The sequence below is a fragment of the Phalangium opilio genome, unplaced genomic scaffold (genome assembly GCF_054372755.1).
Source record: "Phalangium opilio isolate 3A_F unplaced genomic scaffold, DU_Popi_V2 ptg000041l_1, whole genome shotgun sequence".
In the NCBI taxonomy this organism is placed as follows: domain Eukaryota; kingdom Metazoa; phylum Arthropoda; class Arachnida; order Opiliones; family Phalangiidae; genus Phalangium; species Phalangium opilio.
Genome location: NW_028324165.1, coordinates 486,672 through 608,092, shown reverse-complemented (window position 1 = coordinate 608,092; position 121,421 = coordinate 486,672). Strand labels below are relative to the sequence as shown.

Sequence of the window (121,421 nt, the reverse complement as noted above, 5' to 3'; positions counted from 1 at the left end):
ATTAGAGCTTGAAAGATAGGTTTATGCTAATCTAATCTTATTACGACATTCAGTGTCACTTAACTCTAGAGGTATTGTAGGATATTGTGTACATTTAGGGGATGTTTTATTGGTAATTCCATAGGCTCAGTAGACCCTTTCTACACCCACCCATCCTGTAATGCTATTCTCTGTGTGATTTTGAGGTCTCTATGTATGCTTCTGCCAGCCTTATACTGAAGACACAGTTTTAATTGAGATATTTTATTGAAAAATCTGGGAATAAATCCTTCTGCGTAGAGTTTGCAAGTTCTCTCCCCGCTTGTTAAAGGAGTTTTCCTCCGCGGTCTAACCCGGTTTCTCCTTTCCATCAAAACTTGCAGAGGTTAACGGTAATAGTTAGTATAGGGCGCTGTCGGTTAGCTGTGGCATAGGGGCTAGCCACCACCCCTCTATGCATTGTAAAGGCGTTAGATAAGTGGCAATAAGTCGCAAGATGACTTGGTCCAATTAGCTAGCTGAACTTTTATATGGTTTACATTGAAAAAGGTACAAATTAAGCTACGATGATGTTCTAGGTGTACACCTGTTTTGTATTGGATAGTAAACGAGTTACAGAGTTTAAAGGATAGCACATTTTAATATCATAAAAGGGGAATTACGACATTTTTTACACTAATCGGTAGCCGATAATTAGTTAAAAGGAACAAATATTACTAAAAAAACTCAGAACCTAAGGATTACACTAGTTTTGATACGATTTGGTAATAAATATAATACTAATTGACTAAAATTCAAAGGCTTATGCTATTGTAGATCCTGAAAAATATAGGTTTATGCTATTGCAGGCTTACTCTATGGTAAATCCTGGTAGGTGTATGTTATATTAGAGCTTGAAAGATAGGTTTATGCTAATGTAAGCTTATTACGACATTCAGTGTCACTTAATTCCAGGGGTATTGTAGGATATTGTGTACATTTAGGGGATGATTTATTGGTAATTCTATTGGTTCAGTAGGCCCTTTCTACACCCACCCATCATGTAATGTTATTTTTTGTATGATTTTGAGGTCTCCATGTGGGCTTATGTTTCTCTTCTATTAAAGAACCAGTTTTAATTGAGATATGGTTTACATTGCAAAAGGTACAAATTAAGCTACGATGATGTTCTAGGTGTATTCATGTTTTGTATTGTTGTTATTTGTGTATCTTTAGGATATTGTGTACATTTGGGGTATGATTTATTGGTAATTCCATAGGCTCAGTAGACCCTTTCTACACTCACCCTTCCCGTAATGCTATTCTCTGTATGATTTTGAGGTCCCCGTGTATGCTTATGCCAGTCTTATACTGAAGAACCAGTTTTAACTGAGATATGGTTTACATTGCAAAAGGTACAAATTAAGATACGATAATGTTCTAGGTGTACTCATGTTTTGTATTGTTGTTATTTGGTGTATCTTTAGGATATTGTGTACATTTGGGGTATGATTTTTTGGTAATTCCATAGGCTCAGTAGACCCTTCCTACACTCACCCTTCCCGTAATGCTATTCTCTGTATGATTTTGAGGTCTCCGTGTATGCTTATGCCAGTCTTATACTGAAGAACCAGTTTTAATTGAGATAAGGTTTACGTAGTTTATTGAAAAGGGTACAAATTAAGATACGATGATGTTCTAGTTGTACACCTGTTTTTGTATTGGCTAGTAAACGAGTTACAGGGTTAAAAGGATAGCACATTTTAATATCATAAAAGGGGAATTACGACATTTTTACACTAATCGGTAGCCGATAATTAGTTAAAATGAACAAATATTACTAAAAAACCCAGAACATAAGGATTACACTAGTTTTGATACGATTTGGTGAATAAATACAATACTAATTGATTAAAATACAAAGGCTTATGCTACGATAGATCCTGAAAAATATAGGTTTATGCTATTGTAGGCTTATGCTACTATTGATCCTGAAAAATATAGGTTTATGCTATTGTAGGCTTATTCTATGGTAGATCGTGGTAGGTTTATGCTATACTTGTTCTTGAAAGATAGGTTTATGCTAGGTTATTCTATGATACTGGTAGGTTTATGCTATGTTATTCTATGGTAGAGCCTGGTAGGTTTATGCTAGGCTTATTCTATAGTAGATCCGGGTAGGTTTATGTTATATAAGGCTCAATCTATGGTAGATCCTGGTAGGTTTATGCTAATGTAAGCTTATGTTAGATCCTGGTGGGCTTATGCTAGGTTATTCTGTGATAGATCCTGAAAGAGAAGTTCATGGTAGTTTATTCTAGTTGTATAGGCGGAAGAATCAGAGTTTGTATTGGGTTTAGAACATTGAACACTACTAAAATACACATGAATATTGATTAAAATACTAACATTTCCATAATACTATCTTAAAAACCCCAATTTTACCATGCACAAGTGCCTTATTATAAACTAAAGCTGAATTTCATACAAATAATACGAAACTGCAAGGGATTTATATAAAATACATGCAAAGGTTATAGCCGAATACTGGCTAAAATACACATGACTATTGATTAAAATACTGGCATTTATATAACACAAGCTAAAAAAACAACAATTTTACCATGCACAAGTGGATTATTAGAAATTAATACTGAATTTCATACGAACAATACTGAATCACACTTGATTTATATACGATACATGCAAAAGTTATAGCAGAATACTACTAAAATGCACATGAATATTGATTAAAATACTGGCATTTACTTATTACTACCTAAAAAACACCAATTTTACCATGTACAAGTTCCTTATTAGAAATTAATACTGAACTCCATACGAATAATACTAAAGTACACAAGAATATTGACTAAAATATCCATATTGTTATAATGCAAAGTGAAACATACCCCTTTTTTACGAAGCAAAAGATGCTTTGTATTAACTATCATGCTTCCACAATTCTATTTCATCTCGAAAGTCACTGCCGTACCTGATATAAATCTCTGGTGAATCATATGTCCATTCGTCATATGTTTTCTATTTAGCACACATTTTAAGGGACATTTTTACCAAAACAAGAATTACATATTACGTAAGGTGCATCGGAGGAAACAAGTGATTTCTTACTAATCTTGCCAACAACCTTTTTCTCCAGAGTTCGGAAGTGAAATGACTCTCTATAGTTTACAAAAGCCCCTTTTGGCCACCCAACAGGTGTGCTATATGACATTAAGGGGGGAGGAGGGGGTCAAACTTGGTTCATAACAAAAGAATTTATCCCCATCTGTTTTTATTTATACGTAAACACGTTCAGACGTGTCTAGATTTTTGAGATGGGGGGGGGAGAACGCAGTTCCATTTGATTCCTGGCTATGTTATCAATGGAATTTATTTTGTCCTTTCTTTAATTGGACCACCCACCAGGTTTTATGACATTAAAAGTGGGGTGAGGGTAAACATTTATCCCCATCTGTTTTTAGTTATACGTAAACATGCCCAGGCGTGTCTTAATGGCTTGGGAGGGGGCGTGGTCGAATCATTTGTATTGTTATGAATGGAGAGTGATTTATTGCTTTGTTAATTGGCGAAGGGTGCCAAACATTTAATTGATTCCAGGTTGTTGCCCCGAGGGCATTATCCTGACAAGTCTCAACAAGTTATGTTTTTGTAGCGTTAGCAGAAATCAATAAGTATTATTAGACCGAAACATTAACTATACTATATTTATCAAAATTATCGGCCGTGTAATCAAAAATGTGTGGCAAAATGTAAAACAGTAATGTAAGAAGCATCATTCACAACGCATTTCGTGTTAAAAGTAAAAATCCATCGAAACGTTTTTGATCATTTGGGTTACAATTGACCGAAACAAAAACGCTAATTTACAATTTCTAAAATCCCATAGGAATACATGAGAAAATGAATAAACCACCGAAACGAAAACAGTCGTGTAGCATACACTTAACCAAAACGAAAAGGGTCATTTGAAAAACATTTGAAATTGTTAAAAACGTTGAGTTAAATTTTAGCTAAATTTATCAAAATTACTCTGTTTCACCAAAAACACTTTTAATTTCAGCAAAATTTCACACCGATTAAGAATTTGTTATGCATACCTTAACGGTGCATACTCCACAAACTGTAACCCTACACAATCAATCAAATATTGAGGTTGAGAAAAAGAGGAGAGTACGTAAAATCCGGTCCACGCCTTAACACACCACCAATTCAAATTTTCCCGCCAACATCATCATGTGACGTCATCAATTCCTCCTCTCCCCCATCCCCCCAACCCATTCCTTTTAGTCTATGAGAGTTCCACAAAGTTTGAAAGAACATAACACAGGGTCACTAATAGTCAGACCACCAGAAATACGGTGAACTATCATTATAATCCTTAATTATCCCCCCCAATTCCCCCCCGCCAACACCATCACGTGACGTCATCAATTCCCCCCCCCCCGCCAACCCCCCGGATGACGGTATAGAACAGGTTTTACCCCTCCGTGTTTGCCCCTAAAGCCTTATCCTGACAAGTCTCAACATGTTATGTCTTTGTTGCGTTACCCGAAATTAAAGTAATATTTTTAAAATACCAAAATGCAAATTCAACTAGGAATACAGTTACTAGGATGAAAGGTTAGATTGTAATGGACGCGGTTACTAAGCAGACGTTAATTCGCGAAGCTCTTTCAAAGCCAGGGAAAATACTGGCCATTACTTTCATCCTAGTAACTGTATTCCTAGTTGAATTTGCATTTTGGTATTTTGAAAATATTACTTTAATTTCGGGTAACGCAACAAAGACATAACATGTTGAGACTTGTCAGGATAAGGCCTTAGGGGCAACCACGGAGGGGTAAAACCTGTTCTATACCGTCATCCGGGGGGTTGGCGGGGGGGGGGAATTGATGACGTCACGTGATGGTGTTGGCGGGGGGGGAATTGGGGGGGATAATTAAGGATTATAATGATAGTTCCTCTGCACCGTATTTCTGGTGGTCTGACTATTAGTGACCCTGTGTTATGTTCTTTCAAACTTTGTGGAACTCTCATAGACTAAAAGGAATGGGTTGGGGGGATGGGGGAGAGGAGGAATTGATGACGTCACATGATGATGTTGGCGGGAAAATTTGAATTGGTGGTGTGTTAAGGCGTGGACCGGATTTTACGTACTCTCCTCTTTTTCTCAACCTGTCAATATTTGATTGATTGTGTAGGCTTACAGTTTGTGGAGTATGCACCGTTAAGGTATGCATAACAAATTCTTAATCGGTGTGCAATTTTGCTGAAATTAAAAGTGTTTTTGGTGAAACAGAGTAATTTTGATAGATTTAGCTAAAATTTAACTCAACGTTTTTAACAATTTCAAATGTTTTTCAAATGACCCTTTTCGTTTCGGTTAAATGTATGCTACACGACTGATTTCGTTTCGGTGGTTTATTCATTTTCTCATGTATTCCTATGGGATTTTAGAAATTGTAAATTAGCGTTTTTGTTTCGGTCAATTGTAACCCAAATGATCAAAAACGTTTCGATGGATTTTTACTTTTAACACGAAATGCGCTGTGAATGATGCTTCTTACATTACTGTTTTACGTTTTGCCACACATTTTTGATTATACGGCCGATAATTTTGATAAATATAGTATAGTTAATGTTTCGGTCTAATAATACTTATTGATTTCTGCTAACGCTACAAAAACATAACTTGTTGAGACTTGTCAGGATAATGCCCTCGGGGCAACAACCTGGAATCAATTAAATGTTTGGCACCCTTCGCCAATTAACAAAGCAATAAATCAGTCTCCATTCATAACAATACAAATGATTCGACCACGCCCCCTCCCAAGCCATTAAGACACGCCTGGGCATGTTTACGTATAACTAAAAAACAGATGGGGATAAATGTTTACCCTCGCCCCACTTTTAATGTCATAAAATCTGGTGGGTGGTCCAATTAAAGAAAGGACAAAATAAATTCCATTGATAACATAGCCAGGAATCAAATGGAACTGCGTTCTCCCCCCCCCCCATCTCAAAAATCTAGACACGTCTGAACGTGTTTACGTATAAATAAAAACAGATGGGGATAAATTCTTTTGTTATGAACCTAGTTTGACCCCCTCCTCCCCCCTTAATGTCATATAGCACACCTGTTGGGTGGCCAAAAGGGGCTTTTGTAAACTATAGAGAGTCATTTCACTTCCGAACTCTGGAGAAAAAGGTTGTTGGCAAGATTAGTAAGAAATCACTTGTTTCCTCCGATGACCTTACGTAATATGTAATTCTTGTTTTGGTAAAAATGTCCCTTAAAATGTGTGCTAAATAGAAAACATATGACGAATGGACATATGATTCACCAGAGATTTAAATCAGGTACGGCAGTGACTTTCGAGATGAAATAGAATTGTGGAAGCATGATAGTTAATACAAAGCATCTTTTGCTTCATAAAAAAGGGGTATGTTTCACTTTGCATTATAACAATATGGATATTTTAGTCAATATTCTTGTGTACTTTAGTATTATTCGTATGGAGTTCAGTATTAATTTCTAATAAGGAACTTGTACATGGTAAAATTGGTGTTTTTTAGGTAGTAATAAGTAAATGCCAGTATTTTAATCAATATTCATGTGCATTTTAGTAGTATTCTGCTATAACTTTTGCATGTATCGTATATAAATCAAGTGTGATTCAGTATTGTTCGTATGAAATTCAGTATTTATTTCTAATAATCCACTTGTGCATGGTAAAATTGTTGTTTTTTTAGCTTGTGTTATATAAATGCCAGTATTTTAATCAATAGTCATGTGTATTTTAGCCAGTATTCGGCTATAACTTTTGCATGTATTTTATATAAATCCCTTGCAGTTTCGTATTATTCGTATGAAATTCAGCTTTAGTTTATAATAAGGCACTTGTGCATGGTAAAATTGGGGTTTTTAAGATAGTATTATGGAAATGTTAGTATTTTAATCAATATTCATGTGTATTTTAGTAGTGTTCAATGTTCTAAACCCAATACAAACTCTGATTCTTCCGCCTATACAACTAGAATAAACTAGCATGAACTTCTCTTTCAGGATCTATCACAGAATAACCTAGCATAAGCCCACCAGGATCTAACATAAGCTTACATTAGCATAAACCTACCAGGATCTACCATAGATTGAGCCTTATATAACATAAACCTACCCGGATCTACTATAGAATAAGCCTAGCATAAACCTACCAGGCTCTACCATAGAATAACATAGCATAAACCTACCAGTATCATAGAATAACCTAGCATAAACCTATCTTTCAAGAACAAGTATAGCATAAACCTACCACGATCTACCATAGAATAAGCCTACAATAGCATAAACCTATATTTTTCAGGATCAATAGTAGCATAAGCCTACAATAGCATAAACCTATATTTTTCAGGATCTATCGTAGCATAAGCCTTTGTATTTTAATCAATTAGTATTGTATTTATTCACCAAATCGTATCAAAGCTAGTGTAATCCTTATGTTCTGGGTTTTTTAGTAATATTTGTTCATTTTAACTAATTATCGGCTACCGATTAGTGTAAAAATGTCGTAATTCCCCTTTTATGATATTAAAATGTGCTATCCTTTTAACCCTGTAACTCGTTTACAAGCCAATACAAAAACAGGTGTACACCTAGAACATCATCGTATCTTAATTTGTACCCTTTTCAATAAACTACGTAAACCTTATCTCAATTAAAACTGGTTCTTCAGTATAAGACTGGCATAAGCATACACGGAGACCTCAAAATCATACAGAGAATAGCATTACGGGAAGGGTGAGTGTAGGAAGGGTCTACTGAGCCTATGGAATTACCAATAAATCATACCCCAAATGTACACAATATCCTAAAGATACACCAAATAACAACAATACAAAACATGAGTACACCTAGAACATTATCGTATCTTAATTTGTACCTTTTGCAATGTAAACCATATCTCAATTAAAACTGGTTCTTCAGTATAAGACTGGCATAAGCATACACGGAGACCTCAAAATCATACAGAGAATAGCATTACGGGAAGGGTGAGTGTAGAAAGGGTCTACTGAGCCTATGGAATTACCAATAAATCATACCCCAAATGTACACAATATCCTAAAGATACACAAATAACAACAATACAAAACATGAATACACCTAGAACATCATCGTAGCTTAATTTGTACCTTTTGCAATGTAAACCATATCTCAATTAAAACTGGTTCTTTAATAGAAGAGAAACATAAGCCCACATGGAGACCTCAAAATCATACAAAAAATAACATTACATGATGGGTGGGTGTAGAAAGGGCCTACTGAACCAATAGAATTACCAATAAATCATCCCCTAAATGTACACAATATCCTACAATACCCCTGGAATTAAGTGACACTGAATGTCGTAATAAGCTTACATTAGCATAAACCTATCTTTCAAGCTCTAATATAACATACACCTACCAGGATTTACCATAGAGTAAGCCTGCAATAGCATAAACCTATATTTTTCAGGATCTACAATAGCATAAGCCTTTGAATTTTAGTCAATTAGTATTATATTTATTACCAAATCGTATCAAAACTAGTGTAATCCTTAGGTTCTGAGTTTTTTTAGTAATATTTGTTCCTTTTAACTAATTATCGGCTACCGATTAGTGTAAAAAATGTCGTAATTCCCCTTTTATGATATTAAAATGTGCTATCCTTTAAACCCTGTAACTCGTTTACTATCCAATACAAAACAGGTGTACACCTAGAACATCATCGTAGCTTAATTAATTTGTACCTTTTTCAATGTAAACCATATAAAAGTTCAGCTAGCTAATTGGACCAAGTCATCTTGCGACTTATTGCCACTTATCTAACGCCTTTACAATGCATGGAGGGGTGGTGGCTAGCCCCTATGCCACAGCTAACCGACAGCGCCCTATACTAACTATTACCGTTAACCTCTGCAAGTTTTGATGGAAAGGAGAAACCGGGTTAGACCGCGGAGGAAAACTCCTTTAACAAGCGGGGAGAGAACTTGCAAACTCTACGCAGAAGGATTTATTCCCAGATTTTTCAATAAAATATCTCAATTAAAACTGTGTCTTCAGTATAAGGCTGGCAGAAGCATACATAGAGACCTCAAAATCACACAGAGAATAGCATTACAGGATGGGTGGGTGTAGAAAGGGTCTACTGAGCCTATGGAATTACCAATAAAACATCCCCTAAATGTACACAATATCCTATAATATCTCTAGAGTTAAGTGACACTGAATGTCGTAAAAAGATTACATTAGCATAAACCTATCTTTCAAGCTCTAATATAGCATAAACTTTCCAGTAACATAGAATAACCTAGCATAAGACTATATTTTTCAGCATTTACCAAAGAATAAACCTAGCAAAAGCCTATATTTCAAGAACTAATACAGCATAAGCCTAAAATAACATAAGACTAACTTTAAGGATCTAACATAGAACGTCTGAACGTGGTTACGTATAAATAAAAAACAGATGGAATGTCTTAACACGTTTGTGTGAGTCATAAATCACTCTAAATACAGATTCCATTGATAATACAAATGGTTTAGCCGCGCCCCCTTTTAAGGTCTTAAACCACCTGGTATGTAGCCAATAAAGGACAATAAAAAAGCATCAGTCAATATACCCTCAGGCTAATTATCAACCCCGCTATCAACAAAATCTCGCAATAAAGATCATTCGGTTGTAACCTTTTAAGCTGTAAAGACCTGTCGTAAGAATGTCCACCAATGTCGGAGATTACCGCGTGAACGCCCGTGTTAGACTAAGTAATGAATGCTCTGCGGTGTTTGACAAAGAAGGAGGGAACTATTGTTACAATCTCGGAAGACGTTTTGAAGGAATTTATGGAGGAGTGGACGGAGATCCATTCAGCAACTGGGGTAATTATCATTACTTGAACTTGAAAATAAAAATAACCTTTATGGAGGGGGGATAGTATTCAACGAGGGTAGCATCTTCACTCTAACAAAGGCCGAGGCAGGGAAACTGAACGATAAATTTCACTACAACCTTTTGAATGATCAAGTTATAAAATGCATGTACGAAGCTATTTTAAAAACGCCTAGGATCTACCATAGAATAAGATAGCATTATAGTATATTTTTACAGCAATTACCAAAGAATCTAATACAGCATAAGCCTGCCAGGATCTACCATAGAATAAGTCTAAAATACCAAAAGCCTATCTTTTTCAGCATTTACCAAAGAATATACCTAGCATAAGCCTATCTTTCATGATCTACAATAGCATAAGCCTACCAGGATCTACCATAAAATAAGCCTACAATAGCGTAAAGCTATCTTTTTTGGCATTTACCATAGACTAAGCCTATCATAAACCTATCTTTCATGATCTAATATAGCATAATCCTACCAGGATCTACCATAGAGTAAGCCTCCAATAGCATAAAACTATCTTACAAGATCTAATGTAGCATAAACCAACCAGAATCTACCATATAAAAAGCCTACAAATTGTGTGAAAACTGCCGTAATTCCCCTTTTATGATATTAAAATATACTATTGTTTTAACCCTGTAACTCAATACCCAATATAAAAACAGGAGAACACCTAGAACATCATCGTAGCTTAAACTACGTAAACCATATCTCAATTAAAACTATTTCTTTAGTATAACATAAGCATACACGGAGAGACTTCAAAATCATACAAAAAATAACAAGGGAAGGGTACGGTCTACTAAACCTATAGAATTACCACTAAATCATACCCTAAATGTACGCAATATCCTAAAGATACACCAAATAATAACAATTCAAAACATGAGTACCTTGAACCGTATCATAGGGTTATTTGAACCTTTTTCAATAAACTACGTAAACCTTATCTAGTTCTTGTAATATACGAATAACATAAACATACATTGAGATACCTTAAAATCATACACAGAATAACATTACGGAAAGGTTGGGTGTAGAAATGGCCTATTGAACGTATTGAATCACCAATAAATCATACCCTAAATGTACACAATATCCTACAATACTACTATGGGCACTACATACCTTTACCAAGTCACGTGACGTCATACCAATACTCTAAAATATAAATTCAAATTTCGCGCCATCACCTTAATAATCAACTAAATATCCCGCCACAACTAGGGGGCGTTACAATTCAAATTTCCCGCCAACAATATCACGTGATACGCGACGCCATCAATCTCAATCCCTTGCAATTTCCCCTCGGGCACGGTACCATCTAGAGGAACGAGATAGATAGAAAAGGGGGGGGCAACAAATGAGGCTACGTAAAGGCCGCCTGTATACCGAATTATTCCGGTATACAGGCGTCTATACTCTCTCTGATATATATCAAATTTCAACTGATATATATCAGTTTTCGACTGATATATATCAAATTTCAACTGATATATATCAGTTTTCGACTGATATATATCAAATTTCAACTGATATATATCATATTTCGACTAATATATATCACATTTCGACTAATATATATCACATTTCGACTAATATATATCACATTTCGACTAATATATATCACATTTCGACTAATATATATCACATTTCGACTAATATATATCACATTTCGACTAATATATATCACATTTCGACTAATATATATCACATTTCGACTAATATATATCACATTTCGACTAATATATATCACATTTCGACTAAGATATACCAGTTATCTAGACGAATTTTGTCCGGTTTGGCGCCCCATATTTATAGTCGTTCTCAAGTTTGACGTTGGTAGTAGGAATTTTTTTAAACATGTATATATTAATCGAGCCAGCTCGGCTCGGCTCGATCATTTTCGAGCCGAGCAGAGCCGAGCCGCCGTTTTTTTTGACTCGAGCCGAGCCGAGCTTTTAAAAAGCTCGCTCAGCTCGGCTCGTGAACAGTCCTAGAATTAAGTTCGAGATAGGATGATTATTGCAAATTAGTGGTTGCCAGCTAAAACAAAAAAAGCCTCATAGCCATAGAGTTTATCGTAAATGTTTAAGGAGTAGAAAGTTGTACAGTTGGTGACTCATATCGAACATCATTGTAAAACAACATGTTACGATTAGTTTGTTGAAACAACTGACCGATACTAACAGGAAACTGACAACGATAACTAGCGGAAACTAATAAGGAACACCGACATTTTGCTTCATTCTTCAAACAATCGAAAGGTTGTAAAAGCGTTCATTTTGGTTTGTGTAAAAGACTACATATCCGGCGACGTCTTGTTTCCATTAAATTAGTAAACTATTTTTTACATGCTTTAAAACACTTTGAACAGGGGCGGACTGGCGGCGTTTTCGTGAGGTGGGCATTGAAGGGTCGCGGCCCCTAAAATTTCATATCTTAGCGGCCCCCAATTTCCCAAAAGGACCAAAACCGTTCTCCAGCCACGTTTTACTTTTACATTATGAGGTGAATTAACCATAAAATCCTGTAATCCGGCTAAAACATTTGTGACTAATTAACAATTTAAATGTGACTAATTATCAATTTAAATGTGACTAATTATCAATTTAAATGTGACTAATTATCAATTTAAATGTGACTAATTATCAATTTAAATGTGACTAATTATCAATTTAAATGTGACTAAATATCAATTTAAATGTGACTAATTATCAATTTAAATGTGACTAATTATCAATTTAAATGTGACTAATTAACAATTTAAATGTGACTAATTAACAATTTAAATGAGACTAATTAACAATTTGAATATGACTAATTAACAATTTAAATGTGACTAAATAACATTTAAATGTGACTAATTAGCAATTTAAATTGACAGTAAGTAATTAAAAAAACATTTCAGTAGTAGCAAATTTTAATTTTCACACTGTTTTTATTAAAAGCATTTTATGTTAAAATACTTCTCATTAGTTGGGAAGAATTTACAACATACTGATGTATATCGCTAAATGGTACGTTGTTAAGTAGTTCTCTTTCAACCAAAATCAATATCAAAGCTTGAAGATTTTCTTGTCCAAGGGACGATCTCAGTCTGTTTTTTATAATTTTCAATTTTGAAAATGCTCTTTCGCAGCTAACTTGGCTAAATCAGTGAGCACAAAAATAGAGGAGAGCCGGAGAGACCAAATTCTCCGTCAGCCCCCCTTTCAAAAACGTTACCAGTGCCACTGGCTCTCTAGGAGCGTGGCGCACATGCGCAATCGGCGCAAGCGAGAGAAAAAAAAATCAGAGAAGTTTGTTTACGTTATTACGGCCGAGGCTTAAGTTTTTCGGCGATACTCCGATACTCGTGCCGCTTGCGTGCCAATTCCCCCTCTCTCTTTCTCTCTAACCGTATTTTCGGGTATCCCTCTCAAAGGATCACGTGTGCGCGAGGTAGGTGCGCGTGAGAACCATGGTGCCCGGCCGTTATAAAGTACCTTCCCCCTTCTAACTTTGACTCTCCTTTGGATTTGTGCTCCCTGGCTAAATGACAATGTTATTAAATATTCGTAAGCCAGATATAGGTTAGTGTAAGCTGCGGAATGTAGATTAAATTTATGAAGAAGCTGAAAGCAAGAAATCATGATCTTCATCCGCATTAACTAGGAACAATTCTTGGTCAGGAGATTTTATAGGCACTGGTCCAAAACTCAATTTTCTCTGTTTAGGATCAGAAGCTGCAGTTTGTAAACCTTCTACATTCTTAGCCCTAGCTTTTTCTGCGCCTCCCTTATATACTCTTTTCTATGGCTTTTTGATTTTTCAGGGCTCGACATTTCGATAAGTTTGGAAAATTTAAAAGTACAAAATAACGCTATTACGCTAACCACTAAATGTCTGCATTATTATGGCTTTGAAAACGAAAACCGAAAGTAAAAATATTTTTGCTTCTCAACTCAGTGACTCATGTCACGTGCACTAGCCACTTTCTTCCCCCTTCCCCATAAAGCCTTTCATAATGTTTTGAAACTATTCTCTCTGTGGCTATATTGGCGTGGGCCGTGGGACGGTGGGAACCAATTTTTTACGATTGTAAATTTGTAAAGAGCGGTCATAAAGCCTAGGCTGCTAATATCATATAGAAAGAAATACAAGTCCAATGGCTTGCATTGACTTGCAAGTTCATAACCTTCTTCTTGAGGCTTCTTCCCCCAATTTCCTACCTTTTTGTTTTCAAACTGTTTTTGAATTGATTCAAAATAAAAATTACCAAACAATTAGTCCTAAGACATTTAGATCAATGCCACGGCCAGTCGGCGTGGCCGACCGACCGGCCCCCAAACCCTTATTTTTCCTCCGGCCCCGTGGGATATTGCCCACCAGCCCCCGTGGCCAGTCCGCCCCTGACTTTGAACCTTTAAAAGAAGTACCTTTTTTACCGTTTTTAATGGCAATTTTCATAGAATAATTCTAAGGAGTAAGAATGTACATTTTCTTATGGGTACATTACATTGCATCTCGCATTGCACGTATGTCTCCTGTCGTTCTCAACGCTGGCAGATTGCTACCAGTTAGTAAACGTCATATGTCTAAAGTTTTAGGGTGGCCTGCAAATTTACTAAGGTTTAATCAAGGATGATAGGGGGTGGATACGAATTCTGAGGGAAATACGCGCCGTAACTTCGGACGCGATTGGGCCTGGTGGGACTCTAATAATGGGGGAGGAATACTCGGGACGAAAGGCAGGTGGGCTACCTCAGAACTAGACCCTATTAAGCGCCATCGTGTTGGCCTACTTTTGCATGCATATTGCCAAAGTTATTTTAAACCTTTTTCTCATAAATAAAATTTGCAATTGAAACATTAAATTTTATATAGAGTTAATATTTAATAACTATTGTTTCGAAATTGTCGCTAAAATAATAGTGCACGTAGATGACGCTGCAATAGGGAAACGGAGGTAGGAATTTCTTTTTCGGCGCTAAATGCGTCTGATTGAGTTCTTTGTTCCGCTTTCAAGGGGGATTGAAAGGATTATAAGATCAAATATTTCATTAAATAATGTTTTTAACTTCAAACTGTGCTGTAAAATGATCATTTTTAGGCGCGAAAGAAGAAAAGGTTTAATAATCAATGTAAGTTTTTCAAACATAGTAAAATCATGTTTGGTTTCATCACTATGCGTTAGTAGTTAAATTCCACTTTTTTCATCAAATGACTAATCTTTTCAATCGTCCTTGAAATGGGAAGTAACAACTCTAGGTGACGCGTTCAAATAAATCCCTACCGGCGTTTCCCTATTGCAGCGTCATCTACGTACACTATTATTTTTGGAACAATTTCGAAGCAATAATTATTAAATATTAACTCTATATAAAATTTAGAGCATCAATTGCAAATTTTATTTATGAGAAAAAAGTTTAAAAGAACTTGGCATATTTAAGTAAAATTAAGCCAACACGATGGCGCTAAATAGGGTCTAGTTCTGAGGTAGCCCACCTGCCTTTCGTCCCGAGTATTCCTCCCCCATTTTTAGCGTCCCACCAGACCCAATCGCGTCCGAAGTTACGGCGCGTATTTCTCTCAGAATTCGTATCCACCCCCTATCATCCTTGGTTTAATCGTTTATTAATTTATTTGCGAAGATTTTTTCTTAGTTTTAAGTTAACCCTCCACTTTTGGTTTTTTCTCAAATTTTCTTTAGTTTTATTTGCGGTCATCCGTTCGGTTCCGAGGTTAAGAACGAAAATTTCTTCTTAAAATTTTTTCTCTGCTATTACTTTTGGTGATACCTCGTAATCAGTGTAGGCCAATCACGAGCCTTTCAACCCTTTCTTGAACAAGTTAGTAGTGTGTGACCTTGAGAAGGAATGCTAGGTTTCATGAAGCCCACTCCTAAGTACGCTATTCAACATAGCGTACCTAATTTGTTGGTATCCTCCCAATGGACCGAATTCCCAATGAACCGAAATCCCATTCAACCGAAATACGCCAAACTAGATAAGAAACTAGCGGAACGGCGGGTTTTCGAACCACTGGGATTTGTGTAAGATAAGGACATCCCATCGATTCGAATGCAACGGGGTGACGTTGATTTAGGACAGGTTAGGTAAGGTTAGGTTAGGTTAGTAATATTTTATAAATCATTTAACAATGCTACGCCTTTTCCAAAATATTGATGTTTAGCTTCATTGACTTCTCAAATAATATGCCTTTTCCAAACATTACTGTCAGGTTAGGTTAGGTTAGGTTATGTTTGGTTAGGTTTGGTTAGTTTAGGTTAGGTTAGGTTTGGTTAGGTTAGGTTAGGTTAGGTTAGTAATATTTTATAAATCATTTAACAATGCTACGCCTTTTCCAGAATATTGATGTTTAGCTTCATTGACTTCTCAAATAATATGTCTTTTCCAAACCTTTACTGTTATGTTATGTTAGGTTAGGTTTGTAATATTTTATAAATCATTTAACAATGCTACGCCTTTTCCAGAATATTGATGTTTAGCTTCATTGACTTCTCAAATAATATGTCTTTTCCAAACCTTTACTGTTATGTTATGTTAGGTTAGGTTAGGTTAGTAATATTTTATAAATCATTTAACAATGCTACGCCTTTTCCAGAATATTGATGTTTAGCTTCTTTGACTTTTCAAATAATATGCCTTTTCGAAAACATTACTGTTGAAAATACCATTGCAAACTTACTTTAGAACACTATTCAATTTGAAACAACCAAGTTGAAATAAACAGAGAAAAAATTATTAGACTTTTTATTCAAGTTAAAGCGTTTTGTAATTTTAAGTAACATTAAAGAAAATGTTACGGTTTACGGCTTATTTTAGCTTTCCCTTAAATTAACATAAGCCTTTAAAACCGATTCCACGGTTAACTCATTGCTACTTCGTTATTATCGGAGATAACTAGGCAGTGTACACTAACGTTAAGTGCAGCCATTCATGGCGATCTCCACTTTTCGTAAACCGCCCAAGTAGCGGGATTTCGGTCCAACGGGACCTCCCTTCTTTGGTTTCGGTTGAATGGGATTTCGGTCCAATGGGAGGGAATCAATTTGTTACGGGTGAAGTTTTGGGTGAGGCACCAAGAAAAATGCCATTACTCCCTCACTGTGATTTTTTGGAGAAAGGAATGTTCCCTTTTTTGGTCACTTTGAACCATAAAAAATTTTAATTCATTTTCGACATTTAGGTTTCATCAGCATTTGTTGATTTTTATTTAGAGTTTAATTCATTTTCAAAATTTAGGTTTCATCATTATTTGTTGATTTTTATAAAGATTAAATTTTACAAATTATGCATTTTACTGCTCAGTTTTAACAGGCGTTGCCCAACATCCCATCCCAAACATTCGCCCAGTAACATACCGATTTCGATAAGTTGCAACATTAACATAATCTTTAATCTAAATGCAACCTTTCGATTGTTTGAAGTATGAAGCAAAATGTCGGTGTTCCTTATTAGTTTGCGCTACTTATCGCTGTCAGTTTACCGTTACTATCGGTCAGTTGTTTCAACACACTAAATCGTACCATGCTGTTTTACATTGATGTTCCTTTATGAGTCACCAACTGTACATCTTTCTACTCCATAAAAATTTACGATAAACTCTATGGCTATGAGGCTTTTTTTCTTTTAGCTGGCAACCACTAATTTGCAAAAATCATCATATCTTGAACTTAATTCCTACTGTTTTAGACGAAGTCAACATGCTGTGATTTATGCAAACTAGCAAGTGTTAGGTTCAAGTAATTTCCAAATGGGTTGGCGTACGACAAAATGTCATAGAACAGTTTCGTCTTATATTGGCCCCAGGAACCCAAATACTTCCGCTCCTACGTCCATTTCAGATACACACTATGTATAGTATCACTATAATTATATATTTAATTTAGTGTATTACAATTTTAACATAAGTAAATTTTTGAAAGTAAGGATTACGGCCCAGGTAATTTTTTTAGGTCAAGAAAACGAGGGGATAATCACTTGAATTTTCTGTACTCCAATTAAGGTTTAGGTTTGCGTTATTGTGGGGCTACTCACTCAAGTTTTCCGTTTGTGTCGCACTTTTACAATTATAAAAGAAGGTAAATTATTGATGTACAGATTACGGGAAATCATTTTAGCACAGTTAAAGAGAGCGCATCGAGAGACCAATCAGTCTGTTTTCTCTACTTCAATTAAGGGTTTACTTATGTGTTACGATTAATAATTTTTGCACTGTTAAATGGTGGGCAAGTTTACTATTTGTGTCGCACTATTATAATTATAACAGAAGAAAATGAATTGAACTTAGGATTACTAGTAATCATTATATCACACTAAAAGGTAGCGCGTCGAGGGGGTATTCATTGAAATTTTCTATTTGTTACGATGTGGCTAAAATTGTGAGTCCAGCTCTTGGGTCATCTTGTTTGTTTCGCGCTCTTTACATAACCTTCTTCTCCCCCGTTCCTTCTCGTTCCATAAAACTTCGAGGTCAGACTCCTTTTGGTAAACCGATTTCCCCTTTCCTCATCACATCGGCAGTACACAGTGACCTCATAGGGGGCTTAACCAAAAATCACCCTCTCTCTCTCCGACTCTGTGTTTTTATTATTTTCGCAAAATATCGTTTATATAATTATATGTCTATTGTCTGATAATACTGAACTTTAAAATATTAAACTTCTCTATATGAATAATATGATAAAAATAGTTGTTAATTTAATATTATCGACGCTGTGCAACTAAATGTTTCTCTTGAAATTTTATAAGGGGCCCCCAAATCATCCTTAGCCTATCTGTAAAAAAATCCTGGCGGCGCCACTGGTCACATTAAGAAGGCTTCAAATGTGATCGGTGTGACTATGCAAGTACGCGGAAGAGTAATTTGATCACACATCAACGCATTCACAGTGATCAAAAACCCTTCAAATGTGATCAGTGTGACTATGCAAGCACGCAGAAGGTTCATTTGATCGCATATCAACGCATTCACAGTGGTGATAAACCCTTCAAATGTGATCAGTTTGACTATGCAAGCACGCAGAAGGTTCATTTAATCAGACACGAACGCATTCACAGTGGTGATAAACCCTTCGTATGTGATCAGTGTGATTTTGCAAGTACTCGGAACTATGATTTGAAAATACATCTACGCGTTCATAGCGGTGAAAAACCCTTCAAATGTGATCAGTGTGACTATGCAAGCACGCAGAAAAATAATTTGATCAAACATCAACGCATTCACAGTGGTGAAAAACCCTTCAAATGTGATCAGTGTGACTATGCTGGCGCAAACAACTCTAATTTGATCAGGCATCAATTTATTCACAGTGGTGAAAAACCCACGGAATTAGATTAGTGCGAATATGCCAGTAATCGTATGAGTAATTTGATGATACAATGGTGAAAAGCGCCTCAAGTGTGATCGGTGGGACTATATATATGCAGACAGAAGTGTCATTTGATAGTACATAAACGTAGAAGTCACATGAATGAATAGATGGATTTACATTTTAAATGTGTAGGACAATAACCATATTTCATCGTTTTGTGTAATGAATGGGCCGACACTGTGTATGTAACATTGAATCCATTAAATTTCTCCATTATAAATTGTATTAACGGAAGCGCCGCTCATTTTCAGAGACAAGACTCTTGGGGCACTATATCCAGTTGTAACACCGCCATTTTCAGAACTAATTTTATATTAAATGTAATAAAATTCACATAGACGATGCTAAAATAAGCCATAATAAATTTTGGATACGTTTTTCGAATTGTTCCAAACTTGTTTCCAAACCTTTGAGCTTTTCTTCTTTCGAACGAGTTCCATTTCCGTTATCAGTCCCCTCGGAGCTTTCATTAGCACATAAATTGTCGGAAGTTTCTTCAGGTTTTGATGTAGTACTTGCTAAATGTCCTGGTTCGTCATTTGCGTCTTTAATTACTTTAACTTCGTCATCAGCTCAGGTACTAGATGGTTTCAACAGAGGCAGGAAAATTGTCGCTAACCCTGACTTTACCGTTGAAATCGGGCTTGTTGTGTTTTCAGTATTTATTAGATTTATCACGTATAGAGAGGTTTAATGGCAGAATTTTACTGTTTGTTCATATTGTCAAGTTTATTTTATCATCCATTTATTGGGTTAAGTTTGCAATCTGATGATTCTGTATATAAACTAAACAATGAAAGCTTTTAATTTTTGTACCTTAAAAAACATGTTTTTAATTAATTTCAATTAGAATGACCGAGTTGCAATTAACGAGACCAGGATAATTCGAAAGTGGAGCTCAATTAGTATCTTTATGCTAAATTTCAAGGTAATTCACCGTGGGGGGGGGCGAGATTCAAGGTTTTTGTTTTTTTCCGCGCAAAAACCTGTATTTTAATTAGTTCTGTATTGTCATTATTTTTTATTAGAACGAGTGATTTGTGAGTGAAGACATATGAATTGATTTCATCGCAAAATACCTGCTTTTACAAAAATATTTAGTTTGCTTTTGAAAATTGTTATAGATAGTTTTTGCGGTCCAAGTCTGGCAGAATCTCCGATATTTTCTCGACATGATACTTCTAGAGAACCACAGTTCACTCCACAGCAGTGACAGCACACTTCCTCTGGTTCAAAACCAGTTTATTAATTGCTTGGACTAGTTTTAAAATTCAAGAAGTGAGGGTTACTGGTCCTCAGGACCAGTTTATTAATTAAGAACAACGGTGGGGGCCAGTCCTGAAACCAGTTTATTATTTCGGACACTAGGGGGGTCACTGGTTCCAAGCAGCGTGGGAAATAAGGCGGTGGCATAGGGCGTATGACCAGTTTAAAAACTGCCAGGACCAGTTTAAAAATTGCCTGGACCCGCTTAAAAATTAAATCGGAGGGGGGTCAGTGGTGTACTTGACCACTAATAAAATTAAAGGGTAACTGGGTAACCAGAGTCCAGATGTTATCTCAACTATTTTAATTGTTGGCCCCCTCCTTACCTGCTTTTAAACTAGGACTAAGTAAATTCCTCAAAATTTAGTATTTAGTCCCGAACCCTCCTCCCTTCATGTCCACCTACTATTACCTGGAGCTGTAAGGTTTGTTGTAAACCCTAGCTCGTCATCCCACACGGAGCAAAAAAAATTATCCACTGCTTCATTTTAGCAGACGATAAAAGGCTCGATAAAAGCTCGAAACCAGATTTTGAACATGCAGCTTAAGGCTCGAAGCTCGATAAGAAACTCGAGGCTCGGCTCGAAGCTCGATAACCGAAAAAAGCAAGGCTCGAGGCTCGGCTCGAACCCAAAAAATCAAGGCTCGCACAGCCCTAAGAATAAATAATTTATACGAAGCTAGTTGTAGTTGTATTCAGAAAATGTGCTTGAGAAAATCCCTAGTCTTGAACAAAAGTGTCACAATTTAAGCATCGCTATGTTTTTCTTAGCTTTTTATAGCGAAAGCTACAATGTATGGGGAAACTTTCTTTGTCCGTTTTTGATTTACCTTCAGTTTGAAAAATTATTTTATTTTAGGGTAGATTTACAATCTCAACAACTCTCTTTTCAAAATTCCGAAATGAGTTTAGTAAATCTTCAAAGGGTGGCGATTAAAGAGGTATTTTGCGAAATTATTATTTATTTAAGACAAACTGAAGATGACGAAAACTTTGTTTTTAGGAAATGGACTACGAGGAAGAATGTAACTATGATCACTTGAGCAAAGATGATCTAATCAATGAAGTAAAAGCTAGAGATGATCGAATTAGGAAACTGGAAGCCAAGGTATTTTCAAAGCATATAGGGGTTTTTTTTAGCAGTGTGAAATTAAGCGCAGAGATATGAGAAAATTTAAATGGACAGTTGTGGAATCAGGTGTCCCTTAAAATAGAACCAAACTCTATGAGTGGGTTAATTAATTAAGGTTATTGGTGAAAACACCTATCAGGATTGGCACAAAGTTAAGGGGATTGGCAACACGTTCTTCGTTTCTTTATTAACAAAGAAACCCGACGAGGGCCTTTGTTGCTGATCCCCTTCTTGCGTGTCATCATCTTCCCCTTTTTCTGGCTTGCCCCTTTAAAATACTTTCAGCCAAAGAAACTCCGAAGATTGTTTTGTAATGGAATCTCATTTTGTTTAGTGTAATGTTTTAATTTCAAAAATGGCAAAAGAGAGAGTGAAAACATCATTGACGATAAATAAGCAAATAGACGAAATTGAAAGACTCAAAAGGGTCATTAAAGAGTTGGAAAATAGAATCAAAGATCTGATGGTATGCAAGATCCTTCACTTTCATAATCGAAGGAAAAATTAATTATTTTAAGAATGAGCGTTATTGTTAATTGTTTAAAAAATAGGAGAAGAGTGGAATACTTCAATTTCCTAACGATGAGTTAGTGAAAACTGAACCCGTCGAAAATGATTTGGGAAATAATGTCCAGGAGTTAACCCTTCCAGTTGTGATGCACAGTGTCCAAGCTGTCAATGTCCAAGGCATTCTGTGTAAAGAAAATATTAGTCAAGAATCACCTGTTACTGAGGTTGGCAATACAAACCCTGAAACTACCTTGAAAAAAACTGAAAATATGGGGTTTATAACGCGAAATACGAATCCGTGTCTCCCTAAACCGAACTACAGTGACAGTTTGCCTCAAAGTGCGCCTTCACCTAAAATTAAGGTTGAAAACCCATTCGAAATGACTCCTGACACGAACACGGAGAGTGATTCTCCACGAGAACCTTTTGAAAACAATATTACCATTAACGACTTCCTTCTTAAATCGCCAAGTTTCTCGACAGAGGGAGACACTGAGGATAATTCAACTCCATCGAAGAAATTTCGTGTTCCTGAATTGAATGTTGAATCCGAAAAACATTTGGATCTTTCTATTGATGCAAATGTCGCAGGCGATTCATTAGAAGGAGCCCCAGAAAACGAACTTGATGAAAACCAATCCGAAATCGCCGTGACAGATGCAAAGAAAAGTGATGGACAAAATCAAAATGTGGAGCTGTTTGTCGATCCGAGTTCATTGAGTGTGCCAGTGTTTGTTCCTAAAGTAGAACGCAACCCAATTGAACTATCAGAATTGACCCCCGTCTCTATGGAAAGCGATTTGCCCGAAGTTCCAATTGCAGTTCAACATAATAGTTCGGTGTCCAACACGGAGACATTAGAAGATGTCGCTCCAAAGAATCCAGAAGGTAAAACCTCATCGCCTCGTTCGAAAATTGCAGGTAAGCCATTTCATTCTTTAATAGTCTTGAGTGCCTAGATTGAGAAGTCATATTTCTAAACCACTATTTCCGCCTTCTCTAGTCGCGTATTTCATTTAACTGCTCGTAATGCAATCCGAATGTATTTTTTTCACCCTCCGAAAAACGCGAATGATGGAGACACGGCCTCCCTGCTTTTGGACGTAATTCCGCTTTAAACTTAGATGAAAACTAGTCTTGGGTCGAAAGCCCCCTAAGCGATGCTTATTTTCAATCGTTGTGGTTGTAAATACTTAATAACAGTGGCATGACGCCATATTGTTGCGCACTTTAGCGTAGTTATACTGCTTATATTATTGAAGCGTACGCTGATTCACGTGATCAAAGCCTTTACTTTTCTTCGACATTGCTTGTTCGTACAACTTGGAATTCTGTTCTTTTCAAGTGCGTCTACACAATTCTACGTATTTAATGCCTTTTTTTGCAAACTTTATGAGATGAGTACATCGTTAATTCTACCGTGAAATGTTTTTCTTCATCCCGGCTAAATTAATTCAGTATGAAACTTAGTAAGGATGAAATTTATAGCGTCCCATTTTAACGCGAAGCAGAAATACCCCTCAAATGAGATTAGTGTTCCTTTGGAAGCACGGAAGAAATTAATTTGATGAAAATCAATGCATTTACAAAATACACTAAGAAACTTCACATTTCTAGCCGCCATTTTTCAAGATGTCCGCGGATTAAAACCAATTTCTTTAACGTCCTTGCAACGTTTACGCGGGGACGGTTTGGCCGGGGCATTGAGTATCAATCAGCTACGACTTTTACTTAACAATACCAGGGTGCCTATTCTGTAAGCATTGAAAGAGAGTTGTCGATCGACATCTCTCTCGGTCTCGAAAATCAGAAAAATGGTATTCTGTCAGAAGTTGTCGAGTATCGACAAGTTATCGAACTAGATATCGACAGGGTTTCGTTTCGAGTAACCCCTCTTGCATGAATTTTAATCTGAGAGTAAATAGCTGCCCTTCTACATTTATCTCGCTTTGAGTTAGGCTTAGGGAAAATATTCGGTGAGTTTTACGAAGACAACGTTCTATCAGAAGTAGAAGAAGAAGATGTAGTTGTACTCAGGGTGCCTTTTGCTAGGTAGAGAAACAAAGTGAAAACTAGATTTGACAACAGAGAGTGGGTGCCAGAACGAAAGAAAATGGTAGCTTGTCTGCACGCAGAATCAGCTAGCATTTTATTCTCCGAACATCCGTTGAATTTGAAAATACGTCCTTTCGAGCCAAGGTTTCTCAATTCAATTTATGTTCATCCCCTTTTTACCTCTCCGTTTGACGATGTCTTCACGGAGAGGTATTTCACTGGACGTGTCTGTCACCGCGTTCACGCAATTGCCGGTTTTCTTTTCATTTACTGTGAATCAATCGCCTTATATACCCTAAATTTCCAAAAATTGTTAAAGAGGCATACGCTTGAATTCAAACGTCAACAATAGCTATGTTTAAAATGATTTTAGGAATAACGTTTCTTAGAATGACTAGACTAAACTAAATATTAAGCTAAATTACTGACGATAAAAATAATCGGAGAGGTATTACACTGGACGTGTCTGTCACCGCGTTCTCAATTTACAAATCGGAGCAAACGTATATGCTATATCCGGAACTCGTTCACAGTTCTATTATCGTTGTTAGGGTAAAGATGTACGCGGCGATCACCTACGAGAAATGTCTAGACTCCTAATGACAGGGCTTCCACCAAAGTTTCACGTAATTGCGGGTTTTCTTATTATTTATTGTGAATCATTCGCCTTATATACCCTAAATTTCCAAAAATTGTTAAAGAGGCATACGCTTGAATTCAAACGTCAACAATAGCTATGTTTAAAATGATTTTAGGAATAACGTTTCTTAGAATGACTAAACTAATATTAAGCTAAATTACTGACGATAAAAGTAATCAATATAAATCATTTTTAATTAAGAACAACGTCTCGACTCGTAGATGTCTATTGTGGTTTCCCAACTTATTGTTTATAAGGTCGTTTACTCATACTTTAAAAAAACAATGAGTTTTCGTATTGTTCTTGAATGTTACTGTATTTTTGATACTATATTGTAAATGACGTATGTGTCGTTTTTATATTTCATTAATAAATTTCTGTAGGGAAATTCAGGAAGAAACGTTCAACTCGGATCAAATATTCTGCTGAATTTAAAAGGGGTCCACAACGTCACATTAAAAAGGGTAACGAAGAAAAACCCTTCAAATGTGATCGGTGCGACTATAAATGTACCCAGAAGATTAGTTTGATCGCACATCAACATATTCACAGTGGTGAAAAACCCTTCAAATGTGATCAGTGTGACTATGCAAGCACGCAGAAGGTTCATTTCATCGCACATCAACGCATTCACAGTGGTGAAAAACCCTTCAAATGTGATCAGTGTGACTTTGCAAGTACTCGGAACTATGATTTGAAAATACATCTACGCGTTCATAGCCGTGAAAAACCCTTTAAATGTGATCAGTGTGATTATGCAAGCACACAGAAGAATAATTTGATCACACATCAACGCATTCACAGTGGTGAAAAACCCTTCAAATGTGATCAGTGTGACTTTGCAAGTACTCGGAACTATGATTTGAAAATACATCTACGCGTTCATAGCCGTGAAAAACCCTTTAAATGTGATCAGTGTGATTATGCAAGCACACAGAAGAATAATTTGATCACACATCAACGCATTCACAGGGGTGAAAAACCCTTCAAATGTGATCAGTGTGACTATGGAAGTACGTGGAAGATTAGTTTGATCGCACATCAACATATTCACAGTGGTGAAAAACCCTTCAAATGTGATCAGTGTGACTATGCAAGCACGCAGAAGAATAATTTGATCACACATCAACGCATTCACAGTGGTGAAAAAACCTTCAAATGTGATCAGTGTGACTATGCAAGTACGTGGAAGATTAGTTTGATCGCACATCAACATATTCACAGTGGTGAAAAACCCTTCAAATGTGATCAGTGTGACTATGCAAGTGCGTGGAAGAATAATTTGATCAGACATCAATTTATTCACAGTGGTGAAAAACCCACAGAATTAGATTAGTGCGAATATGCTAGTAATCGTTTGAGTATTTTGATGATACAATGGTGAAAAACGCCTCAAGTGTGATCGGTGGGACTATGTATATGCAGACAGAAGTGTCATTTGATAGTACATAAACGTAGAAGTCACATGAATGAATAGATGGATTTACATTTTAAATGTGTAGGACAATAACCATATTTCATCGTTTTGTGTAATGAATGGGCCGACACTGTGTATGTAACAATCCATTAAATTTCTCCATTAGAAATTGTATTAACGGAAGCGCCGCTCATTTTCAGAGGCAAGACTCTTGGGCCACTATACCCAATTGTAACACCGCCATTTTCATAACTAATTTTATATTAAATGTAATAAAATTCACATAGACGATGCTAAAATAAGCTATAATAAATTTTGGATACGTTTTTTCGAATTGTTCGAAACTTGTTTCCAAACGTTTGAGGTTTTTTCTTTCGAGCGATTTCCATTTCCGTTATCAGTCCCCTCGGAGCTTTCATTATCACATAAATTGTCGGAAGTTTCTTCAGGTTTTGATGTAGTACTTGCTAAATATCCTGGATCGTCATTTGCGTCTTTAATTACTTTAACTTCGTCATCAGCTCATGTACTGGATGGTTTCAACAGAGACAGGATAATTGTCGCTAACCCTGACTTTACCGTTGAAATCAGGCTTGTTGTGTTTTCAGTATTTATTAGGTTTATCACGTATAGAGGTTTAATTTCAGAATTTTACTGTTTGTTCATATTGTCGCGTACATTTTATCATGCGTCCATTAGGATAAGTTCGCATTCCGTATATTGTCTGAGGACCGTTTCAGTGATGAAATTTTAATCTAAATATATTAGCGGCCTGGTTAATTAGAGTGGTTTGATTGAGTTCTTCTATAGACTGGTAATGCAGTGATCCCCTAGCCTTTAAGGCTGTTAAGTGTGATGGACTCCTGGTCCTATTCTGGGCCAGTAACATTTTAGTTTTATGTGTTACCACTAATTTAAGTATTGTTACACTGAATTTGAAAGTTGTAAAAAAATTTAAACAATATCACGAAGATATTTCATAGCGGTGGTCTCCAAGTCTGTTTAGTGTTTATTGTCTACATAGATGCAGGAAAATTGTCGCTAACTTTACCGTTGAATTCATACTCTCTTTTTTTTAGTACTTAGTAGGTGTATTCACGTATAGAGGTTTAATGGCTGAATAATACTGTTGGTTCATATTGTCAAGTTTATTTTATCATACGTTTATTGGGTTAAGTTTGCATTCTGATGATTCTGTATATAAACTAAACAATAAAACCTTTTTTGTAACTTGAAAAACATGTTTTTAATTAATTTCAATTAACGAGACCGGGATAATTCGAAAAAGGAGCTCAATTAATATCTTTATGCTAAATTTCAAGCTAATTCACCGTGGGGGGGGGGGAGATTTAAGGTTTGTTCCGCGCAAAAACCTGTATTTTAATTAGCTCTGTATTGTAATTATTTTTTATTAGAACGAGTGATTTGTGAGTGAAGACATATGAATTGATTTCATTGCAAAATACCTACTTTTACAAAAATCTTTAGTTTGCTTTTGAAAATTGTCATAGATAGTTTTTGCGGTCCAAGCCTGGAAGAATCTCCGATATTTTCTCGACATGATACTTCTAGAGAACCACAGTTCACTCCACAACAGTTTTCAGCACACTTCCTCTGGTTCAAAACAAGTTTATTAATTGCTTGGACTAGTTTTAAAATTCAAGAAGTGAGGGTTACTGGTCCTCAGGACCAGTTTATTAATTAAGAACAAAGGTGGGGGCCAGTCCAGAAACCAGTTTATTATTTAGGACACTAGGGGGGTCACTGGTCCCAAGCAGCGTGGGATATAAGGCGGTGGCATAGGGCGAATGACCAATTTAAAAATTGCCTGGACCCGTTTAAAAATTAAATCGGATGGGGGGTCAGTGGTGTACTTGACCACTAATAAAATTCAAGGGTAACTGGGTAACCAGAGTCCAGATGTTATCTCAACTATTTTAATTATCCTTTTCGTCATTTTAGCAGACGACGCGTCCTGGACAATGGTCATGAATCAGTTCATTTATTCCAGACCAGGGGTGTGGCTGGCCCAATGTCCAGTTTTAAAAAAACCTTATTTCCCAAACTGTACTCCCAAGGACTAGTTTCAAAAATATCCTTATTTCCCAGACTGATTGACGGCGGTAAGGAAAAAGCTGTCTGCTAGACGTTCTCTTTTTCGCGTTTGTACTTTGTAGTGATTAGTGAATTCCTTTGTTACGGTAACGGTTCCTCCTTTAAAGGCTTTAATGTATTTTTATTGATTATTAAAAAGAGTATCTGTATACAAGAAAAGCTCTTAATAAAAGTTGAAGCTTTTTCTCATTTTTAACCCCAAAAACAGAACAGTGTGAGTAACTGTGAAACCAAAACAACGTTAATATAAGCCTTGCCTGGTAAGAATGTATATTAAACTGAGGGGAAACGCCCTTGGTAACACTAAATCTTTCTTTATGGCCTTACTTTTTATTATTATTAAAATATTACGTATATTATCTTAACAGGGAAACTTTACAAAAAGTGATGGAATTTGTTAAAGAATGTCGTGTTGTGGTCGAACGTTTAAACTGGTAAGTGATGAATATAATGCAACTTGGATCATGTTAAACAGGCATAACGGATCCAAACCTATTGAAACTATTATACCTTGAAAAGAAATAGATCTTTCTTGCTGTTTAAAAAATTAAAAATGCTAGCAGAATAAATAATTTATACGAAGCTAGTTGTAGTTGTATTCAGAAAATGTGCTTGAGAAAATCCCTAGTCTTGAACAAAAGTGTCACAATTTAAGCATTGCTATGTTTTTCTTAGCTTTTTATAGCGAAAGCTACAATGTATGGGGAAACTTTCCTTGTCCGTTTTTGATTTACCTTCAGTTTGAAAAATTATTTTATTTTAGGGAAGATTTACAATCTCAACAACTCTCTTTACAAAATTCCGAAATGAGTTTAGTAAATCTTCAAAGGTTGGCGATTAAAGAGGTATTTTGCGAAATTATTGGAATTTCCTTGTTTTAGGCAATCTGGAAGTTATTGAAACTTTGTTTTTAGGAAATGGACTACGAGGAAGAATGTAACTATGATCACTTGAGCAAAGATGATCTAATCAATGAAGTAAAAGCTAGAGATGATCGAATTAGGAAACTGGAAGCCAAGGTATTTTCAAAGCATATAGGGGTTTTCAGCAGTGTGAAATTAAGCACAGAGATATGAGAAAATTTAAATGGACAGTTGTGGAATCAGGTGTCCCTTAAAATAGAACCAAACTCTATGAGTGGGTTAATTAATTAAGGTTATTGGTGAAAACACCTATCAGGATTGGCACAAAGCTAAGGGGATTGGCAACACGTTCTTCGTTTCTTTATTAACAAAGAAACCCGACGAGGGCCTTTGTTGCTGATCCCCTTCTTGCGTGTCATCATCTTCCCCTTTTTCTGGCTTGCCCCTTTAAAATACTTTCAGCCAAAGAAACTCCGAAGATTGTTTTGTAATGGAATCTCATTTTGTTTAGTGTAATGTTTTAATTTCAAAAATGGCAAAAGAGAGAGTGAAAACATCATTGACGATAAATAAGCAAATAGACGAAATTGAAAGACTCAAAAGGGTCATTAAAGAGTTGGAAAATAGAATCAAAGATCTGATGGTATGCAAGATCCTTCACTTTCATAATCGAAGGAAAAATTAATTATTTTAAGAATGAGCGTTATTGTTAATTGTTTAAAAAATAGGAGAAGAGTGGAATACTTCAATTTCCTAACGATGAATTAGTGAAAACTGAACCCGTCGAAAATGATTTGGGAAATAATGTCCAGGAGTTAACCCTTCCAGTTGTGATGCACAGTGTCCAAGCTGTCAATGTCCAAGGCATTCTGTGTAAAGAAAATATTAGTCAAGAATCACCTGTTACTGAGGTTGGCAATACAAACCCTGAAACTACCTTGAAAAAAACTGAAAATATGGGGTTTATAACGCGAAATACGAATCCGTGTCTCCCTAAACCGAACTACAGTGACAGTTTGCCTCAAAGTGCGCCTTCACCTAAAATTAAGGTTGAAAACCCATTCGAAATGACTCCTGACACGAACACGGAGAGTGATTCTCCACGAGAACCTTTTGAAAACAATATTACCATTAACGACTTCCTTCTTAAATCGCCAAGTTTCTCGACAGAGGGAGACACTGAGGATAATTCAACTCCATCGAAGAAATTTCGTGTTCCTGAATTGAATGTTGAATCCGAAAAACATTTGGATCTTTCTCTTGATGCAAATGTCGAAGGCGATTCATTAGAAGGAGCCCCAGAAAACGAACTTGATGAAAACCAATCCGAAATCGCCGTGACAGATGCAAAGAAAAGTGATGGACAAAATCAAAATGTGGAGCTGTTTGTCGATCCGAGTTCATTGAGTGTGCCAGTGTTTGTTCCTAAAGTAGAACGCAACCCAATTGAACTATCAGAATTGACCCCCGTCTCTATGGAAAGCGATTTGCCCGAAGTTCCAATTGCAGTTCAACATAATAGTTCGGTGTCCAACACGGAGACATTAGAAGATGTCGCTCCAAAGAATCCAGAAGGTAAAACCTCATCGCCTCGTTCGAAAATTGCAGGTAAGCCATTTCATTCTTTAATAGTCTTGAGTGCCTAGATTGAGAAGTCATATTTCTAAACCACTATTTCCGCCTTCTCTAGTCGCGTATTTCATTTAACTGCTCGTAATGCAATCCGAATGTATTTTTTTCACCCTCCGAAAAACGCGAATGATGGAGACACGGCCTCCCTGCTTTTGGACGTAATTCCGCTTTAAACTTAGATGAAAACTAGTCTTGGGTCGAAAGCCCCCTAAGCGATGCTTATTTTCAATCGTTGTGGTTGTAAATACTTAATAACAGTGGCATGACGCCATATTGTTGCGCACTTTAGCGTAGTTATACTGCTTATATTATTGAAGCGTACGCTGATTCACGTGATCAAAGCCCTTACTTTTCTTGGACATTGCTTGTTCGTACAACTTGGCATTCTGTTCTTTTCAAGTGCGTCTACACAATTCTACGTATTTAATGCCTTTTTTTGCAAACTTTATGAGTTGAGTACATCGTTAATTCTACCGTGAAATGTTTTTCTTCATCCCGGCTAAATTAATTCAGTATGAAACTTAGTAAGGATGAAATTTATAGCGTCCCATTTTAACGCGAAGCAGAAATACCCCTCAAATGAGATTAGTGTTCCTTTGGAAGCACGGAAGAAATTAATTTGATGAAAATCAATGCATTTACAAAATACACTAAGAAACTTCACATTTCTAGCCGCCATTTTTCAAGATGTCCGCGGATTAAAACCAATTTCTTTAACGTCCTTGCAACGTTTACGCGGGGACGGTTTGGCCGGGGCATTGAGTATCAATCAGCTACGACTTTTACTTAACAATACCAGGGTGCCTATTCTGTAAGCATTGAAAGAGAGTTGTCGATCGACATCTCTCTCGGTCTCGAAAATCAGAAAAATGGTATTCTGTCAGAAGTTGTCGAGTATCGACAAGTTGTCGAACTAGATATCGACAGGGTTTCGTTTCGAGTAACCCCTCTTGCATGAATTTTAATCTGAGAGTAAATAGCTGCCCTTCTACATTTATCTCGCTTTGAGTTAGGCTTAGGGAAAATATTCGGTGAGTTTTACGAAGACAACGTTCTATCAGAAGTAGAAGAAGAAGATGTAGTTGTACTCAGGGTGCCTTTTGCTAGGTAGAGAAACAAAGTGAAAACTAGATTTGACAACAGAGAGTGGGTACCAGAACGAAAGAAAATGGTAGCTTGTCTGCACGCAGAATCAGCTAGCATTTTATTCTCCGAACATCCGTTGAATTTGAAAATACGTCCTTTCGAGCCAAGGTTTCTCAATTCAATTTATGTTCATCCCCTTTTTACCTCTCCGTTTGACGATGTCTTCACGGAGAGGTATTTCACTGGACGTGTCTGTCACCGCGTTCACGCAATTGCCGGTTTTCTTTTCATTTACTGTGAATCAATCGCCTTATATACCCTAAATTTCCAAAAATTGTTAAAGAGGCATACGCTTGAATTCAAACGTCAACAATAGCTATGTTTAAAATGATTTTAGGAATAACGTTTCTTAGAATGACTAGACTAAACTAAATATTAAGCTAAATTACTGACGATAAAAATAATCGGAGAGGTATTACACTGGACGTGTCTGTCACCGCGTTCTCAATTTACAAATCGGAGCAAACGTATATGCTATATCCGGAACTCGTTCACAGTTCTATTATCGTTGTTAGGGTAAAGATGTACGCGGCGATCACCTACGAGAAATGTCTAGACTCCTAATGACAGGGCTTCCACCAAAGTTTCACGTAATTGCGGGTTTTCTTATTATTTATTGTGAATCATTCGCCTTATATACCCTAAATTTCCAAAAATTGTTAAAGAGGCATACGCTTGAATTCAAACGTCAACAATAGCTATGTTTAAAATGATTTTAGGAATAACGTTTCTTAGAATGACTAAACTAATATTAAGCTAAATTACTGACGATAAAAGTAATCAATATAAATCATTTTTAATTAAGAACAACGTCTCGACTCGTAGATGTCTATTGTGGTTTCCCAACTTATTGTTTATAAGGTCGTTTACTCATACTTTAAAAAAAACAATGAGTTTTCGTATTGTTCTTGAATGTTACTGTATTTTTGATACTATATTGTAAATGACGTATGTGTCGTTTTTATATTTCATTAATAAATTTCTGTAGGGAAATTCAGGAAGAAACGTTCAACTCGGATCAAATATTCTGCTGAATTTAAAAGGGGTTCACAACGTCACATTAAAAAGGGTAACGAAGAAAAACCCTTCAAATGTGATCGGTGCGACTATAAATGTACCCAGAAGATTAGTTTGATCGCACATCAACATATTCACAGTGGTGAAAAACCCTTCAAATGTGATCAGTGTGACTATGCAAGCACGCAGAAGGTTCATTTCATCGCACATCAACGCATTCACAGTGGTGAAAAACCCTTCAAATGTGATCAGTGTGACTTTGCAAGTACTCGGAACTATGATTTGAAAATACATCTACGCGTTCATAGCCGTGAAAAACCCTTTAAATGTGATCAGTGTGATTATGCAAGCACACAGAAGAATAATTTGATCACACATCAACGCATTCACAGGGGTGAAAAACCCTTCAAATGTGATCAGTGTGACTATGGAAGTACGTGGAAGATTAGTTTGATCGCACATCAACATATTCACAGTGGTGAAAAACCCTTCAAATGTGATCAGTGTGACTATGCAAGCACGCAGAAGAATAATTTGATCACACATCAGCGCATTCACAGTGGTGAAAAAACCTTCAAATGTGATCAGTGTGACTATGCAAGTACGTGGAAGATTAGTTTGATCGCACATCAACATATTCACAGTGGTGAAAAACCCTTCAAATGTGATCAGTGTGACTATGCAAGTGCGTGGAAGAATAATTTGATCAGACATCAATTTATTCACAGTGGTGAAAAACCCACAGAATTAGATTAGTGCGAATAGAGCTATTTCAGTGGGGGAAAAATTTCGTCTGCTACAAAAATTGGGCCTGCCTTTGAGTGTAGAGGGCGGCCATTTTGTGAGGGTTTCTCTATGGGCAAATAGCATTGGTGACGTAGCCATTACCCCCTCTGAAATAGCTCTATATGCTAGAAATCGTTTGAGTATTTTGATGATACAATGGTGAAAAACGCCTCAAGTGTGATCGGTGGGACTATGTATATGCAGACAGAAGTGTCATTTGATAGTACATAAACGTAGAAGTCACATGAATGAATAGATGGATTTACATTTTAAATGTGTAGGACAATAACCATATTTCATCGTTTTGTGTAATGAATGGGCCGACACTGTGTATGTAACAATCCATTAAATTTCTCCATTAGAAATTGTATTAACGGAAGCGCCGCTCATTTTCAGAGGCAAGACTCTTGGGCCACTATACCCAATTGTAACACCGCCATTTTCATAACTAATTTTATATTAAATGTAATAAAATTCACATAGACGATGCTAAAATAAGCTATAATAAATTTTGGATACGTTTTTTCGAATTGTTCGAAACTTGTTTCCAAACGTTTGAGGTTTTTTCTTTCGAGCGATTTCCATTTCCGTTATCAGTCCCCTCGGAGCTTTCATTATCACATAAATTGTCGGAAGTTTCTTCAGGTTTTGATGTAGTACTTGCTAAATATCCTGGATCGTCATTTGCGTCTTTAATTACTTTAACTTCGTCATCAGCTCATGTACTGGATGGTTTCAACAGAGACAGGATAATTGTCGCTAACCCTGACTTTACCGTTGAAATCAGGCTTGTTGTGTTTTCAGTATTTATTAGGTTTATCACGTATAGAGGTTTAATTTCAGAATTTTACTGTTTGTTCATATTGTCGCGTACATTTTATCATGCGTCCATTAGGATAAGTTCGCATTCCGTATATTGTCTGAGGACCGTTTCAGTGATGAAATTTTAATCTAAATATATTAGCGGCCTGGTTAATTAGAGTGGTTTGATTGAGTTCTTCTATAGACTGGTAATGCAGTGATCCCCTAGCCTTTAAGGCTGTTAAGTGTGATGGACTCCTGGTCCTATTCTGGGCCAGTAACATTTTAGTTTTATGTGTTACCACTAATTTAAGTATTGTTACACTGAATTTGAAAGTTGTAAAAAAATTTAAACAATATCACGAAGATATTTCATAGCGGTGGTCTCCAAGTCTGTTTAGTGTTTATTGTCTACATAGATGCAGGAAAATTGTCGCTAACTTTACCGTTGAATTCATACTCTCTTTTTTTTAGTACTTAGTAGGTGTATTCACGTATAGAGGTTTAATGGCTGAATAATACTGTTGGTTCATATTGTCAAGTTTATTTTATCATACGTTTATTGGGTTAAGTTTGCATTCTGATGATTCTGTATATAAACTAAACAATAAAACCTTTTTTGTAACTTGAAAAACATGTTTTTAATTAATTTCAATTAACGAGACCGGGATAATTCGAAAAAGGAGCTCAATTAATATCTTTATGCTAAATTTCAAGGTAATTCACCGTGGGGGGGGGAGATTTAAGGTTTGTTCCGCGCAAAAACCTGTATTTTAATTAGCTCTGTATTGTAATTATTTTTTATTAGAACGAGTGATTTGTGAGTGAAGACATATGAATTGATTTCATTGCAAAATACCTACTTTTACAAAAATCTTTAGTTTGCTTTTGAAAATTGTCATAGATAGTTTTTGCGGTCCAAGCCTGGAAGAATCTCCGATATTTTCTCGACATGATACTTCTAGAGAACCACAGTTCACTCCACAACAGTTTTCAGCACACTTCCTCTGGTTCAAAACAAGTTTATTAATTGTTTGGACTAGTTTTAAAATTCAAGAAGTGAGGGTTACTGGTCCTCAGGACCAGTTTATTAATTAAGAACAAAGGTGGGGGCCAGTCCAGAAACCAGTTTATTATTTCGGACACTAGGGGGGTCACTGGTCCCAAGCAGCGTGGGATATAAGGCGGTGGCATAGGGCGAATGACCAATTTAAAAATTGCCTGGACCCGTTTAAAAATTAAATCGGATGGGGGGTCAGTGGTGTACTTGACCACTAATAAAATTCAAGGGTAACTGGGTAACCAGAGTCCAGATGTTATCTCAACTATTTTAATTATCCTTTTCGTCATTTTAGCAGACGACGCGTCCTGGACAATGGTCATGAATCAGTTCATTTATTCCAGACCAGGGGTGTGGCTGGCCCAATGTCCAGTTTTAAAAAAACCTTATTTCCCAAACTGTACTCCCAAGGACTAGTTTCAAAAATATCCTTATTTCCCAGACTGATTGACGGCGGTAAGGAAAAAGCTGTCTGCTAGACGTTCTCTTTTTTGCGTTTGTACTTTGTAGTGATTAGTGAATTCCTTTGTTACGGTAACGGTTCCTCCTTTAAAGGCTTTAATGTATTTTTATTGATTATTAAAAAGAGTATCTATATACAAGAAAAGCTCTTAATAAAAGTTGAAGCTTTTTCTCATTTTTAACCCCAAAAACAGAACAGTGTGAGTAACTGTGAAACCAAAACAACGTTAATATAAGCCTTGCCTGGTAAGAATGTATATTAAACTGACGGGAAACGCCCTTGGTAACACTAAATCTTTCTTTATGGCCTTACTTTTTATTATTATTAAAATATTACGTATATTATCTTAACAGGGAAACTTTACAAAAAGTGATGGAATTTGTTAAAGAATGTCGTGTTGTGGTCGAACGTTTAAACTGGTAAGTGATGAATATAATGCAACTTGGATCATGTTAAACAGGCATAACGGATCCAAACCTATTGAAACTATTATACCTTGAAAAGAAATAGATCTTTCTTGCTGTTTAAAAAATTAAAAATGCTAGCAGAATAAATAATTTATACGAAGCTAGTTGTAGTTGTATTCAGAAAATGTGCTTGAGAAAATCCCTAGTCTTGAACAAAAGTGTCACAATTTAAGCATTGCTATGTTTTTCTTAGCTTTTTATAGCGAAAGCTACAATGTATGGGGAAACTTTCCTTGTCCGTTTTTGATTTACCTTCAGTTTGAAAAATTATTTTATTTTAGGGAAGATTTACAATCTCAACAACTCTCTTTACAAAATTCCGAAATGAGTTTAGTAAATCTTCAAAGGTTGGCGATTAAAGAGGTATTTTGCGAAATTATTGGAATTTCCTTGTTTTAGGCAATCTGGAAGTTATTGAAACTTTGTTTTTAGGAAATGGACTACGAGGAAGAATGTAACTATGATCACTTGAGCAAAGATGATCTAATCAATGAAGTAAAAGCTAGAGATGATCGAATTAGGAAACTGGAAGCCAAGGTATTTTCAAAGCATATAGGGGTTTTCAGCAGTGTGAAATTAAGCACAGAGATATGAGAAAATTTAAATGGACAGTTGTGGAATCAGGTGTCCCTTAAAATAGAACCAAACTCTATGAGTGGGTTAATTAATTAAGGTTATTGGTGAAAACACCTATCAGGATTGGCACAAAGCTAAGGGGATTGGCAACACGTTCTTCGTTTCTTTATTAACAAAGAAACCCGACGAGGGCCTTTGTTGCTGATCCCCTTCTTGCGTGTCATCATCTTCCCCTTTTTCTGGCTTGCCCCTTTAAAATACTTTCAGCCAAAGAAACTCCGAAGATTGTTTTGTAATGGAATCTCATTTTGTTTAGTGTAATGTTTTAATTTCAAAAATGGCAAAAGAGAGAGTGAAAACATCATTGACGATAAATAAGCAAATAGACGAAATTGAAAGACTCAAAAGGGTCATTAAAGAGTTGGAAAATAGAATCAAAGATCTGATGGTATGCAAGATCCTTCACTTTCATAATCGAAGGAAAAATTAATTATTTTAAGAATGAGCGTTATTGTTAATTGTTTAAAAAATAGGAGAAGAGTGGAATACTTCAATTTCCTAACGATGAATTAGTGAAAACTGAACCCGTCGAAAATGATTTGGGAAATAATGTCCAGGAGTTAACCCTTCCAGTTGTGATGCACAGTGTCCAAGCTGTCAATGTCCAAGGCATTCTGTGTAAAGAAAATATTAGTCAAGAATCACCTGTTACTGAGGTTGGCAATACAAACCCTGAAACTACCTTGAAAAAAACTGAAAATATGGGGTTTATAACGCGAAATACGAATCCGTGTCTCCCTAAACCGAACTACAGTGACAGTTTGCCTCAAAGTGCGCCTTCACCTAAAATTAAGGTTGAAAACCCATTCGAAATGACTCCTGACACGAACACGGAGAGTGATTCTCCACGAGAACCTTTTGAAAACAATATTACCATTAACGACTTCCTTCTTAAATCGCCAAGTTTCTCGACAGAGGGAGACACTGAGGATAATTCAACTCCATCGAAGAAATTTCGTGTTCCTGAATTGAATGTTGAATCCGAAAAACATTTGGATCTTTCTCTTGATGCAAATGTCGAAGGCGATTCATTAGAAGGAGCCCCAGAAAACGAACTTGATGAAAACCAATCCGAAATCGCCGTGACAGATGCAAAGAAAAGTGATGGACAAAATCAAAATGTGGAGCTGTTTGTCGATCCGAGTTCATTGAGTGTGCCAGTGTTTGTTCCTAAAGTAGAACGCAACCCAATTGAACTATCAGAATTGACCCCCGTCTCTATGGAAAGCGATTTGCCCGAAGTTCCAATTGCAGTTCAACATAATAGTTCGGTGTCCAACACGGAGACATTAGAAGATGTCGCTCCAAAGAATCCAGAAGGTAAAACCTCATCGCCTCGTTCGAAAATTGCAGGTAAGCCATTTCATTCTTTAATAGTCTTGAGTGCCTAGATTGAGAAGTCATATTTCTAAACCACTATTTCCGCCTTCTCTAGTCGCGTATTTCATTTAACTGCTCGTAATGCAATCCGAATGTATTTTTTTCACCCTCCGAAAAACGCGAATGATGGAGACACGGCCTCCCTGCTTTTGGACGTAATTCCGCTTTAAACTTAGATGAAAACTAGTCTTGGGTCGAAAGCCCCCTAAGCGATGCTTATTTTCAATCGTTGTGGTTGTAAATACTTAATAACAGTGGCATGACGCCATATTGTGGCGCACTTTAGCGTAGTTATACTGCTTATATTATTGAAGCGTACGCTGATTCACGTGATCAAAGCCCTTACTTTTCTTGGACATTGCTTGTTCGTACAACTTGGCATTCTGTTCTTTTCAAGTGCGTCTACACAATTCTACGTATTTAATGCCTTTTTTTGCAAACTTTATGTCATGAGTACATCGTTAATTCTACCGTGAAAGGTTTCTCTTCATCCAGGCTATATTAATTCACTGTCAAACTTAGTAAGGGTGAAATTTGCAACGTCCCATTAAAACGCGAACCAGAAAAACCCCTGAAATGAGATTAGTGTTCCTTTGGAAGCACAGAAGAAATTAATTTGATGAAATAAATGCATTTACAAATTACACTAATAAACTTCACATTTCTAGCCGCCATTTTTCAAGATGTCCGCGGTTTAAAACCAATTTCTTTAACGTCCCTGCAACATTTATGCGGGGACGGTTTGGCCGTGGCATTGAGTATCAATCAGCTACGACTTTTACTTAACAACACCAGGGTGCCTATTCTGTAAGCGTCGAAAGGGAGTTGTCGATCGACATCTCTCTCGGTCTTGAAAATCACAAAAATGGTATTCTGTCAGAAGTTGTCGAACTAGATATCGACAGGGTTTCGTTTCGAGTAACCCCTCTTGCATGAGTTTTAATCTGGGAGTAAATAGCTGCCCTTCTACATTTATCTCGCTTTGTGTTAAATAATCTGGCTAGGGAAATTATTCGGTGAGTTTTACGAAGACAACGTTCTATCAGAAGTAGAAGAAGAAGATGTAGTTGTACTCAGGGTGCCTTTTGCTAGGCAGAGAAACAAAGTGAAAACTAGATGTGACAACAGAGAGTGGGTGCCAGAACGAAAGAAAGTGGTAGCTTGTCTGCACGCAGCATCAGCTAGCATTTGATTCTCCGAACATCCATTGAATTTGAAAATACTTCCTTTCGAGCAATTCAATTTATGTTCATCCCCTTTTTACCTCTCCGTTTGACGATGTCGTCACGGAGAGGTTTTACACTGGACGTGTCTGTCACCGCGTTCACAGTTGCATTATCGTTGTCGGGGTAAAAATGTCTAGCCTCCTAATGGCAAGGCTTCCACCAAAGGTTCACGCAATTGCGGGTTTTCTTATTATTTATTTTGAATCAATCGCCTTATATACCCTAAATTTCCAAAAATTGTTAAAGAGGCATACGCTTGAATTCAAAGGTCAACAATAGCTATGTTTAAAATGATATTAGGAATAACGTTTCTTAGAATGACTAAACTAATATTAAGCTAAATTACTGACGATAAAAATAATCAATATAAATTATATTTAATTAAGAACGTCTCGACTCGCAGAGGTCTATTTTGGTTTCCCAACTTGTTGTTTATAAGGTCGTTTACTCATACTTTAAAAAAAAAAATTAGTTTTCGTATTGTTCTTGAATGTTACTGTATTTTTGATACTATATTGTAAATGATGTATGTGTCGTTTTTATATTTCATTAATAAATTTCTGTAGGGAAATTCAGGAAGAAACGTGCAACTCTGATCAAATATTCTGCTGAATATAAAAGGGGTCCACAACGTCACATTAAGAAGGGTAACGAAGAAAAACCCTTCAAATGTGATCGGTGTGACTATGCAAGCACACATAAGGGTCATTTGATCAGGCACGAACGCATTCACAGTGGTGATAAACCCTTCAAATGTGATCGGTGTGACTATGAATGCTCGCAGAAGAATAATTTGATCAAACATCAACGCATTCACAGTGATGAAAAACCCTTCAAATGTGATCAGTGTGACTATGCAAGCACGCAGAAGAATAATTTGATCAAACATCAACGCATTCACAGTGGTGAAAAACCCTTCAAATGTGATCAGTGTGACTTTGCAAGTGCGTGGAAGACTGGTGTGATCAGACATCAACGAATTCACAGCAGTGAAAACCCTTCGTATGTGATCAGTGTGACTATGCAAGCACGCAAAAGAATATTTTGATCAAACATCAACGCATTCACAGTGGTGAAAAACCCTTCAAATGTGATCAGTGTGACTTTGCAAGTGCGTGGAAGACTGGTGTGATCAGACATCAACGAATTCACAGCAGTGAAAACCCTTCAAATGTGATCAGTGTGATTATGCATGTAAGCGGAATTATGTTTTGATCACACATCAACGCATTCACAATGGTGTTAAACCCTTCAATTGTGATCAATGTGACTATGCATCTACGAGGAAGAGTTCTTTGATAGTACATAAACGAAGAAGTCACAAGAATGAATAGATGGATTTGAAGGCTGCTAGACAATGTAAAATTTATTTTTAATCGTAAAATGAACATTTTAAATTTGTTGTGCAAAAACCATCTTTCATCCTCTTTTGTAATGAATTTGCCGAAACTGTTTACGTAAGAATCCATTAAATTTCTCCTTTCTGAATTGTATTAACGGAAACTGTGCGCTTTGTCAAGGACAGGACTCTTGGCTCACTAGCAGCCGTTTTCAGAATTAATTTTAAATTGAATGACGTTACTAAAATAAAAAAATAAAGGGACGCCTCTTCCTCTTGTTTTAGGTGCTTCTCTCCAGGCTAGAAAATTTCCAAACGTGCAATCGAGAGCGAATAAATATTTGTAACTTGTCTTCTCCTATCTTTTGGTTGCAATTAATTCCAAGTATATATGTTAAACATTTTGACTGAAAAATTAAAGGACCGTTTGACCAAAGGTATGTACTTCCTTTTTATTTAATGTTCATCACTATTATATCCATAACGTTTATTCGCCGGGAACGTTATGCTATTGAGAGTACTGTCAGGGACGTTTCTGTGTCTGGCTTTCTGTGCTTTGTTACAATAGAGCGCGTTCACAGGTTTTACATGGGTGTAAACACGTTCCCCATTTCTGAACCGCGTACGCTTTTTCCCGTAATCGGGGGAAATTATATTTTGCTATGTTAACTATTTTACTCGTGTACCAATCCACTCTTTAAGTGGCCACTATTCCTTTATCTGCCTAGTCTCTCGTCCATTCCACAAGAACCGAATCTGTCGCATTGGCTTCTAACTCCACCACCTTCTGTTATCTATCTATTCCGTATAAAAAAATCTTTCAGATTACCTTCTACTTCAGTAAAATCGTTTGGGGTACGAGATGTAACGAGTAACGTATAGCCTCCAAAGGGCGGGTCATCCACCAAATGTTCACGCTATTGATTTGGGTTAATTTAAAATTATCGCTCAGGAATAGACCCCCATTATCCGTAAAATAGGAAACATTTGAGGCTGTACGAACACCATGTGAAGTTTCATCTTAATTTGTTAGTTTAATCTCAAATTTGTCCATGTTCTTACCCAAAAAATAGTAATTTTGGGTTAATTTCACGTTAACTAAGTTTAAATAAACGTTACATCGTTGTTCATTAGAGTTAATTTAGTTGAAAAAATTTATTGAAATAATTCACCCTATTTGCAATGCATAGTGGAGTTTTGATATTTGCCGAACATCCACTATTTCACTACAAGCTTTCGAATTACGCGCTCTTTTAAAGTCTCGGCATATTTTTCTTTTTTACCCCATACTATTTTGCTGAAAAATGCCGAATAGTCACTATTTTACCCCAAAACTTTCAAATTTCACTACTGTTAGTGTATTTTAATGATTATTTAGATAAATTTAAACTTACAATAGTAAAATGAGGTTGGACGAACAATTTGTGTATAAATTAGCTAAGTGTGAAATAGGAAACTAGGGGGCTTGACCACTGGCTCGTTTTTAAATCTTAATTAAGTTGGCCTAGTTTAATTAAGATTATTATAATTTTTATCCAAAAATGTATAGTTTTGGTCTAATTTCTCGTTAATTATTCTTAAGTAAGTTGAAACTAACTTTGGATTGTGCTTCGGCAGAGTAGATTTACCTTACAAAATAAGTTTAATAAACAAATCACTTTAATTGCAATGTTTAATGGAATGATTCTTGCTATTCACTATTTTACCCCTTTGAATTTCGCGCCTTTTCATGTACTTCGATGATAATGTAAGTGAATTTAAGCTTTAATACGAAACATGGGGTTTTAATCTTAATTAATTAGTTTAATCAAAAGGAGATGATCTAAAAGGACATAGCTTTCCAGCCTAGGAATGAGGGTATTGTGTGTCAGGTTCTCTCTAACGAACGTCTCATCTTGAGTGTTCCTTAAACTTGATATCCCAAGGCTAGGCCGAATGTATTTACTGTAGAGTAAATGGTAGTTGAACGCCCAAAGTTTTTCTCTACTAACATTTTTTCTCGGCGCCAACTAACATCAGCCGCGGAAAGCTGGGTCTCATTAAAAAAATCCCACCCCCCCCCTTGCTTGAACTTACTCGGATAAATGAATTAACCCCGCCTGTTTAACTTCACTCTCCACCGCTGTGGAGCGCTGATTCAAAAGCTCGTTCTCGGTCGTGGCCAATATTTTAGAAATTTTATCTCTCCATTCACGCGAACTCCGTTGGGAACTTTAAAAAACTTAACGTCAGAACTTTCAGACCCAGAGGCTACGGAAAAAAAACTTACATAGGAACTTGGTGTAAGATTATTCTACTTGTGATGTTAATTATACTTAATTCATTTGACATATACTTGAAGCGTGTTAAATAGTGTTCATTTAGCGTATAAAACGAGTTGAAATAAATAATTTTCTTTAAATGCAATGTTTAGTAGTGATGCCACGAATATTCGGTTACTATTCGGTATTCGGCCTATTCGGCCATTTTTTTCGTATTCGGTATTCGGCCGAATATTTCGTAATATTCGGCCGAATACCGAATCTCCAATCATGAAGGAAAAAAACGGAAAAATTACTCAAAAATTATTTATTTCAATAACAATTTTTACTTTAATATTTATAATCTACCAGTGGTAAGTTTTGAGGAATAAAAAAAGCATATAGTGACACGATCTACTCGCAAATGTAGTATAGTGTTAAAGAGAGCGCGTTGAAAAATCGTAACTTCCCCCTTTTCATTCCCTCCTTCCCGAGTTTATCACCAACGTTGAAAGCTTCCGCGCAGGCGCGCTGTAGCAGAGGCGGTAGGGAGCGGATCTAAACCATGGAATAACCACGCGAGATGGAACGGCGACGAAGATAGCGGAGCCTCTACCAGAAATGAAGCGAGTGACGTAGGAGAGCTCTCCGAGATAGTGGGAACAGAAAGTTATTGTTATTGGTTACAGCTGTTTTAAGGTTGAGGTTTAAACAGGGATAAGGGAGTTGAGATGTATTGGAAATGATGATGGGCGACCTGCGGCACCGTATCTCTCCCAATGTACCTCGCGCACGCCCCTACCTTTCGGAAGGCGATTGCTAAGTGCTGCCGCGTAGCGCCATTTTATTTGTATGAGAACTAGCTTCTATTTTTAAGATAGAGGGAGCGCCCTTTACAATTTCGTACAGTACGACCCTACCTAACCGCTGAGGATGCTGGGAGGACTACGGTGCCGTAGGTGGGGGTACACAGGCAACGCTATAGGTATGGGGGTTTCCACTCCATTCCTCTCTCTTTCAAGGTTTAAAGCCGAGGCAGCGCCGAACCGTCCATCTCTCGAAACTTGGCGAGAGTAGCGTAAGCCTTGTTCACTAAAATTTGAAATTGAACTGGCGCGCGCCAACCGACGCGCGCAGCCTTTCCACGTACCCACCTTTAGGGAGGGAGGAGGAATCTAAAGGGGGTATTCAAGTTTTTGGACGACAGGTTTTTCAACACTAGGGGGCTGTTCCATCTCGCGTTAGTTCTTCCATGTCTAAACAGTGTATCCCTCTCTCTGCTTGCGCGCCAATATTGCGCAGAGCAGTAATCGCGTTACAGCTAGTGCCGAGAGGAGAGGAGAGTTTTCCCACGTGACCCTACATTTCGCGTAGCCGTCTGCCTATTCACCTCACCATTCCATACCCCATGATGAGACCTGTCCCATTGCTTTCCGTGCGGGGGATGTACGTATTTCGCGGAACGGGTTACAGCTCATAACCGGTTTCGCGCGAGTTGCACATATCTCACGCCCGAATATTCGGTGGCCGAATATTCGGTGCTTCGGCCGAGAGCATGGCCGAATATTCGGTATTCGGCAAAATCAATATTCGCGGCATCACTAATGTTTAGTATAGTTTCATTTATTTTTGGTGTTGTCATGTTATAAATATCTCCCGCTAGGGGAATTAATAGTTCTGTTTGTATGTTCTCCCGCTAGGGGTTTTGGAGCGAGGTGTGAGCTTGACGGGAGAACGTCAGTTGTTATAACGCACTTAACATGAGTAGTCACTTTTAATAAAGGATAAATTAAGTACTTTTTATATGGCGGTTTATTAAACACAACATGGTGATAGAGGTGTCTCGAACTTTACGTTTTTAAATCAACCCAACGGCGGTCTAGATTAAAACAGTTTTTTTTACAACTTCGTTCGTTCGGGCCTTGGACATGACGTCATTTAAAAGCCCTTCAGAGCTCTTTCCGGGAGCCGATCCTGCTTCAACATGGGCTGACTATAAGGAAGGATTTGAAATTTACGCCGAAGCAGCCAAGTTAAGTACTGAAACTATACCTACGCAACGCGCAACATTCCTGCATATTTTAGGCCCAGCGGGGCGAGGCATATACAAAACTCTCCCAATCAATGAGGTCGGCGATGCTCGTACCCTTCAGGTTATTCTCACGGCTTTTGACACTTTTTATCAACCGTATAAGAATCTAACCTATATAACTCAAGGACCCAACGAACCATACCATTCCAATCGCACACTACAGCATCAACAAACCCAATCGCGTCCTATGCAATCACAACAACATCGTTCGCTATCAATTCAGCGCCCTAATAAATGCCTAAACTGTGGTCACTCAACCCACAACTCAGGTTTATGTCCTGCCCGTATGTCAATTTGTTTAAAATGTGGGCGTAAGGGTCATTGGGCCACAATTTTCCGCTCAACTAATGCTATAGAACTTCAATCAGAGGTGACACATTTCCAACACAATTATGATTATCAAGAACAAGACCAATACGAAGTCTCGGACACACTTGCTTCGTACACTATAATGCTTTATCAAGAATTAGACCAGTTACAAACAGACCCCTCCACACAAGAGACAATAACACACCAATATAGGGAAGATGAAATTTTTGATCAACTGTACCTTTTTGATACAAAGGTTCAGTTCAAAATAGATACGGGTAGCCAAGTCAATATTATCCCGTTAACGATGTATCTAAACCTACCCTCGCGTCCAGAATTGCAAGCTCCCAAGTATAAAGTAATGGCTTATTCCGGCCATCCAGTCCCGATCGCAGGGGTTATTGACGTTGTCTGTTCATCTTACGCAGCCAAAGGCACATTCCCTTTTTATGTAACAACTGAGAAACGTATCCCTATCTTAGGAGCCACAGCTTCCGTTCAACTGGCAATAATCCAACATCACTGTCACCCACTACCACCCCTTCAAACGAAAGAATTATCTACAATCACATCAGTTCCTACAACTAAACAGATACCACAAACACCGGAAGAAATCGTCGCGCAGTTTCACGGTGTTTTCGACAAAATTGGTAAATTACCGGGGCAACACCATATAGAATTGAAAACCCATCCGATACCCTCCATTAGCGCGGCACACCAAATTCCGCACGCGTTTCGCGAACCCGTTAGACTAGAATTGGATCGCATGCTTCAGCTTGGTATTATCACCCCAGTTACTGGTACTTCAGAATGGGTACATCCTATGGTTGTAACACCTAAGCTACCACCACCTCATGCGCTACCGGATGCTCCACTTTCAGTCCGTATCTGTATGGATCCGCGAAAATTAAATAACTCGATAAAGCGTCAACCCTTCCCAGTACCTACCACCCAAGAAATTTTTGCGTCACTACAAGATAAAACAGTTTTTACTGTTTTAGACGTAAAAAGTGCTTTTTGGCACATTGAATTAACGGAAGCTAGTTCGCGGTTATGTACATTCGCGACACCCTATGGACGTTATAGATACCTTCGGTACCCTAACGGGTTGGTTACTGGTTCGGAAGTTTGCCAACAAACTTTAAGACGTTTATACCCAATCGATGAGTTCCCGCAAGTTCATATATCTACAGATGACTTTCTAATCGCTGATGTAGATATTTCCTCGCATAAAAATACTTTATATCGCGTTCTACAGCGTGCTTTAGACTCCGGACTTTGTTTCGGGCGAAATAAAATGTTTCTGGCAGTTCCTCGCGCTAAATATTTGGGACATATCGTAACGGCTCAAGGTGTAGAAATTGATCCGACTACAGTAGACGCAATTTGCTCACTTCCACCGCCTATAGATAAAACCGCGCTTCAACGATTTTTAGGCATGATAAATTATATAACGAGATTCCTTCCAAATGTAATAACTGACACTGCTCCCCTGCGCGCGTTACTTAAGAAAGACGCGGTATTTCAATGGGAGGAAGACCATCAGAAACATTATGATTCCCTTAAGAGTTTGGCTTCTTCAGCCCCAGTTTTAACCTATTTTGACCCTAATCTACCAATAACTCTATCGGTGGATGCGAGCCAAACCGGTATTGGCGCCGTGCTACTTCAAAATGGACAACCGGTAGAATACGCTTCTACTTCTCTAACCGCAACCCAATGTCGGTATGCACAAATTTAAAAAGAGCTATTGGCCATCGTTTTTGCATGTGAACATTTTAACTATTATATAGCCGGTACTAAAATAACTATCGAAACCGATCATAACCCACTTTTGGGAATTATAAAGAAACCGATATATCTTTTATCACCCCTTCTCCAAAGACTAACAATGCGCCTTTTTCGATACCATATTAACCTAATCTATGTTCCAGGATCGAAATTACACATTGCCGATATGTTATCCAGAGCTCCCCAACCTCATACCTTGATCAATACCAACTCACTAGAAGGACCATATGCAGCTGCATATGCGATGTCTGCACTACTTCCTTCAAAACAACAACAATACAGAGACGCCGCAGCTCAAGATCAAGAGCTCAAACAACTGAGGGATCTCGTAACGGCAGGTTGGCCACGTACTCTGAAGCAATTAAGCAAAAACTTATCGGTATACTGGCCACACCAAGACGAAATTCATCTATTGGATGATCTCCTGTACAAGGGTTCTAAGTTAATAGTTCCTAAAACATTACAACGGGAAGCTCTTCAAACTATACATGGCTCCCACCAAGGCATACATTCATGTATAGCAAAGGCTAAACTGCATGCTTTTTGGCCGAATATGATCGAACACATCACTCAATATATTAAAGCCTGTCCCATTTGTGCTAATAGGAGTGCAAACAATCAAACCATGCCAATGACGCCATACCCGGTTCCAAAACTTCCTTGGGCGACCCTCGGGACTGACATATTTCATATTAAATCATAAAATTACATAATATTAGTAGACTATTATTCTAAATTTGTCGAGGCAGCTGAACTAAATAATATGACTACACAGACCATTATAGATTTTCTTAACCCTCAATTCGCCAGACATGGAGCCCCCCAAAATCTAATATCCGATAATGGTCCCCCTTTTAATTCGGCTAGCTTTCACGATTTTTTGAAACAATGGGGTGTTAAACATACCACGTCGTCTCCATATTATCCACAATCTAATGGGCTTACGGAACGGACAGTACAGACTATAAAAAATTCATTGATTAAAGCCCAATCTGAAGGCAAGGACTTACCATATGTATTAATGGAATATCGTTCCACACCTAAAGGACCTTTACCATCTCCGGCTGAGATGTGTATGGGCCGTCGGATAAGAACACCCTACACAACTAACACAGATACTTTAACTCCGAAATTCCTTACTAAAAAAGATCATAACACACTAATAGAACTTCAAGAAGCGATGGTAAATAAAGCCAACGAGGGACGAACTTCTATACTACCTTCTCTTAAACCAGGAGACCAAGTGTTGTATTTAGCAGGCCACCGGAACTGGCTACCAGCTACCATTGTGTCTGTCGCGGAGGAACCACATTCCTATAACATCCAAACTCCACTTAATCAACTCTTTCGCCGTACTAGGACGCATTTAAAACCAGTATCAACTTTCGATCAGTCGTATTCACCAATGCATCCTCAGTATCCAAAGCAAAGTTATAGTCAGAATAATCAACCAACGCAAACTAGTAGCCACAACACAAGTAGCCAATCCTCTAGTAGAAGGGCCGTTACTAAGATTGGCAAGAAAACAGAACAACAACCACAAAACCCTCAAAACCGGACTTCCCCTCAACAAAACCAAAACCGGACTTCCCCTCAACAAAACCAAAACCGGACTTCCCCTCAACAAAACCAAAACCGGACTTCCCCTCAACAAAATCAAAACCTGACTTCCCCTCGACATATCCAAAACCTGACTTCCCCTCAACAAATCCAAAACCTGATTTCGCCCATACAGTCAATTACATCACCAATACCTCCTCCATTTCCAGTTCCGCTACCACTACAGCAACCCCCGATCTCCTTACTTCCAACAAATTCCGCTATGACACCACCAGTACAATTACGTATTGGTGATCGACCGCAGCACTTAGCCTTACCAAACCTGAAACCGAAACGACTACCAACTAACTCGATTCCAAAGATCCCATTGATGCAAGAAAAAAGACCTGGATTTCCTGATAATTCATCAATTCTTCCCATAAATAGACCAGCAGCCTTTCCGAATTCATCAATCCCTCCTATAAATAGACCAGCAGCCTTTCCGGTGACACGCTGTGGAAGAACGAATAAACCACCCATCCGCTATCAAGACTGACTCTGATGTATATTATCAAGCAAAAAGAAATCCTAAGCGAACTAATCTAGGGACAATCAGTTTTGATGAATTTAATAATGAATGATACAAATTGATTTAACTAAAACAATACTGTTGGTTTTTTTAAATGGATTTTATAATGGATTTTATTTATATATATAAAGGGAAAGATGTCATGTTATAAATATCTCCCGCTAGGGGAATTAATAGTTCTGTTTGTATGTTCTCCCGCTAGGGGTTCTGGAGCGAGGTGTGAGCTTGACGGGAGAACGTCAGTTGTTATAACGCACTTAACATGAGTAGTCGCCGGGAGTGTGGCGCACTCCTGTAAGCCAAGCGTCTGGGCGGCAAAGTTTGAGGGAATACGACACAAGTCGGCGATCCTACCCTATAGGTGCCGACTGTCCCGTGTCCGCCGGAGGTGACTTACCCCAATTCCACCTTCCGTCACCTCCCAAGTAAACCTCATTTCCTTCCCTGTTTACACACATACGACCTAGCGGCCCCCGTCGGTGTTGGGCCGCGTAGGGTCTCACGCTCACTTCTTCCTGGTGCTCAAGGCCTCACGGCTAAGCACTAGTGTTCGTTGGTGGTAAAAAAAAAAAAAAAAAACATGAGTAATAATAAAGGATAAATTAAGTACTTTTTATATGGCGGTTTATTAAACACAACAGGTGTATATTTACTGTTTTACCCTATATGTTCGAATTTCGCGCCTTTAACGTTCTAATAAATTCATGCAGTTTCGTGTTAATTGATATCTTGGTTCTTACTCAAAAAATGCCTGTTTTAAGGTTAATTTCAGTTTTTTTGTAACTAAATTTAAGTTGTAAAGAGCTAGGGTAGTTTAGTTAGGTTTATTTAGTTTCTGAATCGGATTTAAATAACCTACTTTAATTGCAACGTTTATTGGAGTTTTCGCATTTTTAAATTTTACCCCACAAAATGTTCTGCCGAAACCCGAAACTCACTCTTTTACCCTTAAAAGCAGATGCCAAAAGTCATTAAAATGTTTTAGCAGACGACGCATAGGAGGATTTCTACTATTTTAGAATTTGGGGTAATTCAATAAAAATTGGTCAAAAGTAAATGTAGAGTTAGATAGTGTTTTCCGGAAAAGTGTTCCTAACTTCATATCAGCATCAGCCGGCCCCTGACTGGTAAGTGATAATGTACATTAGTGACACTAAGTTTTTGTTTATGGCCATATTTTTATTATTATTAAAATGTTTCGTATGTTATCTCAACAGGGAAGCTGTCCAAAGAGTGATGGAATTTGTTAAAGAATGTCGTGTTATGGTCGAACGTTTAAGCTGGTAAGTGATGAATATAATGCAACTTGGATGTCAACAAGGCATGTAACCGATAACGGATCCAAATCTTAACATATAGAACAAATGGCTGAATAATTTCCCTCCTTTTCCAAAATATTACCCTAGTAGGTAGTAGTATATATGTTTTGACCCCTGAATATTGCTACCTTTTCCAAATTATTGCTGATTAGCATGTTTATTGCCTCCTTTTCAACAATATTTTTAATTTAGTTTCATTCTACCCCCAAAAGTGCCGCACATTTAGCCACTCGTGTAACTTTGTAAGATTCCCACGTTATAGTGTGATTTGGTTATGCATGTGAGATTTGAGATCTACCACATAGATATAGGATCTACCCTAGTTGCTGAATATTGCAGTATAAGCTAATAATACTGCGGAATGGTGATTTATTGAGGAATAGAGCCATCTCAATTGTGACGTCAGTACCTAGGTAAAACGTCACACGATTGACTTTGGCAGCGGGCAGTCATGTTTGGTACTTCTTAGATTTTATGGGCAAATAGCGTGGGTGACGTCACACTAAGGTTTCTGAGATAGCTCTTGAATTGCAGCGATAATTATCACAATCTTTTGAACTAGTTAAGCTTTGCCATGTTTTTCTTAGCTTTTTATAGCGAAAGCTACATTGTATGGGGAAACCTTTCTTCTTATTTGTTCATTTTTAATTTACCTTCATTTTTATAAATTATTTTATTCTAGGGAAGATTTACAATTTCACAAACACTCTTTTCAAAATTCCGAAATGAGTTTAGTAAATCTTCAACGGTTGGCGATTAAAGAGGTATTTGCGAAATTATTGCAATATTCCTTTTGTTTTTAGACAAACTGAGTGAAGTTATTGAAACTTTGTTTTTAGGAAATGGACTACGAAGAAGATTGTAACTATGATCACTTAAGCAAAGATGATCTAATCAATGAAGTAAAAGCTAGAGATGATCGAATTAGGAAACTGGAAGCCGAGGTATTTTTCTAAGCATAGGGGTTTTTTAGCAGTGTGAAATTAAGCACAGAGATACGAGACCATTTTGGGATCATAGCCAAAGAATGTCCGAAGATTGTTCTGTAATGGAATCTCATTTTTTTAGTGTAATGTCATAAATTCAAATTTGGAAAAAGAGAGAGTGAAAACAACGTTAACGATAAATAAGCAAATAGACGAAATTGAAAGACTTAATATGGTCAATAAAGAGTTGGAAAGGAGAATCAAAGATCTGATGGTATGGAACATCCTTCACTTTTATAGTCAATAGGGAAGAGAATTATTTTAAGAATGAAAGTTATTGTTAATTGTTTAAAAAATAGGAGAAAAGTGGAATACATCAATTAGCCAATGATGAATACGTGAAAACTGAACCTGTTGAAATTGATTCTGCAATAAATGCACAAGAGTTATCTCTTCCAATTGTAGTGCACAGTTTCCAAGACATTCTGGATAAAGAAGATATTATTCAAGAATCACCAGTTTTTGAACCTCAATATGCTGTGGAGGTTTACAATACAAACGCAGAAATTGAAATTACCTCAAAAAAATATGAATATATGGGGTTTATAACGCGAAATACGAATCAGTGTGTCCCTAAACCAAAAAACAGTGACAGTGCGCCTTCACCAAAAATTAAGGTCGAAAACCAATTCGAAATGACTCTTAACACGAACACGGAGAGCGATTCGCCACGAGAACCTCTTGAGAACAATATGAACAGTAACGACTTCCTTCTTAAATCGCAAAGTGTCTCGACAGAGGGGGACACTGAAGATAATACAACTCAATCGAAGAAATTTCGTGTTCCTGAGGTGAATTTTGAAACCAAGAAACATTTGGATCTTTCTCTTGATGCAAATGTCGAAAGCGATTCACTAGAATTAGACGTAGAAAACGATCTTGATGAAGACCAATCCGAAATCGCCGTGACAGATGCAACGAAAAGTGATAGACAAAATCAAAGTGTGGAACTGTTTGTCGATCCGAGCTCATTGTGTGTGCCAGTGCGTGTTCCTGAAGTAGAACGTAACCCAATTGAACTATTAGAATTGACCCCCGTTTCTATGGAAAGCGATTTACCCGAAGTTCCAATTGAAGTTCAACATAATAGTTCGGTGTCCAACTCGGAGACATTAGAAGATGTCGCTCCGAAGAATCCAGAAGGTGAAACCTCATCGCCTCGTTCGAAAATTGTAGGTAAGTCATTTCATTCTTTAATAGTCTTGAGTACCTAGATTGAGATATCATATTTCTAAGCCACTATTTCCGCCTTCTCGGTATAAAGTCTAGTCGCGTATTTCATTTAACTGCTCGTAATACAATCCGAATGTATTTTTTTCACCCTCCGAAAAACGCGAATGATGTGGACACGGCCTCCCTGCTTTTGGACGTAATTCCGCTTTAAACTTAGATGAAAACTAATCTTTGGTCGAAAGCCCCTAAGCGATGCTTATATTCAATCGTTGTTGTTGCGTATGGGGCGCCAAACCGGACAAAATTCGTACATATTAGTGATATATATCAGTCGAACTCTGATATATATTAGTTGAAATCTGATATATATTAGTCGAAAAGTGATATATTTTAGTCGAAAAGTGATATATTTTAGTCGAAAAGTGATATATTTTAGTCGAAAAGTGATGTATATTAGACGAAAAGTGATATATATATATATTAGTCGAAATCTGATATATATTAGTCGAAATCTGATATATATTAGTCGAAATCTGATATATATTAGTCGAAATCTGATATATATTAGTCGAAATCTGATATATATTAGTCGAAACCTGATATATATTAGTCGAAACCTGATATATATTAGTCGAAACCTGATATATATTAGTCGAAACCTGATATATATTAGTCGAAATCTGATATATATTAGTCGAAATCTGATATATATTAGTCGAAATCTGATATATATTAGTCGAAATCTGATATATATTAGTCGAAATCTGATATATATTAGTCGAAATCTGATATATATTAGTCGAAATCTGATATATATTAGTCGAAATCTGATATATATTAGTCGAAATCTGATATATATTAGTCGAAATCTGATATATATTAGTCGAAATCTGATATATATTAGTCGAAATCTGATATATATTATTGTTTGGAGGATTAGCAAAAACTAATGCACTGTGCATGAAACATTGCACAGTGATAAATAAGGGTATTTCTAATTAATTCAAGATTAGAGCCCACCTCAAACTCATCTGTGACTGTTGTATCTTTCATTAACGACTCAGATTAATAACAACAGAAAGACTTTATTAAACCCGTATCACTTTAACGCGTACATACGTAGTTAGCTTACATATTTTCCTGCCTACCGATTCTAGTCTCATAGCCTCTGGCTATAAGTTACTCTATACAAAAAGATTACACTAGCGCCATCTAATGTCAAGTCCACAACACTGCCTTTCCCCAGAAGAAAAGATAATTATAAGTCCAACAAAACGCGTGGCTTGGGTACTCGTTTTGATCTTCGCAAATTTGATGTGTTAGAAGGTTCTGGCGTGGACGGTGTGCATGGCTGTGCCAGTTCAGTGTCAGGCGTTAGGTCTGGAGCGTTTGGCGTTGAATGTTCCTGCGCTCCAAACTCTTGTGTTTCTGATTCTTCTTGTGTTTCTGTTTCTTGTGCGTTCGTGGAATGATTATGTTGACTGGTGTCATTCCTTAAAGGTATTCGTGGTCGTAATTGATGGCTATGCCTTCTGACGTTACCATGAGGTGTCGCGACGTCGAACATAACTTGGCCCTGGTTCCTGATTATTTCGCCGGTGAACCATTTGTCTCCTTGCCCAAAATTTCTAGCATAGACCGTATCGCCAGTTTGAAATTTGAATGTTTCCTTCTCCGTATGTGGGTGGGGAACTCCGACTGTTGGGTTGATTAAATCCAGCCTGGTCCGAATGGAATATTTTAACATGAGGTCGGCAGGTGACAAACCCGTCGTCGTTATTGGTGTGCGGCGATAGTTCAACAGCACTCGACTTATCTGGGTTCGTAGGTCATGGTCTGATGACTTCGCGAGACCAGTCTTGACTGTTCGTACGGCCCTCTCCGCCAGTCCATTGGACGCCGGGTGATATGGTGGTGTAAACAGTTGCTTTATTCCGTTCGCTTTCAGAAATTGAACTGTTTCTAGAGCGGTGAACGGTGTTCCATTGTCGGATACGACTAGTGATGGCAGGCCAAATCGAGCAAAGAGGTCCCGAAGCTCCATGATGGTGGCGGATGCAGTAGCAGAGTTTACCACTAGGGCCTCAATCCAATTAGTGTGAGCGTCAACCACGATTAATATCATTTTCCCATTGATCGGACCGGCATAGTCAACGTGGATTCTTTGCCATGGGGCAGTAGACTCTGGCCATGGTTCGTACGATGTAGCCCGTGGCATTGGAGCATCCTGTTGACAGCGTTCACAAGCGCTAACGACGAACTCTATGTTCTTGTCTATTAACGGCCACCAAAATTTGTTTCGAGCGAGGCCTTTCAAGCGGGTCATACCCTGGTGAGTGCTGTGCAACTCGTCTAACATCGCACGCTGTAATGGTGGTGGTACAATAACCCGTGAGCCCCATAGCAGCACTCCATCCACGCTCGTTATTTCCGCCCGCTTCATCCAATAAAAACGGAAACCGTCGTCAGCGAGACCCTTCGGTTGCTTTGTAGGCCACCCATGATGAGTGTAATCGAGTACTCTGGCGAGTGTAGGGTCATTGGCGGTTGCCACTCTGATGTCGTCAACAGATACTGGGGACGTAGGGTCGGATAAGGAGCGTACAAGCAAAACTATATCTTGCGGTACAGGTGGGTCAACCTGCGCGGAGTCCACTGGAAGACGACTGAGGGCGTCGGCGTTATTATTTTGGGTACCCTTCCTGTATTTAATTACATAATGGTAGGCGGCCAAAGTTAACGCCCAACGTTGAATTCGAGACGCTGCCGTGCGAGGAATTTGTTTCTTCTCAGAGAGAAGTGAGACCAGAGGCTGGTGGTCAGTTAATAAGGTGAATCGGCGACCAAAAAGGTAATCACGATACTTGGTGACGCCAAACACCAATGCTAGAGCTTCTCGCTCGATATGCGAATAGTTCCGCTCAGCGGGGGTTAGAGTTCTCGAGGCAAACGCGATAGGGCGATCGGTGTTCGCGGGCCCAGGATGTGAGAGAACGGCGCCTAGGCCGTATGGCGAGGCGTCGCAAGCCAAAATCAGCTCCTTCGTTTGGTCGTAATGAACCAAAACTGAAGAGTCCCGTAGGGTTTCCTTTGCTTTCAAGAATGCAGTTTCTTCGTCTTTCGACCAGTTCCAACTTGTATCTTTACGTAAAAGAGCGTACAAAGGTGCTAACAATGTTGCTTGGTTGGGAACGAACTTTCCATAGTATGAGAACAATCCAATGAACGACCGTAGTTGTTCCACGTTTACAGGCCTTGGGGCCTGCATGATGGCATCCATTTTGGACTCGAGCGGATGTATTCCCATTTTGTCGATACGATGACCAAGCAATTCGATGGAGTCTTGGAAGAAACTACATTTGTCGGGCCTAAGTCGCAGGCCTGCATCTTGCATTCGCTTAAGTACTTCGTGTACAGATTGCAAATGTGTCGCGTCTGAAGTGCCTGTGATAGTGATGTCATCTTCAAAATTGGTTGCCCCCGGAATTCCTTGAATCAATTCCTCTAGCGCTCTTTGGAAAATAGCAGGCGAAGAGGCAGTGCCAAATGGTAGTCTGTTGACCCGAAATAACCCCTTGTGGGTGTTAATTACCGCCAACAGCTTGGATGCGTCATCCAACTCAATCTGGTTAAATGCTTCTCTAAGGTCCAACTTCGTAAACCTTTGGCCTCCAGACAATTTGGCAAAAATATCCTCCACCTTGGGAAGAGGGTACCGTTCAGTATCCAACTGTGGATTCAAGGTAACTTTATAGTCGCCGCAAATTCGTGGTTTGGAGTCTTTCTTTAGGACGGTTACAATGGGCGTGGCCCAATCTGAATGTCGTACCGGCTCAATAATTCCCAACTCCTGTAATCGGATCAGTTCCTCGCCCACAGCATCTCGTAAGGCATAGGGTACTGGTCGAGCGGCCATGAAGCGGGGCGTAGCGTCCGCTTTCAAGTCCAAGCGAGCCTTATAGTTCTTCAATAACCCCAGTCCGGGTTTGAAAACGTCAGAATATTCCGTAAATAGATTGGTCAGCTCTTTGTCGAGCGTCTGCTTGGGCAGGGTTCCGCCAACGAGTTGGTTGATACTGTTCCGATCCAGAATTCGTAACTCTGAGAAAATCCAACTGCGTCCGCAAACGTTTGGACAGTGTTCCTTGGCGACTAGTAGCTCCAAGGTTTCAGAACGGTTTTGGTAAGTAACTAGTACCTGTGCCGCGTCCAGATCTCCAATTGGATGTCCGGTAAATGATTCCAATACCGGGTCTACAGGACGTAGAGCGCTGAGACTACCGCCAGATAAGGCGTTCCAAGTCTTACGTGAGATGATCGTGTATGCAGCGCCGGTATCCAATTCTAGTTCGACTGGTTTGCCATTAACCAGAAATGGAAGCATTACAGGCGTCGGTGCCGGTGGCAGCGATCGCAGATGAAACATGGTATATTCCGGATTAGAGTTGCATGCGGCTGTTGCTCCTACCGTGTTAACTTTTCCCCTCGCCTTGAATGTTTGGTTACTCCTGGCTGGCTTTTGTTCTGCAAGACATTTCTTTGCCAGGTGTCCAACTTTCTGGCATTTTCCGCAAACCGCGGATATAAATGGGCAGTTAGGTGGTGGGTGATCAAATCGTCCGCACCGGGAGCATTCGCTGTGATTCTTGGGCGTAAAATGAGAGTTGTTCTGTGGCTTTGCCTTGTGGTTGAATTTGCGGTAGTATCTTTTTCCAGCGGTAGGTTGTTGTGCTATGGTAGTTTTGTTTACCTGTGGGATAGCGTTACTTGCAGTAGCTCCTGTCACTTTTACCTCTTGAGTATAACGTGAGGCTGACTCCATAGCTTGCGCTATCGCTACAACCTTATCGAATGTCGGAGATTCTTCTTCAAATAGCCGTTGTTGTATCATCTCATCACGAACTCCTAAGACGAACTGGTCGCGAAGTTCCCGATCCAAAGCTGCCTGGAAGTTGCATGTTCCAGCCAGTCGCCGTAATGTAGCGACGTACGTAGGAATAGGTTCGGCGGGTGATCGCATACAGCTACGAAACTTGAAGCTCTCCAAAATTTCCGATGGTTTTGGGCAGAAATGTGCCTTTAATGCGTCAACTAATATTGTGAAGGTTTTACTTGCATCATCCGGAGAATTCGGGGCCAGCAAGTCGTGCAACAGATTGAATATTTTCGGACCCACCGTCGTTAAAAAGATAGATTTCTTTTTACCTTCGTCGGTCGGTAATATCGTTAGCGGCAAAATAGTGTTTCAGTCTAGAGGAGTACCTCTCAAATGTTTCAATCGATTCGTCAAAAGGAGCAATAGTCCCGTGGGACGGCATTTTGCACCGAAATTTCGATTGCGGGCGTACCCGTCGACAAACGAAACAAAGAAAAACAACAAGGCCGAGGCCTAACCGAAACGAACACGAACTGTAAAGTCCGAAAGAAACACGGGGAACCGAAACAACATAAAACAACCCGCGAGAGCACGAGAAGATCCGTCGCCAATTTCTGTTGTATCTTTCATTAACGACTCAGATTAATAACAACAGAAAGACTTTATTAAACCCGTATCACTTTAACGCGTACATACGTAGTTAGCTTACATATTTTCCTGCCTACCGATTCTAGTCTCATAGCCTCTGGCTATAAGTTACTCTATACAAAAAGATTACACTAGCGCCATCTAATGTCAAGTCCACAACAGTGACATTTGTGACAAGCTTTTAAAAGTCCCCTAACGACATATACTGTATATTTGAATTCTGAAATTTATGAAGTTCCCTAAACTTCGTTGCAGAGCGAAAGGCGGACGGTCCAGTCGGGACTCGCTAGCGATAACATACGCAATTTATGCAGTCTTAAAGGATATTATATGTTTTTAAAACAATGGAACTGATTAAAATATAGAGAACGTACACAATTTTGGTTTTAACACTTAAAATAGACAACGTTAAATGCAATTTAAGAAGCGCTATTTGAATATTTTTCTTTTTAATTTATTGCGTTCTTAAAATTATTTTACACACCCTCCAAATTTTCAAAGTGCGGTGCAAGGTAAATTTGCTTTTACACATTTGCATTTACCATGTCAACCTTTTAGGCACCCACATTTAACTATTTCCCGACAAGCTTCTGCCGCTGGTGGCATTGTCAACCATTTTGGTTGCCATTCTACCGTACTATGAAGTTGTGCCAGTTTAGTCCGGCTGCTTTACCAATGTTCATACGTAATTACAAATCTCTTTATAGTTGGTAGAAATTCTTTAACGACTATTTTAGAAGGACTTCTGAATTTGGTTTGTAAAGCATGAGTTAGTTCATAGAATGCTTTGCAAGTTGACCATGCGGTTTTCTCTCCTTTTGCGTTAAAATGTGATGGGGAATGAGAGAGAGAGAGAGGATGACTGGCACCGCGTAGTTACAACCATAGATATAGTAAAACTATAAAGGGTCTAGATCCACTTCGCTGGCTTAGGCTTAACGAAAAAACGCGGAAGGGGCAACGAGCAGACAGCCACTATTTTCTGGGGGTAGCCGTATAAAACGCCATCTATCGGGAACTTTCGAAACTAAATTAAGGGATGAGCTTAGAGTAGTGGCACTCTATGTTAACCGCCTATAGGGCATAATAAGTCAAACCCTCGGAGATGCCATTACTCCATTTTATACGAGCTAAGAGCAGAAAAACGTATTTTATAAATTTTACACCTGTAAAATCTTTTAAAAAAACACTTGGAACTTGTATTTCTACTTACTTTCGAGGAAATACCACCGTTTTCTGAAGGTAAGAGTCTTTTTTTATACATTTATTAGTAATAAAAACATTTAAGGCGAGCTAAGCCTTGGTCTTGTAAAACACGGCAGATTACGCTCTCTTTTCTCTATGTGCAAATCTACATTATGGCCATGACTGTAAAAATGTGCAACTCATCACGCGAATATCCTAAAATTTCCTCAACCATCTCATTTTTTATGTTTTATTGTCTATTCTATTTTTGTACCAAAATTATTCCAAGAACTGAAAAATTCCACTTCCCAGGTCCTCTACGCACATGTGATCGTAAAACCATTTCCATTCTTCCCAATTAGTTGGCAACCTTCCTTTCTTATCAGTACCCCGGAGCCCAAGAAAACTTGCTAAAAGCATATTCAACAAAAGTCATATAGAGCCATAAACCGAAAAGCCCTCTTTTTCCCAGAATCCCTTCTCCTAAAGCAATTACCAGGCCACCCAAAAAAGCCGAACTTATTGTTACACTTATCCGAAAGGAAGGACCAGAATTACCTTTTACTCCAGCGCGATCACACGTGCGTTAAAAAGGATCCCTCCGTCTTAACTAAAAGACTTAGAAATTCGCAGTTTATACTTTGAAAAATAAATATATTTGTATCAGAACTTAGTTTTTTTACTTCGCGGTTCACAACCCCACCTTCAAGATTCGCTCTGTTTCAGTCCGGAACGAATCTCTCCACTCCTTGTTTAAAACGATCGAATTAGTTTAGATTTTTCCAATAACCATACTTAATATAAACTTTTTCAACTTAACCGACCACACCTCGGAGACATCTCGTTTTAATGACCAAGGCTTAGCTCGCCTTAAATGTTTTTATTACTAATAAATGTATAAAAAAAGACTTACCTTCAGAAAACGGTGGTATTTCCTCGAAAGTAAGTAGAAATACAAGTTCCAAGTGTTTTATAAAAGGTTTTTCTGCTCTTAGCTCGTATAAAATGGAGTAATGGCATCTCCGAAGGTTTGACTTATTATGCCCTATAGGGGGTTAACATAGAGTGCCACTACTCATCCCTTAATTTAGTTTCGAAAGTTCCCGATAGATGGCGTTTTATACGGCTACCCCCAGAAAATAGCGGCTGTCTGCTCGTTGCCCCTTCGGCGTCGACCTCCCATTGAATTGTGTATCTACCCTTTTAATATATCTATGGTTACAACACATGCTTCGAGTGACTTTTGGGGGCGGACATTGGTAAAACAGCCGTATTTATCGGACGCGTCTAACTTCGGAATGACCAAACTTGTACAACCTGATAGTACCATAGAATGGCAACCAATATGGCTGACAATGCCGCCAGCGGCAGAAACTTGTCGCGAAATGGTTAAAAGTGGGTGCCTTAAAGGTTTACATGGCAAATGCAAATGTGTCAAAGCAAATTTACCTTGCACCGCACTTCGAAAATGTGGCGGGTGTGAAAAATAATTTTAAGAACACGATAAATTAAAAAGCAATACTATATTCAAATAGAGCTACTAAAAAGTGTTAAAACTAAAATTGTGTGCGTTCTCTATATTTAAATAATTCCATTGCTTTAAAAAATATTATATCCTTTAAGACTGCACAAATTGCGTATGTTTTCGCTTTACAGACGGCCCCCGTGGAAATGCCCTTAGCGAGTCCCGGCTGGACGTATTTCGCTTTGCAACGAAGTTTAGGGAGCTTCATAAATTTCAGAATTCAAATATATGTGTCGTTAGGGGACTTTTGAAAGCTTGTCACAAATGTCACAGGTGAGCTAGAGGTGGACTCTAATCTTGAATTAATTAGAAATGCCTTTATTTATCACTGTGCAATGTTTCATGCTTTCTTCACAAAGTGCATGATTTTCTGCTAATTCTCCAGACTATAATATATATCAGGTTTCGACTAATATATATCAGACTATATATATCTCGACTAATATATATCAGATTTCGACTAATATATATCAGATTTCGACTAATATATATCAGATTTCGACTAATATATATCAGATTTCGACTAATATATATCAGATTTCGACTAATATATATCAGATTTGGACTAATATATATCAGATTTCGACTAATATATATCGATTTCGACTAATATATATCAGATTTCAACTAATATATATTCGATTTCGACTAATATATATCAGATTTCAACTAATATATATCAGATTTCGACTAATATATACCAGTAATTTGGACGAATTTTGTCCGGTTTGGCGCCCCATAGTTGCGCACTTTAGTGTAGTTATACTGCTCCTATTATTATTGAAGCGTACGCTGATTCACGTGATCAAAGCCCTTACTTTTCTTGGACATTGCTTCTTCGTACAACTTGGCATTCTGTTCTTTTCAAGTGCGTCTACACAATTCTACGTATTTAATGCCTTTTTTTGCAAACTTTATGTCATGAGTACATCGTTAATTCTACCGTGAAAGGTTTCTCTTCATCCAGGCTATATTAATTCACTGTCAAACTTAGTAAGGGTGAAATTTGCAACGTCCCATTAAAACGCGAACCAGAAAAACCCCTGAAATGAGATTAGTGTTCCTTTGGAAGCACAGAAGAAATTAATTTGATGAAATAAATGCATTTACAAATTACACTAAGAAACTTCACATTTCTAGCCGCCATTTTTCAAGATGTCCGCGGTTTAAAACCAATTTCTTGAACGTCCCTGCAACATTTATGCGGGAACGGCTAGGTCGGGGCATTGAGTATCAATCAGGTACGACTTTTACTTAACAACACCAGGGTACCTAATATCCCAGGTAGCAATTCACCATGTAAGTTACGTGTATTTTGAGTGTTCTTAGTGTATATAACGTGTTAGGGTTTTTCATAAGTGTAAAACACGTGGAGTATACGTTGAATATATCACGTTAATAGAGCTGATGATTTAAGGCGTGTAAAACACGTGGAGTATAGGTGGATAATATCACGTTAATTGTGGTGTTGATTTAGGGAGTGTAAACCACGTGGGGAATAGGTTGAAACTATCACGTTAATTGTGGAGTATATTTAGACGTGTAAAACACGTTAAGTTTTGGTTGAACACATGACGTTAATTTGGTGGCGATGTAAAGCGTGTATAACACGTGGAGTTTTGGTTGAAAATGTCACGTTAATAGAGCTGATGATTTAGGACGTGTAAAACAAGTGTAGTATAGGTGGATAATATCACGTTAATTGTGGTGTTGATTTAGGGAGTGTAAAACACGTGGAGAATAGGTTGAAAGTATCACGTTAATTGTGGAGTATATTTAGACGTGTAAAACATGTGGAGTTTTGGTTGAACACATCACGTTAATTTGGTGGCGATGTAAAGCTTGTACAACACGTGGAGTATAGGTTGAAAATATCACGTTAATAGAGCTGATGATTTGGGGGTGTAAAACACGTGGGAAATAGGTTGAAACTATCACGTTAGTTGTGGTGTATATTTAGACGCGTAAAACACGTGCAGTTTTGGTTGAACACGTCACGTTAATTAGGTGGCGATTTAAAGCGTGTACAACACGTGGAGTAAAGGTTGAATATACCACGCAATTGTTGGTGATGATTTAAGGCGTGTAAAACACGTGGGGAATAGGTTGAAACTATCACATTAATTGTGGTGTATATTTAGACGTGTAAAACACGTGGAGTTTTGGTTGAACTCATCACGTTAATTTTTGGTGGGGATTTAAAGCGTTTAATACACGTGGAGAATTGGTGGAAAATATCATACGAAGTTTGGTGGTGATTTAGGCCGTGTAATACACGTGAACATCAAGTTGAATTTAACAGTTACTCAATATGCCTAAATCACGTGACAATGAGGTTGAAAAGAACAAGATAGTTGTACGTGTGATTGAAGTTGATTCTAACAAAGTAGTTGAAATATATACTATTTCTAATATATGAAATTATTTGTTAATTTATAGTATCACAATGTATTTAACTTTAAACTTATAGTAAATTTTCCACACATACAATTACAATTGTATTAATATAATTTTTAGAAAGGCAAGCACAGGTGATATGTATGGGTAAAAATAAATAAGTGATTATTGTATAGACTTCATCGTTGTTAAGACCGACCGTCATTCACGGCAAGTTGTTGAAGCCCACATTTTCTTTCTCCAAAATGGCAATGACACCTACCATCTAGTACCGTTTCTATTGACATTTTCCCTGGAGTATTATTTAAGGATTAAAAATTAACGTTGCCTTATAAGTACTTTAAAATACAGCTACGTCTCCTTCTGTATAGTGCTCCTAAAGAATAGGTAGGGTGTTCGGCCGTTAGCTTTTTTAAATCTTTCATTTCAAATCGAGATCTAAAAAATATTAGACCTCCTTATCTATCGCAATGTTTTAACCATTTGGTTTTCGGTCGGCTAGCTGGAGGTTAGTTTCTAGCTTTGCGTTTAAAATTTAACCTGGATATATTTTGGACTTCAACATTTAACAGTTAAATTATGATGTGCCATTCATTTTCACGAATTTAAAGTTAATTTTATTATATTTATTAGTAACAACAACCTGATCTTCACTGTTGGTTAACGTGAATAAGACGGTGCTTAGAGGTGACATGGTATGGGTATTTTACACGTTCATAATTAGGTTAACCGTACACCGCTTCTAGACGTGTAAATCACGGGTTTTGGGTACCTGAGAATCGTTGGGTAGACGTTCTATCTACGTAAATTGCACGTTACGAACACTAAATTACCTTACATTATTTTCACGTTAATTTTGAGTGCAAATATTGTTTACATATTTATTAAAAACAACGTGATCTTCACTGTTGGCTAACTTGAATAAGACGGTGTTTAGAGGTGACATGGTATGGGTGTTTTACACGTTCATAATTAGGCTTACCGTACACCGCTTTTAGACGTGTAAATAACGGGTTTTGGGTACCCGAGATACGTTGGCTACACGTGCTACCCACGTAAATTGCACGTTACGAACATTTAATTACCTTACATTATTATCACGTGGATTTTGAGAGCAAATATTGTTTACATATTTAATAAAAACAACGTGATCTTCACTATTTGTTAACGTGAATAGGACGGTGTTTAGAGGTGACATGGTATGGGTGTTTTACACGTTCATAATTAGGTTTACCGTACACCGCTTTTAGATGTGTAAATAACGGGTTTTGGGTACCCGAGAAACGTTGGCTGCACGTGCTACCCACGTAAATTGCACGTTACGAACATTTAATTACCTTACATTATTTTCACGTGAATTTTAAGTGCAAATATTGTTTACATATTTAATAAAAACAACGTGATCTTCACTATTTGTTAACGTGAATAGGACGGTGTTTAGAGGTGACATGGTATGGGTTTTTTACACGATCATAATTAGGTTTACCGTACACCGCTTTTAGACGTGTAAATCACGGGTTTTTGCTACCTGGGATGTAAGCTTCGAAACAGAGTTGTCGATCAACATCCATCTCGGTCTAGAAAATCACAAAAATGGTATTCTGTCAGAAGTTGTCGAGTATCGACAAGTTGTCGAACTAGATATCGACAGGGTTTCGTTTCGAGTAACCCCTCTTGCATGAGTTTTAATCTGAGAGTAAATAGATTTATCTCGCTTTGAGTTAAATAATCTGGCTAGGGAAATTATTCGGTGAGTTTTACGAAGACAACATTCTATCAGAAGTAGAAGAAGAAGAGGTATACTCACGGTGCCTTTTGCTAGGCAGAGAAACAAAGTGAAAACTAGATGTGACAACAGAGAGTGGGTGCCAGAACGAAAGAAAATGGTAGCTTGTCTGCACGCAGCATCAGCTAGCATTTGATTCTCCGAACATCCGTTGAATATGAAAATACGTCCTTTCCAGCCAAGGTTTCTCTTGCAATTCAATTTATGTTCATCCCCTTTTTACCTCTCCGTTTGACGATGTCTTCACGGAGAGGTATTACACTGGACGTGTCTGTCACAGCGTTCGCAGTTTACAAATTGGAGCAAACTTATATGCTATATCCGGAACTCGTTCACAGTTCCATTATCGTTGTTAAGGTAAAGATGTACGCGGCGATCACCTACGAGAAATGTCTAGCCTCCTGATGACAGGGCTTCCACCAAAGGTTCACGCAATTGCCGGTTTTCTTTTCATTTACTGTGAATCAATCGCCTTATATACCCTAAATTTCCAAAAACTGTTAAAGAGGCATACGCTTGAATTCAAACGTCAACAATGGCTATGTTTAAAATGATTTTCGGAATAACGTTTCTTAGAATGAGTTAACTAATAGTTAGCTAAATTACTGACGATAAAAATAATCAATATAAATTATATTTAATTAAGAACAACGTCTCGAGTCGTAGTGGTCTATTTTGGTTTCCCAACTTCTTTATAAGGTATTTTACTGACTCATACTTTAAAAAAACAATGATTTTTCGTGTGCGATTGAATGTTAATGTATTTTTGATACTATATTGTAAATGATGTATGTGTCGTTTTTATATTTCATTAATAAATTTCTGTAGGGAAATTCAGGAAGAAACGTTCAACTCGGACCAAATATTCTGATCAATATAAAAGTGGTCCACACCGTCAGAAAAAGAAGGGTAACGAAGAAAAGCCCTTCAAATGTGATCGGTGTGACTATGCAAGTACGTGGAAGAATAATTTGATCAAACACCAACGCATTCACAGTGGTGAAAAACCCTTCAAATGTGATCGGTGTGACTATGTAAGTACGCAGAAGATTTCATTGATCAGACATGAACTTATTCACAGTGGTGAAATACCCTTCAAATGTGATCGGTGTGACTATGCAAGTGCGTGGAAGAATAATTTGATCAAACATCAACACATTCATAGCGGCGAAAAACCCTTCAAATGTGCTCGGTGTGACTATAAATGTACACAGAAGATTAATTTGATCGCACATCAACGCATTCACAGTGGTGAAAAACCCTTCAAATGTGATCAGTGTGACTATGCAAGCACGCAGAAGAATAATTTTATCAGACATCAATTTACTCACAGTGGTGAAAAACCCACAGAATTTAATTAGTGCGAATATGCTTGTAATCATTTGAGTAATTTGATCATACAATGGTGAAAACGCCTCAAGTGTGATCGGTGGGACTATATATATGCAGACAGAAGTGTCATTTGATAGTACATAAACGTAAAAGTCACATGAATGAATAGATGAATTTACATTTTAAATGTGTAGGACAATAACCATATTTCATCGTTTTGTGTAATGAATGGGCCGACACTGTGTATGTAACAATCCATTAAATTTCTCCATTAGAAATTGTATTATTCAGAGACAAGTATTTTGGGGCACTATATCCAGTTTTAACACCGCCATTTTCAGAACTAATTTTATATTAAATGTAATAAAATTCACTTAGGCGATGCTAAAATAAGCTATAATAAATTTTGGATACGTTTTTCGAATTGTTCGAAACTTGTTTCCAAACGTTTGAGGTTTTTTCTTTCGAGCGATTTCCATTTCCGTTATCAGTCCTCCTCGGAGCTTTCATTAGCACATAAATTGTCGGAAGTTTCTTCAGGTTTTGATGTAGTACTTGCTAAATGTCCTGGATCGTCATTTGCGTCTTTAATTACTTTAACTTCGTCATCAGCTCAGGTACTAAATGGTTTCAACAGAGGCAGGAAAATTGTCGCTAACCCTGACTTTACCGTTGAAATCAGGCTTGTTGTGTTTTCAGTATTTATTAGGTTTATCACGTATAGAGAGGTTTAATGGCAGAATTTTACTGTTTGTTCATATTGTCAAGTTTATTTTATCATACATTATATCATTGGGTTAAGTTTTAATCTGATGATTCGGTATATAAACTAAACAATGAAAGCTTTTTTCTACCTTAAAAACATGTTTTTAATTCATTTCAATTAGAACGAAAGAGTTGCAATTAACGAGGTGTTTATCCAATTTGTCTGGGCACATACCAGCTTGTTTCGGAACGGGTTTACTGTTTTTGTCGACGTCACAATAAATACGTTCAGTGAAAGGTACCAAAGATTTCGATTCACTATAATACATAAGATTGGTTTATCTCACTGAACGCAGCCAAAACGTCACTCTAAAAATTCGTTTATTTGTTATGTCGTCTGCAAGAAATTTAAAATTACTGCTTAGGGCACGCTAAGGCCCGAAGATATTTTTATTATAAGAAATTTATCTACCCAAACAGTTCAAGTGTTCGTAAAAACCTTTCTTGGCGAGCTAAATTATTATTTAAACCGGTGAAAGACAAGAACTTAACTTTGGGCGAAAGTCGTTTACAAGGGAAGGAATCCAGTTTCCCGGAGGGACCTAACCACGATGGGAAACCCAGACAAACCAAACCGAACTGAACTGAACTAAAATAAAAACAGTAAAATTTGACCTTCTAGGATTTCAAGAAACACCTATTAGTATCTTTATGCTAAATTTCAGGGTAATTCACCGTGGGGGGGGGCGGAGATTCAAGGTTTTTGTTTTTCTGCGCAAAAACCTGTATTTTAATTAGCTCTGTATTGTAATTATTTTTTATTAGAACGAGTAATTTGTGAGTGAAGACATATGAATTGATTTCATCGCAAAATACCTTCTTTTACAAAAATATTAAGTTTGCTTTTGAAAATTGTTATAGATAGTTTTTGCGGTCCAAGTCTGGCAGAATCTCCGATATTTTCTCGACATGATACTTCCAGAGAACCACAGTTCACTACACAGCAGTGACAGCAGTCTTCAGCACACTTCCTCTGGTTCAAAACCAGTTTATTAATTGCTTGGACTAGTTTTAAAATTCAAGAAGTGAGGGTTACTGGTCCTCAGGACCAGTTTATTAATTCAGAACAAAGGTGGGGGCCAGTCCAGAAACCAGTTTATTATTTCGTACACTAGGGGGTTCACTGGTCCCAAGCAGCGTGGGAAATATGGCGGTGACATAGAGTGAATGACCAGTTTAAAAATTGCCAGGACCAGTTTAAAAATTGCCTGGACCCGTTTAAAAATTAAATCGGAGGGGGGTCAGTGGTGTACTTGACCACTAATAAAATTCAAGGGTAACTGGGTAACAATAGTCCAGACATTATCTCAACTATTTTAATTACCCACTGCTTCATTTTAGCAGACAACGCGTCCTGGTCAATGGTCATGGATCATTCTATTTATTCCAGACCAGGGGTGGTGGCTGGCCCAATGTGCAGTTTTAAAAATTCCTTATTTCCCACCCTGTACTCCCAAGGACTAGTTTAAAAAATATCCTTATTTCCCAGACTGATTGACGGCGGTTAGGAAAAAGTTAATAAGCTGTCTGCTAGACGTTCTCTTTTTCTGGCGTTTGTACTTTGTAGTGATTAGTGAATTCCTTTGTTACGGTAACCGATCCTCCTTTGAAGGCTTTAATGTATTTTTATAGGGAGCTAACAGTTCTGACCCTGAAACGTCACACTCTTCTATCTCTTACTGGAGTTTCATCCCCCCCCCCTAACGGTTGGAAACAGTATTCTACGCGCAAAATTGCCAACCAGAGGGGGGCTGCGTGACGTCAGACTATCTCTTCCACCTAGCCAGTTGTTAGCTCCCTATTGATTATTAAAAAGAGTATCTATATACAAGAAAAGCTCTTAAAAAAAGTTGAAGCTTTTTCTCTTTAAGACTCCAAAAACATAACAGTGTGAGTAACTGTGAAAGAAAAACAACGTTAATATAAGCCTTGCCTGGTAAGAATGTATATTAAACTGAGGGGAAACGCCCTTGGTAACACTAAATCTTTGTTTATGGCCATATTTTTATTATTTTTATAATTTTACGTATATTACCCCTTATGGAAAATTACATTGGAAACCAATTGGTATTTTCCTATTGGAAATGCATTTGAAATCGATTGTGTTTTGGACAAATACACCAATAGAAATTGAATTGGGTATCAATAGGCCTTGACCAATGGTGTCCCAATAGGCAGTGTTGGGATATAATCTAATGGGGATTCAATAGGAATAGAAATGAATGGGATTGTTATAAGAAATAAACCAAATGGGATTCCGATAGGTAGAAATCAAAATGGGATTCCGATAGGTAGAAATCAAAATGGGATTCCGATAGGTAGAAATCAAAATGGGATTCCGATAGGTAGAAATCAAAATGGGATTCCGATAGGTAGAAATCAAAATGGGATTCCGATAGGTAGAAATCAAAATGGGATTCCGATAGGTAGAAATCAAAATGGGATTCCGATAGGTAGAAATCAAAATGGGATTCCGATAGGTAGAAATCAAAATGGGATTCCGATAGGTAGAAATCAAAATGGGATTCCGATAGGTAGAAATCAAAATGGGATTCCGATAGGTAGAAATCAAAATGGGATTCCGATAGGTAGAAATCAAAATGGGATTCCGATAGGTAGAAATCAAAATGGGATTCCGATAGGTAGAAATCAAAATGGGATTCCGATAGGTAGAAATCAAAATGGGATTCCGATAGGTAGAAATCAAAATGGGATTCCGATAGGTAGAAATCAAAATGGGATTCCGATAGGTAGAAATCAAAATGGGATTCCTATAGGTAATAATCAAAATGGGATTCCTATAGGTAATAATCAAAATGGGATTCCTATAGGTAATAATCAAAATGGGATTCCGATAGGTAATAATCAAAATGGGATTCCGATAGGTAATAATCAAAATGGGATTCCGATAGGTAATAATCAAAATGGGATTCCGATAGGTAATAATCAAAATGGGATTCCTATAGGTAATAATCAAAATGGGATTCCTATAGGTAATAATCAAAATGGGATTCCTATAGGTAATAATCAAAATGGGATTCCTATAGGTAATAATCAAAATGGGATTCCTATAGGTAATAATCAAAATGGGATTCCTATAGGTAATAATCAAACTGGAATTCCGACAGGAAAAAACCCCTAAGGGGCTTTGATAAGACCTAAAACTAATGCAGTTGTACTAGGAATTAAAATCTGTGAGAGGAGTACAAATTAACACAATAAACGGACTTTGCACGTGAAGAGCTACCATTCCAATAGTGTAAAAATTAGCACCCTAGAATGCTATACATTTTATTACGGCTTTTTACAAAATAATTATTTAATCTTTTTCCTAATAACAGCAATTTTTTGAGTTAAAGCTTGATGAACACCTTTCACAGCAACATCAATTAATCAAAACTGTCTTTGTACACAAAGACGCGAAAAAGTAAGAGATAAGTGTATAAAATTAATTGTTTGAAGTAACAGATATTCAAATTTTCATTTTTGAAGACGTGATTATAAAACATCAATTATTTGAAAAAATTTCTTATCTTAGTTTTTTTCACCAAAATTCCTTAAGTAAAATATTTTATCCGTAAACATGTGCATCATTTTAAAAATAGAAAACGTATGCATTTTATTTTATTTTTAAAATTTAGAGTTAGTTTGAGTATTCGGGCCTATAAGGAGAATAAAATGGGCAGAAAATTGTTGATAGCAGACAAAATAAAACAAGCATGAAAACTTAACAAAACGTGTTCGTTTATTTTAACGTTTTCGAGGTTTCAAAAATTGACGTGTTGTATATCTCTCAAAGCTACAGATCCTTTTGACTCCAATTAAACTAAATCACAGTCAAAGGGCGAATGTAATTTTCGGTTCGCAATATTTTCAATTTTGAAATATAAAAATAAATACTTCTAGCTCTATTTTTCAGATATCCGAGTATTTGAACTTCCTCGAAGCAAATGTTTCTCGAAAATAAACATAGTATCAAGGTAGTTTCTCTGAAATTTTTGTGAAAAAAACTAAGATAAGAAATTTTTTCAAATAATTGATGTTTTATAATCACGTCTTCAAAAATGAAAATTTGAATATCTGTTACTTCAAACAATTAATTTTATACACTTATCTCTTACTTTTTCGCGTCTTTGTGTACAAAGACAGTTTTGATTAATATCTGTCACTTCAGTCTTAATATGAATTAAAACTGTTTGGAAACTAGTATTTTAAAACGTATACTGAAAAGCAGGCGCTCCATTAAAGTCTTGTGGTGTTGCGCGTATATTAGTTACCACGTTTGAACTAACAAGGCCCTAACCATCTATTATAGAAGTATTAATCTTGATTGCTTCAACGCCCAGTCCAACTCAAATTGCCTTCCCGTCGTTTTCACGTGCAAAGCACAGTGGATGCAATAATACAAATAGATTCCGAAGACTTAGGCTAAAAAATTATTACGTAGACCTGTGTACAAAAACAATCTATACACCTGTGCACAAACATATTCCATAGACCTGAGCTGGGTGACCACATTTCCTAAATTTTATAATTTTTCCTATTTTCGGATGTCTTCCTATTAGTTCCTATAATTTCGATAATTTTCCTATATTTTCCTATTTTTTGAAATTGTAGATATTTTGTGCGCTCTCACTTTTGGTTTTGTTATATATATCACCAAAGCTATGGAAGCCTCTAAAAATATTTGTCAGGGAAGTCTGTGATGTTTTAAAGTTATAGCATATGTTTCTAAGATTACGTTCCATAAGTATGACACTTCCTATATTTCGAAATGCTAGAGACTTAATGAGAGCTAGTTCGAGAACGACGCGAGAATTGACTACACGCGATTTTCTACTCCATCTTCCTATTTAGTCTGTACTAAGCCTTTGACAGGGCCTCATCAGGCGTCGCTTTACGAGAATCTATGACGTTTCATTTACATCACTTCGAGACAAGCTCTCAGTTTCCAGTGACAAATTTATGTAACATATCTTACGAACTTATGGTTATAATTAAACCAAAGCTCCTTTGTAATTCTTGTCTTATTACTTTCAAAGCATTTGCAACCTATATTTTGTAAAATTCAGTAAAATGTACCCATACTTGATGGAAGTCCTTACTACACTCAAGCGATGCCGCGGGTAACAGCTAGTCTCCTATAATTTCCTGTAAATCAATTGTAAATTTCCTATTTTCCTATAACTATTACAAGGTTATTTGTGGTCACCCTGAGTTCACAAACATATTTCGTAGATAACTTAGGCTTGTGAAAACACATGTCATATAATTGTGTACAAACAGATCCCGTAGACTTGTGCACAAACAGATCCCTTAGAATTGTGCACAAACAAATCCCTTAGAATTGTGCACAAACAAATCCCTTAGAATTGTGCACAAACAGATCCCTTAGAATTGAGCACAAACTGATGTCATAGACTTGCGCACAAACAGATGTCATAAACTTGTGCAAAAAGAGATGTTATATACCTGTACAGAAAAAGATTCCATGAACCTCTGCACAAAAACATTCCATACCCCTATGCTCGAAAATATGCTCAAGAATATCTCGTACACCAGTGCACAAAAATACTGCATATCCATTTGCACAAAAATATCCCGTATCCATTTGCAGAAAAATGTTCTTTAGACCTGTGCACAAACAAATGCAGTGGCCTTTGCAAAGACAGATTCCTTAGACCTCTGCACAAACCGATTCAGTAGGCTTGTGCACAAAAATATTCCGTAGACCTGTGCACAAAAATATTCCGTAGACCTGTGCACAAACAGATACCGTAGACATGTGCACAAACAGATTCCGGATACTTGGACACAAACGGAAGTCACAGGGTTGTGCACAAACAGATGCCACAGACTTGCACAAAAAATACATCATAGACTTGCGCAATAAGAGATGTCAAGGATATGTGCACATCAGATTCCACGGACTAGTGCACAAACAGAAGTCTTAGACTTGTTTCCATAAAGATTCCATACCCATTTGCACAAAACAATTTCATACCCATTTGCACGAAACGATTCCATACCCATTTGCACAAAACGATTCCATAGACCTGTGCACAAAAATATTCCATAGACCTGTGCCCAAAGAGACTCCATAAAACTGTGCCCAAAGAGATTCCATAAAACTGTGCACAAAAGATTCCCTAGACCTGTGCTCAAAAAAAATGCCGTAGGCCTGTGCACAAACAGATGCCGTAGACCTGTAAAGAAACAGATTCCGTAAACCTGTGCACAAACAGATGCCGTAGGCCTGTGTACAAACAGATTCCGGAGATCTGTGCACAGATTCCGTAGCCATGTGCACAAACAAATTGCGTAGACTTGTACACAAGTGGAAGTCACAGGCTTGTGCACAACAGATGTCATAGACATGTTCAAACCAGATTCCATAGTTTTGTGCACAAACAGAAGTCATAGACATGTGCACAAAAAACATTCTATAGACTTGTGCACATCAAGTTTCCATAGACCTGTGCACAAAAGATTTCATAGAGATGTGCACAAAATATTTCATGGAACTGTGCACAAAACATTATATATGCTTGTGCACATAAAGATTCCTTAGACCTGCGCGCTAAAGATTCCATAGACCTGTTTACATAAAGATTTCATACCCATAGCACAAAACTATTCCATAACCATTTGCACAGAAATATTCCCTAGACCTGCGCACAAAATATTTCATAAAACTGTGCTGTGCACAAAAAGATTCCATTGACCTATGCACAAAATATTCTATTGGCTTTTGTATAAACAAGTGACATAGACCTGTGTACAAAAATATTCCATGGACCTGTGCACAAAAACATGCCTTGGACCTGTTCAGAAACATTCCATACCCCTATATGCTCAAAAATATTCCACACCCATTTGCACAAACGTTTTCCGTAGACCCGTGCTCAAACAGATGCCGTAGACTAGCGCATAAACAGATTCCATAGATTTGCGCACAAATATATTACGTAGACTCGTGCACAAATAGATTCCACAGACTTGTACACAAACAGAAGTCACACGGTTTTGCACAATCCGATGTTATAGACTTGTGCGCAAACAGATGTCATATGCTTGTAAAAAACTGATTTCATAGACTTCCTCAAAAAGAGAAGTCATCGACATTTGCTCAAGAGATTCCGTAGACTTGTGCACGTAAAGATTTTTCACACTTGTGCACAAACATATTTTGTAGACCTGTACACACAGATACCATAGACTTGTGCAAAAATAGATGTCAAATATTTGTGCAAAAACACATACCTAAGACTTTTGCACAAACTGATGCCATAGACTTGTGCACAATCATATGTCCTAGACCGGTGTACAAAACATTCTATAGATTTGTGCACAAACATGAGTCATATACCTGTACACAAAAATATTCCACGGACTTCTGCACAAAAACATTCCATATACCTGTACACAGAAATAATCCATGGACCTCTGCACAAAAACATTCCATATCCCTATGCTCAAAAATGTTCCTTACCCATTTGCACAAAAATATCACCTTCACCTGTGCACAAAAATATCATGTACACCTGTGCACAAAAATATTCGGTATCCATTTTCACAAAAATATTCCGTACACCTGTGCACAAAAATATTCCAAATCCATTTTCACCATAATATTCCATACACCTATGCACAAAAATATTCCGTACACCTGTGAACAACAACAGTTCGTACACCTGTGCATAAAAATATTCCGTATAGTTGTGCATAAAAATATTCCTTACACCAATGCATAAAAATATTTCGTACACTTGTGCACAAATAGAATCACAGGCTTGTGCACAAAGAAATGTCGCAGACTCGCGCAAAAAGAGATGTCATAGACATGTGCACATCAGATTCCATAGAGTTATGCACAAACATTTTCAATGCCCCTATGCTCAAACAGATTTCAAACCCTTATGCTCAAAAAGATTCCATACCCATTTGCACAAAAATAATACGTAGACCCGTGCTCAAAAATATTCCGTAGACCCTTGCTCAGACAGAAGTCACTCGCGTGTGCACAAACAGATGTCATAGACTTGTGAATAAAAAGATGTTATAGACTTGTGCACAAAGAGATGTTATAGACTTGTTCACACACAGGTGTTATAGAATTGATCACAAACAGGTGTTATAGAATTGATCACAAACAGGTGTTATAGACTTGTTCACAAACAGATGATTTAGACTTGTGCACAAACAGATGGAATAGACTTGTGCACAAACAGATGTTTTAGTCTTGTGTACAAACAGATGTTTTAGACTTGTGCACAAACAAGGACATCCCATAGATTTATATATCACAGTCTTTGGCAATTATTCGTAAATATAAATTATAGGAAAATACCAAGACTGATGGCTCAATCTGGTAAGCCTTTTTTATAGTTTATAAAAATTGTTTCTTAAAGTGGAATATTTATATTCTTCAGAGTATTTGTTTAAAAAACTTGTGCACAAACAGATGTTTTAGGCTTGTGTACAAACAGATGTTTTAGGCTTGTGTACAAACAGATGTTTTAGGCTTGTGTACAAACAGATGTTTTAGACTTGAGCATAAACAAATGTTATTGACTTGCGCAAAAAGAGATGTCATAGAAATGAGCAAATCAGGTTCCATAGACCTGTGCACAAACAGAGGTCGTAGACCTGTGAACAAACAGAAGTCGTAGACCTGTGCACAAACAGAAGTCGTAGACCTGTGCAAATAAAGATTTTTCACTTGGACACAAAGATTCTTCAGACTTGTGTGTGCACATAATGATTCTTCAGACTTGTGTGTGCACATAATGATTCTTCAGACTTGTGTGCTTATAATGATTCTTCAGACTTGTGTGCACATAAAGATTCTTCAGACTTGTGTGCACATAAAGATTCTTTAGACTTGTGTGCACATAATGATTCTTCAGACTTGTGTGCACATAAAGATTCTTCAGACTTGTGTGCAAATAAAGATTCTTCAAACTTGTGCACATAAATATACCATAGACCCATGAACAAAAAATTCCATAGACCTGTGCACAGAAGATTCCATACTCCTATACTCAAAAGGATTCCATGCAGATTTGCACAAAAACATTCTGTAGACCTGTGTAAAACAATATTCCATAGGCCTGTGTAAAACAATATTCCATAGGCCTGTGTAAAACAATATTCCATAGGCCTGTGTAAAACATTATTCCAGAGGCCTGTGTAAAACAATATTCCAGAGGCCTGTGTAAAACAATATTCCATAGGCCTCTGCACGAAATGATTGCATAGGCCTCTGCACAAAGAGATTTTATACTCCTTTGCACAAAAATATTCTTTAGGTCTGCGCTTAAACAGATTCCGTAGACTTGTACACAAACATATGTTATAGTTTAGACTCGTGTAAAAATTTAATTACCTATAATTGGTAATCATCTTTAATTGCTTATTTTGTTTAATTATCTTTAATTGCTTATTTTGTTTAATTATCTTTAATTGCTTATTTTGTTTAATTATCTTTAATTGCTTATTTTGTTTAATTATCTTTAATTGCTTATTTTGTTTAATTATCTTTAATTGCTTATTTTGTTTAATTAAGTTTAATCTGTACTTCGCAACTAAATTAGTTGGACGCGCAATAGTTATAATGACAATTAAGCTAGCTAATTGCCCTACCAATTTGATTATCCGCAGTAAAACGACGTAAGTCCTAGAATGACTTTCTTTATTATTTAACCCAAGCAAAAAAGTCTTAAGTTCCACATTTTAAAGGTAAACCACGTAATTCGGAGCAGGTACTTAAAACTATTAAAAACAATACTTAAACTTTGTTTTTCTTAATGAAACAAAAATTGGCGCCCACTATAAAAATGGGGCTTTCATTTAAGACCGTTTTCAAATCTATCAAACGTATAGTTATTTTTGTAAGGGTAGTTACAAAATGGGTAAGTTTGGAAAATTTCCCATGTTATTTCTATGGAGATTCTCTAGTTTTTCGCCAAAATCTGTGATTAATTTTATGGAAATGAAAACTACCCTTAGCAACTTTATGCTTTATAAAATAAACTATTAGGTGGATCATCTTGAAATTTTTACCACATATTAAGGGCCCGGATTTTAGTTCAGTAGAAAAATTTCGAAACAATAAACTTAATACGAAAAAAGTTAAAACCAATCCAAAAACCTTCCTTATACATTAAAGCCGTCATCAGGCCTTATCTAAGGGAGCTACCGCTCCCTTAGAATAAGATCAGGAGATAGTTTTTTCTGCTCCCCGTAGTACCTTACGCCACCTGGAAGATTTTGGACTTTGATATTTCCTTAAAATAATAATTATAAACTTACTCTTTATTGAATGAATTTTTTGGGGGGTGAGGGGTGGCCTAGCTTCATCATATCTGGTATTTTTCATTCTATTAGAAATTACTCCTGTCAGGCTTGTAGTAGCAAGGACTGTGGTCCCCCATATCGTAACACCCAAATTTTTCGTAAAAATTGATGGATTTTGGGCCATGAGACAATTTTCCCACTTGCATTTATTTAACAAAACGCCGTTTCCCAGATAAATCTGCAAAATTAATTTACAAATAGCTGAGCGGCAGTACTAGATTTAAAAAAAAAAATTTACTTACATCCCAATAAAAGTATAAGCACTTTAGTCCATGCCTCAGTCTCTTCTTCAAGATATTTGTAATTGTGCAAAGTTTAAAATCATTCAAATGATTTGGTTTAAATGCCGTAATATTTTTGATGTTAACAATACGCTCTATGTTAGTTCCGGTGAACTTAACTAGCGCAAATAGGGGTTTCTTTGTCTTTGCTTCTACTTCTTTGTCTTGATGACCAAGGCTTAGAATAAGGTTTTGTTTGAACGTCGGCGTTAAATACGTTTTTCCCTTGATTTTACCCATAATAATATAGTAGAATATTGCCATTAAAGTCAAAGTAATTTTTTAATAATAGTTGAACAAAAACATGATTTACCGATTGTGCTTGGGTTTGTCTGTGGGTAACGAGCTGACTCCTAGCAGCCTATCCGTTAAAATTCAAAATCAAACGAAACGATGCGTTCGTTACAGCAAAGAGAGTATAGGGGAGGAGTGGAAAGGGGCAAAACTTGTCTCGCTTTTCTACCGCGCATCTTCAATGCGCAGTACCGAGGCATTTCCGTTTGAGACATTAAATGGTATCGTAGGTGGCGCTATTGAGCCGGAAACTCCCTCGTACCGCTAGCCTTGCCGCTAGTATAATTTAAGCGAGACATAACTATTTACGCTTGTGGAGCGGGGGAGCTTCCACTCCTCCCTTATATTCTCTGTGGTTACAGGAGCGGGGAGAGAGAGAGAGAGTAGAGAATGTGGCGCCACCCCTGGAGGCGTGTGTCGACTGTCGCGTGAGAGAATAAGCCTAGGGCATGGAGCCTTAACACACACGTGGAGCAATGATAACGAGAGACCGGGATTTGAACAGTCTATATCGATTTTTTAACTAGTAGTCCCGTTATTATGGCTCAATGGGGTAGATAGAAATTGGCAAATTAGATTGGCTAATGCCGTTTTCCATTTGATGGTAGCAATCTTCCACCATGGACACCATGGAGCAATATAAAATTCAAAATAAATCCATTTAATGCAATTTTAAATAGACTTCTGCTGTCAATCCAAGTGAAATACTTAATTTTGTGTATTTAAATTTGGGGTGTCAAAATTCTGAACTGCCTATAGTTATTTTAAGGGAGTACAAAGTTGTTAATATTGGTAGTAATGGACACCCATTTCTAAGGATAGTGAAAAAGACGCAGAATATTTTGGTCTTTACCGTAAATAAGAAGCACTACATATCCCCTTTCCCAAATTTAGTTCAATCTAAGGGAATAATGTAAATTTAAATCCAAAAGTATTAAATAATTACACTTTCACTAAAATTTGAATTGAAAGATTAAGTTGAAGCCTTTTTTAAGTTTCAGTAAAAGTTTTAATAAAGCACCATGCTAATAAAAGTTTCTTAAGAAATAATTATTTGCATATACCTATATCAAAGCACTAATCTTACCGAATTCTTACCAATAAAATCCCAATAGACATGTTAATTGTGAAGCTTATGGCTTTTCTATACGTTTTCCATTGCAGTCCCTTCCAATTAAAGACCAATATACAATGCAATTGGGGAGCCTATGGGTTCCCTATTGCAGTCTCTTCCAATTAAATCCTAATAGATATTGCAATAGGGAACCAATGGGTTTCCTATTGATTTTCTATTGCAGTCTCTTCCAATTAAATCCCAATACATATTGCAATAGGGAACCTATGGGTTTCCTATTAGTTTTCTATTGCAGTCTCTTCCAATTAAATCCCAATAGATGTTGCAATAGGGAACCTATGGGTTTCCTATAGGTTTTCTATTGCAGTCTCTTCCAATTAAATCCCAATAGATGTTGCAATAGGAAACCTATTGGTTTCTTATAGGTTTTCTATTGCAGTCCCTTCCAATTAAATCCCAATAGATGTTGCAATAGGAAACCTATGGGTTTCTTATAGTTTCCCTATGAGTACACGCATAGGGGTATTTTTCCTATAAATTCCCCATATGTCCTACATGTTTTTAATTGGTTCCCAATTGGTTTCCAATGAAATTTTCCATAAGGGGTACCTTAACAGGGAAAGTGTACAAATAGTGATGGAATTTGTTAAAGAATGTCGTGTTATGATCGAACGTTTAAGCTGGTAAGTGATGAATAAAATGTAACTTGGATCATGTCAACAAGGCATAACGGATCCAAACCGATTGAAACTATTATACCTTGAAAGGAAATAGATCTTTCTTGCTGTTTAAAAAATAAAAAATGCTAGCAGAATAAATAATTTATACGAAGCTAGTTGTAGTTGTATTCAGAAAATGTGCTTGAGAAAATCCCTAGTCTTGAACAAAAGTGTCACAATTTAAGGGGGTATGATTATAGTTTGTGGGTAATCAGTAATAACTGACGTAAAACGCCGAGTATCAAGTGGAAACTATTTTTACAGTATACAGGGTGTTTCTGGAAAGTCTGGCACAAATTAACAGGCATGTTCCTTGGGTCAAAATGAGTCCGAAAGTTCCTATGACGTTTTGGGGTAAAACGCTCCGTTGCGACGTTATGGGCTCTCAAAAGTAGGCCGAAAAACAAGGAGATCTTGCAGAATTATAGCACTAGTATTGTGGTTTTGACCCAATTGTTTGGAAATTTTGGCTTTGGAAATTACCATGGCGCATAAAGGTAAAAAATTGAACTAAACCAATTACTGTCTGACAGAGTCCTGCACGGACCGGGCTCAAGCCCGGTCCGGCCCGAGGCCCGGCCCGATCGGGCCGGGCCGAGCCGGGCTTTCCACTTTTGAAAATTTATCGGGCCGGGCCGGGTCGGGCTTTTAAAATTTTGGAAATTAACGGGCCGGGCCGGGTCGGGCTTTTAAAATTTTGGAAGTTAACGGGCCGGGCCGGGCCGGGCCGAACTTGATTCTCATTTAATCCAAAGTTCAAATGAAAGATTATTTAAATGAGTATAAGCTTCTAAGAACAAATGTAACGAACAATTATCAAAAGAAATAAATAATACACGACGCTAAGGCAAATATGAATTCAAATCATTGATTTTATGTAAAAAAAATATAAAAATTACAACTGAACTACGTGTAACGGGCCGGGCCGGGCCTGTTCAATTCATTCAATGTGTCGGGCCGGGCCGGGCCGGGCTTGGTTAATGCATGTAACGGGCCGGGCCGGACCGGGCCGAAAAACCAACTATGTACTCGGACTCGGGCCGGGTTTCGGGCTTATTCAAAATTCTAAAACCGGGCCGGGCTTGGGTCGGGCCTGAAAAACTCGGCCCGTGCAGGTCTCTGCTGTCTGACAAATTAGAAATCCATTATGTTTTGCAGAACCTATCCATAGAATAAAGCTCAGTAATGCAGTTTTTCAAAGATGGACAACAGAGAAGAATCGGTGGGGTATAGGATCACAAAATGATAAATTTGTCACATTCCTACTTGACAAACTGCAGTAAGTTTTTGAGGCCTGTTCTTACTTCTTACGCTATTGCGACCCCCCAACCTTCTTTTTCACAGTAATAATTATACTGTTAACTAATATATATATATATATATATTATATATGTTTATTGAAAACAAGTCAAGGGGAAGTGTGTAATAAATGGACCAAAAGTGTGTTTGAAACCACAGAGAAAAATATTCAAACTGACCCCATTACCAGATTTGAGACGATGACATCTCCACAGTTTCCTCCTCAAAGACATTATATGAAGGTTGTAATTCATATTTGTTTTAAGAGACCCATGCTGTAAATTTATATTAAATAGGGACTTGGCAATTCGGGCTTAACTCCGCCCCAAGCGCCATTATGGTATGTTTTTTTAACAGAATGAAAGCTACATAAGCCCCTCCTCCTGGTATGTTTTTTAGCACTAGTGGAAGGTAGCCTGACGTTGCATGACGTAGTACTGCCAAGTCCCTATTACAATAAAACTCTAAAACTGAAATTTATTTTAGGAAATGGAGTGTAACCACAACGACAACCACCAAAACAAAGATGATCAAATCAAGGAACGGAAAGCCAAGGTAATTTACATGGTATTCCACGAAGGTCGTTCTTTTTGGGCTGGGTGTCCCCTATGTCTTAAAAAAAAGTTTATTCTCACACAAATAAAATGGGAAAACAGTTCTGAAAAATGGCGCTAAGTGGCAGCACTTGTCACTAGGTACACTTGGAGACGTTCATAGCAGCACATGACCCACAAACATTTCTACTCCATTATACACTTTCCTTCATGTTAAAGCAAGTCTCGGCTGTGGTTAAGTTTAAACAAATGCCACTAGATGTTCCTATAATCGAGGGGTGGAATTGACTGACCCTCTAAGTCTAAGCTTATTAAAAGATAGTTTTAGCTCCGCCCTCACGGACGAGTTCTGATTGGCTCCTGCCTTTGGCAAGGTAAAATTTGTGTGTAGAAGATCAGCCATATTGTTAGGGTTTTTGCATAAATAGGTGATACTATGAACATTTTACATGTAAAAGCGCCATATATTAGTTTAAAATTAACCAAGAAAATATCGGAAAATATCATGTGGCGCCATCAAACGAAATTTGAATCGGTATTGGTTTAACAGATACAGACCAAGAGCCAGTGGCCTGGATCTTACCTCATAAAGTACAAAAGGTCTGACCATTGGAATGAGTTCAGTTTTGATGCTCATTAATAGATTTGGCCGTCTTACGCGTCACAGCTGGGGCATTTGAGGGGGGCGGGGTCATGTTTGACCCTAATGAGGTATGATTCCTTACCTCATGAGGTACATGAATAAAAAAGGTGGCAAATGATAGAACTGGAAATGGCGATTCCAAATATATGAAATCTGACGTCATCAAAGGGGGCCATCAATAAATCAGACAGGGGTTAAAATGGTCGAATGAGGTATGAATTCTTACCTCAGGAGGTACACGTATGAATCCGGTGTTGTTTGATAGATCTGGTCGTGCTAAATAACAGAATATAAAATCTGACTGGAAAATACGCGGCTTAGGTTTATTCTGACGGCCTGATTCTTGCGTCAGACTATGACAAATTCGAGCCTCATAAAGCTAGATTCCCACTCGACCGAAAAAAACCGACGCAAATCACGCAGCATACGGTGGAAGTTTTACCTTACGCTGTAGACTGTTCACACTAGGACTGAATTTTGAGTTTGGCGGTAGATATTTTTGGGTCACGTGACAGATTAGAGTGGTTTCCATAACATTTATTTCGCACTCTGAATTGGTATCTCTGTCCCATTGTCGCTTAGATCGTACAAGAAAGTATATTTTCTAACCTACTCAATAAAGACTTCCTTATTAACATCTTACCTCTATATTTTTCTTTCTTCGTGGCATGTTTCCGACCAAAAAAAAAATACATGGCGGCTATCAATCTATCTAGCGTATGCGTGCACTCTTGAAATTTATGACGTAGTCAGTGGGATAATTTCATTGGCTGAGACACCGGCGTAACGCCAAACACGACCAAAAAATAGAACACAACTTTCGCCCGGCCGAGCGGAAATTCCGTCGGGCTCGACGTAAAGATTTTTCGTTCGAACCCCTTACTGCCGGGTCTCCGTCTTGATTTCCGTCGACTGCGAGTCGAGCTTAAATGTAGCAGGTAAAATCAGCCCCACTGATGTTAAGTAAATTAAACTTAACTTGTTTGAGCGAGTTTTCGAGGTAATGTGGTGAAATATTTTTGACTGTGATAAATGAAATGAACTTAAATCGGCATCATTTAATAATAGAGCTATTTTAATTCGGGGGTAAGGAGAGTTCTTGAGGCGGGGTTTCGCCAGTCCCCGCCTAGGTGCCTTATTGTGCGCGAAATATTGATTAGAGTTCTACAGTGGCCCGCACGGAGGGAGGGTGAAAATCGGCTCCGTTTATTGGCAGGCCCAACTGTGACGTTTCCCCCTTCAACTGATATAGCTCTATGTAGGCACATTTTATTTCACACTCATTCAATGAAACCTTCTAACGTTAAATTATTATTTAATGCAAATAAAGATACAAAAATGATACATTTTAAACGTCATCTGGTTCATCATCCGAATCAGTCTGATAATGAATATATACGGTTTCATCGTCATAGTCACCCTCCCTCCGTGTGGGCCACTGTAAAACTCTATGCTAAATTTCGCGCACAATAAGGCACCTAGGCGGGGACTGACGAAACCCCGACTCAAAAACTGCCCTTACCCCCGAATTGAAATAGCTCTATTAATAAATGATGCCAATTTAAGTTCATCTCATTTATCACAGTAAAAAATATTTCACCACATTACCTCGATGGAAACAGAGGCAACTCGCTCAAACAAGTTAAGTTTAATGTACTTGACATCAGTGGGGCTGGTTTTACAATATATCACCTGCTACATTTAAGCTAATCTGTCACGTGACCCAAAAATATCTACCGCCAAACTCAAAATTCAGTCCTAGTGTGAACAGTCTACAGCGTAAGGTAAAATTTCCACCGTATGCTGCGTGATTTGCGTCGGTTTTTTTTCGGTCGAGTGGGAATCTAGCTTTATGAGGCTCGAATTTGTCATAGTCTGACGCAAGAATCTGGCCGTCAGAATAAACCTAAGCCGCGTAATTTCCAGTCAGATTTTATATTCTCTTATTTAGCACGACCAGATCTATCAAACAACACCGGATTCATGCATGTACCTCATGAGGTAAGAATTCATACCTCATTCGTCCATTTTAACCCCCGTCTGATTTATTGATGGCCCCCTTTGATGACGTCAGATTTCATATATTTGGAATCGCCATTTCCAGTTCTATCATTTGCCACCTTTTTTATTCATGTACCTCATGAGGTAAGAAATCATACCTCATTAGGGTCAAACATGACCGCGCCCCCCTTAAATGCCCCAGCTGTGACGCGTAAGACGGCCAAATCTATTAATGAGCATCGAAACTGAACTCATTCCAATGGTCAGACCTTTTGTACTTTATGAGGTAAGATCCAGGCCACTGGCTCTTGGTCTATATTGATATGTACAGGTTTTAATTTTTTTTTGCGTAGTGTGATGTTTTAATTCTGAACATGAGGAAAGAGAAAATGAAAATTACGCTAACGCTAAATCATCAACGAGAGGAAACAGAAAGACTAAGTGCGGAAAGTGAAAGGCTCAATACAGTCATTGAAGAATTGAAAAAGGTATGTTCATGTCAATGAAAAGCGGAATAATGGTTGAGGTTTAGGTTTAATCATTGTTAATTTACAAAATGACGTCACTAATCAAAAGGCCAGCAACGAATGCGTGAAAGATGAACCAGTTGAAAATGATTATCAAAATACTAACGATGAATGCCTCAAATCTGAACCAATTGAGTATGGTTCGGTAATGTATAGCCAAGAAATGCAAATTGGCGAAAAACGATTCAAATGTGATCAGTGTGACTTTGGATGCATGAGCGAGGGTTATTTCATTAGACACAAACGAATCCATAGTTGTGAAAAACCATTCAAATGTGATCATTGTGAGATTAGATGCAAGAACACGAGTGATTTGATCATACATCAAAACATTCACAGTGGTGAAAAACCCTTCGAATGTGATCAGTGTGAATATGCGAGTAAGTGGAAGAGCGCTTTGATCAGACATCAACGCATTCACCGTGGTAAAAAACCATTCAAATGTGATCAATGTGACTATGGATGCTCCAAAAAGACTACTTTGATCATACATCAAGGAATTCATAGAAGTGAAAAACCTTTAAAATGCGATCACTGCAAGTTTAGATGTAAGAACAAGAGAGGTTTGATCAAACATCAACGCGTTCACAGTGGTGAAAAACCCTTCAAATGTGATCAGTGAGAGTGATTATGGGTGCGCGGTCAATAGTAATTTGATCAGACATAAACGCATTCACAGTTGTTGTGAAAAGATATTCAAATGCGATCAATGTGACTATACTGGCAACTATAAGCATAATTTGATCAATCATCAATGCAATCACTTCGTGAAAAACACTTCAAATGTAAACAGTATAACTCTTCTAAGGTGCAGAAGATTACTTTGATCACATATCGATGTAGAAAACTTGCGAAATAGAATGGATTTATCAGTCAAATCTCACTTATGGGAACCTGAATTAGATTTAACATAACATAACAGAAAAGAATGTTTGCCCACTGAAAAAGCTGGAACAAGACCGTTGTTGCGTCAAAATGCACTAATCGGCCAAATTAGAATTGGTAGTATCTACTCTGGAAGATGAAGACACTTGCTGTGCTAAATATTTTTTTAGAAGTTAAAAACCGGTTTTTAAAGATAATTTTAATTTTATAAGTGCCAAACTATAAAGAGGCAAAAAAGGTTTAATAAATGTGCCTATGGAAATCCGCATCTTTGTTCTTTATAAGCGTGAGTTGAATCACAAGACATCCGCCGCTTTTACTTCAAATTTTGATGACACCTAACCCTAATCGCCTATAGAGTGCTGTCAGAAGCGCCGGTGTGACGTCACCCATGCGGTTTTCCCATAAAGAAAAAAACGGTAACTGTCATGGCCGCCCATTGCTAAAGGCAGACTCGTGACGTTTAACCTTGGATTTGACGTCACAACTGACAGCACTCTATATAGATCTCGCACTCTCTTAGAACGGCCGATCCCGATGTTAACACTGTTTACTAGGTATTTACAGAAGAAAATAGGGGAAGTGGGTAGCCGTAGCCTTGAGCCATACAAGTCGTCCAGTGATTCTCAGTTACAATGGTCGATTCCCCTACCACCCTTAAAATTTGAATCTGGCCAATCGGCGCGAAGCATAAAATAGTACCAGATTTCATTGCGAACGCCACCATGTAGCGAACTCTCGAACTAACTTGCGTAGTCTGCTTATATTTCTGCTGTGCTTCAGTTTGAGTTAGGGTTACGTCAGGCAACGGGTTAATGCGGATATTGGTTTAATTAAGGACGAAAATTCGGTTATTTAATAAAATGAATGTCGTTAAGAGTACGCAGTGTGATTTAACGTACAAGGAAACTACCGATAAGAAAACTCAGGCTGTGTTGAAAGGAAAAGTAAGATCTACCCAAACCAATCACAATGTTAAAAATCAAACTACAACAACTTGGATACAACTTTATTACTTTGAACTCTTCCCTATCACAGTTTAAAACTTCGGACAAGTTAATTTTTTCCCTGGAACTTAGAAATACCATTGTATTTAAAAAAAAAGACATATTTTAAAATAAGTTATGAATTTAGTACTTACCACTCGATTCCAGCCTCTGCCATTCTGCCTGAGTGCCTCACTGCCTCTAGCAGACGCCTCTAGTCAGTTGGAAGGCGTAGGACCGTACTGTCCACAGAAACACGTCACTCGTGTGTTAATGCGCGTAAAAATCCTATCTCTCTTCACCCCCACGGGGAGGGAAATGGCGCGAAAAATCCGTAAACGGGACGCCTCGCGAAGTTGCCCAAGCTACCCACTTCCCCTATTTTCTTCTGGTATTTAACACTGTTTATTGTTCATTTATCCCTTGCGTTATTTCACTAATTGTAGGGTAATGACAGTGCTACGTGAGCAAACACCCTTCTATATCATAGCTCAGTGTCACAGCCCCTACTTGGCGCGTACAGTATCCCATCTTACAAGAGTGCGCCAAGAAGGGGGATACACAGTCTACACCCCTCTCTACGCCCACTGGTTTGCAGTCTGGGAAATAAGGATATTTTTTAAACTAGTCCTTGGGACCAGTGACCCCCCCCCCTTGTCCCCGAAATAATTAACTGGTCTCCGGAGTGGTCCCAGCCTTTGTTCTCCTATAGATTTGCAATTAATAAACTGGTCCTGAGGACCAGTAACCCCCACTTCTTGAATTAAAAAGCTAGTCCAAGCAATTAATAAACTGGTTTTGGACCAGAGGAAGTGTGCTATTTCCCAGACTGCTGGTTTGTAGAGTAATTTCTTTCCAATATATGGAAACGTCATAACCCTCTATCTCTTACAAAGTTTCCCCCAACGTTGGGGATACAAAGTTCACTCCCCGTTTTTGGCCAGGCAGAGAAATAAGGACAAATATCCTCCTTAGAAATTAACTGCGCCAGATTAAAAATTAACTACTTGGGGTCTACTGGAGTACTGGCCTCGTGGCTACCTAATTAATTAAAAATGTTCCAAGATTAACAATTTCAAGTGGCTAATGTCCTGTATATTTAATAAAATTACTTGGGCTCTACTGGCCATATGACCAGTTGAAAAAAAACCTTATTTCTCAGCCTGTGCAGCGTGACTCTAGAGTCTAAAGAGATAAATCAGTAAGTACTATATTATGTCAATACCACTCCAGTAGTCAAATTTTACCGCCTCCAAGTCCGAAACTGGGAAACATTCCTGTCTGCTAGCACGGAGTCTTTATCGTTATACGGAGGGGCAAAGCGGTAGCTTCTAGTGTACAAAATTACATCTCCCGGCACCGTCTCACAGAGACCTGCACGGGCCGAGTTTTTCAGGCCCGACCCAAGCCCGGCCCGGTTTTAGAATTTTGAATAAGCCCGAAACCCGGCCCGAGTCCGAGTACATAGTTGGTTTTTCGGCCCGGTCCGGCCCGGCCCGTTACATGCATTAACCAAGCCCGGCCCGGCCCGGCCCGACACATTGAATGAATTGAACAGGCCCGGCCCGGCCCGTTACACGTAGTTCAGTTGTAATTTTTATATTTTTTTTACATAAAATCAATGATTTGAATTCATATTTGCCTTAGCGTCGTGTATTATTTATTTCTTTTGATAATTGTTCGTTACATTTGTTCTTAGAAGCTTATACTCATTTAAATAATCTTTCATTTGAACTTTGGATTAAATGAGAATCAAGTTCGGCCCGGCCCGGCCCGGCCCGTTAACTTCCAAAATTTTAAAAGCCCGACCCGGCCCGGCCCGTTAATTTCCAAAATTTTAAAAGCCCGACCCGGCCCGGCCCGATAAATTTTCAAAAGTGGAAAGCCCGGCTCGGCCCGGCCCGATCGGGCCGGGCCTCGGGCCGGACCGGGCTTGAGCCCGGTCCGTGCAGGACTCTGCCGTCTCACTCAATCTGTGGGTGGGGAATGTGAGGAGGGGAAATTTGGGCTTTCAAGGCCATTCTGGTTGTTTTCGTTTCCGGTGAAAATGGCGGCGCTCGCTCTCTCAGCTCAGTCATCAACTACTTAAAATTGAGATGAATTCCTAAGAAATAATTTATTTTTTAGAGAATTACAAGCGCGAAACGATGGTTAAAAAGAAATGCGAGTACTCTTTGTGTTGGAATAGGGAAAATTATGTAAAATCAAGGCCTATAGTCTGTCAAACGAAAGAAGAGCCCTGAGAAATTTGTCCAAATTGATGTCGCCACCATCGACCCCATAGTACTTTATCAACTTGTTTAGTTTTGTCAATAGTCGTCTGTAATATAGTCTGCTATAAACAGATAGGCTTAATCGCAATAGAACCAATGCATTTTGCAATATATATTTAATATGTTTATTTTTCATGGTTTTTTACGATCATCGAGTATTAAAGAGTATAAAACAAAATTAACGACAAGACACCAGTTTTATCTTTGTTGAACTAGCATTGAAATATATTTTAATGACATAATAGCAGACTATATTACAGACGACAATTGACAAAACAAAACAAGTTGATAAAGAACTATGGGGTCGATGGTGGCGACACCAATTTGGACAAATTTCTCAGGGCTCTTCTTTCGTTTGACAGACTATAAGAGCGTAGATGTTACCACGGAGTCTTTATCGTTATACTCCGTGCTGCTAGTCATTCTTGTCTTATTATGGCGGCTGGCGCGAAAAGTGGCCAACGAACAGCGTAGACGGACGGAACGGAAGCCTTTAAATGTGTATTACTAAAATTATTAAGGCTCCTTAGTACTAGTAATACTATTAATAAAACAAGAACAAGGGAATTAGTTACTTGTAACAGGAAAACCTTTCAGTTAGACGATAAAGGGCTTGATTGGTTTAATCAGCTTTTTTTGACGGGTAAAAGAGGACAAGTAGGATGGATTCATTGAAAGATTGTGTTGTTACGGTGAAACCTTTAAGCTGGTAAGTAATAAAAATATTTCGAAAATTTGAAGAATACCTCAAGAAGTTTAATGGAACTGCCCTGGCAAAACCTAACCTAAGTTTATCTATCCTGGGCCAGCGAATCTAGAAAAGATTCGTAATTTAGAGGCCGTTTTTCTATGAGCGGCTAAATGTGCGCTGGTTTTTATTATTATCAAGTTTTATCAACTGAATAAATTTCCCCTTTTCCATAATTTTACTAAATAGAATATGTTTTTACCCCTAATTATTGGTACCTTTCCAAATTATGGCTAATTAGCTTTTTTATTGCCACCTTTTCCAAAAAATTGTTATTTTTAGTTTCTTTCTACCCTAAAAAGAGGCGCACTTTTAGCCATTCGTGTTTTCCTTAGTAAGAAATATTTTAGTAGGATAGTAGTAAAAATAGTAGTATTCACCCCTGCGCGGAAAAGCAAAACCTATGATGGAGAAAATGGGATAAAATTGCTACATTGTGCCGTGCGGACTAATTGTAGGCCCCCTAGTAACAGTAAAGAATAGGGAGCTCGTATTGAAATATGCCTCCTGAGTAGTCAAACTGTAGCTATCCATAGTATTTTCTCCGTCATTCGTTTAGCTTTTCAGTCTAGAAAAAATAGTACTGTTTTTACTACTATCCTACTCAAAAAAAATTCCCATTATCAAAGGCGACCTCGTAACTAGGAATGATCCCACATAATGATGTACATTCTTTCGGAAATATTAGACCCCTCACTAATCAAAGTTCAACAACATTTTATAATGAATGTTAATCATACAAAATTATTTTATTTAAAATTTATATATACGAAGATCTGATTAGTTTTAACATGAAATAATTGAGTCGGAATTTTGACAATGCTCTTGCTCTTGCACTAATCAAACCTTTCAGCTTTGAAACTCTTTGTCTCGCAAAGGTCATGGGAACGCTATAAACTCATATTAGTTTAAAATATAAACATTTTACTCCATTCCTTCGCTTGTTGTTCAAATAATGTTTCATGTTTCAAAACATACCTTCATTCAAAGTTTAATTTTAGGAAAGAAATGTGTCGACACAAACTGTCTTTACGCAACGCCTATATGAATTTGGTCAATTCTCAAAGAGTTGTTCTCGGAGAGGTATTTGAGCAAATATTGTTCTACCGCGTGAAATTACAAAAAAACTGCTGTTTGTTTTAGGAAATGGATAAGAATGATTGTTTCTTAAGCAATGATGATAAAATGAAGAAACTGAGGAACAAGGTACTATTTGACCAAACGAGAAAACTTCCCAAATATTATCCCTATAGAAAAAGCATTAAGAGGCAATCTGGTAGGAAAAACGAAGCAAGGGGCACTTTCACCATGCTTGAGCGAAAGCGCCCAGTTTTCTTGTCTACCGCCACTCCATGGCTGATGAACATTGAACTTTTTTAAATGTACTGCCAATGAAAAATTCCCCTCTGATTGGCTAAAAGCTCAGAGGGTTTGAGGTCCCTTGTTTTAAGCATCATTGAAAATAAGGACCTATAACGTTTTTTCGCGTCATTGGTTTCTCCTTTTTCTTGCTTGTCCCTTTAAAAGGCATTCTGTCTGAAGGTCCCATGGAAATCAGCTTTTGTAATGGAATCTTATTTGAATTTTTAGTTTGACGTTTTAATTTCAAACGTCAGAAAAGAGCGAATGGAAAATGAGCTAACTATTAATGAACAACGAGGTAAAATTGACAGGCTCAATAAGGTCAGAGAAGAATTGAAAAACAAAGTCAAAGATCTCAAGGTACGCGACATTGTTCATTTTATGAACACGCAAATATGAGGTTAGGTATTCTTTATCCATTATACCCTAAATTGTTTAAAAAATTAGGAGAAAAATGGAGAAATTCAAAAGGCTAACGATGTATCAGTGAAACTTGAACCAGTTGATTATGACTCAGAGCCAGATAGCCAAGCATTATCCCTACCAGTTGCGGAACAGCAACAACCTCAATCTCAAAATGAAAGGTATTTAAAGAAAATAAATTGTATTTTATTGTTTTGTTTTATCACAATTTTAATTGTATAGCTCGGAAGGAGTCCCTACTGAGGACCAGAACCGCAAGCAGCCTGGTGCGTAAATTGCAGAATATAGCATTTTTAACGTTAATTTGTGGACTACGCATGAATATTACTAAGAGAAAAGAGATGAGATTCTGAGACTCTTTCACTCCTAGTCCCCACTGTGTAACGATCATTTTTTGAAAAGGGGTCGGACTTGCTCCGTCCACATCTAATAGAATCATCGCGCTTTCCAGATGTTACATGATTTTTTCTTTATGAAATGTATTTTTTATTTTATGTAGGTAAACCCAAGGCAAAACATGATATTGAAGATCAAAGAGTTGTTGAACTTCGCTCTAAAATTCATATTAGAGAACGAAGCTTCAAATGTGATCAGTGTGAATTTTCCAGCACACAGAAAAGTAATTTCATCAGACATAAACGTATTCACGTTGGGGGAAAACCCTTCAAATGTAATCAGTGTGATTATGGTACCAAGAAAAAGTATGATTTGATCAAACATCAACGCCTTCACAGTAGTGAAAGACCCTTCAAATGTGATCAGTGTGATTATGCCAGCAAGCTGAAGAGTAATTTGATCGGACATGAACTTGTTCATAGCGGTGAAAAACCCTTCAAATGTAATCAGTGTGAATATGGTAGCAAGCGAAAGTCTGATTTGATTAGACATCAACGCATTCACAGTAGTGAAAAAGCCTTCAAATGTGATCAGTGTGACTACTTCAGCAAGATCAATCATCACTGGATTGCCCATCAATGCAAACACAGTGGGGAAAAACTCTTCAAATGTGTTCAGTGTGAATATACTAGCACGCTCAAGTGTAATTTGATCATGCATCAACGCATTCACAGTGGTGAAAAACCCTTCAAATGTGATCGGTGTGACTATAAAGGTACGCAGAAGGCTCATTTGATCATACATCAACGCATTCACAGTGGTGAAAAACCATTCAGATGTGATCAGTGTGACTATAGATGCAGGCAGACGAGTTCTTTGCTCAGACATCAACGCATTCACAGTGGGGGAAAACCCTTCAAATGTGATCAGTGTGACTATACTGGTAGAGATAAGAGCAAATTGATCGCACATCTACGTAATCACATTGGTAAAAAACCCTTCAAATGTGATCAGTGTGACTATAAATGTAGGCAGAGTAGTAATTTGGTCGTACATCAGTGCATTCACCTTAAGGAGGAAACCTTTCAATTGTGATCAATGTGACTCTACCAGCACACATTAGTCTAATTTGATAATGGTGAAATACCATTCAAGTTTTTTCATCGTGAAGATGTATCATCACACCAACGTTGAAAGCACATGGGCGAATAGAATGGATTTGAAGGACTGGTAAAGATTAGAATCGAGGAATGTTTTTATTGTAAGGCCTATTTGTATAATGAAAAATTTCCAATGTTGTAAAATGAAACGATGTTCCTCTGACAAATTCCTTTTCCGTTACACGAACTATTGCGGGCAACACTTGTTCATGGTGTGATAAAAATTGCGCCCGACATTGATTATAACCCGAAACCTTTGTTAGCTTTTCATTTCAGATAGATTACGTAACTGTAATTAGACATAACTGTCTCATTGCCTATGAAATCTATATTTATTTTGATTTTTAAATTCATTAAAAACTATCACGGAGCAGCAATGATACCATTGTCCAATCTTCATTACAAGTAAATTCTAATTCTGAATATCTGAAATAAAGTACGTTGATTTCTTGATGTTCTGTTTTTATTGTTTTATTGTAAATGGATTTTTACGAAGATTAAAATTTATAAAATCTGCTTAAATGATATCAGTTTTCAGATGGTAATTTCAATTGAAAAAAGTTACCTAACCTTTGGGGGGGGCAACATGATACATAATTACATACAAAAAAATGAAAAAGTTTATGCAAAATTACGGTTTTATTTATTTATTACAAGCACATGCTCACCAAAATTTATTTGTAATTCAAATAATATTTCTGAAAACAGTTGCGGATCCCCTGTTGTATGATTCTTAAAAAGCCACTTGTTCCTGAAAAATTAGATACAATGCAGCTTAAAGCCTGACAAAAGCTTAAAAACTATGGAGTTGGGATTATTGTCGTGATATACTACAGTAGAAAGTTGTTGAGTCAATTTTACATATTTCATTCGTCAAACTGAACTATCGATGGAAATAATGTACAGTATGAACACTTCATAGTTTAAGAGATATCTACGCTGAAATACCTATTTTCTTCCAGTGTGAAATTGAAAATTATTCTATTTAATTTCAGAATTTCATTTAGATCGCGAGTTTAACGTTAAAAAACTTTCTGTGCTCCCATTTTTTTCCGAGAGCCCGACAAGGAATTGAGCGAAGTTTTTTTAAAACGATTGCTAAGATTGCTTAAAGACTTCAACGAAACAAGCTGTTGGCGCCGAGCACAGATCGAGTGAGCTCTGGTGAGTGGGACATAATTTCTTAAAAATAATCTTTTGTGAAATAAGTCTGAAAGCAGTTTTGACAATTATCCCGTCGCGAGTCCAGCCAGATCTTATGCTCTACATTCTGATTTGATGGTCTGCTAGTGGTTCAATGGAAATAGATTAATTAGCTAATTTTTTAAAAGATATCACCAGAAGGGGAACGAGATTTAGATATAACCCATTATGTCTTGAAGATATAGCATTAAGTTTTGGAATACCACATGTTGTTCACTTTTACTACATTTTATATCTAATTTAATTTATAATGTTTAATTTTGGAGTTTGAAGGTAAAATATTGATATTTTAATAAATTATCCATTATATATTTCTACTTTTGCAATTAAAGCGCTTAAAAATAATAATTTGTTATTTAAGTCTGAATTTAGTTTTGACAATTTTCCTGTCACGAGTAGAGCAAGATTTTGGTCCACGATAGTCTACAATCTACATCACGCTGACCAGGACGACCGCCTTATTTCTACGTTATTAATCACGTAGTCTTGATCTACAGTTCTACACACAGTTTTCAAGGTCTGCTACGTTCTGGCTAATTGACGCCTTTATGAGACATACCTCATGCGATTGATTGAGCCGTTGATAAGATAATTCATTATAATAACATTAAGAGTATTCATTATAAATAGGTTTAATTATAATTAATCAAATATTCTAGTTCAATATAACAAATAACGTAATCAAAGGGCGGGAAAAGCTGACTGGGTTTGGTATTGAAATAATTTGTGTTTCATTTTGCTAGTTTGTTCAAAGGTCTGAAATTATTTTTACGTCGCGAGTCCGGCAGAATTTCAGTTCTTTTTTCCGAGCAAGTTTGCGTCGTTGAGTGCGTGATCGAGTGGGCTATGGTTTTTGAAAACTGCTGTCGCATATTTCTCGATGACGGTGATTGAAACTTGAAAGGTAGGGCTGTGCGAATAGTACTTTTTAAGGTATTCGTCGAATACCAAATAGTAGTGTTTTTGGGAGCCATCTCTCGGCTCGGAATAGGAAAATGACCAAATAATTTGACCAAATAGTGTGAAGTTCAAAAATTCGACCAAATTTAAATTTCTATAAAACTATTCTACCAAATTTCAAATTTATAAATAATGGGACACGGAACGGTACTTTTGAACGGCTGAAAACTTATTTTTGAACGAATCATATGTTTTATTTTAATCAAAATTAGGTTAGTTGTCAATATATCCCTACTCGCTTTGCAATGTATGACCTCTTCCATGATACTATATTTTTTAATAGGTATACTATAGTGACATATTATTAGGAAGTTCAATAGTTAGCTCCGCAGCGAGAAGTTGATAATAACCAGTACCCTTTAAGTTAAAACCTTTAATGATTTATTCTTGTCTATGAACTTCTAAAGACTGAGTGGCTGGTTCCAGCTATAGCCTCCTAGATCACGCGACTCGGTGAACGCGGGTAATACTTTTAATAACAGTAGCCACGTCAGAATTTTAAGGCTGTGTCTGCCAGGTCGCGTCATCTATGAGGCCACGGTCCAGCGGACACTATCACAGCGCCCATAGGGATAGGAGCATAACATTTATGTTTCTATCTCTATGACAGCGCCCTCAAATTCACAAAATCAACAGAAAAATTAAAAAACTGGTTGCGAATACCAAATAATTTGGCCAATAGACTGTTAAAAACATTCATTTTCTCGTGGTTTTATCCGCTATAGAATAGTCGGTTTTTCGAAGCTCATTATTTGGTATTCTAGAATTTTGAAAATCATTATTCGATTCGTCGGTGCGAATAGTAAACGTCAATTTTGACCAAATTATTTGGTCCGACCAAATAGTAACGAATACTCTGCACGGCCCTATTGAAAGGCCGTCAATTTGCCAGAACGCAAAAGCAATTTGCAAAACCACCGTGGCCAAACTAGCCCAGAAAAACCGAACGGAAATTTCTGCCGGACTCGCGCTAAGGCTGAGAATTAAGAAATAAGGATTTTTAAAGTGGACATTTTTCCAGGGCCACCACCTTATTTCTCACATTCTCAGCCTGCTGAGTCTAGAGATTAGTCAGATAAGTATTGCATTATCTTCGCCAACATTATTATTACTGTTGGCAAAGGTTTTATCTAAATTCCACTCCAATAATAAAAATAATACCACCTCCAAGCCCGAGAATGGGAAACTTAGCTGTCTGCTAGTCATTCTTATCTTATTATGACACGAAAAGCGGTCGACATCAACAAACAAAGTAGACGGAAGCCTTTAAATGCGCATTTCTAAAATTACTAATGCTTAGTACTAGAAAAACTATTAGTAAAAGAAGAAACTCTTTCTCCAACTAGAGCAAAACAAGTAGTTAATGCAAAAGCATTCAGTTAGACGATATAGGGCTTGACTTATAGCCTTGAATGATTGGTTTAATCTGATTCTTTGGCGGGTATAAGAGGACAAGTAGGATGGATTCGTTGAAAGATTGTGTTGTTACGTTGAAGCCTTTAAACTGGTAAGTAATAAAAATATTTCGAACTCGAAGAATGCCTCAAGTGGTTTAATGGAATTGCCCAGGCTAAACCTTATCTAAGCAGACCTAATCTGGGCTAACGTAACCAAACATAACACGAAACAGGTTTCAGTTCTTTGATCCATCTATCTTAGAATGGCCAAATGGGCCAGAGAAATGAAAATCGTTAAATTAATTACAAATCACGAACTCTTCATAAAACACGTCATGATGTACATTCCCTCACTAATCACGTCATGATGTACATTCCCTCACTAATCACGTCGTGATGTACATTCCCTCACTAATCACGTCGTGATGTACATTCCCTCACTAATCACGTCGTGATGTACATTCCCTCACTAATCACGTCGTGATGTAAATTCCCTCACTAATCACGTCGTGATGTACATTTCCTCACTAATCACGTCGTGATGTACATTCCCTCACTAATCACGTCGTGATGTACATTCCCTCACTAATCACGTCGTGATGTACATTCCCTCACTAATCACGTCGTGATGTACATTCCCTCACTAATCACGTCGTGATGTACATTTCCTCACTAATCACGTCGTGATGTACATTCCCTCACTAATCACGTCGTGATGTACATTCCCTCACTAATCACGTCGTGATGTACATTCCCTCACTAATCACGTCGTGATGTACATTCCCTCACTAATCACGTCGTGATGTACATTCCCTCACTAATCACGTCGTGATGTACATTGCCTCACTAATCGCGTCATGATGTACATTCCCTCATTAATCACAGTTCAATGACATTTTATGAGTGTTAAATATAAAAAATATTTTATTAAAATTTAATATTAGACACTAATCAGGAGATCTGATTAGTTTTAACATGTATTAATTCAGTCGGAATTTGTAACAATGCTCTCCACTCCCCCACTAATCAAACCTTTCAGCCTTGAGCCGGTTTGTCTCACAAAAGTTTGGCAACACTGTAAACTATTATTAGTTTAAAATATCAACATTTTTCTCCATTCCTTAGCTTGTTTTTCAAAAAATGTTTCATGTTTCAAAACATGTCTTCATTCAAAGTTTAATTTTAGGAAAGAAATGTGTCGACATAAACTGTCTTTACGCAACGCCTATATGAATGTGGTCGATTTTCAAAGGGATATTCATAGAAAGGTATTTGACCATAAATTGAACTATTCCTTGTTCTACCGCGTGAAATTACAAAAAAACTGCTGTTTGTTTTAGGAAATGGATAAGAATGATTGTTGCTTAAGTAAAGATGATAAAATGAAGAAACTGAGGAACAAGGTACTATTTGACCAAACGAGAAAACTTCCCAAATAGTGTTCCCATAGAAAAAACATTACGAGGAAATCTAACATAAAACATGCTTGAGCGAAAGCGCCTAGATTTCCTGTCCCCTATGAAGTCTTTATGAGATTCAAAATATCATTGTCTACCCCCATTAAATGGCTGATGAACATTGAACTTTTGTAAATGTCCTGCCAACGAAAAATTTCACTCTCATTGGCTAGAAGTTTAGAGGATGAAGGTCCCTTGTTTTAAGCATCATTGAGGATTATCAATGATGCTTAAAACGACATTGGTTTCCCCTCTCTCTTGTTTGTCCTGAAAGTCACATGGAAATCAGCTGTAGTAATGGAATCTTATTTCAATTTTTTAGTTTGACATTTTAGTTTCAAACGTGAGAAAAGAGAGGATGGAAAATGAATTAACTATTAATGAGCAAGGAGATAAAATTGACAGGCTCCGTAAGGTCAGAGAAGAATTGAAGAGCAAAGTCCAAGATCTTAAGGTACGCGACATTGTTCATTTGATGAAAACGCAAAGATGAGATTAGATTTTAGGAATATTCATTAATCATTATAAATTGTTTAAAAATTAGGCGAAAAATGAAACAGTTCAAAAGGCTAACGATGTATCAGTGAAAGTTGAGCCAGTTGATTACGATTCAGAGCCAAAAGTTGAACCAGTTGATAGTGATTCAGAACCAGATAGCCAAGCATTAACCCTACCAGTTGCGGAACAACAACCTCAACCTCAAAATGAAAGGTTTGCAAGTGAAAAAAAGGTGTATTTTATTGTTTTATTTTATCATAATTTTAATTGTATAGCTCGGAAGGAGTCCCTACTGAGGACCAGAACCACAACCAGCCTGGTGTGTAAATTTTTATTTACGTAGAAATATTGTAAGACTCCCCAAGTCACTTGCTGTGTTCACAATTCTTTGAATCCCCCACGGATAAGCTACAACTAAAGCCCCGACGAGTTTTACGGCAATTTCTAAAAGCCTTATTAGTCAGTGGTGATGGTATGAAGTTGGGCAAACACATTGTGGAACCCTTAAAGAATGTGCATTATACGTAATTGTATTGAACTGATTTGATGGCTTAACATACAAGAATGAATTTCATTCGACCCCTGTTGGCGAAAGTAGCGAATGTGATTTTATTTCTGAACTCTACTGCTGATACCAATCACAAAGATCAAGACATCGGTCCAAATAGAAACTAGTTCAAATTTCCCAACAGTCTTTTGAGGATTGACAGAGCATGCTGGGAAATAACTTATGATAATCTGATTGAGCTAAGATGGCTCAGAGAAAGGCTTTAAAATATTATAATGGCAAAAGCAATAAAGCCAGAGCTTGAACGCCTCAATTATTATCGTTCCTTACTGTTTATGATCAGATTAGAATTTTTATATGATAAGTTAAACAAATGTAGGCTTTACTTACAGCGAAATTACGTATGTTCGATTTTGGGAAAAGATTAGGCATTATTAGTTATCTAAGCAAACCATTTGCCACTAGAATACTTATTTCTGTGAAATATTTGAGTTAAATGTTGGGAAGTGTAAATTCGCCTCAGCTTTTGCCCAAAAACTCGCCCCTAGGTCCAAATATAAGTGTGCTTGCAGAATTCCGAATTTTTTTTGTTAATTTGTAAATTACGCGTGAATATTACTAAGAAAAAATAGATGCGATTCTGAGAATCTTTCACTCCTAGTCCCCACTGTGTGTGAAAAGTGGGCGGATACTTTAGAAGGGTCGCGACTAATTATGGGGTGTGATACGAGCTCCGCCCACATCTCATAGAATCATCGCGCTTTCCAGTAGGCCTGTGCGGGTAGTGATTTTTGGGTTTCGGGTCGGGTACGGGTAGTTGAAAAAACTTCCAATCGGGTATCGGGTCGGGTACCTGGATTTCTAACGGGTACTCGAATAAGTAGGCCTAGCTAAACTACCATTATTCGGGTGCTTTTCGGGTAGCAAAAAATCATATCGGGCACTTATCGGGATGAAATACTTTTATATGTGAAAAAAATAAGTGTTATGAAAGACTTGGATACCATTATGGCGAAAAGTACAAAAATAAGACGCTAAAGGTGGAATTCATAAACGTCGGACGCAACGGAATTTAGTACAGGCAAAGGCAGGGCGTCGTGCGCAAACTTCCGCCTTTTGCGCACGACGCCCTGCCTTTGCCTGTACTAAATTGCGTTGCGTCCGACGTTTATGAATTCCACCTTTAAGCTATTAGCGAGGATTGAAATAATGAATAATACTGAGCATTGTGGAAAAGTTTACTCAAACTTAAGTTCTTCTAAGTTCAAGAAACTTTGCCAAACCAATACCCGATTGTCCTAAGCCTTGTCACGGGTAATGAGCGGAAAAATTTAAATATTCGAATAATTTCGGGTATTAAGAAATTAAGTTTTCGGGTATCGGGTACTCGCACAGGCCTACTTTCCAGATGTAACATGATTTTTTCTTTATGAAATGTATTTTTTGATTTGTGTAGGTAAACCCAAGGAAAAACATAATATTGAAGATAAAAGAGTTGTTGAACTTTGCTTCAAAATTCATAATAGAGAACAAATCTTCAAATGTGATCAGTGTGAATTTTCCAGCACACAGAAAAGTAATTTGATCAAGCACAAACTCATTCACTTTGGGGGAAAAGGAAGACCCTTCAAATGTAATCAGTGTGATTATGCCAGCAAGCTGGAGAGTAATTTGATCGCGCATGAACGCATTCATAGCGGTGAATTACCCTTCAAATGTGATCAGTGTGAATATGCCTGCACACGGAAGCATTATCTTATCGCACATAAAAGCACGATGCATCTTGAAACACCATTCAAATGCGAGCATTGTGACTTTAGTAGTGTGTGGAAGCATTGTTTCATTAGACATCAACGTCTTTACCATGGTGTAAATCCCTTCAGATGTGATCAGTGTGAATTTGTAACCACAGAGAGTGGTCATTTGATCAGTCATCAGATCAGTCATCAGCGCATTCGCAGTAGTGAAAAACCATTCAAATGCGATCAGTGTGACTTTGCTTGTACTCGGAAGTATGATTTGGAAATACATCAAAGCATTCACAGGGGGGAAAGACCCTTCAAATGTGATCTCTGTGACTTTGCAAGTACTCGGAAGTATGATTTGAACAAACATGAACGCATACACGATGATGAAAAATCCTTCAAATGTGATCAGTGTGACTTTGCAAGTATTCGTAAGATTGGTTTGATCAGACATCAACGCGTACACGGTGATGAAAAATCCTTCAAATGTGATCAGTGTGACTTTGCAAGTATTCGTAAGAATGGTTTGATCAGACATAAACGCATTCATGGTGATGAAACACCATTCAAATGTGAGCATTGCGAATATGCAACCACACAGAAGAGTAGTTTGAACATACATCAACGCATTCACAGTGGTGAAAACCCCTCCAAATTCGATGAGAGTGAATACGCTATCGCGTGGAAGAGCTTATTGATCAAACGTCCACGCATTCACAGTGGTGAAAAACCCTTCAAATGTGATCGGTGTGGCTATGCATGCACGCATAGGGCTCATTTGATCAATCATCAACGCATTCACAGTGGTGAAAAACCATAATAAACCATTCAAATGTGATCAGTGACTCTGTTAGCGCGTGGAAGTCCTTGTTGATCACACATCAACGAATTCATGGTGGTGAAAAACTTCGTATGTGATCATTGTGATTTTAGGTCAGCTGGAAGAGTAGTGTTATCAGACTCGCCAACGCGTTCACAGTAGGGAAAAACACTTCTAATGTGATCATTGTGACTTTACCAGCAAACCCTTCGCACGTGATCGCAATAAATATTCAAAACCATTGACCATAACTAAATATTCAAAAGAATTCTAAATGAAATTTATTAAGGAACAGTAGTGGAGGATGCTAATGTATAATCTTCATTATAGGTTAATACTACGAAATTTTTAACTTTTTAATTTTTTTACTTACTCTGATTTTATTATAAGTGAATTTTAATTGTTTGAGTTTCATTTTTAAAAAGAAAGTTAGCTGTACAAGCTGTTTAATATTGTAACGAGTATTAAAATTAATAAAAATCTGTTTAAATGATATCAATTTTCAGTTGGTAATTCAATTGAAGTGCCTAACCTTGTCATACTGAGATAAATATGGCCTATATTCATTTCATTTGGCAATATCATATCTCTTTCCTTTGAGATATTAACAAATGAAGTTTTGGAGCGGTGCAGGACTGTATTATGAATAGACCATTCCATTGTTTACTTGAAGAGAAACCAATAGACAGCGTACTCGCCTCAAGCCAAGAAGCAAAGCAACGTCCCGCCGACTCGTACTGCCTCGTCGAGCGCGTCAAAGGGCCAGGCTTTCCAGCGTTGTTAGTCAGGCGTCGCTAGTATCAACTTGTCTACTTTTTTTACAGGGAGTTTGCACATCCTATCTTTATTGTGATTATTTTCATTTTTGGTAGCTAAAATGGCTTCAGGCGCCGCACTTTACAAAGACTACTCTCCTTATCCTGGAACTAACAGCAAAAATTCAGAGAAAAATGATCCTTCAAACAAAATAGCTATTAGAAAACTGTTAGTATTTCATTGAAAAAGCAAGACATGACCTTGCAAAGACGCAAGTGCAGGTATTTTACAATTAAAGCACCATCGCTCGGTCTACCAATAATTTAAACCATTTTTCCTAACGTAGGGATTAATAATAATGAATGTAAATCCTTTATTGTTTAGTAATAAACAATGTATACAGGGTGTTTGTGAAATGTCCATCAATAATGAAAGAGCGTATTTATTGGGCCATTTTGAGTCGAAAATGTTCAATGGCATTTTTCCGTCCGAGCCACTGTTTTCAAATTATGATTGGAGTAATTTACGGATGACCCCTTAAATTTAATTAAGAAATTGAAAGACAGCGCTAATTTAATGAAGGGGTCATCCCTAAAATATTCAAATCATAACTCGAAAACCGTGGCCCGGACGGCAAAATGTCATAGAACATTTTCGACTCAAATGACACAAAAAACATCACCCTTAATTTGTGATGGACCTTTCAAAAACACCCTGTATGTTGTGTTTAAAACATGGTGGGAAATATTTTAAAATCTATATAATAACACAAATATTCACCTTTTTATTAAGATTTGAACTAACATTATCTATAGCAACACCAATGATTTAAAACTAGGCATTTTAAATTTCGCGCCAAAGAGTAGATTTTCTCGCTATTTACGTGTTGCTGTTGGAAGTAAAACATCCAGTGGTTATTGCGCATGTCAATGGGCGGGCTTTACATTTCCCCAGTCGGTCTATATCCCACTCTAGCCGCTGCGACTGCGAGCAGCTTGTGTCCAGGAGCGCATGATCGAGTTGGCTATGGTATACCCCAGGTGCCAGCCCCGGCCCCCAGCCGCGCTGTGCTCAAAAATTAAAACATACTGCTAGAGATTAGTTTTTGGCGGCAATTGGTGTAGTTATCTGGGTGCACCCGCCAAGTTGTCGTGCACTACCAGCAATCCTTTACCCGAAACATTTCAGCCTCATTTTGACCCCCTCTTAACTCGGTACTGGGGAATAGTACACCACTCATATTTGCACCTCAAGGGCACAGTGTTAATCATAGGAAGTCCTCCCACTTCCAGCTTTCTAACTCATTTGGTTTCTGTGATAATCCTATGTGAAAATGACACATTATGAGACTGACTGACTGACACATCATCAAAACCTCTAGGGCATTTCCGGTGGTGCTAGAATGATGAAATTTGGCATACTTGTACCACTAAGCATACAAGCAAAGGGAAAAGTCCCAAAAGCGGGAGTTTCCCCCTTTTAGCCCCTGAAATGGGGGTTTAAAATTAGAGTCATCATCTAAACCTCTAGGGCACTTCCGGTGTTGCGGGAATGATAAAATTTGGCATACAAGTAGGACTTAGCATACAAAGAAAGGGAAAAGTCCCAAAAAAGGGAGTTTTCCCCTTTTAGCCCCTGAAATGGGGGTTTAGAATTAGAGTCATCATCTAAACCACTAGGGCACTTCCGGTGTTGCGGGAATGATAAAATTTGGCATACAAGTAGGACTTAGCATACAAAGAAAGGGAAAAGTCCCAAAAAAGGGAGTTTTCCCCTTTTAGACCCTGAAATGGGGGTTTAGAATTAGAGTCATCATCTAAACCTCTAGGGCACTTCCGGTGTTGCGGGAATGATAAAATTTGGCATACAAGTAGGACTTAGCATACAAAGAAAGGAAAAAGTCCCAAAAGCGGGAATTTTCCCCTGTTAGCCCCTGAAATGGGGGTTTTATAATTTATATCCCCTCGTAATAGGACATTATAATTTAATTTTTTCGTCTTTTAATATTAATATTTTTTACTAATATGATTCTTTCGTATTATTGCAAAATTTATGTTTTTTACATAATGTTTTAGTAATTAAATTTTTTACTCATTTCCTTTTCATTTCGTCTGAAATGGTTCTAAGCGTGTTTTGATTCATTTAGTTTTTCTTAAATCTATTCTGTTGATTAAAAGTGTTACTTGCCACAATATTGTGTTCTTCGAATAGAAATACGGTTAACAATTATCACAGCCTGAGAAAAAAAAGAAAGTTGAATGCAAAAAATTTGAAAAAGGCAAAGCCAAGTAAAACTCTTGGAAAGCACAAATAAAAATCTAAAAGTACAAATGTTTATTTCACTTCATAATCCTACTTCTATAAATGGGGGTTTTATAATTTAGATCCCTTCGTTATAGGACATTATAATTTAATTTTTTCGTCTTTTAATATTAATATTTTTTACTAATATGATTCTTTCGTATTGTAAAGTTTATGTTTTTTACTTAATGTTTTAGTAAATAAATTTTTTACTCATTTCCTTTTCATTTCGTCTGAAATGGTTCTAAGCGTGTTTTGATTCGTACAAATGTTTATTTCACTTCATAATCCTACTTCTATAAATCTACAAGAACATGCACGTACAAAAAGGAGTGAAATCTCACCAAAAACATCTCTGTAAAAATATGCCAAGTTGTTTGGCCGTAAAAAGAAGTGAGATCTAAAATACGGCCAAGTTATTATCTCCAGGTGAACCAACATTTTATTCGACTTAAGTTAAAACTTCTCAAGAATGTTTTTCTGACTTGGCCATTAGCATTCCAAACTTGCATCCTTCTTCTTTACTGCCGTGAAGGTTAATAACGGAAATTACAAGTTTAACCACAAAGGCTTATCAAGAATATTTAACCAATTTGATTTAATATTTTAATTTCGATCCATATCTGGAATTAAACGAATCCTTGATATGCAAATGGCCAAGTCAGAAAAACATTCTTGAGAAGTTTAAAGTCGAATAAAATGTTGGTTCACCTGGAGATAATAACTTGGCCGTATTTTAGATCTCACTTCTTTTTACGGCCAAGCAACTTGGCATATTTTTACAGAGATGTTTTTGGTGAGATCTTTTGTTCCGGAATCCGTAACAACTTCAGTTAATTTGAATTTTTTTAGCCATACAGTTGGAAAACAGTAAATAAAAGATGAAACTATATCTAAAAAGAGCAAGAATATGAGAAAAGTGTAAGTGATAACTAATAACATTATTTTTTTCAAAAAAAAAGAAATACACATGGGTATAAAATTTATTATTGAAATTAAAGGTGAAATCAAGCGATTTTTATCGATTCTTGTACTAATTATAAGACCTGTCTATATAATACAATATTCAGGAAATACTTCCAAATGATTTCAAAATTCAAAATAGATTGAGATTTTATGGATAATTTGAAATAAGCACCTCCGACCAATCGCATAACGCTTTGCATTCCAGTTAACAAAATTTCCATTGCACGCTCTACATCTCGCGCAATTTTAAAAATTCTCGTGCTAAATTTCATTCGACATGGAGCACATGCCGCGAGATTTTTGTTTTAAAGAAGGCAAGGCGTTACGCGATTGGCCAGAGGTGCTCATTTAAAATAGTCCATAAAATCTCAAATAGGTAAAAAATCACTTAACCATGGACATAAGTAATTTAAAAATTTATACATAACATTATTACTAAAATAGTATATTTTTTAAGCCTCGACTTAGAACTCTGTTGTACTAAACTTATCAATGCCAAATCTTGATTTACATTTATTATATTAAAATTTTACGTGTCAAAGGTCCTTGACAAACAGAGAAAATCGGGATATTACGTCGCAGTCCACGAAAGTGTGAGATCCTCAACTGAATGTCGAAGTCAAAAAACGATTTGGAATTGTCCCTTGAAAGAAATATGAAGAACGATTCAATTGTAGAATCTTTGGAAGCACAGGAATCTAAAAATAAGTGTCATGAAAAAGGAAATATTGAACCGAGTTGCGGTTCATCTGAACTGACCCCGGTTGATCTGGAAAGCGACTTACCGGATATATCGTCTGAACTTGAAAACGATACTTCAGTGTCCAACTTAGATGGCCTTGAACCTTGCGCGTCAAACTTTTCGTCTGCCAGTTCGAAAATTGGCAAGTAATTTTGTTCATAAAAAGTGTGAGTACATAGAGAGAGAATAGCCCGAGTCATACTGCTACCGTGTTTGAAAATAAGCTTGAGCAATATTTCCACTGACGCTGATAAAAAGGGTGTTTTTGAAAAGTCCATCTATTATGAGAGATAGTGTTTATTTAGGAACAACTGTGTGGAAAGTATCAAAGAACATGGGGTGTACAACATTTGGTTACAGATACATACCCCCCCCCCAAACATTGGCCATTAAAACAGGGAAATATACAACAACGACTTTAATCCGAGTAACCAGCTTGTTTAGAACTAGCAGACAATTTCAATAACCTTCAATCTAAGTTAGCTTGTTAATGGCACTTGAAAAAGACTGTCGTACCTTTTCAGAACCGCGGGAAGCCTTCGTTTTCTGTTTAGTTTGCTCGAGGTTTTTTTCTCTAGTCGGAATACGTCATTCGTGTCTGTAAGACCTAACACCCACGGGATCCAATGGGACAGGGCGGAGTAATGACGGACATGAAAGAGGTGGGGCTTACTTGTCCACTGACACCGGCGTAAGAGTATAAGCGGAAGATCTCGCAACTTATACCTTCTTATAGTATATTCCTTTTTGTTTTAACCATAGCTAAGTTATTAATTTGCAAAATGTGAAAATATCTCAGGGTTTGAAATGATTTTTAAAAAGTCTATCGAATCACTCGTCGCACAGTGATACCATAAGTTCATAAGACATGTTACATTAGTTTCTCAGTTGTTACTGAACACTTGTCATTAAGTGACGTTGGTGAAACAACATAGATTCTCGAAAAGTGACGCCTGGTTATGGCGATGTCAAAGGCTTAGTTCAGACTAAATAGGTTGATGAAACTACTGCAAAACCGCGTGTAGTCAATTGACGTGTCGTTCGCGAACTAGCTCTCATTATGTCTCTAGCATTACGAAGTATTAGAAGTGTCATACTTATGGAATATTTCTTATAAACTTATGGTGATACCAATGAACCAAAATCTGCATGGTGAGCAACTGATCACCAAAACTGGTCAGGGATATCTTGCAACAGCCGACGATTTTCCATCGGAAAATTTCGTCCGAAGAGTATTTTTATACTATTTATACTCCTATTTTTTCCTATGAGGGATTTACATTTTTGGCTGGGCTCCCTTCAACTATAATTTTTGTGATAATTAAACTTCTTCAGAAGTGAATGATAATCCGTTAAAACTTTGGAAATTCATAACCTTTTTGAAAACAAACCGAACGTTATATCAGGGAGGAGAGACTTGAGAGGGAGTGTTAAAGTGAATAGGCGCGTTCGTTCGCTTTCCTGGCTAAACTCGTCTCTCTCTGGCGCTGACTCGGGGACTCATCGCGGTGTCCGCGCGCATGCGTCAAATTTAAAAACCGGCTTTGAACTAGAAGGGGAAGGTCGTGTTTGAATTTCTGCCATGGTTAACTATAAGAAGTGTTGTTTTTTAATTGTTCAAGTAACCCTAAGTATTTAACAAGACCCGACATGGTAAATATCGTTTTCAAACCATTTCCCAAACCAAAAACAAAGCTTGAAATTTATTGAAAGTGAATATAAGCTAGTGGAAATCGGTCTTCCACAAGCTAATATCCATCTTTTACATTTTTCTATCTGGGTTTTTGGCTTTGGAAACGCATGGAAGGATATTCCTTTCATATATTTTTAAGCGAATACCTTGAATCATTCCTACAACCGTTACAAAAACAATTTGGCATTTTTATTAAGCCTCGGTTTCCTCCCAACAGACGTTGATTGTTGGTTGAACAGAGTGAGTGGGCAGCAGTCGATGGAAGCGGAAGCTGGCACTGGCGGCAGAGAGAATTTTTAAATTCTCTCTGCTGGCAGTAGTAAACGACGTCACTCGCGCCTGCGCGTTAGCTAAAATTGAGGAACGGAGATAAAAATTCCTACCCCCCACTTTCTTTCCCATTTGCCACTGTATGACGGTTTTTTTAGCATTAGATCAACACTCCCTCTAACTTTCCTTACCCCCTGGTTATATTATCTGGAAAGTTTGTATCAAGGAGACACAAATTAACAGAGGGTTCAGCTTTTTGTGCTAACTTCGATTTAAACTTATATTCAAGGGTTAATTTTCTTTCAGTAGAAAAGTCAAAGAATGAACTTTCAACTCGATGCAAATATTCTAAAAATGATCAAGAACGTCACATGCGAAAGAGGAACGTTGAAGAGATCTTCAAATGTGATGAGTGTGACTTTTCCAGCAAAGAGAATAGTCTTTTGATCACGCATCAACTTATTCACAGTCGGGAAAAACCATTCAAATGTGATCATTGTGAATATAAATGTACGCAAAAGAGTGGTTTGATCACACATCAACGCGTTCACACTGGAGAAAAACCATTCAAATGTGATCAGTGTGAATTTAAATCTACGCAAAAGAGTGGTTTGATCACACATGAACGCATTCACACTGGAGAAAAACCATTCAAATGTGATCAGTGTGGATATGCCAGCAATAACAAGATTAGTTTAATCAGACACCAACGTATTCACAGTGGGGAAAAACCATTCAAATGTAATCAGTGTGAATATAAATGTACGAAGAAGAGTGGTTTGATCACACATCAACGCATTCACACTGGAGAAAAACCATTCAAATGTGATCAGTGTGAATATAAATCTACGCAAAAGAGTGGTTTGATCACACATCAACGCATTCACACTGGAGAAAAACTATTCAAATGTGATCAGTGTGGATATATATGTTCGCAAAAGAATGCTTTGATCACACATCAACGCATTCACAGTAGTGAAAAACCCTTCAAATGTGATCAGTGTGATTATGCCAGCGCGAAGAAGAATAATTTGATCAGACATCAACGCATTCACAGTGGAGAAAACCCTTCTAATGTGATCAGTGTGACTTTACCAGCAAACCCTTAACACGTGATCGCAATAAATATTCAAAACCATTGACCATAACTAAATTTTCAAAAGAATTCTAAATGAAAACTGTTAAGAAACAGTAGTGGAGGATGCCAATGTTTAACCTTCATTATAAGTTAATACTACTAAATTTTTAACAATTTAAATTTTTTACTTCATACTCTGATTTTATTATAATTGCATTTTAATTGTTTGATTTTGTAACTTCGACCCATTTCATTTATTGAAAGAAAGTTAATTGTACAAGCATTTAATATTCGAACGAATATTAAAATTCATAAAATCAAATCTTTTGATAAAATCTATTTAAAGAATATCAATTTTCAGATGGTAATTCAATTCAAGTGCCGCTATCTTTTTTCTATGAGATAACAAACGAAACGTTTTTGAGCGGTGTAGGACTGTATTTGAGATTAATTATATGAATAGACCCCTACCTATATATATTCTTATTATACAAAAACGAGTTTTGCTTCGCAGTCCTTAAAAACTGGATCTTTTACACAATCCGCGACACTTTTTCAAACCCACAAAGGGCCAGAAATTAGAAATTATTTTTGTATTGCAATTTTAAATTAGGTTTAATCGATATGAGAAATTTGGTTTTAATTGCGTAGTTCAAACATTTGTTATGATTAGAAATTTTACAACAAAAACGGGTATAAATGCGGCGTTTCGAGATAAAGGGAGCTTGGATTTTCACGCATGAAATTATAGAATCTGTACCCGTAAAAACTTATCCCTGTCAAATAATTAAGGCGAAAAAATACAAAATGAGCTTTTAGCAATTTTTCAGGGTGGAAGAGATAAAAACACTTATTTCGAGTAAAATTTCGCGTTACTACTCCTAAAATGAGGTCCCTCTTTCTGATTTGTGGCTTTAAAAGCAGTGTCGTATTTCTGATATTTATCATACATTCAGAAAAGGTGTGTTCATATGTGTGTTGTTACATCTTGTATAAGTTTTAAACTTCAATTCGAACTCGAGTCATAATCGTCCTTCATTTAGCTCTTTGTTCCGAAACGCCGCATTTATACCCGTTTTTGTTGTAAAATTTCTAATCATAACAAATGTTTGAACTACGCAATTAAAACCAAATTTCTCATATCGATTAAACTTAATTTCAAATTGCAATACAAAAATAATTTCTAATTTCTGGCCCTTTGTGGGTTTGAAAAAGTGTCGCGGATTGTGTATAAATGCAGTTTTTTAAGGACTGCGAAGCAAAACTCGTTTTTGTATAATATCTGTCCCTTTTTAGGGAGAAACGTTATTTGGGAAAAAATTAGTTCTGGAATAGTCAAACTCGATCGTCCAATTTTTTAAGACAAATTATATAGTATTTCACTAAATCGTAACTTACATTTGGAAATTGGAATGGTCGGATAATACAATGCACTGTATAAAAACACACTATGCTAAATATTCGTTGAAACCATGTGAAAATTATAAAAATTGTCGAACTTTGTGATCATTTAACCTTAGGCTTAGAAAGGCAAAAAATAGGCCCAAAAAGTTTTAAAAAAATCACGTGAACTTAATTAGAGAATCAAAATGGTGAAATTTAGCGCGAGATTTGAATTCAAACTTTTATTAAAATGCAGCGCGTGCTGGCGCGTGAGCTTGCGCGTGGTTTAAAAAATTTTGAAACCTATACAAAAAGGCCAAGTTAACCTTACACTACGAGAAATGAGATACTATACCTTTTCAGCCTTTGCTAGTGCTGTAAAGTTAGGCTGTGAAAAAAGTGTACCCCCTTGGTCGCGAAACCTTGGGTCTAACTCGCAAAAATTTTTCCACCTCATAATGTTAAGCTCCATAGAGTTTAACATTATGATTTCGGATTGAGTATAAATAGAAAATGTCAGGGATTTTCTTAATATAGGAGGTATGAATGGACCTATCCATTGTTTTCCTGAAGAGAAACCAACAAACAAGTGGGAGGTCTCCTTTTCAGCGTACTTCCCTCGCGCCAAGAAGCAATGCAACGTCCCGCCGACTACTGTTGCCTCTAACACGAGCAGCTTGCTTCGTTGAGCGCGTGATCCAATGGGCTATGGCCCAGTATTTTTAATTTATCACGCAAGGGCAAGGCTTTCCAGCGCTGTTAGCTGGCGTCGCTAGCATCGACTTGTCTACTTTTTAGTACAGCGAGTTGCACATCCTATAGACCTTCGAAGGTTTATCACGCCCACCCTTTATCCATTGCCTTTCCTTCACCAAAAGATTGACTATGAAGCCTATGTTTATACAATCAAATAACCTTCCCCATGCATTAAAGGCTGTATGAAGTATTATTTAAGAAGCGGTGCTTCCTTATTATTGAGCAAATTTACGACAACCCAAAGACCCTCTATGCATACGTAGGACGCACAATGAAGCTTTGCGAACCTCCAGCTGCCCAGCGATGCTCGAACTTGGCTCCATCACGAGCAAGCCTGACGTCATCTCCTCCACCCTTTTGGGAGTTCTTACGTTCGGTTTCACAACCTAAATCAAAAAGCCACCAACTTATGCGACTTTTGCCCTCTCTCGTCTCCTTGCGACCCCGCACTCACTTCACCCATACCAAATATATAAAATACGTGAAAAAAAGTGTTCCATAATAGGGGGACTAGCCCTATTTCCTCTCCAATAATATATATATTACCGCCTCCATGTCTGCGACTCGGAAACCTTAACTGTCTGCTAGTCGTTCTTATTATGGCGCGAAAAGTGGTAAACCGTGTAGTCTGAAGCCTTTAAATGTATGTCACTGAAATTACTAATACCCGTCTCGAAGATTTCTTACATCTACAAACAGCTTCCATATCAAGGGACATGCCCACAAACTATTAAAAAAATAAAATGGCCCTCAACCACTACACTTTGTCAAACTCACTTCACCCATTTCATATATATATAATCAAATTCCACTCCAAAAATAAATATATTACAGTCTCCATGTCGTAGTCTGTGAAACTTAACTGTCTTCAAGTCATTCTTATTATGGCGGGAAAAGTGGAAAACAAAGTAGACAACGAAAACTCCGCTCGACCATTATGATTACACTCCATCAAACTCACTTCACCATAAATTCCCCTTGACTACACTACAATTAACTGACATATCGAAATTACGGAAAGCCCTCCCTTCCCACTACTCATAAATTATAACTTCTTTATCGCATAATTACAACTCAGACCACCTACCCATGGACAGGCATGAGGATAGGGAGCTAGGTTAGCAAAGTGTAACGCCTGACGAAAGCGCCGCGGTGGCGGCTACTGGAAATTCATCTCCACAAACAGAAATATTAATTCTTGCGCCCTCGAGAACAGTGGCCTAATAGGCGTCAATAGATGCCAAAAATCTTATAAATGTGACAAAGTGAGTAAACCTTTATCATTAGTTTATTTTTACTTCATCTCATTAAAAATTTGTAAACGTTATATTTATAATAGTTTAGTAAATACTCTAGGTTACTTTATAAGATGAATATAACATTAAGCCTTGGCCATAAATTGTTTCTTATTTATTGTGGAGATATATTGCGGTCCGCCGACACATGAGGGCGCGTGCTACGCATTTCAATTTGAGAACCGCGGTTTAACATGGGGATGCCTGTCCATGGGTAGGTGGTCTGGGATTACAACACATAAAAAACATTTATGTAATTATAAAAACACACTACATTTCTCCTAGGTACAATTCTGTAACATTACTTTACCTTATTATTATTATTATTGTTGTTGAGGAGTGTACGCGCCCTAGCACCGATGCCAAAGGCATATTGTGCATCCTCATATTCAGGCCTTGAATAGGCCCGTAGCTGCAGCGTAGCGAAGAATTCGCTCCACCGTGATAGAGGAGACCCTTGAGGGCTCCACAGTGTGTGAATCGAAATGTTCTAGTCTAAGCGAGGCGAAGCGGTCACACTCGCAAAGTACGTGAGCGGATGTTTCTTCCTTCTCCTGACACGACCTGCAGATGGAGGTGCCTATTAAGCCGACAGTGTCCGGTCAGAAGACCGGTAGCCAGCCTAATATCCCATCTGCTGAGCGAAATTAGGTCTCTAGCACGAGACCTGCAGGGACCATTGACTAACAGTTTTGTCTGTCTCTGGCCCTCCATGTTATGCCAGAGCTGGTTTTGTATGACAGTCAACCTGTCATGCAGACACCGTTTAACGTGTCCCAAGAGCTTGGCCTCCGCACCCCTTTTCGCAAATCTATCGGCTTGCTCATTGCCATAATATCCGCTATGCCCTGGCACCCAGTACAGCAGAACCCTGTTGCAGGACGCCAGTCGCGCTAGCAGATCAAAGCAGCTGCGCACCAGTTGAGAAGTAATCTGACACTGGTTCAGCGCGTTCAGGGCGGCCTGACTGTCAGAATAGATTCTCACAGTCCGTCCGGTATACCCTTTGTTAATACAGTAATCTGCGCAATAACAGATCGTGGCAATTTCCGCCTGGAACACACTAGCAAAGGTGCCCAGGCAAGCAGAAAAGCCGACCCCTGTGGTTTCGGAGTAATAGCCGGCGCCAGCGCCGGAATCAGTCTTGGAACCATCGGTGAACCAAATAGTTTCACCCCCAGTGCCAAGAGGCAGCAGGTTAGTCCACTCTGCCCGACTGGGAAAGTGGATGCTGAATGGCTTAGTGAAGTCAAAACTGGTAACGGTTTTGTCAGAGCTCATCGTTAATGACGGCTCAAGTGCGGCGTACTCCCGAAAGAGCTTCGTATGGCTGTAATCCCAGAGTCTTGGAACCCAGCAGCCACTAATGTTGAGCCTGTAGGACCCCATGACAGCCTCCTCCTCAATGAAGAGATGAAGAGGAAGCATGTCAAGGAGCACTTCCAGGGAAGCAGTTGGGGTCGATCTCATGGCCCCCGTAACACCAATGCAGGCGAGCCTTTGAAGCTTGCGCAGGGCGGACCCTTGTCCACCAGACAAGTGCCCCGTAAGATTGTATGGGTCTGATGATCCCCGTATAGAGCCAGTGTACAGCCTTGGGGTTGAGGCCCCAAGTCTTGCCGACAGAGCTCCTGGTCCTCCAGAAGAGCATCTTGGCCTTCTTAATACACCGATCAAGATGCGGCTTCCATGTGAGTCTGCAATCAAAGGTCACCCCCAGGTATTTCACCTCGGAGAACTTTGTCAGGACCTGGCCAAAGAAGGAGATATCATTGAACAGATCCTTAGTATTCTTCCTTGTAAAAGGAACAAGGACAGTTTTGTCAGGATTAACGGTGAGGTTAACCGCCTGACACAATTGCTCCACGCTAGAGAGGGTAGATCTCATAAGTGCGGTAACAGTATCCGGGAACTTCCCGGTAAAGACTATCGCTACATCGTCCGCATACCCGAAGCAACTGCAGCCCCCAGCACCCCCGAGCCTCCCCAAGAGTTCATCCACCACCAGGCACCACAACAGGGGGGAGAGCACTCCACCCTGAGGGCAGCCCCTACTGGTAGTCACCCCTAGAGAGTCCCCAAGGAGGGAGGCCGACACCTCGCGGTCGGTGAACACGGACTTGATCCAGCGGCCAAGAGTGTCGCTGATGCCAAATCTCTTAACAGCTTCAGTAATAACCGAGCTAGAGACCTTGTCAAAGGCCCCCTCAATATCGAGGAAGACGGCCAGTGAAATTTCCTGAAACTCGAATGCCCTATCCAGGCAATTCGTAAGGCCGTGAAGGGCGCCGTCTCAGTGGATTTGCCTTTTTGGTAAGCGAATTGTGAAGAAGAGAGAGGAGTTACCGAAAGTACCTCGTCTCTAATGTACCTGTCCACCAGCTTCTCCAGAATTTTGAGGAAGAAGGTCGTCAGGCATATGGGCCTAAATGCCTTCGCCTCGAGATAGGAAGCCTTCCCGGGCTTGGGAATAAAGATAACCCTAGAGCGTTTCCAGTCACGAGGTATGTGACCGAGAGCAATGCAAAGTCTGTATATCTTGCAAAGCGGAGAGGCGATTCTTCTAAGCCCTCCTTCAAAAGCAGAGGGAAGACCCCATCGGGTCCCGGAGACTTGTAGGGCTCAAAACAGCTGACAGCCCAGCGAAGCTTGGGAATCGTGACAACCCGTCTGGCTACAAGCCAGTCTTCCCTCTTAGTCCTGTGCAGGACAAGGTAGAGAGAGTCGGGGTTTGTTGGATTGATTAAAGTAGAGTCAGGAAAATGGACCTCCAGCATGTGCTTGAGAGTCTCAGCCCCAGACTTAGTATACACACCCTCCTGCAGCTTAATAGTATTAAGCCGATGTGTGTTGTCGTGCGCTAGGATCTTCATGACCCTAGCCGTGGCAGGGACATTGGAGACTTGCTCACAGAAGGTCCGCCAGGAGTCCTTCTTAGCAGCTCTAATGGCCCTGTTGTAGGTGTTAAGGGACTGCCTGTATCCAGCCCAGTCACCCGTGCGCTTGGCTTTGTTAAAGAGCCTGCGCGTGTATTTACGAAGCCGGCTGAGATCGGCGTTCCACCAAGGGACAAGCCTCGAGCGGTTAACGGTCTTAAGTGGGCAGTTCCGGTGGAATGACTCCATGATGGAGCACTGTAAGTCACCAGCAGCCCTATCAAGATCCTTAGGTGAAGTAAGTTTAGGAGTGTGACCCCCTCCGTAGCGTAGGATTAGGTCTTCCCTATAGCCGGACCAATTGGTCCGTTTTGGATTGCGTATCTCCGTCCCCGCCGGGACAGAGGTAGTCGCGACAGTAAAGCAGATGTGCCTATGATCCGACAGAGACGGCTCATTAGACACATGCCAGTTAGACACGGAAGACACGAGGTTTTCCGTGGCTAGCGTGAGGTCAATGACCTCCCTTCTATTAGAAGTAACAAAAGTAGGTTCATTGTTCTGATTAAGAATATGGAGTTTACAACCAACTAAATATTCTAGTAAATCATCACCTCTCCTGTTGCAGTCAGAACTGCCCCACGTGATGTGATGAGCATTGGCGTCGCAGCCAATGATTAGTTTGTCCCCTCTCTTTTCACATTGATCGACCAAATTGATCACCTCAATTGTCGGGAGAGAGTCCGCGTCGTGTGCAAAGTATGCAGAGGCAGCCGTGATAGTCAACTTGGCATGCCCAGTGGCCAGGACTAGCTTCACGGCCGCCGTGTCCTGGGACGTGTACATCGGTAGAGAGATACAGCAAAGATCCCTCCGAACCAGAATACACGCCCTAGGTCTAGCAGCAGTATGGTCATAAAATAGTGACCCTGCAGCGTCAAGACCGAGGATTTTGCCATGGCAAATCCACGGTTCTTGTATGAGGGCCAGATCAAGACCCTCTATAGTAAACCTCCTGCAGAGTACCGCAGAGGCCGCCTTACTATGGTGCAGATTGATTTGAATCGCACGTAGCGTCCCCATGGTCCTTAAGAGAGGGGTTCAGAAGGGACCTAGCTACACCTCATCGGTCCCGAGAGGGCTAGTGGCACCTCCCCCCGGACAGGCAAGCTCCCAGCCCCAAGATCCTCCCCCTCATCAGGACCACTAGGACGCACATCGGCTGGATCCCGAAGGGTCCCATCCGATTCTTCCAGTTGGGTGGACTCATCCATGGAAGAACAAACTTCCGAATGAGCCCCCCCTCCCCCTCTGTGCCTAGAGAGACACCAGCGAGCTCCACAGCGAGATCCCCCATCTCGCTAGTCCCACCCCCTGCCGTAGACTCGGCTGCAGTGGTTTTGGTGGTTTCCGTGTGCTGTAGGAGTTTGAAGGAACCCTTGTCCACTCCAGTGAAGCCCACGAAGCCAGCATCCTTAATGGCGTCCAGCGAGGAGCCATCAATGGACAGTACCCAGTATCGCACTGCCCTGTCCACGTATGTCCGAATACAATTCCAATATTCGGTTGCAAAGCCATCGTTAAGGGCCTTTAGGCGCCGGAACAGCACCGCCGGCTCTTTGGTGATCTGGTCCCTGGTGCGGAACATTACCTTAAACGGCTTAGGGAGTTCGCTAGCTCTCATTACTGAGAGCACCGCATCACCCACCACCGAGTTGGATAAGTTCTCCTTCAGCCATTGACCAGTGAACGTATCCTCACAGGGGTATACCAGGGCCCCGGCCTTCAGGCTAAAATTCGCAAGGCGCGGTAGACGGCTCCCCGAAGGTATCCCATCCAGCGCCCCTAGAATCGCCTTCTGGATTGGGCCCACGTCTACCTCCGTGATGACCGCCTTCGGATAGCCTTTTTTAACAATGGCCATCTTTTCGGCGCTGGCGGCGTCTCTATAGGACTTAGCCTTTTTCGCCGCCGCCTGCGAGGTGCTGGGCGAGGGAGTCGAGTCCTCCGTTCTAGGCCTCTTCAAATGGGTGTCACGTGTCGCCGCACCCCCAGCGGGGGTGGAGACCGTTCCAGACCCCGATTTGGCCTTTTCCTTAGCGATCTGTCGTTTGAGACGACGTCGCACGGTACGTTTCGAAGCCTTGCCAGTCACACACACCGATGAATCGGCACGAGTATCGCTGGATGCAGGCCCTAGCGTAGTGGTATCAGTGTGGGTTCTGCACTGAGCAGACCCCTGCACCGTAGGTTTGGTAGTGTTTGAGTTGTTTTTATTAGAGGTATCCATAAGAATCCCACGAGTAAGGGGGCAAGTAAAAGGTCACCACCCGGTAGTCCCCCACCCGGGTGGAAGGCTAGATACAACGGGGTGTCGCCTGGTGCCCCGAGGGGATCGTTAGCGATACCGTAGTTTTACTTCCCCAGTACCATGCAGCCCTCGGCACGATACCTCAACACCTTGGCTTGGGAAGGACGCGTATTCTGCTTAGCCCACACAACGTAGTGGTTACCAGCTCTCACCACCGAGGAGGTGTGATACTTCGCATTGATGAGGACCCAAGCTAGCGTGTGTAAAGTTAAAAACGCGAACGGGAAGCCAAAGCAAGGGGGGGAAGAGAACACCCCATCTAGCTTGCGTCCCCAACTTCGAGAGCCAACCTTAAAAAGTAACCTTATAAATATTTTTGCATTATGGTGGGTAAATAAATAAATAGCGTTGAATGATTGGTCTAATTTGGTTGAAGGGTAAAAGAGGACAAGTAGGATTGATTCATATAAAGATTGTGTTGTTGTGGTGAAAGCTTTAAGCTGGTAGGTAATAAAAATATTTGGGAAACTTGAAGAACACCTCAAGAGGTCTAATGAAACTGCCCTGGCACAACCTAACCTACGCTGTTCTAAATTGGCCTAATCTTACCTAACCTAATAAATGAAATGATGACATATTACAGTTTTCAGTTTTGGTCCATGTAACTTAGGAAGGCCAAATGGGCCAGCGAATCAAGAGAAGATTTGCCTTGTGCATATTTCATTATCATTTTTTTAGTAGTCAAATGCCTTGACTAGTGCCTTATGTAGAACCCTGCTGTCGCATATTTCTTGATGACTATCATCACCATTTGTGAACCTCCCAAGTAAACCTCATTTTTTTGTATTGTGGAGGTTTCAATGTAAGTAGGGCACATACGTCAGCGACAAGGATGCGATTAGTCAGGGTTCAGTATGTGTTTAAGCAGGGAAGGAAATGAGGTTTACTTGGGAGGTGACGGACGGGGTGTGGGGGTCGAGTCACCTCCGGTGGACACGGGTCAGTCGGCACCTATAGGGTAGGATCGCCGACATGTGTCTTATTCCCTCAAACTTTGCCGCCCAGAAGCTTGGCTTACAGGAGTGCGCCACACTCCCGGCTAAACTTCATATCCTTCCCTGCTTAAACACATACTGAAACCTGATTAATCGCATCCTTGCCGCGGTCCTCTGACCCAATTTGCATTGAAACCTCAAAAAATAAAAAATATTTGGTAGTTATCTTTTGTTTCGGAATCCGTAACAACTTCAGTTAATTTATATTTTTTTAGCCATACAGCTAGAAAACGGTAAATAAAAGAGGAAACTATTTCTCCAAAGAGCAAGAAAATCAGAACAGTGTATGTGATAACTGATGACATTATTTTTATAGAGTTTAATCAATAATAAAAGAAATACACATGGGTAAAAAATATTATAAAAGTTAAAAGGAAGATGAAATCAAGCGATTTTTTACCGATTCTTCTACTAAGACCAGTCTGCATAATGTATTCAGGAAATACCTCCAAATGATTTCAAAATTCAAATTATTTTGAGATTTTATGGATAATTTGAAATAAGCACCTCCGACCAATCGCATAACGCTTTGCATTCCTGTTAAATAAAATTTCGTTGCACCGTCTACATCTCGCCCAATTTTAAAAAAATCTCGCGCTAAATTTCATTCGACATGGAGCACGTAACGCGAGAATTTTGTTATCAAGAGGGCAAGGTGGTACGCGATTGCCCAGAGGTGCTTATTTCAAATAGTCCATAAAATCTCAAGTAGGTTAAAAAATCACTTAACCATGGACATAAGTAATTTTAAAATTTATGATAACATTATTACTAAAATAGTATATTTTTTAAGCCTCGACTTAGAACTCTGTTGTACTAAACTTATCAATGCCAAATCTTGATTTACATTTATGTTTATTATATCAAAATTTTTCGTGTCAAAGGTCCTTGACAAAGAGAGAAAATCGAGTTATTACATCGCAGTCCAAGCAGTGTGAGTTCCTCAACTGAATGTCGAAGTCAAAAAACGATTTAGAATTGTCCCTTGAAAGAAATATGGAGAACGATTCAACTGTAGAATCTATGGAAGCACAGGAATCTAAAAATAAGTGTCATGAAAAAGGAAATATTGAACCGAGCGGCGCTTCACCGGAAATGACCCCGATTGATCTGGAAAGCGACTTACCGGATATATCGCCTGAACTTGAAAACGATACTTCAGTGTCCAACTTAGATGCCCCTGAACCTTGCGCGTCAAACTATTCGTGTGCCAGTTCGAAAATTGGTAAGTAATTTTAATCTTAAAAAGTGTGAGTACCTAGAGAGAGAATAGCCCGAGTCATACTGCTACCGTGTTTGAAAGTAACCTTGAGCAATATATCCACTGACGCTGGTAAAAAGGGTGATTTTGAAAAGTCCATCAATTATGAGGGATCGTGTTTATTGGGAACAATTGAGTGGAAAGTATCAAAGAACAAGGGGTGTACAACATTTGGTTACAGATATATGCCCCCCCCCAAACATTGACCATTAAAACAAGGAAATATCCAACAACGACTTTAATCAGAATAACCAGCTTGTTTAGAACTATCAGACAATTGCAATAACCTTCAATCTAAGTTAGGTACAAACCTGTAACTAGCTTGTTAATGGCACTTGAAAAGGACTGTCGTACCTTTTC

The 121,421-nt window shown here is 38.1% G+C and overlaps 7 protein-coding genes and 1 long non-coding RNA gene across 16 annotated transcripts; 7 read left to right on the top strand and 1 right to left on the bottom strand.

Moving 5' to 3' along the window:
• The first annotated feature begins 19,994 nt into the window (after window positions 1-19,994).
• LOC149679168 (uncharacterized) lies at window positions 19,995-27,624 on the top strand. Its single transcript, XM_089835798.1, has 8 exons — window positions 19,995-20,078; window positions 20,152-20,229; window positions 20,935-20,987; window positions 21,428-21,509; window positions 21,572-21,676; window positions 22,035-22,166; window positions 22,252-23,131; window positions 25,289-27,624. Exons 1-8 carry the CDS (start codon window positions 19,995-19,997, stop codon window positions 26,239-26,241), a joined length of 2,367 nt encoding a protein of 788 aa, XP_089691924.1. The 3' UTR covers window positions 26,242-27,624.
• A 938-nt stretch (window positions 27,625-28,562) lies between these two features.
• On the top strand, window positions 28,563-30,960 carry LOC149679167 (uncharacterized). 2 transcript variants are annotated; one of them, XM_089835710.1, is made up of 6 exons: window positions 28,563-28,697; window positions 28,806-28,871; window positions 29,201-29,282; window positions 29,352-29,456; window positions 29,812-29,943; window positions 30,029-30,960. In XM_089835710.1, the coding sequence occupies exons 2-6, from the start codon at window positions 28,825-28,827 to the stop codon at window positions 30,944-30,946; spliced, it is 1,284 nt and encodes a 427-aa protein (XP_089691836.1). In that variant the 5' UTR covers window positions 28,563-28,697; window positions 28,806-28,824; the 3' UTR covers window positions 30,947-30,960. The 2 variants fall into 2 exon arrangements, with proteins under 2 accessions (XP_089691836.1, XP_089691835.1); XM_089835709.1 differs by lacking the exons at window positions 28,563-28,697; window positions 28,806-28,871 and having other exon boundaries at window positions 28,935-29,282.
• Window positions 30,961-36,247: 5,287 nt separating this feature from the next.
• LOC149679164 (uncharacterized) lies at window positions 36,248-67,486 on the top strand. 6 transcript variants are annotated; one of them, XM_089834801.1, is made up of 7 exons: window positions 36,248-36,450; window positions 36,559-36,624; window positions 36,954-37,035; window positions 37,105-37,209; window positions 52,201-52,332; window positions 52,418-53,294; window positions 66,537-67,486. In XM_089834801.1, exons 2-7 carry the CDS (start codon window positions 36,578-36,580, stop codon window positions 67,067-67,069), a joined length of 1,776 nt encoding a protein of 591 aa, XP_089690927.1. In that variant the 5' UTR covers window positions 36,248-36,450; window positions 36,559-36,577; the 3' UTR covers window positions 67,070-67,486. The 6 variants fall into 6 exon arrangements, with proteins under 6 accessions (XP_089690927.1, XP_089690926.1, XP_089690928.1 ...); XM_089834800.1 differs by lacking the exons at window positions 36,248-36,450; window positions 36,559-36,624; window positions 36,954-37,035; window positions 37,105-37,209 and adding exons at window positions 50,610-50,940; window positions 51,031-51,096; window positions 51,815-51,896; window positions 51,972-52,076; XM_089834802.1 differs by lacking the exons at window positions 36,248-36,450; window positions 36,559-36,624; window positions 36,954-37,035; window positions 37,105-37,209 and adding exons at window positions 50,910-51,096; window positions 51,815-51,896; window positions 51,972-52,076 and having other exon boundaries at window positions 66,537-66,662; window positions 66,790-67,000.
• LOC149679166 (uncharacterized) lies at window positions 37,475-41,417 on the top strand. The gene is made up of 3 exons (XM_089834805.1): window positions 37,475-37,696; window positions 37,782-38,661; window positions 40,481-41,417. The coding sequence occupies exons 1-3, from the start codon at window positions 37,586-37,588 to the stop codon at window positions 40,960-40,962; spliced, it is 1,473 nt and encodes a 490-aa protein (XP_089690931.1). The 5' UTR covers window positions 37,475-37,585; the 3' UTR covers window positions 40,963-41,417.
• Window positions 59,231-60,839, bottom strand: LOC149679165 (uncharacterized). Its single transcript, XR_016365690.1, has 2 exons — window positions 60,704-60,839; window positions 59,231-60,183 (listed from the first exon to the last, which is right to left on the bottom strand). It is a non-coding gene; the product is annotated as an uncharacterized LOC149679165 (long non-coding RNA).
• Window positions 67,487-80,299: 12,813 nt separating the features above from the next.
• Window positions 80,300-86,708, top strand: LOC149679163 (uncharacterized). The gene is made up of 8 exons (XM_089834809.1): window positions 80,300-80,497; window positions 80,582-80,721; window positions 80,798-81,030; window positions 81,692-81,812; window positions 81,942-82,074; window positions 82,319-82,387; window positions 85,384-85,518; window positions 85,607-86,708. Exons 3-8 carry the CDS (start codon window positions 81,018-81,020, stop codon window positions 86,177-86,179), a joined length of 1,044 nt encoding a protein of 347 aa, XP_089690935.1. The 5' UTR covers window positions 80,300-80,497; window positions 80,582-80,721; window positions 80,798-81,017; the 3' UTR covers window positions 86,180-86,708.
• A 2,689-nt stretch (window positions 86,709-89,397) lies between these two features.
• LOC149679162 (uncharacterized) lies at window positions 89,398-94,215 on the top strand. The gene is made up of 7 exons (XM_089834797.1): window positions 89,398-90,410; window positions 91,451-91,532; window positions 91,593-91,655; window positions 92,040-92,171; window positions 92,259-92,395; window positions 92,457-92,500; window positions 92,734-94,215. Exons 1-7 carry the CDS (start codon window positions 90,364-90,366, stop codon window positions 93,663-93,665), a joined length of 1,437 nt encoding a protein of 478 aa, XP_089690923.1. The 5' UTR covers window positions 89,398-90,363; the 3' UTR covers window positions 93,666-94,215.
• Window positions 94,216-94,364: 149 nt separating this feature from the next.
• On the top strand, window positions 94,365-102,811 carry LOC149679161 (uncharacterized). 3 transcript variants are annotated; one of them, XM_089834795.1, is made up of 9 exons: window positions 94,365-94,635; window positions 94,726-94,894; window positions 95,333-97,400; window positions 98,477-98,558; window positions 98,631-98,693; window positions 99,070-99,201; window positions 99,292-99,458; window positions 99,521-99,564; window positions 101,210-102,811. In XM_089834795.1, the coding sequence occupies exons 3-9, from the start codon at window positions 97,354-97,356 to the stop codon at window positions 102,316-102,318; spliced, it is 1,644 nt and encodes a 547-aa protein (XP_089690921.1). In that variant the 5' UTR covers window positions 94,365-94,635; window positions 94,726-94,894; window positions 95,333-97,353; the 3' UTR covers window positions 102,319-102,811. The 3 variants fall into 3 exon arrangements, with proteins under 3 accessions (XP_089690921.1, XP_089690920.1, XP_089690922.1); XM_089834794.1 differs by having other exon boundaries at window positions 94,365-94,894; window positions 95,333-95,837; window positions 96,770-97,400; XM_089834796.1 differs by lacking the exons at window positions 94,365-94,635; window positions 94,726-94,894; window positions 95,333-97,400; window positions 98,477-98,558; window positions 98,631-98,693 and adding an exon at window positions 98,752-98,937.
• The last annotated feature ends 18,610 nt before the right edge of the window (window positions 102,812-121,421 follow it).

Excerpts from the sequence above, each read along its gene's own strand:
- LOC149679168 (XM_089835798.1), top strand. The coding sequence starts at position 19,995 with ATGGCAGAATTTTACTGTTTGTTCATATTGTCAAGTTTATTTTATCAT. Across the intron at positions 20,230-20,934 it reads TCTTTATGCTAAATTTCAAG|TATTTAGTCCCGAACCCTCC; the intron begins GTAATTCACCGT and ends CTCAAAATTTAG. Across the intron at positions 22,167-22,251 it reads ATAGAATCAAAGATCTGATG|GAGAAGAGTGGAATACTTCA; the intron begins GTATGCAAGATC and ends TTTAAAAAATAG.
- LOC149679167 (XM_089835709.1), top strand. The coding sequence starts at position 29,100 with ATGTTTTTCTTAGCTTTTTATAGCGAAAGCTACAATGTATGGGGAAAC. Across the intron at positions 29,283-29,351 it reads AAAGGTTGGCGATTAAAGAG|GAAATGGACTACGAGGAAGA; the intron begins GTATTTTGCGAA and ends CTTTGTTTTTAG. Across the intron at positions 29,457-29,811 it reads TTAGGAAACTGGAAGCCAAG|TGTAATGTTTTAATTTCAAA; the intron begins GTATTTTCAAAG and ends CATTTTGTTTAG.
- LOC149679166 (XM_089834805.1), top strand. The coding sequence starts at position 37,586 with ATGGCAAAAGAGAGAGTGAAAACATCATTGACGATAAATAAGCAAATA. Across the intron at positions 37,697-37,781 it reads ATAGAATCAAAGATCTGATG|GAGAAGAGTGGAATACTTCA; the intron begins GTATGCAAGATC and ends TTTAAAAAATAG. Across the intron at positions 38,662-40,480 it reads GCCTCGTTCGAAAATTGCAG|GGAAATTCAGGAAGAAACGT; the intron begins GTAAGCCATTTC and ends AAATTTCTGTAG.
- LOC149679164 (XM_089834799.1), top strand. The coding sequence starts at position 50,951 with ATGTACATTAGTGACACTAAGTTTTTGTTTATGGCCATATTTTTATTA. Across the intron at positions 51,097-51,814 it reads ATGGTCGAACGTTTAAGCTG|GGAAGATTTACAATTTCACA; the intron begins GTAAGTGATGAA and ends ATTTTATTCTAG. Across the intron at positions 51,897-51,971 it reads AACGGTTGGCGATTAAAGAG|GAAATGGACTACGAAGAAGA; the intron begins GTATTTGCGAAA and ends CTTTGTTTTTAG.
- LOC149679163 (XM_089834809.1), top strand. Across the intron at positions 82,075-82,318 it reads CTCAAAGACATTATATGAAG|GAAATGGAGTGTAACCACAA; the intron begins GTTGTAATTCAT and ends AATTTATTTTAG. Across the intron at positions 85,519-85,606 it reads TCATTGAAGAATTGAAAAAG|GCCAGCAACGAATGCGTGAA; the intron begins GTATGTTCATGT and ends ACTAATCAAAAG.
- LOC149679162 (XM_089834797.1), top strand. The coding sequence starts at position 90,364 with ATGGATTCATTGAAAGATTGTGTTGTTACGGTGAAACCTTTAAGCTG. Across the intron at positions 91,533-91,592 it reads AAAGAGTTGTTCTCGGAGAG|GAAATGGATAAGAATGATTG; the intron begins GTATTTGAGCAA and ends TGTTTGTTTTAG. Across the intron at positions 92,396-92,456 it reads CCTCAATCTCAAAATGAAAG|CTCGGAAGGAGTCCCTACTG; the intron begins GTATTTAAAGAA and ends TTAATTGTATAG.
- LOC149679161 (XM_089834795.1), top strand. The coding sequence starts at position 97,354 with ATGGATTCGTTGAAAGATTGTGTTGTTACGTTGAAGCCTTTAAACTG. Across the intron at positions 99,202-99,291 it reads GCAAAGTCCAAGATCTTAAG|GCGAAAAATGAAACAGTTCA; the intron begins GTACGCGACATT and ends TTTAAAAATTAG. Across the intron at positions 99,565-101,209 it reads CCAGAACCACAACCAGCCTG|GTAAACCCAAGGAAAAACAT; the intron begins GTGTGTAAATTT and ends TGATTTGTGTAG.